The sequence below is a fragment of the Pinus tabuliformis genome, chromosome J (assembly GCF_031772625.1).
Source record: "Pinus tabuliformis cultivar Carrire ecotype Pingquan chromosome J, CPIR1, whole genome shotgun sequence".
Taxonomy (NCBI): domain Eukaryota; kingdom Viridiplantae; phylum Streptophyta; class Pinopsida; order Pinales; family Pinaceae; genus Pinus; species Pinus tabuliformis.
The window spans coordinates 376,282,188-376,426,366 of NC_142295.1; positions in this window are offsets into that span (position 1 = coordinate 376,282,188).

Genomic DNA, 144,179 nt, shown 5'->3' on the forward strand with positions numbered 1-144,179 from the left:
CTCCGTTTTGGGAAAACTCAGCATTTTTGGATTTTTCATGCAAGGATACACTTGCCCAGCCATTGCCAAGAAATTTCACCAAGTTTTGGGCCTCCAGAAAGTCAAAAAAACAAGCAAAAAATGACTTTCTGCCACCTTTTTGACACACAGGAAGCAGTCTTGGGAGATTGCAATTTTGGAGGGGCAAATGACCACCAAATTCATAAATTCCACTTGGGTTGGAAATTAGACATCCATACCTTTCCAACAAGCCCACTGTTGCCTCATTTGGACACCTGGAAGTACCTCAAAATCAGCTCCAAAGTAGCGCGACCCGTCCAGGAAAGGGGCGCGACCTGTTGGGCAGTTTTCACAGGATTTCATCTACAGCTCAGGAATTCGCCCAGTTTTGACTTGTGATGGGATTTTTCACCCTATTTGATGTAATTAATGTATTTTCATGTTGACATGACACTTATTTACCTATTATAGAAGATTCATTCATGAAATAGTAAAAATTTAATGAATGAATTGGTTTCCTAGCTTATAGAGGCAAGTTGTTTTGACTGCCTAGATTTTAGTGCTCAGTTTAGAATTGGTTGAAACAGCTCCTAGGATAGTGAGCTCGACCCCTAGAGGCAAGGAAAGATGTTAGATTGCCTATATTATGTACTTTCTTGGTCATTTTCATGGTTGGACTCTTGAGGGAGAAGCTACTATTGTATTATTCATTGTATCTCTGCAATTTTGGCAAAGGAAGAAAGACCAGGGTTTTGCAGTCTTTTTGGGATTCCTGTGGTTACATGTATTGATGGTGTGTATCTCTTTGTACTTGTGAATTTTTTATGTGATTCATCATCTTACTTTTCCTTCTGCAAATTAGGCGAATGAAGTGTTAAAGTAGAATTCATGATTGTCATGCTCTGCTTTTAAGTTTGCTTAATATTATGTGTTTTCATCTGTCTAAAGAGAACTCTTGATGGTTTCTTGATCTATTTAGCTCCTCACCGGTCATTTCTATTCATCCATTTAATTTAAAGGCATCAGTACAGTCTCCTACCTTGCCCCAAAGAACCCCCTGCAAAAACTGTGTCCAATCCCCGCACCCAAAATTGCCTTTTCCCAATTTTCCACCAAAACCCTAAAAATCCCAAATCAAACTTTTTTATCAGTTACTAGCCTAAAATCAGTGTTTCCTTGTTGGTTATCTCGCCCGTTGAAGATATTTGCCGAGATAGACCGGAGAGCCCTCTCCTGCCCCGTAGGGCTAGCTACGAGGCTAAGTGGTTTGATGTTGCCTTGGAGTTTACCTTTCTCAGCCTGAGGTGTAATTTCAAGCTCTAACATAATGCTCCTGCCACTTTCCAGAGAGCAGTCTTGAGTATTTTTGTTAAATTAGTACATGATGCAGTGGAAATTTATATGGATGATTTTACACCTTATGGCCGTGACTTTCAAGAATCCCTGACTAACCTAGGAAAAGTATTAAACAAATGCATTGAAATGAACCTATCTCTTAGTCCATAAAAATGTGAATTCTTAATGACTGGAGGGGTCACGCTAGGTCATTCAATATCTCAGCAAGGACTGCAAGTGGACCCAAACAAGATAGCAATCATCTAAATGGTCCCACCTCATCAAAAGCAGAGGGGTGTCAAGAGTTTCTTCGGGTTAGCTGGATACTACCAGAGGTTCATAAAGGACTTCAGCAAGTTGGCCTCTCCTTTATTTAGGTTGTTGGCCAAAGATTCTGAGTTTATATGGTAAAAAAGCTGTCAAGAGGCATTAGACATTTTAAAGGGTAAGTTAACCACTACACAAATTCTTCGAGGCCCAAACTGGGCCCTCCCTTCTCATATTCATGCTGATGCCTCACACAAAGCCATAGGAGCAACCTTAGGTCAGGTAGAGGAGAAATTTCCCTATGCCATGCATTTTATCAGTAATAACCTGTCAAAGGCTGAGCTAAATTATATTGTGACCGAAAAGGAACTCCTGGCTATTGTGCATTCATTAAACAAATTTAGGCATTATATTACAAGCTACCAAACATTTGTGCATACTGACCATGCTGCAATCAAATATTTAAGGAAAAAACTAGATATGAATGCTAGAATTATAAGATGGTTGCTTTTATTACAACAGTTTGATCTAACTATTGTTGATAAGCCTGGTAAGGAAAATGTCGTTGCAAACTTTCTATCTAGGATGAATCTGCCTGCAGGTGAAGAAGGAATGGTGGATGACCAGTTACCAGACGAACATTTGTTTTCTATTTCAGTTCTTTCCCCATGGTTTGCTGATATAGCAAACTATTTGGTCTCAGCACAGTTCCCACCAAACTTGCCCTCCAAAGAAAAGAGCAAGATAGTCAGGAAAAGCGCCCCCTTCACCTAGATTGGGGGAAATCTCTTCAAACTTGACCCAAATCAAATATTGAGAAGGTGTGTAATAAGAGGAAGTTTTTGACATCCTTTTGACCTGTCATGATGGGCCTTGTGGAGGTCACTTTGCAGCAAATAGGATAGCGTTCAAAGTGTTACAAGTAGGCTATTATTGGCCCACTCCTCATCAGGATGTGAAAAAGTACATTAGTCAGTGTGATCGGTGCCAGAGGATAGGAAAGACTACTCCAAGAGATGAAATGCCCATACAACCTCAAGTGACTTTCGAGCCATTTGACAAGTGGTGCATGGAATTCATTGGGCCTATCAACCCTCCTTCAAAGAAAAAATAGTACATTATTGTGTGCACTGATTATTTGACTAAGTGGGCTGAAACCAACGTGATTAAGGCAACAACAGAAGAGAAGGTGGCTGTGTTCCTAAGGGAGAATGTATTCTACAAATTTAGGTACCCTAGAGAGCTAGTCACAGACCAAGGCAGCCAGTTTACCTCCAACATGATTGAAGAATTGCTCAGCCATCACAAAATACAGCATAGGACCTCCACTCCTTATCATCCACAAGCTAATGGGAAAGTGGAGGTGGCCAACAAGGCAATGGAGAGAATCTTAATCAAGGTAGTAAGCAACAATAGGAAGGATTGGGCAGAGAGAGTAGTTGAGGCCACCTGGGTCTATAATACAACATGGAAGACCACCACTTGATTTACACCCTATGACCTGTTCTATGGGAAAAAGGCTTTGCTGTCCATTGAGTTTGAATATGACACATTGAGGATGGTAGCCCAACTAGATTTGGATCTCAGTCATGCACAAAAATAAATATTGTTCCATTTGAATGGCTTGGATGAATTCAAAATGCAGGCCCTCCTACATACAGAGATAGTTCAGCTTTAGAGGAAGATTTGGCATGATAGGCATATTAAGGAGAAGCAATTTCAAGAGGGAGATTGGGAATTGCTATATGATTCTAGGTATAAAGACTTCAAGGGCAAGCTAAGGACAAGATGGCTCAGACCTTATGTGGTGGAAAGATGCCATGATAAAGGTTTAGTGCAAATCAGAACTATAGATGAAGATACCATTCCATTGCTTGTTAATGGACACAGATTGAAAATGTACAAGAGGCCTTTATGAAAGCAAGAGTTCATTGACAATATCAATAAGATGGTGATGATGGTGGAGCAAGTTCTAGCTACTCCCTCATCAAGTCATTGAAAAAAAAAAAAGAATAAGGATTCAGGTGAAAACTTCCATGAGGCGCTTGAGTCCTATCTTTGGGTTGAAAACCTCGTGAGGTGGCCCAATGATGAAAAAAAATGAAAAAATAATAAGAATATCCCTGAGTGAAAACCTTCCTTGAGGTTCCCAGTGCAAACATCTAGGGTAAAAGCTCTCTAAGGAAGCCTAGGTGTTTTTCAAAAAAAAGAGAGAAAAATACATAATTGTTATTTGTAGGTGGGCGAGAAAGGCAATCAAGGAGCAAAGAAAAGATCCAAAGGGAACCCTGCCTCACATATATTCATCTCCTCCACTCCTTACCATGCATCTCTCCATCAATTCCATTGTTCTTTTCACTTCATTGCTTCTATTTAGGCGAAGACTGTGTTTTCTACAGGATCCCTTATATTCCTACAGGATCCCCTGAAAACCTACAGGAAGCAATCTGAGGGTGAATGGTAGGTTGGTTAGGTCCTGTAGTAGCCTATCCCACAGAGTATCAATCATCAGCTACAGGTCTTCACTAGGATGATCCAGGAGCTCCAGACAGCAAACAACAGAGGAGGAAGAAGAATGACCATGCAACAAAAAAAAATGCAGCATATCTGATCTTCGACAAATGCAACTTGTCATCGAGACCACAGGTAAGTATCCCGCTCACTCACTCATATGCATAATTTTATCAAAATTTGTAGAGGTTACAAGGTATTTGGTTTATAAGTGAAAAGGTGGTCGGTTAACTTGGCCACCTTAATTTAGTCATCACATACAAAACTGGGTGTCCTCTCACACGTGGCCGCAATCAACTCAAAAACAGAGGAGGAGTAGGAGAAGAAGTAGTTAACTACGGATCTATGAGGTGGGAGTTGATTACGAGGAACCTCACCCCAAAAATCCATAAAGGGAAACAAAACATCATTTGCATGCATTCGCGCATTCCACCTCCTCAAAAATCCCCCACGCAAGTTGCCCTCATAACTCTGGCCACCCACCGGAAGCAAGGATCCATTTTTTTGCAAGAGAATTTCTACAGGAGCATGCACAAGAATTCCTACAGGAATAGTCTATAGGAGCAGTATACAGGATACACAGAGGTAGTCTACAAGATAGGCAGAGAGGGGTTCAAGAGGGAATATCACAAGAATTGTCCACTGCCACCATTCTAAAGAGGTAGGATATAAAAATCCATCCCCATTTACAAGCAAATGAACTAGAAATGCTCTAAAAGCTAGTGGATATAACAACTATGGAAGGTGAATTACATACACAAGAAACTCTGTTTTCTCCTAAATTTAAAATTCTTGTGTCAAACCTCTCATTTCCTCCTCAAGCCTCACAAGCAAGATGATAGGAGGGTTTAATAGGAGAGAACCCACAAATACTATGAGGATACAACAACACCCCCAAGTGCTTGAAATATTTATAAGACACCAATGGATGGGGTTTTTAGGAAAATTCATAGGGTACGATGATTAGGTGGCTCAAGAATTTGCTCATTCCCTCGCTCCACACAATAGAATCCATGCCACTGTCATAGTTAGAGGGCTCACTATAGATCTCACCCCAGAGCTCATCAATAGGGTCACCACACTTCCCCTAGGAATTCCATGGAGAAAAGAAGAAAAAGCAGACAGTCAGGTGGCAAAAAGGAAATTATTTTTAGAAGGTGAAGAACCCACAAAGGATAAAAATGGAGTAAGGAGAGATAGTCTACCATACCCATGGAGTGAGGTAGGTTACCAACTCATCAAATATATCTCATGTGAGGGTAGATACAATGTTGTTTATGGCTAACATTTTAGAATTCTTGAAGAATTAAGATTTGGCGTAGAAACACCAGTTCACCAAAGACTCAACATACCCTATTTCTTGATGCAATCACTCATAGAATCTAGCAACAAAGTAAAGGAAGGGAATTCCCAATAATTGGCTCACCACGGGTTGATCAGGATCCTTGGGGATTCCACCCAGACTGGGTGGAGCTCCCAAAGTTCTGAGAAGATTGGCCTGGATTTTGGAAGGCACCAGGCTGCCTGAAGTAACCCGTAGAACCAGCTGAACCAAAAGGCGGACCTTGTGATCCAGTAAAACTTGGAGTTTGACCAACTCTGGCCGAAAAACCTCCATAACTGGCGAAGCTTCCTCCTAAAGGATTATAAGGAGTTGATAACCCCTGATAAGGATTCCAAGAAGAAGCTAAGGGAGGAATACTTCGAAATGCGCTAACTGTGGAGTACGACCTATTCCCTTGTTGGCCGAAAAACGGATTCCCAGTTCCCATGCCACTAACCATAGGGTTAGTCCAACCTTGAAAGGGATTGTTGCTTTGTCCTGTAGCAGAAAAAGGCATAGATCCTATCGTCGGGTTGGAATGTGGTATATGACCACTTCCAAAAGGAAAACCCTGAAATGAAGCTGACCCACCCATCATGGATGTGGAGGCATTGAATGGAACTGACAGAATACCCTGTGAATGGGTGCCAAATGGGAAAAATCCAGAACTAAAAGCTTTGGCTTGGTAATTTCCACTCGTAGAAGGAATGGAGGTAGACCCAACTAAATATGTGCTAGCAAAAGACCCAAATAAAGATGTAGAGGGGATGAAAATAGTTCCTCCCCCTTGTACAGGTGTTGGAGTCTGCATAGTTGTAGCACTTTTGGTAGAAGCCATATTTCTAGTAGTGGTCATCGAAGGTAAGTGCGTAATACGACCTGGACTTGACGATATATGCATCAGAGTCCCAACGTATTATAATATGTCTGGATGGCTAGAAGGTAGGGGAGAATTCGGAGCCGCTGACGACTCTGGGAGTTCTTCTACCTCTATGTTATCTTCCGATTGAAAGAGAACTCGAGAAATAACTGGAGTGTTCCTCTCTCGTTCTGCGGAAGTACCAGGCCTGTCCTGAACACTAATGCCCCCGAGGGGAGGATCAATCCCCGATGCATCAGCTACCATGGAATGAAACCGACCGCCAGTATTACCTCTGCGCCTTCTAGGATAAGGTTTTAAACTTGGTGGTGAAAGACCACGAAGTCTTCGAGACTGTCTAGGCGATCGGTCAACCACTTTGAATTTTTTATTAAGATCTAATTAAAGACTCAAGAAAAAATGAAAGCTAGGCAAACTAAGAGCACAGAGCACACACGAAAAAGTTCCTAAAAGATGTCAGCCAGTCAAGCAACTTTCAAGTATTTTCGCTCTGGGTGATGAAGACCGGACACCAAAATACAAGAAAGTGAAGTAAGGGGCCTTACGAAGATAGTCTGGGATAATGATGGCCTAGTCCTACTAGCGAAGGTAACAGAGCAAGTTACGCTGACCTCCTAACAACAACCTGCACCGATGCAAGCCCCCAAGCTTCGCAAGGGTGCCCTCCAGTAGTACCGTTGAGAGTGATACAACATTGACCTCAGGTGCCACGGAATTCCCCTCCGCAGCCACCTTTGTAGATCCCTAGGAGAAGCAACTAAGTTTACCAACTCGTGTCAGAAGCCAGGCAGAATAGTCTTGAGGTAAGATCCAACAAGTAGGAGAGGGGGTATCTCTCTTCCTTATCTTCAAAAACCCTCGTGCTTAACTCCCAGATCCAGAGCTCTCCTAGTCTTCCTAACACTATTGGATTTGCACTCACTATTCAGACTCCTATGTTTGACAATTTAAATGGCCTTGGAGAGTTTTGTCTCCACTCGCCTAATCCAAGGCCCTAAAATATCCTAAAACTTGTTGGTGTGTCTAACTTGACAATTATAAAACAGTGTTAGGGTATTTTAATTAGCTCTTGTTTTTAAATGGGTTGTTCTTTAAGTCAAGGGATGAGCGGAAGTGAAACTTGTGGTGTTTTGAGGCAAAAGAAATTAATAAAAACAAAACCATATGAAAATGCACTCGTTTTGTTCTTCGATGAAAGAAATTTCTACTAGGTTCAGAGGAACTTCTAAGAAAGAAATACATTTTTCTTTTCTTTTTCTTTTACTCAAGCTTCAAACTCACAAAAATTAACAAAACTATGGATGCCCTAAAAATATGCACAAATTTATCCTAATGCAATGTGTTAGAGCCTAGATTTACCTTAGGCTGAAAAGGTAGGATCCAGGGCCAACATCAAACCACGCTCAGCGTGGTAGCTAGCCCTACCAGGTCAGGAGAGGGCTCTCTTTGGGTCAATCTCAACAAATAATGATCTATGGGGCTTGAGATGACTGAAATATATTCTGATTTTAGGCTAGGTATGAAGTGCAAGGATTTGATTTGATTTTTTGGGGGTTTTGTTGGAATCAAGGGAAAGGCAAATTTGGGTCCGGGGATGAAGGCCAGTTTTGCAGAGTTCTGATTGGGGCAAGAAAGGCAATCGTTTTGATGCTTTGATTTGTAAAAATGGAGGGTTCAGACTGGTGAGAAGCTGAAGAGGGCAAGAGGGTATCAAGAATCCTCTTCAAACTGAAGAAAACATTGAAAATTAAACAAAACTAAAAGGCAGAGCACAGCAAGCTAATGAATTCTACCTTTGTCACTCATTTGTTTAATTTCAGAAGCAAAAGAGAAAGGAAATGGTACACACAAATATCAGTGAACTTAAAAATTACATAGAGAATAACACCATAAAAACATAGAGCCACAGGGATCCCAAAAAGTGCTGCAAACCCTGGTCTTTCCTTTGCCAAAAATGCAGAAATCAAATGTACAATGGAGTGCCAAGCAATCCCAAGTGTCCAACCCTGAAAATTATTGAGAAATTACATGATATAGACAAGCCTAACTCCTTCCCATGCCTCTAGGGGTCGAGCATATCATTCTAGGAGTTGTTTCAACCATATCTAAACAAGGAACTGAAAAATAGGCAATGAAACAACTTGCCTCTATATAAAAGGAAACGGAATCATTCACTATCTTTTCACTTTTTAGTGAATGAATCTACATGGATGAGTAAAAATGTGCCAAAATTACATCAATGTCATGAATTTACATCAAGATAAGTCAAGAGTTACATGAAAAAAGTGAAACTAGTCAAAACTAGGCGAAATTCTGAGCTGCTGAGTGAAAAATAAGCCAAATTTCCCTATGCGTCGTGCCTGAAACCTGTATGTGTAGCACAACTTTGAGGCTAATTTTGAGGGCCTTCCTGAAGTCCAAATTGATCTCATGATAGCTCGTTGTGAATCCCTGCTTGTCTACTTTCTCACCCAAGTGGAATTTCTAGATTTGGTGTCCATTTGTCCCTCCAAATATCCAATCTCCCAACACTGCTTTTTGTGGGTGCAAAAGGTGGCAGAGAGGTCATTTTTGTGTGTTTTTGACCCTTTAGGCAACCCAGAAATTGATGAAATCCTTAGGTAATTCATGAGAATGCATAAATTTTCATAAAAAATCTAGAAATGCAAAGTTTTTCTCTAGAGGATCTCCCAATTATAAGCGCGCGCCAAGTGGCGCTACGCGTTGGGCGAGAAAATCTGTTTTGAAGCCAAAAAATTCAAAATTGACAAAATTTTCTCCAAATTTTCTGAAGTTTGGATTGAAGGTCCATAATCAAGTATCATGCTCAGCCAAAGAATCTTCGGCCAAGATTTGGAGCCTATCATGCCTTTTGCGTCGTTTTAGTGCCCTCCTTAGTCTTGCCTTCAGGATTTTGATCCTCGTTTTGCAAACATGAGTTCGTGCCCAATAATGGTTTTTCATGTGCCTGAGCATGTCCTTATCTTTTTTTGCCTTCACCAACAGCTTCTCAAGATGAATTTTTACCCTCTCAAGCTAAATATCTCAATTACCCTCTATCTCCTGCTGAATGGGTGTCATCTCATTTAGGCTTCTTTGGGCAGCCTGTCGGTCTTCACGGATGTTTTGCAACTCCATGACTGTATGCTGATCCTCCAATTGTTTGTTTCGCTGCTCCAAATAGTTTATGACCCATTGAGCTCTCTGAAACTTGTTGGTCAATGCATCTATCTCGGCCTTCTGCTCCTGAATAATCTCCCTCAGCTTTGAGCTAGGAGAGCTCACATCATCATCGATGAGTATGAAATCAGTGTCTTGGCCTCCTGAAGGGCCCTCATCCTGCATAGGCTTCTTGCCTTTGTCCTGTACCTATACCTGTGCTGCTGATGATGGAAACGAGACCCCTTCCACCCCAGGTGGAGATAGTACTCGTCGAGTTGCTGCAAACAATCCTCTCATGCCTCTCTGATAGGTGACATATGTCGGCACACTAGTAGTCTCCGCTTCCTGACCTCCATACTGATGTGAAGGTTCACCCACATCATGGACAACCTCCTGATGAGCTGCTGAAGCTATGAAGAACTCACGGGAAATGAAGCCTCCCCATGTGATACCCTACAAGCCAAGCTGATGTACAACAATGATCTTGATGAGCGCATAATTGTAATTGCTGTTGTACTGCTATTCAGGCGTCTTCTTCTGTACAAGAGTAGTCATCCTCTCGATGTTTTGGCACATGAAATATGGAATGTTCATCATCTTCACTCTCGTGAAATGCATCAATAATCTGATATGGTATGCATAGAGGCGTGAGAAGCGACCCTCACAACTGAAGTATTTGATAATGAGTCTCATCAACAACACATAGGATTCTTTCAAAAACCAGAATGGGAACACCCTGCTAAGCTGTCTCACATAGCTGGGCCTGATGTATGGTTCATAATGTACTCTTTCTACCTGCTGTCTTTTGTTCCACTCCTCACCTACATTCGGTATTCCTGTTGCTTGAGAAATGGTCTCTGGTGTCAAGGTGAAATTTACACCAGCAAGAGTTACCTGACCATCATGCAAATGTAAAACAAACAACCGAGCCAACTCCTGATGATGCTGAATCTGAGCAATCATTTCACAATACTGAAAGCATGACTGTTGTTGGAAACATGCCATGGCAAGTGGGCAGGCCTGCAATTGAGTCAATGAGGTGGGCTCTTCTCTGACATGTTTGCCACCCTTACGAGGCCTCCTCGGTGCATGAAGCTCTGTGGTAGAATCACTGTCTTGTTCATATGATGACTCAGTGTCTGTCATGGTGTTACAAGTCTATGCCAAGTGAATGTTTGACTTGTTGAAAATGAGAATTTGGTGCTTTGTTTCCAATTGCCAAATGTGTGCCAAATAGGAAAGGACTGTGGGAAATATGGACAGTAGGTGTAGTGGAGCTTTGTCAAGTGAGATTTAAAATGTAATTATAGTCAAATGTAATAACAGTCACTTGACTGTATTTAGGAATCTGGGGTTTGGGGATTTTTTTTTTTTTACAAATGATATGGAAAAGTGATAGTGATGGGAAATTGTAGGGTTTAGGGATAGGGATAAATGGGAATGAGTGACTTGGGATTATAAGGGAATAGGGGATTTGAAATGATGATATGATTATAGTGATGGGAAAGGGAAACAGAGGTTGGATTATTTTGGCACCAAAGTCAATTTTTAACACTCAAATTCAAACCCTAAGAGGAGTTTTCATAAGAGGATAGGGTTTAAATTTCAACATTCAAATTCTCCAAATCAAACCTTGAAACCACACCAAACACTATTCAATAACAATTGCAAGATCAGTTGGACTTACTCGGGGCAAATGGGAGCGAAAGATTTGAAATTTCTTTGAAGGCAAAGACAAAACTGCTTGTTGGCTCTGTGCACCGCGCACACAACCCAGTGTGTCGTGACCAGTATGTGTGCCATGCACGTTGTAATTTACACAGTGATGTGTGGCTCTATGCACCGCGACTTGCCAATGCGTCGCGACCTTCTTCCTGTGCGCCGCGACTGAATTTCACCCACAGTCGGTTCTTCAAAACCCTGTTTTCATTCCTCCACAATTTGACTCGGCTTAATGATGTCTTTGGCATACCAATGGATTGTTCAAACACCAAAAATATCTTATATGCCCAATGAATTTGATTTTTAATTTCAAATAACCCACTTTGTAATGTTTGCAGAACTTTGGCACTTTCACTTTTAATACAAACTCTAATTTTGTTTCCACTTGATTTTTTGAGTTGAATGACGAAATTCTTGTCTATTTTTTGCAGGGATAGCTGACATGGAATTTGGAAAAGGAGACTCGAGCATTATTACGATGAAATTGTTACATGAAATCTTATTTGAAACTCCCTCATGTGCCTACTAGCATTATTAGACATTTTTCAGACTGAATTAAGCGAAACCCTAAACCTAATGAACCCTAAAACCTTAAAATGACTCTTTAGCGAACAGAAAACCAAGCATGACTGCAACTGACTTGAAAATGATTTTGATGAACTAAATTAGACCAGCAGGTACAAGACATGAGGAACATGAGTGAAAAGCCTCCTCCGTCAGATGATTGATGCTCCTAGCGGAATGCAGCTGACAGGACTGAATGAGACACCTAAGATGAAATGCAATAAACGAGATTTTGATCTCTGACGGAGGGATGAAAAGACCGACTCTAACATTGGCTCCAATGGGGATGGTAGCTCCTTGGAGGTGCCAAGAACTATAGATCTCTGGGAGAGATAGACAGTGCCTTCGTCCATTGGGCTATGGAGTCGATAACTTGACAAACTGACACAAGACTTTTGACTCATTTATTGACTGAAACTTGACTCAAACTGACTCAATTTTGAAACCAAAATGACTGAAAAACATGACTCGACACACTCAAACCAAAGCTGAAATCATTCTTCAGAATTATAGCCTTCACTTCGGGCCCCAAACTGAAGAAAAGATCACAACACACTCTTGCAATGAAACTGAAATAAAATGGTATATACAGTGACAATGTAAACAACAGAAAACATCTCAAAAATGGTACCGCTTGAGCAACCGACCATTGACCGACCCTCCTGGACAGTCTTCCCTGTTCATCTCCTTCAGAAGAAAATCATTCTGACCCCGATATGCAGCAATTTTGAAGGGACCTTTCCAGAGATTTTCAAACTTACCGTGCTTACCCTTTTCCTCATTCCTTGCATCCCATTTCAGCACCACTTCCTCCAATTGGAATTTGTCCGCCTTTGCTTTTCTGTCATAGATTTTCTTAATTCTCTCCTGCAACTTGAATGTCTTTTGGAAAACCTCTTCTCTCATTTGCTACAAATGAATCATTTGATTTAGTCTTCTCTGCATATGATCTTCTTCACTGCCAGCTTCCTGAAGAAGTTTGACTACCGGAGCTGTGAGAGAGGTAGGGAACACTGTGTCAACTCCATATACTAACTCAAAGGGGGACATACCAATGGATTTCTTCTGACTCACTCGGTCTACCCAAAGTGCATTAACTAACTTCTTATGCCAACCTTTCTTATTTATTTCCAGCAACTTTTTAATGATGTTAACCAAAGATTTGTTGGAAGACTCTGCCAATCCATTGCCTTGTGGATGATAAGCGGTTGAGTGTCCCAAAGTGATGTGATACTTATTACAAAACTCAACCATCCTTTTTTATTTGAAAGCTGCTGTGTTATCAATGATTAACTTATTCAGGCAACCAAAACGAGACAAAATGTTATTCTCAAGGAATGGAATTATTACTGCATCCGTAGCTTGCCTTGTGGGAATTGCTTCGATCCATTTCGTGAAATAATCTGTCGCCGTGAGGATCCACCTGTGCTGAGATGAGGAAGGAGGATGGATCTCACCAATGAAATCCAAACCCCACTGCTGAAAAGGGGCGCTTACCTCAATAGGCTTAAGTGGCAAAGGCTGCAATTTCTGTCTTCCTTCAAAAATCTGACATTCATGACAGCTTTTGACAGTATTATACACATCAGCAAAAAGTGTCGGCCAATAATATCTGGCTCTCAAAATCTTGTTGGCCGTTGTTTTCCAAAAAAGGTGACCCCCGCAATCTCCTTTATGGAAATCCTCCATGACCTGCTTCGCTTCTTCTTCCACCAAACAATTCAACAAAACACCACCGGGATCTTTCCAATAAAGTGTAGAATTCAAAATACAAAACTTAGCAGCCTTCAATTTCAGAGTTCTACTTTTGTTTCTAGCCATGCCAGGTGGTGATGACAGATTTTGAAGCACATAAACAATGTCTGAATACCAAGGAGAAAGGAGGAAAATTTCTGATACCTGAGTGGGCAGATTTTCTTCATCTTCCTCGGACATAGCAGCAATTAGATTAATGTCCAAGGCGTGCAGATTTGACTCAGCCATAAGTTTTTCCAGCCCTTGTCCTTTAATGAGATTTTTCGGTTTGATTTCTACATCATATTCCAGCAAGGCAGCAATCCATTTGCCTCTCCTTCCCTCTGGATCTATTTGCACTAGGACATCTTTGACAGCAGCATTAGGAACATAAGCAAGGGTGTGAGAATGCAAAATATAAACCAGAAAACCTTTTAATGCTTTAACCAATGCAAGGGCCTGTTTTTCAATGATATTATACTTCATTGCCGCATCCATTATGGTTCTGCTGAAGAATGCTATTGGTTTTTCGAGTTTGTCTCTCTTCTGCATCAAGAACGCTGCCATAGTATGATCCGAGGCAAAGGAAAACAAAATAAAATCCTGAGTATAGTCCGGGATGATCAAAACCGAAGCTGAAGAAAGAGCTAATTTCACCAAATTAAAAGACTTAACTGCTTCCTTGGTCCACCTTATTGCACTATCCTTTTTCAGCATGTTTTTGATTTCTCTTAAGTGTTCTGCAAGATTGGGAACAAAGCGACGTAGGAAATTTATCTTACCATTGAAGGATTGGATTTCTTTCTTACTTCATGGGAGATCAATCTTTTGAATGGCCTCCACCCGAGCTGGATCGATGCGAATACCATCCTTTGAGATAATATGCCCGAGAATCTTGCCTTCATCCATGGCAAACAAGATTTTCTTTGGATTGAGTGAGATGCCATACTTCCTACACCGCTGAAAAACAATCTTCAAATGATAGAGGTGCTCTTCATCTGTATTAGAGAAAACTGTTAAGTCATCAAGATAAACAACTATAAAAACATATTTTTCATTGGCAAACGCTATATCCATCGCCCACTGAAAGGTTGCACCAACATTTTTCAATCCAAACGGCATCTTTGCATAATGAAAAGTTCCCCACGGAGTGGTGAACGCTGTCTTGTCACGATCATCCTCATGGACCAAAATTTGGTTATAACCCGAATAACCATCGAGTAGTGACATCCGTGATGCTCCAACTACTCGCTGAAGTATGTGATCCATCTTGGGCAATGGATAATTGTCTTTCAAGGAAACTTTGTTCAGATTTCTAAAATCAATGCATAATCGAATCTCACCTGTCTTCTTGCGGATGGGAACCAAGTTTGAAATCCAATCTGAAAATCTGATAGGGACTATGATACCAACTTTATACAACCTGTTCACCTCTTTTTCGATCGAGGGCAGCAGCTTTGGATTTATTCTTCTTAGCTTTTGGCGAAAAGGCTTTTGATTTGGCTTGATCGGGATCACATGCTGAATTATGCTTGTATCATATGCCTTCAAATCTAAATAATCCCAAGCAAATACATTAGTAAAAGAGGATAAAAAACTAATATATTTTGCCTTTACCTATGGAGGCAACACCTTCTATGATTTCACCATCTTGGGATGTTCAGCTGATCCAATGTTCACATCTTCAACTCCTTTTTCATTTGGCGGCAAGGTGGGTTTTTTAGCCACATCGTCCTGATCGAAAAGCTCCTCTAAAGGTATTATACCTTTAGGAATGATGTTGTCTTTGAGCTGTAAAACTTCCATCTGATTGACTTCTATATTCTCATCACCATCATCATACTCCATGTCAATAGAAATGTCCTTAAATTTACCTTTATTTTGCAGAAATTCATTGATCTCATCATCATCTTGGAAAACTTACCAATACCTTTGATTGTCGGGCATAGCCAGGCGATGCTTCACATGAATCTCGAACTTATTCTTTGAGTTCATAGGAATCTTCAAATTTCTTGTGGCTGTTGCAAGTGAATCTGCAATGACATTCTGAGCACGAGGAACACAAGTTATAGTGTAATCAGAAAATACTTTCAAGATATCCAACACCACATTGTGGTAGGCCCACATTCGAGGATGATTTGCTTGGTACTCGCCTTTCACCTACTTGATAACTAACTCGGAGTCACCATACACTGAAATCCTCTTAGCATTTAATTTTCTAAGAACTTTCAAACCAGCAATCAAAGCTTCATATTCAGCCTCATTGTTTGAACAGTCAAAAGCTAATTTATAAGAGCAGACCCTTACATTACTTGGCACTTTGTTTGGGGTGAAAACCGGGCTGCGTATCCAAATACCAATTCCAGCACCTTCCCTTCCTACAGTGCCATCAAAGTCCATACTCCATAGGCCTGTTTCATCCTCTTCCAAATGTTGAAACTCTTTTTCTTTACCTTGTTGTCCATCAATATGTTGTTGTTGTCGGGCTGCTGATTTTTCAGCAGTGCCATCAATTCTTTGCCGCTCTTGTCTCAATACTTCTCTAAAATTTTGAGTAATCTCGGGAATGTCTTCTACTTCCACTAGTTGGCTATTTACATCATAAAACTATCTGAATACAAAACAAATGACTCTAGATCAGTATGTACATAGCTGATTAGATGATTTACCGATTTCTCCTTGCTAGTGATCATGTACTTCATTTTCTGCTCCCGGTATAGTTTCCTCATTTGACCGAACACGGGAATTGTAGCATAGGAGAAGTCAAGTTGCATTGTCCCTTTAATCTTTGCTCCCAAAGATCTGGAAAGAAGCATGCCAAATCTAGAAGGTATATCCGCCACCACCACGTCCATCAAAACATTTTTAGCCGGAATCTGATCCAAACTGACCACCAAATCCTTGATAAACCCAATGCACCGTACTCTACCGGAATCAAAAGAGTAAAAGTCATGGTATTTCCTGGTGATATCCAATCCCAATTTATCCATGATGGCTTTCAGCATAAGATTATGAGAAGCTCCGGAATCAAACATAGCATTATGTTAAACAAAGTCATGCACCCTGAGACTGATATAGAAAGGAGCAACATCACTATCTTGGGACTGACCTTTCAACACTGGCCCAAATATCAACTCGGGACTGTCATCCTCCACATTTACCATATCCGATGATGGATCTAAGCTCAAAATTTTAGACACCTGACTTTTATAATTGCTATTCTTCATCAACTCGGTCAAAGGAATGGATATTTTCAACTTAGCAATTTCATTTTCTAAGTTAAAAATTGAAACTTTTTCTACCTCTTTCGCTGGAACATCCTTCTTTTCCGTTTTCTCCTTTAACACATTTGGCTGAGTTGGTCTTTCACTTGTTGATGTCGTTTTTCTGCTGCTAGGATCAGCTGTCTCTTTTCCCTTTTTCTACACATTGGGAGGATCATTCTTTGACGCTGCTGCCTCCTTCCGTTTCTGAATTGGATTTACAGGGACATCTCTATTTCGTAGTGAATATTGCCGCTGATGAGCTGATAAAGCATTCATGTATCCTCTTTGGTAATCATCAGACTCTTCCTCAAGAACCGTCTCATTTTCCAAAAAAAAAATTTCATCCCCACGTTCAGCCGGATTCTCGGAGTACTCCTCATCTTCAGTGATGTAGATTGGCATGTCATCGGGCATAAAGAAATGATTTTCTTCTCCAATCACATTCTCCTCCTCTTTTGATTCCAGAACAAGTACAATATGCTGTTATAGAGGTGTCTGCACTTGCTACTGCGCTGTTTGATCTTTTGCTCGCTGCTCTCTTTGGTTGATCCTGTATTGGGGTTTCTGCTGGCCACGGAAGTTAGGATTTCTAATCTGTGGTTTAGGCTTGTCAAGTTTCAGTCTATCGAGCATCTGTTCCACCTTTCGAAGCACTTGATATGACAAGGAAGACTCTTCTTTAATTGTGACTTTCTTTTCAGCTCTTGCTCTAGCTCGCTTGGCCAGCAGATTTGCTTCAACGCTGACCACAATCTTCTGCATGTCTTCCAAAGTAGCCGGATCTCTTTCTCTTAATTGGTAAGCCATATCAGTGTCAAAACCATCCAGAAACTTAATCAAGGCTAGCCCCATGGGTGGCTTTATGTGATCAGGGATTGCATTGTAAACTAAAATGAATCTAATACAATGTTCTTGAACAGAATCACCAGCATTTCGTTTGATGTGCTCGTACTTGGAAAGAATCTGAAGGGGATTTTTCTTCACTTCCCAGCGGTTTAAGAATTGTCTTTGTAGATCGGCCAATGTAGTGATGCTTGCAGCCGGCAAGGCCCTAAACCATTTCCTTACTTCACCACCAAATGTTTGTACAAAAAGTCTCATGGTTACATTTTATGCATCAATCTCATGAAGATCGAAGAAATCCATCATTCTGTCCACATGTTGTTGAGCTGTGACACCATGAGGAGTGCCATCAAACAAAGGAATTTTGCTTTGATAGTCGGCCGGCATATCATCCAAATTTTGAGGCAGTGCAAGAGGTGAAAAACGAGTAGCCATTGCTCTTGGTGGATTTGCAATCAGTCTTGGTGATGCTAGGGGAGTAGGTGGAGCTGATGTATGGGGGGTATGAGGAGGTGTATGCAGAGGTGAAGCAATCTTGGCTATTTTAGGAGTAGAAGGAGTAGATGGAGGCGATACTACTGCAGATTTTTTATCAGAAACAATAGGCTGCACAGGAATAGTAGGAATGAAAGGAGGTTCGGTGGGAATTCTTGAACTAGACACAATTGCAGATGACCCAAGGGTTGCAGAAGCAGTCTCTAGGAAATCAGCAATATTAGAAGCCACAATTGTAGGGTGAAGCTGGTTCAAAATATAATCATCAATAGATTTATTTGCCCTTTCACTTTCAAGATTTCTAATAAACTCAGGATTTAAGGCAGTTGAAGCAACAACACTTTTAGATTTGGTTTCAAACAAAGACAACTCAAACTGCTCATCAAATTCAAGATCCTCAATATACTCAAAACCAACAGGACACGATTGAGCTTTGAACACGGGAATGATAGAACTTCCTTGGCGAATGATTCTTGGAATAAGATTGGGATTTTCGTAGACAGGAGGAGGATCAGGATCCGGATTTGCTCTGGTATGTCTTCTGGAAGCCAGTGTGCTATTATTTCAAGAAATCAAATGGACATTAACAACTTGTTCAGCCTATCAAATCCTAAACTTATCATCCAAAAGCTTAGAATTCTTAGATGTACTAGGGTGATCTGCAAGTTAGATACTCCATTTATAAGACTAGACCAGAGATTGATTGAAGTAGCGTTTATCTACTTGTGCTAATGCAAAGAAAAAGCGTTTCGAAGGCTACCTGGCTAATCTTTAGGCTCCGTCTGTAGTTTATAAAATGAAGAATACCAACAAACAAATAATTTATTCCCCAGTATGGTCGCCACTATGTTAGAGCCTAGATTTACCTCAAGCTGAAAAGGTAGGATCCAGGGCCAACATCAAACCACGCTCAGCCTGGTAGCTAGCCCTACCAAGTCAAGAGAGGGCTCTCTCTGGGTAAATCTCAACAAATAATGATCTGTGGGGCTTGAAATGACTGAAATATCTTTTGATTTTAGGCTAGGTATGAAGTGCAAGGATTTGATTTGATTTTTTGGGGGTTTTGTTGGAATCAAGGGAAAGGCAAATTTGGGTCCGGGGATGAAGGCCAGTTTTGCAGAGTTCTGATTGGGGCAAGAAAGGCAATCGTTTTGATGCTTTGATTTGTAAAGATGGAGGGTTCAGACTGGTGAGAAGCTGAAGAGGGCAAGAGGGTATCAAGAATCCTCTTCAAACTGAAGAAAACATTGAAAATTAAACAAAACTAAAAGGTAGAGCACAGCAAGCTAATGAATTCTACCTTTGTCACTCATTTGTTTAATTTCAGAAGAAAAAGAGAAAGGAAATGGTACACACAAATATCAGTGAACTTAAAAATTACATAGAGAAGAACACCATCAAAACACAGAGCCACATGGATCCCAAAAAGTGCTGCAAACCCTAGTCTTTCCTTTGCCAAAAATGAAAAAATCAAATGTACAATGGAGTGCCAAGCAATCCCAAGTGTCCAACCCTGAAAGAGACTGAGAAATTACATGATATAGACAAGCCTAACTCCTTCCCATGCCTCTAGGGGTTGAGCTCATATTCTAGGAGCTGTTTCAACCATATCTAAACAAGGAACTAAAAAATAGGCAATGAAACAACTTGCCTCTATATAAAAGGAAACTGATTCATTCACTATCATTTCACTTTTTAGTGAATGAATCTACATGGATGAGTAACAATGTGCCAAAATTACATCAAAGTCATGAATTTACATCAAGATAAATCAAGAATTACATGAAAAAGTGAAACTAGTCAAAACTAGGCGAAATTCTGAGCTACTAAGTGAAAAATAGGCCAAATTTCCCTATGCGCCGTGGCTGAAACCTATATGCGTAACACAACTTTTAGGCTAATTTTGAGCGCCTTCCCGAAGTCCAAATTGAGCTCATGATATCTCGTTGGAAAGCCTGCCTGTCTACTTTCCAACCAAAGTGGAATTTCTAGATTTGGTGTCCATTTTCCCCTCCAAAAATACAATCTCCCAACACTACCTCCTGTGGGTGAAAAAGGTGGCAAAGAGGTCATTTTTTGTGTGTTTTTGACCCTTTAGGCAACCCAGAACTTGATGAAATACTTAGGTAATTCATGAGCATGCATAAATTTTCATAAAAAATCTAGAAATGCAAAGTTTTCCTCTAGAGGATCTCCCAATTATAAGCGCGCGCCAAGTGGCGCTACGCATTGGGCAGGAAATCTGTTTTGAAGCCAAAAAATTCAAAATTGACAAAATTTTCTCCAAATTTGCTAAAATTTGGACTGAAGGTCCATCATCAAGTATCATTCTCATCCAAAGAAGCTTCGGCCAAGATTTGGAGCCTATCATGCCTTTTGCGTCATTTTAGTGCCCTCCTTAGTCTTGCCTTCAGGATTTTGATCCTCGTTTTGCAAACATGAGTTCGTGCCCAATAATGGTTTTTCATGTGCCTGAGCATGTCCTTGTCTTTGTTTGCCTTTGCCAATAGCTTCTCAAGATGAATGTTGACCCTCTCAAGCTAAATCTCTAGATCAACTTCTATTTCCTGCTGAATGGGTGTCATCTAATTTAGGCTTCTTTGGGCAGCCTGCTGGTCTTCACGGATGTTTTGCAACTCCATGACTGTATGCTGATCCTCCAATTGTTTGTTTCGATGCTCCAAATAGTTTATGACCCATTGAGCTCTCTGCAACTTGTTGGTCAATGCATCTATCTCGGCCTTCTGCTCCTGAATAATCTCCCTCAGCTTTGAGCTAGGAGAGCTCACATCATCATTGATGAGTATGAAATCAGTGTCTTGGCCTCCTGAAGGGCCCTCATCTTGCATAGGCTTCTTGCCTTTGTCCTGTACCTATACCTGTGCTGCTGATGACGGCAACGAGACCCCTTCCACCCCAGGTGGAGATAGTACTCGTTGGGCTGCTGCAAACAATCCTCTCATGCCTCTCTGATAGGTGACATATGTCGGCACACTAGTAGTCTCCGCCTCCTGACCTCCATACTGATGTGAAGGTTCACCCGCATCATGGACAACCTCCTGATGAGCTGTTGAAGCTGTGAAGAACTCACGGGAAATGAAGTCTCCCCATGTGATACCCTGCAAGCCAAGCTGATGTACAACAATGATCTTGATGAGCGCATAATGGTAAATGCTGTTGTACTGCTGTTCAGGAGTCTTCTTCTGTACAAGAGTAGTCATCCTCTCGATGTTTCGGCACATGAAATATGGAATGTTCATCATCTTCACTCTCGTGAAATGCATCAATAATCTGATATGGTATGCATAGAGGCGTGAGAAGTGGCCCTCACAACTGAAGTATCTGATAATGAGTCTCATCAACGACGCATAGGATTCTTTCAAAAACTGGAATGGGAACACCCTGCTGAGCTGTCTCACATAGCTGGGCCTGATGTATGGTTCATAATGTACTCTTTCTACCTGTTGTCTTTTGTTCCACTCCTCACCTACATTCGGTATTCCTGTTGCTTGAGAAATGGTCTCTGGTGTCAAGGTGAAATTTACACCAGCAAGAGTTACCTGAACATCATGAAAATGTAAAAGAAACAACCAAGCTAACTCTTGATGATGCTGAATCTGAGCAATCATTTCACAATACTGAAAGCATGATTGTTGTTGGAAACATGCCATGGCAAGTGGGCAGGCCTGCAATTGAGTCAATGAGGTGGGCTCTTCTATGACATGTTTGCCACCCTTATGAGGCCTCCTCGGTGCATGAAGCTCTATGGTAGAATCACTGTCTTGTTCATATGATGATTCAGTGTCTGTCATGGTGTTACAAGTCTATGCCAAGTGAATGTTTGACATGTTGAAAATGAGAATTTGGTGCTTTGTTTCCAATTGCCAAATGTGTGCCAAATAGGAAAGGACTGTGGGAAATATGGACAGTAGGTGTAGTGGAGCTTTATCAAGTGAGATTTAAAATGTAATTACAGTCAAATGTAATAACAGTCACTTGACTGTATTTAGGAATCTGGGGTTTGGGGATTTTTTGCAAACGATATGGAAAAGTGATAGTGATGGGAAATTGTAGGGTTTAGGGATAGGGATAAATGGGAATGAGTGACTTGGGATTATAAGGGAATAGGGGATTGAAAATGATGATATGATTACATTGAAGGGAAAGAGAAACAGGGGTTGGATTATTTTGGCACCAAAGTCAAATTTTAACACTCAAATTCAAACCCTAAGAGTAGTTTTCATAAGAGGATAGGGTTTAAATTTCAACATTCAAATTCTCCAAATAAAACCTCAAGACCTCACCAAACACTATTCAATAAAAATTGCAAGATCAATCGGACTTACTCGGGGCAAATGGGAGCGAAAGATTTGAAATTTCTTTGAAGGCAATGATAAAACTGCTTGTTGGCTCTGTGCACCGTGCGAACAACCCAGTGCGCTATGACCAGTATGTGCGCTGCGCATGTTGTAATTTACACAATGATGTGTGGCTCTATGCGCTGTGACTTGCCAATGCGCCACGACCTTCTTCCTATGCGCCATGACTGAATTTCACCCACAGTCGGTTCTTCAAAACCCTGTTTTCATTCCTCCACAATTTGACTCGGCTTAATGATGTCTTTGGCATACCAATGGATTGTTCAAACACCAAAAATATCTTATATGCCCAATGACTTTGATTTTTAATTTCAAATAACCCACTTTGTAATGTTTGCAGAACTTTGGCACTTTCACTTTTAATACAAACTCTGATTTTGTTTCCACTTGATTTTTTGAGCTGAATGACGAAATTCTTGTCTATTTTTTGCAGGGATAGCTGACATGGAATTTGGAAAAGGCGACCAGGGCTGCGCCTGAAGAATTTGACAACTGAATTTTTTTTGAATTTACATGGCATTTATTACAAAAGACGAAATTGATGATTTTTCTTCAAAACAGAGTTTTGAAGAAAAGTCATGATCGAGCATTATTACGATGAAATTTTTACAATGAAATCTTATTTGAAACTCCCTCATGTGCTTTTTGGCATTATTATACATTTTGCATATTTAATTAAGCGAAACCCTAGACCTAATGAACCCTAAAACCTTAAAATGACTCTTTGGCGAACAGAAAACCAAGCATGACTGCAACTGACTTGAAAATGATTTTGATGAACTAAATTAGACTAGCAAGTACAAGACATGAGGAACATGAGTGAAAAGCCTCCTCCGTCAGATGATTGATGCTCCTAGTAGAATGCAGCTGACAGGACTGAATGAGACACTTAAGATGAAATGCAATAAACGAGATTTTGATCTCTGATGGAGGGATGAAAAGACCGACTCTAACACAATGAGTACATGCCGACGCAAAACTTAAGACTACTCTAACTCAAGAAATGAAAGTAACTTGTTTATCAATTCTAACTTGCCACTTAAGATGTTTAGATAGAATATAAGTTGCTAATGCTCATTTTCGTCCAAACACTAAAAGCAAGTTTCAAGACAAACAAAAATGCACTTTCACTCGCAAAAAGAAACTAAATCAAAACAAATTTCAAGAAAGAAAAACCAAGTTTTCAAGAAGTTTCTTCAAAAGCAAAAAAAACAAAAATGTCTTTTCAGAAGTGCTCTAAACAAGACTGAAACTTTATGATCGAAGAATAGGCAACAAAACACTTTGTAAGTTAACAACACAAAATGAGTGAAAACTCAACAAAAAAAAAATTTGTTTCAAGATGCTCTTAACAATCAAAATCAGCAACAAGAGCTTGGCAACAAAGACCAAAAAGATCGAAAAGAAAACTTTCAAGAAAGTTTCAATCAATAACTTTCGGAAAGTAAGAAAAGCAGATGGTCACAAAGATGTAGTTTTGACATGCAAACAAAAAAGTCACCAAAATAAAGTTTGAGATCAATATTTCTGCCCCGGAAGACCAGAGCAGCCAAGATTCCCAGCAAGAAATCTTGTGTGCTTAAACAAAGACGATGATGCTTGCAACACAACAAAACCAGACCAACACTTTCCCTATCGGAGAGAGTTTGATATCATATACTTGCTGTAAAAATAAAGACTGACAAAAAAAGGTAACTGTTCAGCACTGATTCAGACTAGCAGACAGATCTTCAGAAATAAAAAAATTTGACAAATCTTGAAAATTTTAGGGTATACGCGATTGTGTTAGTGCACAGCTGCGTGTATACGCTATTTAGCCCAAGGAAACCTGCGTATACGTAGGTTGACTTGAGGAAACTTGCGTACATACGCTTCTGTAAACTAGAAAAACAACGTATATAACAGATTACAAGAAAAAAAAAAAAACAGTCTGAAGAAACTGATCAAACTTACAATTCAAGTTCCTACAGGAACAGACTACTCAGTCACAACAAGTAAATAAACAGTTGAGCCCTGATTGGCTTGAATAAACCCAAACTAGGAACAACAATACTGTTGTCCCCAGTGGAGTCACCAATTCTGTTAAGGGAGAATGTCCCCTAGGGTCTTGGGTTAATACCCTAGCAGAGTGAGGGTTATCTATAAAGAAAAACAAGCATTCCACACAACCATGATGCTAATATAAACAAACTACGTGAAGAGAGGTGCACCTGGGGGTCCTTTGTTTGGGAAGATCCAGCTAGGGTCCAAACCCTCTTGGAGTTCCTTTTGCTCCTTCAACCTGCAAAACAATCAATTCAAGAAAGCACAACAGTATATGGACTAAACATCATAAAGAAATCAACTTCATAGCATATTGAAAGTTAGTTATGCAATTGAAATAATCATTCATTTGTGAATCATAACATTGATATCATAAACATGAAGAAGATTCATATCAGGAACAAGACAAGTGTTTCTTTTATTATAGATAACTAAAGTACAGAAAGGAGTGATTTCACCTAAGTCTTCCTTTCACAGGCTCCAAGCGGAATCGTCCTCTGATTCGTCCAATCTCAAGCCTTCAACAAGCTCCTTCCATAACTCACTCAAGGATATCTCAACAAATGGAAAGACATCATAACTCAAGCAAACAAGGGTTTCTTGTAATGGGGGAAGTGCTGGAAGCACAAGGATCTTCAGACCTGATCTGGGATAATCTCAACAGAGTGATTTTTCTCTCTAATCTCTCCTCCCTTAGGCCTTCCCATTGAATCCTTTTTATACTTCTCTCAAAGTAGTTTTTTAGTTGGGAATTTGTTGGGGGCAGTTGGGCCACGAGCACTAATAGGTAATCAACAGGTAAAACCCATGATCTCTGCCCGAAATTAATGAGATTTAAATTTTTTTAAGTGTTTTAAGATATATACTTGGGTTGGGTATACATAGACCCACGTACACACGTGTTTAGCTCAGGGAAATGTCGTGTATAGGGAATAAAACACTATTTTTTTAAAGTATTTGGACTAGGTCTGGAAGAAGGGTTTTCCCTAGGCCATGAGTGCGGCATCACAAACATCAAGAGTGAGATTTGGAGCTATAACAGATGCCCTCAAAAACCTCAGGATCCCTATAACATGGTCAGTCTTCAGAGACTTACCAGCAGAGGATGACATCAAAACCCTCACCTATGATGTTATTCCTTCTGTCAGTGAGGAGGAGGCAAAACAAAAAGAAGAACATACAAAGCTAGATAGGGATGAGATGGATGAAGAAGAAACTAATGCAGAGGTACATGATGAAGGAGAAGACAAGGAGGATGATGCTGAGACAGAGGAGGAAACGAAGGAAGAAACTGATGGAGATGAGAAAGAACATCAAGAGGAAGAAGATAAGAAAAACAAAGAGCTAAGTGGCTTAAGGGAGAGAGAAGCAATAATGAGAGATCAAATTGAGAAGGAAAATGCATAGCTGAGAGGACAACTACAGGAAAGGGAAAACCAACTAGCATGTATGGCCAGCCTCTCCTTGGAGGCCATCCAGTGTAGGATGCCAGCTAAATCCTATGCTCTTTACCTTAGAGAACAATGGCTGCAATTTCAAATTAAAACACTAGCACAAAGGGCCACCATGCCATTTCAGGACTACAGGCAATTTATTGATCTTTGTAATCAAAGTACACTAGAGGATAGGGCCAAAATGGCTGAGTTTTACTTGCACAACATGGCCCTCACAAACATGAATGTTTGGGATCCTAATGCCGAGCTAGGAGATCTACAATTAATGGCTTTGGCATCATGGATGAACCATGAGGAGTCAAGGGCTATAGAGATGAAAAGAATATTGGCCAGAGAGAAAAATGAACCTCTTTTCATCAGAGCTAAACAATAAAATCCGATGGCCCTAATCAACACCCATAATCTAATTGCAAATGATCCTCAGTTGGCACCTAGATATCTTTCTACCCAAAAGAAAGAAATTTCCCATTTTGAGGATATGTTTAGGCTGCTAGGAGATGATAGTATACTTGCCTTCTTAAGGAGATGGAACACACTGCCACACAGCTTGAGACCAGAGAATATCACTCCCCTCAAAGGTTGAGAGAGGCACTCAATAAGACACCTATATATAAGCAACCAATGAAAAGGTTGAAGGTCAATTGGATAGGCCTAAAACTTAGTCCACCACTACTCCTAGGGATGCTAGAAGGGAGAAAAGAAGAAGAGGAAAAGAGGCAGTGGGAAGAAGTAGAAAGGAAATCAAGCTTCTATGAATAAGAAGAAGAGACCACAATAGAAGCATGGGATGTCAGAGAGGCTACCAGAGCCATGAAGGACATGGACATTGACTAAGTTGCTCAGAGGATGAGCAACACTTTCAGTAGGGGGTGATGATGAGCCTCATCATTGGGTAATTATATGGGCCTTAATTCACCTCCTAGCTTAGTCAAACCAAATATTCTCACAACTTATTTCATACTTTTGATTATATTCTTTTATGAGATGAGTTAGAGCTGGATATTTTGCTTTGTAGTCTAATGTGCATTTAACGCAGGATTAAAGGATAAAAGCATGACCTTGGTCAAAACTCGAATGGGGCAAGGGAGAGGAACTATAGGAGGTAAATCCTCCTCATTTACTACCCCTCCATTCAAATGATCCTCCATCAGCTCAGAGTGCAAACATCCAAATCATGAGGACTAGAAGGTAGCCGAGCAAGTGAAAGTCAAAGCACCGGTTTCTCTCGAGTTTGGGAGCCGAGCCTCCCTAATTTTAAGGAATTCGTTGGAGAATTCATTTGTATAAGTAGAGAGGCCTAAGACCTCAGTAGGATTGGGACTTTGGATTGTAAAACTATATTTTTATTTTCAAGCTGCAAGACTTGTGACATTTTTTCATGTAATCTATCGTTTTGATAATAAGAATGAGTTGTGTTTTGAGCTAACTTAGAGGGCTTAAACTCTTGGGTTAGGGCCCAACCCTTGCAACTAAGGCTCCTCTTTATTGTACATGTATGCTAGCATAGATTCATGGTTTAATCTTTCATTTGCCTAAGTAGCCACATTTCCATTACAACACTGTAGAGTAGATTGGTTATGTTTCAGATTTCTAGTTATCGCATGAGCTTTGGAGTTTGTTGTCTTGATTCAGTACTTGGTTCATTTCATTGTTATCATCTTCAATCACTCTCTTTCTGTAATAGATCCCACTGATATTCTCATTTCCTTCAGCAAGAAATGCTTAAGCGCGAGCCAATAAATCACGTCTTAAGTAGATTATACCCATAGATATTCTTACCGTCCGATCCACAACAAACCTGACCAACCACCATCTGATTCATTTCAACGCTTGACTTTATGCACTCCAGATCTCCACCGTCGATTTGTCTAGCTTGATCCAACGACTATCATGAATTCTTCCACCTACTTTATGTGCTCCAAATCTCCACCGTCGATCTGTCGCACCCTCGATCCAACGAGTATCGCATCATCTTGCATGAATTATTGCACGACCGATACCCGATCGAGAGCACGCGAGAAAAGTGGTTTTCTCGTGCTACGTGTCATTCACTTAGGCTAATCGCGTAAAATTTAGAAATACAACTTACAACCCTTAGGGTGCGCGAGATACTACTTACCACCTTTATTCATTTCCACATTTGAATTTAGGCGCTCCACATCTCCACCGTCGATCTGCCTCGCTTGATCCAATGGCTATCGTGTCACCTGATCACCAACTAGCTTGGCTGATCTCCACCATTGATCAATCCCCCATGATCCAACGACTATCACACAATCTCGTGTGAATTCTTGCATGGTCGATATCCGCCCGAGAGAATGCGAGAAATTTAGTTTTCTCATGCTATGTGTCACTACCTTAGGGTAATCGTGCAAAAATTTAGGAATTCCACTTACAGATTTGAGGGCATGAGAGAAACTGCTTACCACCTCCAAAAACCGCTCCACCATTTCGCATTTTTTTTCCTTATGTCACCACGTGACTTAATCCTGTTCATCCATCGATTCACTGAAACTCCACGATAAGATCTCAGTCGCTCATCTTGTTATAGACATTTTTGTGCCTTACAGCATTGAGCATGAAATGTCAATAATTCAAGGGATCCAAAGTCCCTAAATGAGTTGTTCCTACCCCTAGAGGAACAAGGTCAACCAATGACAGCTTCTCCCAGAAGTTCTCCACCAAAAACCACTCAGAAATGGTCAAATCAGGATCAATTCAGTGGCTCCACTAGCTGTCTGCGCTGAAATGCAAAGTCTGCACTGGCTACCTGCACTGCAACGCAGGTAGAAGCACTACCAGGGTGCGCTGAGCGGGAATTGACAAATGGAAAGTTCATTCAACGAGGTGTCAAGACCCTGGAAGCTTCCAGAATCTTCCTCAATGACACTTGCCTCAGTGAATTCGACTAGTGATGAGTAAGAGGTTCTCAACCTCCAAGTGGAAGCAAGAACCTCCAAGTGGAAACAAGAACTGACAGAGAGAAGCCACAAGTCAAAACATGAGCTGACTCATCCTCTCTGCTCACATCTATATATGGATCTCTCACCCAGAGGTTCAAGGAGGCTGGAATTTTGTATTTGCAGAGAATTGCTGTTGGTTTGAGATTGAGAAGATTATATTGGGTGATTTATGCTTTGTTGGAGGAGAGGAAGGGATTCTTTTGCTGGGAGGTAGATGCTGGATCGGGCCTCACTTGGTTGTATCTCCTCTTGAACCTTGTTTATCATATCAATAAAGCTACTTGAGTTTCTCCTATATGCTTGTATTTCAATGATGTTTTGTTGTATTTGCATATTTAGTTTATATCTGATCCTAAACTAGTTATGAATGTGAATCTATATCTTTCGTGTAGTCTTCTGCTCTTGTGATCTTGCAGGAACCGTGTGAAGCTGGACCAGTGAAAGAGCAGGCAGCGAGAAGCGAACGAAAGAGAGAGATTGATTGGATCGACCAACTAGCGGAAGACATCGGTTAGTTAGATCTTTCTTTCTCTATTTGCATCTCATAAAGAAGAATACTCAGATAGCTTTCCTTGTTTGTTGCTAAGGCACTATCACCTCTTAGAGTGGGATAGGGGCATTTCGTATTGGATACTTTTCCCAACAACAAATTGGCGACTCCACTGGGGAGAGTATCTTGTTGGTTTACTTGTGTTTCTATTGCTATTCATTTCATAAACTCAAGAGTGCCGAATCGAACTGCATTTGCTTGCAAATGCAAAGTAGAGATCAGCTACTCTAGCCCCCTCACTGGGCCTGTTTATGATCTGAGAAACTGATCCACAAGTGCTCTAACAACCCTTTGTGATAGATCTTAGTCCTCCTATAAATCATCCTCCTAATTGTACCTAATTGATAGCTTTTATCCGGCCAAAAACTGTAAAAAAACTTGCAAACTGTAACCCAGAACCTAGAAACAACTCTCGTTTCTGCTTCAGCACAGACCCTGTGAAGGGGTTATGCATTTCAATGCAGGTCCCGTGAAGGCTACCTGCGCTGAATGTCAAAACCTCTGTGTTGAGGGTGCGCTGATCAGTCTTTGCCTTGTGCAGCTGTGGTTCCCTGCTTCCTTTTGCTCAGTTTTCATCTCTGTTTTTGCAGCCTGTTATCAGTCAGTGTACCTATCTGAAACCCCTTTTCTTTGCATCGATTCCGCCTCAGTTATATAAAGAAACTGTATTTGTTCTTTGTGTATTTGTTACATCATTTGCAGTTTCCCATTACATGAGTAAACTAGTCATACTGTCGCCCCTAGATCTAGACCTGTCGTACGTATCGTTTTGATCTTAGGAATGAGTTTGTTTGCTGTTCACAGTTGACTTAACATTTACTTTTGTCTTTTGGTTTGAATTTATGCATTTCAAAGTGTCAAAACAAGTAAATCATAAAGTGTCGTAATCATCTTTTTGATTTTGAAAAAGGAACTTGTTTGTGTTTTCACTTGAAATCTAATTCAAATTTATATAACAGCTTTCTTTTTAGGCATCAATATTAAGAAAGCGAAAAAAAATACATGCATATGTGCATTTGCATTTGATAGTTTGTATGTTGATTTAGGAAAAAGTGCATTACTGTGTGCTCTACGCTCTTTGAGAAAAGATGATGTCATTCTTTTCCCTTTGTAGCTAGGATTTTCATTGTTGAAAAGATATAAAGCTTGCTTATCATCTTTAGACTGCATTTAGGAATTGTATCATACATCTCGTGGTGATCCAGAAAGGCAAACTTCTAAAAAGATCAACCTAAAATAAATTGAATGAACTTAACAACGCTTTGCAACATAACGCACAACATAGAGGTCTAGGCTAGAGACGTGTTCTGGCGTAGTAAAACCTGGTCACTAGTTGCCTCACTGATGGTTGGGTGATTCCTCCTGAGGGACGATTAGTACCAGTACGGATTGTGCTCCCACGTACTGTCGCGTATATATTGGGAGACCCCTATAGGAATACAACCTTTATCCATAGGAAGCCGTGTCGGCCGCCCTACTGATCGCAATGCACTAAACACAGCATTCAGGAAGATCGACCGCCCGTACCCTAAAAAGTATTCTGCGGTTTTGCGAAAAGTTTGGCACACCCTCTGCCTAGAACTCCAGAGCAGTTACTTTTGGCCTTTTTCAGACTCTATAACAGAAAAAGTCCATCCGAGCATTTGTCACTTCGGGCTCGTTAAAACATCGAAGGAGACTAGAGTCATCTTTAGCTTTTTCTCGACTCTTTAAAAGTGAAAAAGAAAGTTGTGTCTAAAGCGTCTAAAAATTCATTTAATTCGAAAACACACTTTCCCCTTTTTGTATTTTGGTTGATCGAGTAATCTGCAATCGTGGAAGAAAGTCAATAGAAACCCCGTCGTTCGCGGAGGCTTACGAGTCAACCGTCTTTGTCTCCGGAATCGAAAACAGTACGGACAAAGCGAACTTGTTTAACCGGTTCGAAATCTCCCATCAAAGTTAGAACAAGTGTTCCAACAACATCTGAGATTCCGGTTACTCCAAACATTTCTGGAAACCCTGCCTCTATAGAAGAAGTTCAACAGCCACAGAGGGACAATGACACTGATCCTAGTCTGAGAGCAAATACTCGCGTTACTGAACCAGTTACATCTGCGACCGGTTCAGAGAGTCTTGCTCCTCAAACAACTGTCGCTGTCGATTCAACCCCTTCTTCGGCACCAGAAATATTTTACGGACCTGACAGTCTTCCTCTTCCACCTGGTTTGATTGCCATAGAGGAAATTGTAGAAGATCCACAAGCAAGTACTCCAACACATTTTGGAGTTGGGGTCACTCTATTTCCTTCTACATCAGAAGTTAGTCTATCACCAGTGGAAGTTCCTGTAGAATCACTAGGCAATCTATTGGATAGACTCAAAATGTCTGAACAACCGTCAACATCTAGGACTGTGTCGAATGACACAGCGACAGCAGAACTCCCTGCCGTCACTCTGACAATGTTTGCCGACGTACCATCTGTCCCAACTAGCTCACAACCGCTAGAAGGAGTCCATCCAGGGACTATCTCGACAGTGTGGTCCGTTCCTGTTTGTTCCTCCGGAATAATATCCGGCAACTCTTATGTTGAGACTCGACAAGTTGATCCATTTGGAGGTCAATTTGGGCCATCCAGTCCCCAAGGGCAAACAATCCCCTTGAGTTCCGGATTACCACCATATGGGGGGCAGTATGCCCTTTCATTACCCCCTCCGGGAGGATATCCATACGGGAATTCTCAACAGTATTCAGGTTATACTGGAATTACGACAAGTGGTTGGGTACCTATACTACCCCAACAACCAAGAGTTGTGTATTCTATGCAACAATGTCTACCTATGTCGAATATCCCGACAACGCCAGCTATTATAACAGTTTCACAAGTTCAATCGATGCCTGTTGTATGTCAACCTCAGATTTCTCAGGTTGTAACGCAACAGCCCCTTGACCCTGTGACTCAACCACAATCGCCAACTGGTGGGGCGACACAGGTCCAAACGGGTACAATTACCCCACATCTTGGTCCATCGGTTAGTATAGCGCAACAGAACATGGCTTCACAACTGTGGCTGGTGCAATACCAACAACCACAATTCCAACAAGTGTACCAAGGTTCTGAGCACCAGATCTTTGCGAACAGTGGACAACCGTACATTCAAAACGGTCAAAATCAACCACTTTACAGTGGTCAAGTCCACCAACCATATCAGTCATACCAGCATCAATTACATTATGCTGGTATGCAAAGGCCAACTGCTCAGGCAATTCCATCGTACCCTGGGTATGCTTCACCTAACCTGAATCAACAATTACCATTCGTGGCAACTTTAGAGTTACCCGATTTACACCGGTTAACAAACGATCCAATTGCTTACGCCCCTTGGTGGCCAGCGATTCCTCACAAACTTCCATCGGACATTCCTAAATTTAATGGAAATCCAGGTGAAGACCCATCGAATCACGTGATGAAATTTCATCTGTGGTGTTCATCAAACACCCTAAACGATGATTCGATAAGGCTTCGCCTTTTTCAGAGGACGTTAATGGGTCCAGCGGCTAAATGGTATATTGAATTACCTAGAGCTTCGTTCGATAATTTCAGCACCTTAGCCACAACTTTCTTAACCCACTTTCAATTACCGATAAGGTATGAAACGGGAACGGAAATCTTAACCAACTTCAAACAGACAACAGCCACTCACATATCTGATCATATACATGAGTGGCGTCGTCATCGTAGGATGGTGAAAACGTACATTCCCGATCAGCTATTAGCTGAATGGTTTATTAAGTCATTACTTCCTGCCACAACGGAAGATGTGGCGAACGGGGGAGTTGTAACGGAGGAGCAAGTTATTGCTTGTGCGCAATATCTAGACTTAGTCTACACTCAGTCTGGCACACTCTACGACAAAATACCTGACGCCCCTAGACCGGAATTCTCAATTCCTCCTCCTCCTAAATCAAATAATGACTCTCATGCCGGCGATGGCGTGATTGGCAAGACAAACGCGAAATCGACAAAGGCTTCGTCCAAGAAAGCCCGTAAGATTTCAGATCAAAATGCAAAAGACGAAATTCTTGCTTCGGAAGTAAATGCCGTATCAGCAGATAAAGGCAAAGAAACCAAAAAACCAGGAAGCAAGAAGAAGCAAAGCAAAGGGAAGAAGAAGAAGCAAGGAGAGTCATCTCCTGAAAAAACTTCTTCGAACCCTCCTGGAAATAGGAAACCACCCCCCTCAGGGTGTCAGATATGTGATGAGGATCATTGGACGAGAGAATGTCCATACAAAGCTGAGCTTAAAAGATTCTTTAAGAGTTCGCAAACCTCAGCTGTGTTAACTGATTCGTTTCCAAATCCAGGTACAAATCTGGTTGATAGTGGAAATGCTTCCCCGTCGCAAGTGCTAATGTTGTCGATTTCCAAGCAACAAAATGATGCTTTGATTTCGACAAGGAACAAAGATTACGGGAATCCGCAGCTGTCAAACGACAAAGGTAAAGATCAACCAAGTAGTTCGACAACAACTTCAACAGAAGTTGTACCACCCATCATTCCTGAATTAACAATAAAACCGCCAAAGGGAGTAGTACACAAGTCGACATTTAATCCTCGCGCCAGAGCAGCGCAGCATTATAACATAGTGGAAGATTTGGCACAATCGCCATCCGCTATGTCGACTCTTGAAGTACTGCAAAATTGTCCATCCCAAAGGCAGGCTTTGTTATCAGCCATTGGTGGGGTTGATCCTAAGGATTCCAATATTGTATCCTTCGACCACAAAGGATACGATCCTCAGTTACCAGCTCAACTAGCTTTCCTTATTCAAGTGAAAGCCCTCAACAAAACTGTTCACCGAACAATTATTGATGAGGGGGCATCTACATGTATTATGTCGATGAGTTGCTGGAAAACTTTAGGATCTCCAACCTTGTCGCGATCTTCGACGACATTAAAAGCATTCGACGGAAGGACATATACCCCGTACGGTATCCTAAATAACTTGAAGGTTGAACTAGGGGGAAAAACAATAGAAATAGATGTTGAAGTCATCGATGGGAATCTTGATTACAACATCCTACTGGGAAGACCATGGATATATGCCATGGCAGCTGTGGTGTCGACCTATTTTAGAAAGATCGCATTCCCTTTTCGAGGGGGGATTACGATCGTCGACCAACAAAACTTCCTCCCAAATGGTTCACAAGTTACGGGAAGCATTCCCATGATCCATGGAAGCCCCCATTCGCTTCAGAATATCGGAGTAGGCCTACTGAAAGATCCTATATTGATGGGAACTTTCACCCTTCAACCTCCAATCGATTTGGCGGAAGTAGCGACAATAGGTACCTGCAATATGATATCTTCCACGAAGATCTCAGAAGACGATATCTACATGGATCATGCAATGGTTTTGCCCCCAAGCCCAATAGAAATATTGTAGCAATCAATGTTTCGGGCATGGGAGGCGAACCCAAATCAACGCTCATCAAGCGTTTGGGTAGATAGGTCTAGAGAATATGGTACCCCATTAGATCCTTGGTCGAGAGTGCATGGAACCGATGAAGGAATTCTATAATCAATGTTGATTGAGGGGGCACCATGGAATGATTGCCACCATCGTTCCCTTCTTCCAGATTATGAAGAAGATACTCAACATGACCTTTATCACCCTTCAATTTTTGAATTCCTATCAAATACTGTAAATACGGTGGATTCCGAGCGAAACTTATCCAATATTGAAGAGACTATAGCCATAAATATCTCGACTAAAACGAATGTTGTAGAGAATATTTATGTCGGCAAAGGTTGTTCTCCTTCAAGATACGACTCAATCCACACAAATGTGTATTTTGCGTCAGTTCTGGTCGTTTACTTGGCTTTGAAGTCTCCAAGGATGGGATTCGTCTCGACCCTTGCAAGGTTCAGGCAATCATCAATTTGCCTCCACCTTCAAATTTGCTTCAGATTCAGAAACTCCAAGGAAAAGCAAACTTTCTGAGGAGGTTCATTCCGAATTACGCAGAACTTGCTAAAGGTTATACACGTCTCTTGAAAAAGGAGGTACCCTTCGTCTGGGATCAGGTTGCGCAAGCTTCCTTTGATGCTTTAAAGGATTCTTTAATAAAAGCATCATTAATGTATGCCCCCGATTATCAAAGAGATTTTAACCTGTATCTGGCTGCAGCGGATACGACCATCGCAATGGTTTTAGTTCAAGAAGTCGACGGAATTGAACACCCTATATATTATTTAAGTAGAAACTTAAATGATACAGAAAGCAAATATTCTTATGTTGAAAAACTAGCGCTTGCAGCTGTTCAAGCGATTCAAAGGTTTCGACATTATGTCCTCTTTCGGAAAACTACCATTTTATCAGATTGCAACCCCATGACTTATATATTGTCGCGACAGTTGCTGGGGGGCAAATATTCAAAATGGATAGCGATCCTTCAAGAGTTTGATCTGGAATTTGTAAAATCCAAATCAAAGAAAGCTCTAGTTTTCGCAGAATTATTGTGCGATCTACCATCGTCGTCCAACGATGAAACATCCGAAGAATCAATCGTGGACGAGAATTTGTTTCTGATATCTACAAGCAATGAGTGGTATGGAGATATAATAATTTATCTCCAAACCCAAAAGTTCAGGCCTAACACCTCTCACTCTGAACAGAAACGTATACGATACCAAGCAAAAGACTACATGATCGTCGGTGATACGCTTTACCGTCGTGGTATCGATACAGTTTTGAGGAGGTGCCTCACCCATGAGGAGGCCGAAAAAGCCCTGAATGAGTGTCATTCGGGCGCGTGTGGGGGGCATCAATCTGGATATGCAACAGCACAAAAAATCTTACGAGCAGGATACTTCTGGCCAACCATGTTCAAAGATTGCATAACCGCAGTCAGAAGTTGCCATGCTTGTCAAATTTTTGATAGCAAAGCCAGAAGACCACCCACACCTTTACAGCCAAGAGTTGTTGTTGGGCCTTTCGCCAAATGGGGCATCGATTTCATGACATGTAACCCCACCTCGACCGGGGGGCATGGGTATATCATAGTCGCCGTTGACTATTTTACCAAATGGGCCGAGGCGATGCCTACATTAGATAACACTGGTGAAACAACTGCCCTTTTCTTTTTCAATCATGTAGTCGCCAGGTTCGGCGTACCACAGGCTATAGTTACAGATCATGGATCGCATTTTCACAATCACATGATGGTTGAATTAGCTGCCAAGCTAGGGCTATCTCACGACAGCTCTACCCCGTATTATCCGCAAGCCAACGGACAAGTTGAAGCGATCAACAAGGTCCTGAAGCGTATGTTGCAAAGGATGATCGGAGTTCACAAAAGAAGGTGGCACCTAATCCTGTACTCAGCCTTGTGGGCTTACCGAACATCGGTAAGGAATGCGACCGGGTTCACACCTTTCCAACTGGTATATGGCCTGGAAGCAGTCTTACCAGTCCAGTGCGAAATTTCGTCTCTTAAACTCGCAATCGATCTCCTCCCCGGAACTTCAGAAGAAGAGGCACGTTTCTTGGAATTAATCCAATTGGATGAAACCCGTCATGATGCCGCTTTGGATAACGAAGCCCATAAGAAACGAGTCAAAGCGCAGTTCGACAAAAATGTCAAACCCCGTGTCTTCTCAGAAGGTGACTTGGTCTTGCTTTATGACCAAGAATCCGACAAATTGGGAGCAGGTAAGTTTAATTATTTATGGATGGGCCCCTATATTGTTAAACGAATGTTAGCAAAAGGAGCCTATGAGTTAATGGATTATGACGGAATTCCACTAGCGCAACCTCGCAATCGGTTGTACCTTAAGTGTTACTATGCTTAAATAGTAACCAATGTGCTTTTGTTGTATTTTGTTTTCGCTAAAGTGGTTGTTTTGGTCGAGTAATCCACCTTTTTACATTTATTGCAGATGTCAAACCTTTTGGAGACATGTGTGGGATATGCTGACGGAGCGAGTCGTAGTTCGCGGAACCTGTCCTCCGCGGCCTGGTGTTGTGGGGAAAAATGCCTATGCAGGACGATCCTATCCACCTAAGGTGTGACAGTGCCTTAGCAACAAACAGAGACAGCTATTCTGGTTTCTTCCTTTATGAAATGCAAAAGAAGAAGGATCAATGGACTTACCGGTGTCTTCCGTTTGTCCCTCGATCCAGATCCTCTTCTCTTTGGGTGTTCACAGCTACTTTCCTCCTCGCTCGCCCAAGAGAACAGCTACTTGATTCTTGCGAGATCACAAGAGAACAACTACTTGCAACAAGAGAACAGCTACTTGCGACAAGAGAAGAACACAACACAAAGGCAGATATTCATATTCATAAATGATCCAGGATTAGAAGTAAATCAAATACACTAATGCAATCATACATCAAAGATACACCAGTATATAGGAGAAAACCAAGATAGCTTTATTGATAAATAACAAGGTTCAGGAAGATATACAACCCAGAGGGCTCCAATCCAGCATCTCCTTCCCAGCAGAATGGAATTCCTATCTTCACCTCCCTTCAAAGCATTAAGCACCCAATGATTCCAGTCTCAAACCAACAGCAATTCTTTGCAATAACAAAATTCCAGCCTCCATATCTCATGGAGGAGAGATCCATATATAGATGTTTTGGAGAGAGGATGAGTCAGCTTGAGATCTGACTAGTGTCCTCTCCCTCTGTTAGTTCTTGATTCCACTTGGAGGTTCTTGCTTCCACTTGGAGATTTGGAACCTCCTACTCATCACCAGTCGAATTCCCTGAGACAAGTGTCATTTTGGAAGCTTCCTGGGTTCTGACACCTTGAGGAATGAGTCTGCCACATGTCCAATCTCGCTCAGCGCAGGTAGCCAGTGTTGGAGTTGACATTCAGCGCAGGTAGCCAGTGGAGCCATTGACATTCAGCGTAGATGGTCAGTGGAGCAGTTGACATGATCCTGAATTGACTTGTTTTTGAGCAGTTTCAGGTGGAGAACTTCTGTGAATTGCTGTGGTTTGTTAGCCTTGTTCCTCTAGGGGTAGGAACAACATGTTTAGGGACTTTGGATCCCTTAGATTATGGACATTTCATGCTCAATGCTGTAAGGCACAAAAATGTCTATAACACCTGGGCCATTTTTGATCCAAGCGGCGAGTTAGTAAGTTTCAGAGGTGTATGTATTGGTCAATCAACGAATAACATCGCTGAGTATAGCGCGCTGATAGAACTGCTCTCTGATGCCATCACCCATGGTATACGCCGATTAATCGTCAGGCTAGACTCACAACTCGTAATACTGCAACTCAATGGTATATATTCCGTCCGCAACCCAGCTATTTATCGCATGTTCCTAAGGGTTAAGATTTTGGAAAGACAATTTGATTTAATTCAATACCAACATATTTCCAGAAACTTAAACACATTAACCGACTCATTAGCAAACTATGTGTTAGATAGACATTTGCGACATTTATAAAAAGAAACACATCATCAATGTTGTACATGTGGACCATATAACTCAACCAAAATAAAACCCCGAAAATCAAAATATATATATAAGCTGTTTACGGTTTACATATAATGTTCTGTAACCAAGACAAAATCGGTCGCATGACCCAAAAACTCAAAATGCTAGGGGGCACCCTAGCCTAGTGATGCTCATGATAACACGTCACGGCCTGTGCAATCATGCGTAAGAGACGAGTCCATTGTCTAGGCACACCAGTAGTATGCCGCTGCAACTATAGAGGTAACTCATCGATCCTCACATCCGGAATGCCAAGAGTAAGGCTCTCAACCTACTCCTGCACAGCTGTGAGGGTCTCGGCCACATCAAGGTCGCGAAGAATAACCCTCCCAGTAGTCTCCCCTGCTGGGGCAGCGGCTGGCGCTCTCGAGCGAACTGCTGGACGAACATGACCAACATCTGCATGCACACGTGAGTTTGATTAAAGTCTTGATAGAATAAAGCACAAGGACATTATGAATAAAAACAGTAAACAGTGATATGGTCGAAGATTTTACCAATAGCGCCCCACTGCTCGCCGTCCGGCAGTACTAAATCCGGATCACCCCGGAAGTCCATACCAACATATGGATACTCAGAAAAGACCATCTCCTGACGCTTGAACCACCTGAAGAAGGTATCAGTGAAAGAAATCTGAGATTGACCGGCATGCCTAGACATGTGATCAACCCATCTCTGCATGCGTGGTTCAGTAGGAGAAGGCAAGTCGAGTGCAATGTACTGAGGCTGCATCAGTGGTATCTTCTCCAAAGCAAAGGCGGTCAAAATAGAACCAAATCCAAAGTTCTTCAACTTCCCGTCCTTTACCTTGGTCAACTGACTTTTCATCTGAAGAAGTACTGCATCACACCAGTTGAATATTTTCGGTTGGAGGCACTCCAAGGCATGCTGCACATAGGATCTGTTGGCAACGTGAAGAGATGCACTACCGGCCATCCTACCAATAGTATACAGAATGGACCTGAGAGACCTGTCAGCAACCTCACGGATAACGATCTTGTCGTCTTTACTCGGCTGAGACCCTTCCCTGCAATACTGGCGGACATAATCTCTCACGGAGTCGCTCCCTCGGGCCGAACCTGACAAAGAAATGGGGGCACCCCGCCTTGACAACCCAGTCAAGAAGTAAATGTCCACTGCGGTCAAGGGGATAGACTTGCCCCTAATCTGGAATACTTGGTTGATAGGATCCCAAGCATCAAGCATATACTGCAGTAGGGAGATCTGCTGTCTCATGCTAGAGATACGGAAGAACTTCAGCAGACCACAGTTCCGCAGCGCGTTCACCGTGACAGGATCATGTAAGGCAATCATGTCCTCTTCTTCATGTTCTCGTTCTCGCCATGTAAGGGTCATTTTGCTCCAATAATCTCTGAAAAACAAACATGAGAGGAGTTAGATCCTGGATTTGATGAGAAACTGGCAAAATTTTCATCAAAAACTGTGCAACAAAACTCTTTTTCTAAGCCCAGCGCACCTAGCCAGTGTTCCACCTGCATTGAAGGTCAAACTGCCTTCATACAGTTTGACATTCAGCGCAGGTTTCGAGTGAACCAGGTGCGCTGATGGCAGGGCGACCCAATGAAACCCCAGGAGCTCAGGAAAACAGGGAAACAAGCACAGAATGCAGAAAAGAAACCATGGAATGAGAGAGCTCAAGTTTAGCTCCTACCTGGTCCAGACGGCGCCGAAAATCGTCCGCAGAATCTCCCGGAATCAGCTGATGAAAATCAAGGGGGAAGAGGCACCTCCAAAGCTCCAACAAACCAAGTTCAAATGAAATGGTAAAATGAGAGGTAAAAACACTTTTTAAATGCTTTTTACGTAGTTCAAAGCGAAATATTAGGGTTTTAATCTCATTTTCAAGCAAATGTTTCATTTCTAACTAGTTTGATGCAGCAATTGAGGATACAGTACTATCTTTGAAAAGGGCGAAAGCTAGTTATGGTAAAAAATCAAAATCAGACCATGTTATCGAGCAGTTTTAGCACATAGTTCATGCTCGTTAAAAAATAAACATAAGATCGAGCAGTTTTAGCACATAGTTCATGCTCGTTAAAAAATAAACATAAGATCGAGCAGTTTTAGCACATAGTTCATGCTCGTTAAAAAATAAACATAAGATCGAGCAAGTGTTTCAATTTGCGTTTAAGCTCGTTAAAAAATGAACTACCCGGTAAATAACCACTGCGAATGTAAATTATCAGCCATTAAAGCCTTGGTTGTGTTTGCACCATCACCTCCACTTTTCCATTGGCCGATCATTCACCTCCATTTGATTGTTTACCCATTTTGAGGAACAGCTGCGAAGAGTGATTTCACTTAGCCATCCTTGTGACACTGCCGTGATTGGAAAATTCCAAGCCTTACCTGGAACCAGCTGCTAACCCGTTCATCACTCGTTCCTCAAAAGATGATTCTTCTTTAAGTTCTTTTCATCTGACTCGTAAAATATGAAAACATTGCCGAGTTTTGGCCTTCCAGCTCGTTAAAACGGCCAGAAGTGCTATCCCTCCTCTAGATTTTAATCTTTTTGGACCTGAGGGATTATTGCACAAAAAGATCGAGCGCTTGTTTTGTTCGGCTCGTTAAAACTATCGAAAACTCATCCCTTCTGTATTGTTTTATACTTTTTCAAACTTAAGGGATTAGATGATGAAAAAGGACTTCCGGAGTTATCTTTACGTACCTTTTCAGACTCTCTAAAATTGAAAAGGACCGAGTTATCTTTGTCGTTAGACTCGTTAAAAGGCATTAATAGCGACAAACTTGTCTTTAGACGAGAACGCGTTTCACTATCGCTAGGCTCGTTAAAACATAGCGATGGGTTTGCCCGAAGGGCAAATTATAGAACAAGCATATGTTATCCTCCTCAAGCTTGACAAAAATAAAGAGGTACTGGTCAGAAATGACTGGGGAAAAATTGGGAAGAAACTCAAGGAACTTTTATTGGTAGCAAGTCGCTCTTGAACATGACACTTCCACTCCGTGCCTGAGTCGGGTTGGGTTGTTTCATTCACCTGTCACATCACCATGGTCTCGCCAATACCATCCATCTTTGGGGTAAATGCTACCAATCCATCACACGAGTGTCGCCGATATGTTCAAGAGAAGTCATTCAGAGAAGTCAACCGTGTCCCATCCACTACCATACATTATCCTTCATCCTTTCATGACCGCAACCCTGAACCATATATCATCAGATTGTTTTCACCTCCATCAAAATCATTTGCTCCATTCCGTGTCGACATCAGCTCATTATCCAAAAAGTTGATCTAGGAACACACCCTTCAGTACTTTGAAGCTTGCATGCCTCAATGGCAAGTTTCTCACTTCCGGCGACGGGTATACATCAATGACCTTCGACCGAAAGATTTTGCGTGGTGTTCGACGCCAAGACCTTTATTAACACCACGTGAATTGTACTGTAGTATCTTGAGGGTCATTATCATTATCGGTGATTCTTCTCGCGCTTGTTAACAGTTTACATCATTGACTGGTAATCAAGCGATGTCTTTCCATGTTCGACTTCAGAACATTTCTCACATGGATCGACTTGTACTTAGAGTGAAGATCGAATGAGATTGAAGACCCCGGATCTAGTTTCATCCATCCGGGCTGCGATATATATTCAGGAAAGATAAAGACATTGACATGTACATCATTACAACAGATAATCATCCTACCAAAAAGGATGATGATTTCATCAAAATCATCAGTCTACCATCAGACGATTGTCTGTTCTATGTACAGAAAATGAATTTATAAAGCTGAGCATGGGAATGCCCGCCTCAGCTAGATCATGAAAGCAGTATGAAAAATAATGTATTGTATTGTATCTTATTACAGGTCTCCTCCCAGCATTAGAAGAACTTCGGATCCTCCTAATAAAGCATTTCACCCGATAAACGGCCTCATACTTTAGGGGGCAACTGTTATAGACATTTTTGTGCCTTACAACATTGAGCATGAAATGTCAATAATTCAAGGGATCCAAAGTCCCTAAATGAGTTGTTCCTACCCCTAGAGGAACAAGGTCAACCAATGACAACTTCTCCCAGAAGTTCTCCACGAAAAACCACTTAGAAATGGTCAAATCAGGATCAATTCAGTGGCTTCACTAGCTGTCTGTGCTGAAATGCAAAGTCTGCACTGGCTACCTGCACTGCAACGCAGGTAGAAGCACTACCAGGGTGCGCTGAGCGGGAATTGACAAATGGCAAGTTCATTCAACGAGGTGTCAAGACCCTGGAAGCTTCCAGAATCTTCCTCAATGACACTTGCCTCAGTGAATTCGACTAGTGATGAGTAAGAGGTTCTCAACCTCCAAGTGGAAGCAAGAACCTCCATGTGGAAACAAGAACTGACAGAGAGAAGCCACAAGTCAAAACATGAGCTGACTCATCCTCTCTGCTCACATCTATATATGGGTCTCTCACCCAGAGGTTCAAGGAGGCTGGAATTTTGTATTTGCAGAGAATTGCTGTTGGTTTGAGATTGAGAAGATTATATTGGGTGATTTATGCTTTGTTGGAGGAGAGGAAGGGATTCTTTTGCTGGGAGGTAGATGCTGGATCGGGCCTCACTTGGTTGTATCTCCTCTTGAACCTTGTTTATCATATCAATAAGGCTACTTGAGTTTCTCCTATATGCTTGTATTTCAATGATGTTTTGTTTTATTTGCATATTTAGTTTATATCTGATCCTAAACTAGTTATGAATGTGAATATATATCTTTCGTGTAGTCTTCTACTCTTGTGATCTTGCAAGAACCATGTGAAGCTGGACCAGTGAAAGAGCAGGCAGCGGGAAGCGAACAAAAGAGAGAGATTGATTAGATCAACCAACTAGCGGAAGACATCGGTTAATTAGATCTTTCTTTCTCTATTTGCATCTCATAAAGAAGAATACTCAGATAGCTTTCCTTGTTTGTTACTAAGGCACTATCACCTCTTAGAGTGGGATAGGGGCATTCCGTATTGGATACTTTTCCCAACAACACTTCTTCCATTAGTCTTGTTCGTCCATCTATTCACTTATTCCCCTGAGATAAGATCTTCACCATTCATCTTCTGTTCATCCTATTCATCCATCGATTCACTTAAAATCCACGATAAGATCTCCAAAATTCATCTCCCGTTAGTCTTGTTCATCCATCTATTCACTTAATCCCATGCGATAAGATCTCCACCGCTTATCTTCCATTAGTCATGTTCGTCCATCTATTCACTTAATCCCCTGCGATACGATCTTCGCTGCTCGTCTTCCGTTTATATTGTTCATTGATCTAACTGATCCAATGGTTCCCATGCACTGCTGCTTCGTTACGTCCTCCTTTCACTGATTTCGATCTTCGCTTGCTCTTCCGCTTGACTCCTTGCATGCTTGATTTTGCCAAAAAAACCAAAAAAGCGAAAACAGATTTAGTCTAGTTTCCTTGCTTACACATTAGTTTGGTTTGATGCTCTTTACTTCTGTAACTTAGATAGCAGCATTAGGTTAGTGTTGATTTAGCAATTTTTCTTAGCATAGCTGTTTAAATGGTTAATTAGGATATGGTGTGATTTAGCATTACATGTTGTTTTCTTCATTACTACAGTAGAGTAGCTCTCTTAGAATAGATTTGCTCTTCTTCCATCAAAGAATCAAGCTTCTTCTGACTCTATAAAAGTCTGGCTTGGAACCCTTGGGGTATCTTGTCAAATGAACAAGCGACAACAGGTAGGACCTTCACTTCTACTTGTGCATATAGCATTGTCACCTCCAAGTTTGTACGAACCTCGGGTTGATAAGTAAAGCTGGTAGCCCAAGAGTTGCAGTATCCTTGCTGCAATACTGGTGCTCATCACTTATCTCACTAGGTCATTGTTTCTTTTGAATAGCAGATGGTCTTGTAAACAACCCATTCATTAAGAGATAATCTAGTTACATAATTGGTTCTAGGTTGTCAATTGGTTGTATGAACATCATTTATCAATAAAATTTGTGATTATGAGCATATCTACAATATTCTTTTATCTATAAACTTCATGTCATTTTTATCTTCCTGTAGAAATTTGATAGAATTGCAATTTCTCACTAAATTTAATCGAAAATTAAGAGACACAATTCTACTCTACTGATCTACGGAATGAAATTCATAATTTATAACAACATGCATAGACATGCAATAAGAAAAACCAGAAATACACAGTGATTTCTAGGGGAACCCGACTGAAAACACCTCAAACCTATTTTCATTAATCATATTATTAGATAAACTATTACAATTGATTACTCCAACTCAGAGCTCAACTTGCAAAAGAATATTTTTTCTCTCTGCTCAATGATCAACTTTGGAAAACATTTAGAAAAATATCAACTCACCTAGCCTCCTATTTCCTTGTGAAAATCCTGAGGAAAATTAGCCCCTATTCTTTAGGAATTTCCTCCTAATTGATTGTGCAATTCCCAAGGATTGATCATATGATCTCATGCAACACTTGTACACTCAAACTAGTTTACAATTGTTGATACATTACATTGTGATCTCCACTTCAACTGAGGAACTCAAATTCTTTACATGCACTAGCTATTTTGGGATGACTGATGAGTTAAATAACACATCTTTGAGTTAGATTGTTCTCCCACTGCACAATTGACCTTCAACTGACTCCAACAATAGTTAGAGGTCAGTTAACTGAAGAAAACTGAAAATAACTTAAATAGATTGCTAATTTTAGTAACCACACATGCATAATTGAACTCTAAGCTCTCTAACTCGAATTTATTGAGCTAACTGAGTGACAAGAGCTGTGTCATACAAGTTAATTTCCTCCAAGTTGTCATGATGGTGTCGAAATTCAATTTACTCAATTTGACTAAGGCTAAAGTCAAATTGAGCCTTTCTTTCTATATTTTTTGAACACTCCCTCTTAACAAGAAAGGGATTTTTAACCACCCCTATCCTACAACTATGGTATTCGAATTTTCCTCTTGAAAATTCTTTTGTCAATATTTCAGCATCTTTCTCCTCGTTTGAAATGCATTGTAGCAATATAATTATTCTTTGCACACAGTCCTGCAAATCATGATATCAGATATCAATGTTCTTGGACATGTCATGAAACACTGGATTCTAAGAGAGCTTAATGCAACTCTGATTATCGTAATATATCACTGTCACATCCATCTCCTGACTAAATAACCCCACAAGTATTTTCCTCATCCATATTGCTTCACAAGTTGCTTGGCTTGTAGCCATGTATTTAACCTCCGCTGAGTTGAGCATCACATACCTCATATTCCTGTTCTAGAACCACAACTAAAGATATCACCTTATGTAATTTTCTCGTCGAATGGACTGCTTGCCCAATCTGTGCCCAATCTGCATCTGTGAAGCCTTATAACTTTACTCCCTCTATCCATATGTACCATAATCCATACTAGGTGGTGCCTCTGAGGTATTGTAAAACATGATTTTATGCCTTCCAATATAGCTTGGTAGGCCTCACCATAGCTTGGATCAGCTGGTTCAATGCATAGCACATGTCAGGTCATGTGTTCAAAAGATACATCATTGAACCCACAAGCTGCATGTAAATGGTAACATCCACCTCTTCACCTGAAGTGGCATTCTCCTTGCTTCAATTTGTAGCTAGAGGTGTGTCCATGGGATTACAACTCTCCATGTGAAATCTCTGAAGTATCTCAGTAGCATAATTTTCTTGAGACACAAGAAATTCACCATCACCTTTCCATACTTCCATCCCAAGGAAGTAATACATGAGGACCATGTATTTCATCTCGAATTCCATTGCAAGATCCTGTTTTCAAGAGAAGATCACTGCTTATCACCCGTCAATATTAAATCATCAACATTAAAATAGAACAAACAACTTACCATCTACCACAATGTGATAGAGGTTTTCATATGCTTCACTTTTGGCGAAGCCAAATCCACTGAGATAACTGTCAATCTGAGTGTACCATGGTCGAGGCATATGTTTGAGTCTATACAATTCTCTCTTGAGTCTACACACATGTGACTCTCGATCATGTGTCTCAAATCCTTCCAACTACTCTATGAAAATTTCCTCCTCAACAAAATCATTGAGAAAGGAAATCTTCACATCCATTTGTTGGATTTTCCAACCCATCTATTCAGCCAAATCTAGAATGGATCTAATTGAGGAATATATTGCAACTGGTGAAAATGTTTCTTCATAGTTCACTCCCTCTACCTGAGAGAATCCTTTGGCCACAAATCTGGCCTTGTACTTCTTGATGCTCCTGTTTGTTGCATGCTTCACATTTTAGATCCATCTTGAACCAACCATTGATTTCCCTTCTGGTCTTGGCACCATCTCCCATACACTGTTCTTCAATATGGCTTCATATTCTTCCACCATGGAATCAACCCAAACAGGTTGAGAACATGCTTCCTCAAATGAAGAAGGCTCTGTCTTAATGAGATTTTTCATGAGATAAATGTAACCAATGTACCTATAAGGTGATCTCCTCTTCATGTGCTATGATGTATGAGCTCCCACATTCTCCCTAGGATCTTGCACTAATCTATGAGCTTCTCCGGCTCTCTTTCTTTACTCTCTGGAATATTCTAGTTGAGTGGATGCCTCCACTTTGCCTCCTGTTTGCTCCTCTGCATGTGGTTGCTCCAAAAACTCTTGGAGCTAATCCTAAGGCTCCTCCTTTGGAGCAATAATCTCTTGCTCCAGTGGGATACTAATTTCTTGTTCCAGAGAGCATCTCATGGCCTTCTCCTCATCTCTCCTCGCAACTGTCATCCTCAGTGAAGGAAAATACACCCGATGATTGTGTGCAGTATCAGTGTATCCTACAAAAACTCCTAATTCTTATGTAGTCTTAGTTTTCTTCCTCAAATCCTTGGAGACATGGCAATAAACTGAAGCTCCAAAAATTCTGAAGTGAGACACATTAGCCTTTCTCTTAGCGAAATATTCCTTTAGTGTGATGATACCAAGTATCTTATGAGGACTCTAGTTCTGTAAGTAGACTGTGGTGTTGCATGCTTCTTCCCATAGATGTAATGGCAACCCCTAATCATGCAACATGTTCGTTCCTTATCCCACTATGATCTTGTTCTTCCTTTCATCTACCCAATTATGTTGTGGGTTATGGGGTGTTGTCAGTTCTCTTTGAATACCTTCTTTCACATAGAAATCCTTGAAGGCATGTGAAACAAATTCACCTCCATTGTCGATCCTGAGAGCCTTCTCCTTCTTCCTAGTGTCCTTATCAACTAATGCCTTGAAATCAACAAATTTTGAGAAAATTTCATCCTTCTTAAGCATGAATAATATCCAAAAATTTCTAGAGAAATGATCAATAAAAATAACATAGTGCTTATGTTTTCTGGTGGAGGTTGTAGAAAAGGGTCCACAAACATCAGAGTGGAATCACTCCAAGATTTCATATTCTTTGTAATCATTGTCATGGAAAGTGGATTTGACATATTTCCCCAATGTGAAACCATTGTGGACATCCTGTTGCTGAAGGGAGCCTTTAGGGAGACTCGTGGTACTTTGTTGCATGATTTTTAAGGCATCATGGTGTAGATGACCCAATCTCCTATGCCATAGTTCTCCAACATCTCGACTCTACACTTTTTCAACCTTACTGCTCAATGCAGTACATTCTCCCACCTCAATTTTGTATAGGTTCTTCAATTGAACTGAAATATGCTCACTTTCCTGATAGCTATATGTCTTAGAAAGGATTTCTCTTTACTGGAAATAACATCATAGCCATGATCCTCCAAAACTGCTATAGATATCAGGTTCTTCTTCAACCCAAGTACAAACATAACATCTTTGAGGAGAAGAGGAGAGGATTTCTCCCTCTACCTCCCATCATGCCCCATTTCTATATGCATCTGGAGATCCTTCTCCTCCAAGCTACTGAAAAAATCCTTGCACCATGGCATATGGAACAAGGCACCAGAATAAGGGTACCACACACCCCTCATAACAGTGTCATCCATGCATGCTATTATGATGAAGTCTAATTTGAACTGTGAATCTAATGCTTCACCTACTGCTCCTCCTAAAGGCTTATTGGTAGACTTCTTATGCAGACATTTTGCATAGTGTCCAAATTTGTGGCAGTGGAAGCATTTTATCTTGCTCATGTATTTCTTCTTGACATTATTTTAGCTGGACCTGGGTTTTCTCTAGGTCTTATTCCCTTTTCCCTTCTTCCCCTTTCCAACCAAAGAAAAATTATCTTCATCCTCAGCTTTAGATAATGTTCCATCCCGGTTATTTCTCCTGAACCCTTCTTGAACCAAATCAAACAACCTTTCCCAATTTGGTAATTTTTCCCTTCTATTCATAGAGTGTTGGAAGTTGTGCAAGGATTTTAGAAGGCCTAAAGGAGCTAGGGTCAGCAGGTCATCTTATGCAACATTCACCCCAACCACTCCAAGCTCATCCCAAACTTGTGTAAATATGGAGAGATACTACGGAATATATCATTCTTCTACATTTTAATGTTTCGAAGTTTGTCTTTTAGGGCCACTTTTCTATGGCCATTATTATTTTTGAATAGCTCAGTCAGTGTCTTCCACATGGAAAATGGTGTCTCTTTGCCATGGATATTTGATACCACATGGTCTCCTACACCTTCCAGAATAATTCTCCTGCTATTTGCAACATCCTTCTTCCATTAGGCTAATTATTGTGCATCTGACTATGGAGATTTTGCAATTTTAGTTTTAACATATTATAACACATCATATTCATCGAGCACTGCTTCCATTCGATCCTTCCAGGTTATGGAATTTTAGCTACGTTCCAGGGCATACTCCAATCTTAATTTGTTTCAAGACATCCTCCTGATCCTGAAGGAAAACTACTACAAGAAAGCTGCAAATTATAAATTCTTGAGAGACAAGTTTGAAATAATGGTTCTAATGTGAATTTTGAGGCTCTGATACCATGTAGAAATTTGATAGAATTGCAACTCAAAAAATTTAATCTAAAACCAAGAGACAAAATTCTACTCTACTGATCTGCGGAATGAAATTTACAATTCAAAACAACATGCATAGACATGCAATAAGCAAAACCACAAATACATAGTTATTTCTAGGGGACCCCAACTGGTAAAAAATCCTCAAGCCTCTTTGCATTAATCAAATGAATAAAGAAACTATTACAATTTCCTGCTCCATCTCAGAGCTCAACCTGAAAAAGAATAACTTTTCTCTCTGCTCAATGAATAACTTTTTCCAACACTTAGGCAAATATCAGCTCACCTAGCCTCCTATTGCCTTGAGAAAATACTAAGGAAAATTAGCCCCTATTATTTAGAAATTCTCCAAATTTATTGCGCAATTCCCAAGGATTGATCTTATGATCTCATGCAACAAATGTACACTCAAACTTGTTTACAATTGTTGTTACACTGCCTTGTCATCTCCACTTCAACTGCAGAAATCGAATTCCTTGCATGCACTAGCTATTTTGGGTTAATTTATTAGTTAACTAATAGAAATATGAGTTATACTATTGTCCCGCTACACAACTGACCTTCAACTGACTCCAACAATAGTTAGAGGTCATTTAACTAAACACAACTAAAAATAACTGAAATAGATTGCTAAATTTTAGCAATCACACAAGCATAACTGAACTCTAAGCCCTCTAACTCGAATCTATTGAGTTAACTGAGTGATAAGAACCATGTCGCAGAAGTTAACTTCCTCCAAGTTGTCTTGTTGATGTGGAAATTTTATTTACTCAATTTGACTAACGCTAAAGTCAAACTGAGCATTTCTTGCTACATTTTTTCAACACTTCCATGCTTTTATTTAAAAGCATGTTTTTTTCTTCTTATTTTTTTCCTTTACTTACGCTAGTGCTTGTATATTGTTGTACATAGTATTTAGATTATGTTTTTTCATTTCGACCATATATAATATGTTCTTTGCACACTCTACAAATTTGTTGCATTTATTTTCATCTTGAATGGTTCTTTGTGTAGTTGTAGCATGCAATTCAACCTTTCACCTCCTTTTAGTTACATCTATCATTTACTTTTCTTAATTTAGGGTAGTGTTTCTTCACTTATATTTTGGGCAGAAAATTTCACATTCATAAATATTGAAATGAACCTATAACATATAACACATCTTTAACATCAAACATCAAATAAATAAGGAGGCCTAGTACCCATAAGGGGAAGTCTTTCCTATCTTACTTGACTAATAAAGCTAACTTTAGAGAGTAGATTTAGTGATTTAATCTAATTCAAGCTTCTATTCCATTTTCTTCCCCGTGAGAGCCCTACAAAGCATTTTTCAATAGTTTTGGCTAAAACCCATTTAGAGATTAATAGTTACACTCATCTCAATAGCTTGAATCCCCTTTTTTGAATCAATTAATTGAATTTTGTGGACTATTGGTTATCCCCTTACTTGCATTTTAGTCAATCTTCATTGCCACTTCAAAGGAGGATTCATTACAAGCTTGTGAATGAGGAGGAAACCATATTCATCAAGGGCGCCTGGGTCATACGTACTTTAATTTCATTGATCTATTGTTAGTTTTCTTTGTGGCTTGATTTGTTGTCATCCATTGCATTTAGAGAAATTACATCTGTGCTTGTTTCCACAAGGAAAAGTATGGTGTCTTATGTATGTAGATTAAGTTCCTAACCCTTATTTTCTCCATTTTTTTCTCTTTTTCTCCAATCCCAGGAATCCTTTTGTAGTTTAATTTATGTTAAGTTAAATAGCTTCACACTTGGATAAGGGTTTTCCCCCACGTAGGAAGTTAACCAACCCAAGGGTTCCTTCCTAATAAATTGCACACTAGAGGAAGTAAGAATCTAATGCTCACTATTTGATATTTTCATTGGGTTCAAAAGAGGGTTAGATAGTACTCATTCAGTTTTGGCTTTGTACCTTCGCTTCATAAGCTAATTAGTTCACATATAGGGAAAAAGGTGAAAGAACCAATATTACTTCTTTTCATTTTCTCTTTCTATCTAATTATCCATCATTTATATATGATAACCTAATTGAAATCACATAAAAACCCAAAGTTATCATATATAGTTCACTAAAATAATTAACTTTGCAATTAAATTAATGGCTTATCCTTATTCCTCCTTCCTTACTTTCTCTCTACTAGATTTTATGGTTTTCTCAAAAAAATTAGCCAATGACTTAAATTCCATTCCAAGCATCCTTAGCTTAGGCCTTCCATATTATGGTAGTGTAGTGGTATTTTGTGATGAATCCACTAGGGAGTTCTCTTCAACCTTTTAATTTGGCAAGTGAAGGGTTTCCCTTACCATTTAATCCATAACTTTCCACATAGGGAAGGTTATATTCCTCTCACATTTGCCCCAAAGTGGAAGGGTCTCTCTTCCACCACTTCAACCTTGCCTAAAATTAATTCCTTACATATTTATTTTTTCTTTTACCACCCCAAAATGTAAAGAACATACGTTAGAACCATGATATCGTAGGTTATATTTATACCCATCTTGGTTTAATGTGCAAGAAAAAATACACCTTCAAGATGTTAAAACTAATTTTTTCCAAGGTCATAACTTCCTTAAATTCTCACTAGGGAATCACATCTAACATCTTGACTAACATCTGTTGAAATTCTTATCAATGTTGTAACAATCACTTATTACAAAACTTCTTTATGTTGCAATATTAAATAAACAATTGTAGACATAACACAAATCAAATACACAATAGAATACAACCAAGAACAAAATAAGACACAGATAAGTTAGTTCCAATGACCAAGGAAAAAATCACAAGGGGAAAACCCAACCAGATTCTTCTTCTATTAAAAATCAATTGTTCAACGGAGATACAAAGTACAATGAGATATCAAGAGAATGAGTAAGTTCACCCGAATATGAACAAGTTGTAGCATGAATATCACTAGTAGCAGCAACAGATGCACACACTGAATCAACCTTCCCTTTAACTGAATCAACACTAAAACATTGAAGCACTAAATCAATCTTGGCTCACCAATTTCTGCTCTTACTCTCGAAGTCTCTCTCTCACAATATTCTTCAACTCTCTCCAACTCTCTCTCAAGTTCAAATTCTTCTTTCACAAAGCACAAGTAGTGATGGGAGAAAGAATCAGGCACATATATATATGAGGAGCAATGAATCCATGCGATAAAAGAGGAGTAAATCACATGCCAGGAGGGAGAGTAACATATTCCCTTTTAGGAAATGTAACTCATGCCATTAAGAAGGTAGGCATGCCTTTGTAACTTTTTCCATTAAGAAGGTACACATGCCTTTGTAACTTTTTCCATTAAAAGGAGGGTGTAACATATGAATTAAAGAGTGTGTAAGAGGAACCTTTCATGACATTCTTTAATGAGAGCTTAAGCGAGTGTAATAGAACACTATTGAGAGCCATGATTGAGTGACTTGAATTTATTTTTAATAATAATAATAATAATAATATTAATATTAATATTAATGATATTATTAATGATTAAGTCGAAATTGAACTATTAGGATTGATTGATGGTCAAAAGGGAATTTCCATCAACAACACTTGATTACCAGTTGATGCAAGGTGATTTACTATTTTTGTAAAGTCATACGTGAGACTTTCTATAATTCATCCCCGAGCTACCAAATTTTCAACACTCCCCTATTAGATAAGGATGAATTTATTTTTGCAACAAAATATCTATGCTTTCTCTTTTCATCTCTGTTCATATCTGCTCTGTATCATCTGAAACAATGATGTCTCCACTCTAATGAAGAAGAATCATCATAGGGGAGCTTCGAATACCACCCTATATCCATGGACAATAGCGGAGATTAATCTACCACCCTAAATATATGTTTGATTGGAAATAAGTAGGATACCACTTACCATGAGAGGTAAGGATCACACTCTATCCTATTGTTCACTAATCTTTCCACCTTGACCCTCAAGAATCAAGTGGTAGAACACCTGCATCCACAAACCTTGGTGGGATACCCAAATTACAAGAGGTAAGGATCACATGCACCTAAGTCTCTCCTCATCCATTGATCAGATGGATGGAAATACCGACAAGCCCAACTTGTGGGTAGGATGCATACTAGGGTATACTCTGACAAGTCTTGGACTAGATGGTAGGGCCATATTGCCACTTGTCAACACATGACAGGGATCACACACAACCTACACTCAAGAGTTCCCTCAACCCAAGAAATATGTTGGCTCCATTCTCAACCTAGGAGCTCAAATAGGGGGGAAGAGAATAACTCAGTGTTGTTGATCAACTATGAATGCCCCTCTCATAAGTGCCTTCACTAGAATTATGGTTGTTAGTCCTCGACATAGTGCATGACATTGAGAGAATATTGGGTCACATCTGCCAGTCTAAGTTTCTCTATGAATACCAAGAACTTCTCTTTCAAAAAAGGATTGGTAAGTATGTCATCTATATAATCATCAGTCACAATATGATGGAGCCTCACTACTCCTCTCTATACCATATCCCAGATATAATGAGATTTGATCTCAATGTGCTTGGAATTTTCATGGAACATGTGATTTTATATAAGTCGAATCCCACTCTTATTGTCACGGTATATTACTGTCGTATCTAATACATGCTCAAACAACTCTCCAAAGATCTTCCTCAACCATAATGCCTCATAGCTAGCCATGCTGGCAACAATATACTCAGATTCAACCATGTTAAGGGCTACATACTTATGTTTTCTACTCATCCAATATATCATGGCAGATCCGAAGCTAAAGAAACATCCAAATGTGTTCTTTTTGTCAAAGTTACCAGCCTGATCAGCATTAGAGTACCCATGTAATCTTACATCTCCAACAGTATATCTCAATCCAAGATTGATTGTCCCATGCAAGTATCTCAACACATGATTTGTAGCAGTCCAGTGTGCATGTGATGTCTTAATAATATATTTTCTTTGAGTATTGATTGTAAAACATATGTTTGGTCTAGTTTTCACTAAGAATATAAAATCCCCAATCGATTTTTGGTACTTAGAAGGATTTGGCCAAATCAAGGCCTACAACGTCACTTTGTAACTTCTTGAAATTCATTTCCATTAGAGAATTCATGGACTTGTATTATATCATACCAAATTTTTCCAATAGCTTAATGACATATTTTCCTTGAGAAAGGAAAACCTTGCAAGTCTCTTGCCATACTCTAGGCCCATAGAGTAGTGCATCAAATGAAGATATTTCCTTTAAAAGTCATAAGCTTACTCCCTCTTACATTGGGGGGTAAGAGGTTCTCCACCTATTAAGAATAAGTCATCAATATATAATACCAAAGTCAAAGGCATACCTTGGACCATTTTGAAGTAGATATTTGGATCGACATTGCTTCTGGTAAAACCAAGCTTCATCAAGAAGCTATCAATTTGGGCATACCAAACTCTTTAGGGCTTTCCTCAATCCATAGAGATATTTCTTTAGCATTTGGGTCTTGGAACTACTTCCCATACATCATTATGTATGATGGAATCATGATCTTCGACCATTGCATCTTTTCATACTTGATCTTTCACTTCTTATTCAAAAGTGCATGGTTCAACCTGAATAATGTTGTTTAGGGCTACCACATAACCTTGGAACCAACATGGTTTCTTACTTTCTTTTACAGTTCCTTGGGGAGAAACATGTCTATCAACATCCTCTAAAGTGTCACGAAGCCATAATCATCTCTTTCTAGCACATGGATAAGGATCCAAGGAGTCCGTGGGATCCATGGGTTCATTAGGAAGATCAGGCTCAAGCTTGAGGTCTTCTTGTGCATCCAAGGCATCATCCTGTCTTTCAACATTAGTAGGAGGAGGAGCGTCTATGGCTTTTGAAAGAGTTGAATCTTCATCAAATTTTATATCTCTAATAAACTCTATAATTATTTTACCAGAAACATATATTTTATAAGATTTAGAATTTTCACAATAACCAACAATCATACCTTTCTTACCTGAAGTTTTCAGCTTGGTACTCATTTCCTTTGGCACGTGAAAGTATACATGGAAGTCAAATATCTTATGGTGCCCATTTTGTTATGGGTTATATGGTACAATGGTGTCTTTCTAGATTCCAGCTTCCTTGCAGAAGTCTTGAGCTCTTTTCCACTTCATGTCCATTCAAGTCATGGGATGGCTCGACATATTACTCAATATCAATACAAAGGACTTGGTTCTCACATTCATCAAATATACATGTTGATCCCAGAACAAGAGAAAGATCAATAGTACCAAAGTAAATAAACATAATGAAAATGCAACTAGTGATGACTCAGGTTTTTCTTTCTTTTCTAGAAGTGAGAGTGGCTCCTTCAATCTGCACTATTTTGCACCCTAATGATCTTTAGGTTTTACTTTTTTTGATCACATCCTTATCAAGAAGTTAGTGACATAATCATTCAAATACTCATGCAGGAATAATAACCAATGATCTATAAAGATAAATATAAACAAGAGCAGTAGAACAAAGAAACAACATAAGGATTGAAAATACTTATTTTTTAATAGGGATTGAGGGAAGTTGTTATCTTCCTCTTCATCCATACTCTATACGTTACAAATATCCCTCATTCATATGTCAGTGGAAAAAGAAATGCATCTTCTTGAAGACCACTTGGCAAAGTCCATCATGATCCACTCTAATCTCAAGCATTTCGTAAACCATGTTTCTTACATAAGGTAATTCTTTATAGTGAAGATGAGTGAAATTTTGGTTCCGTAGTTTATATTTATGATTACTTATCATGAATCAATGCATGGATATGCCTTCCATTTATTTTATAAAGATCTTCAAATCTTGATCCCAGAGTGAAGGAATGTAATAATAATTATACATATTGACTTCATTTCCTGTAATGATATTAGTTATAATCCATCTTTGATCACTGCAAAAGGGTTAGTTTAGAAAACTATCATTCCATATTTTCCAAAAGTCATGATTCTTACCTACAAGCACTATTTTTAGTAAACTCTAATATCAAAATTACCAAAACCCATAAGATTATGACCTTTCTCATATAATGTGAGAGAGTAAAAATACCCCTATCTCTAGCATTCAATTTATGTCAGGTATTCTTTCATATCCTTCTATGCATTATACTTCCTTTGAAGACAACACTCTCTTGCACATTCATAAAATGAAGTAAAAAAATTATTTACTTTTGCATGCATAAATAAGTACCAAAACCACAATTATTAAACACATGCAACACCTTAATTAATATCTCCAAAATTACTATCACATCATGGGTTCCTTGAAGTCTTGGAAGAATGATAGAAGTAAATTTTCAGTAGTAAAATTCACCAGTAAATTTCAATAGTAAAATTTCAGCAATAAAGTTTCAGAAGGAGCAAAAAATAAGATTTCAACAACAAGGAAGAAGTGACAACTCTTATCTTCTTGGGCTTGTCTTCACCAAGCCTTTGATACCATGTTGAAATTATGATGTTCTATGTTGTAACAATCGCTTATTACAAAACTTCTTTATGCTGCAACATTGGATAAGAAATCAATGCACAATGAAAGACAACCAAGAATAAAATAAGACGAATAATTTAGTTCCAATGACTAGGGAAAAACCCACAAGGGGAAAAATCAACTAGATTTTTCTTCTGTTAAAAATAATTTTTTTGGCAAAGATACAAAGTACAATGAGAGATCAAGAGAATGAGTAAGTTCACCCAAACCTAAACAATTTGTAGCATGATCACTGGTAGCAGTAATAGATGCACACACTGAATCAACTTCCCTTAAACTGAATCAACCTTGTCTCACAAAGTTCTAGTCTTACTCTCCAAGTCTCTCTCTGACAATCTTCTTCAACACTCTCCTACTCTCTCTCAAGTTATAATTCTTCTTTCACAATTCACAAGTAGTGAGGGGAGAAAAAATGAGGCACATATATATAGGAGGAGAAACAAATCCATGCCATAAAGGAGGAGTAAGTGGCATGCCAAGAGGGAGAGTAACATATGCCCGTTTAAGAAATGTAACTCATGCCATTAAGAATGTACACATGCCTTTGTAACATATCCCATTAAAACAGAGATTTTAACATATGCATTAAAGAGTGTGTAAGAGGAATCTTTCATGACATGCTTTAATGAGAGTGTAAGAGGAATCCTTTATGATGAGATTTTATTGAGTGTAAGAGACTGTAAGAGCATTAATGAGAGTGAAAAGAATATGTCATGCCAATAATGAGAGTGTAAGAGAAAATTATTGAGAGCCATGATTGAGTGAATTGAATTTCTTTTTAACAATAATATAATAGTATCATAAGAATAATAATATTAATATTAATTTTTAAGCCGAAATTGAACTATTAGGATTGATTTATGTAAGAAGTGATTTTCCATCAACAACACTTGATTACCAATTGATGCAAGATGATTTACTAGTTTTGGAAAGTCATGCTTGCAACTTTCTATTTTTAGATTTTCATCCCTGAGTTTCCAAATTTTCAACAACATCCAACCTAAGCCTAATCCTAAAGCTTAGAGCAATGCAATCTCTCTAATTAGAATGACACCCATATCCATCATTACCTAAAGGCATCACTTCAGTCCAAACCAATGGTTGGTACATGAAAATTGAACTGGTGACCTCTTCTCTAGAGGTTTCCCACTTATATTTTCCTTCTTTAAAACTCTCATAAATAACATTTATTTCCTAAAAATAATTGTCTAATGACTTGCAAAAAAACCATGACACAAGTGTTGGTGGTTTCCCCCTTCATGAGAATCCCACAACTTTTCGTACTAGCCATTTTCGTACCAAGTCTTGGATCTAACCTTCTACCTTGTTAACAACCTATGCTTTTAGCTTAATGAATTTTAAGAAGATCCCATGAAGATACATAAAATATATTCCCAAACCACCCTCTACACATTAGTGATAATTCAATCTAAAATTATACCTCAACAAGCTCCTCAAAGAAACTCCATGCCCCAAAATTGGTCCATTTGGACAAATCAATTGGTTTCCAAAAACATTCCAAACAATAGTCAACTTCAACTTGATGGTGTTGATTTTTGGTAGCTACGGTCAATATTTAAATCAACAATTTAAAAGAAATTAAATTTATTATGTACGAGTTCATGTAGGCTCCAAACTATTAGGTTGGCCCCACCAGTTGAATGGGATTGACCCTTGGTCAAAACCCACATGATTTGATCACTATAAATATACCATTCAACCTCCTATATTTGTCATCAAATCAATTTGGATCATCAACTCAAGAAGTCTTTTGTTCACACGTGCCAAGGAGAGAGAGGAGATTTGAAGTTGATCATCGTTGATCAAATATATATATACTATGTTTGATCATATCTTTGATTGCTATTTTTGATCGAAATTCTTGAGAGATGCTAAAACTTTTTTCTTGCTGAGTTGAGCACAGAATTGACCAAATTTTTGAGGCACAAAGTTGACCAAATTTCTGAGTTTGACCATAGTCTATTTATGGAAGTTTGACTAAACTTTCTAAGGCAGAGTTGGTCGAAATTGACTAACATTTTCTAAGGAAGTTGACTATAGTCTTAACTAAGGTTTGACCAAACCTTCTGAAGAAGAGTTGATCACAGTTGATTGAGTCTTTCTAAGGCAGTTTGACCACAACCTTGACTAGGTATTTTGACAAAATATGGGTAGAGTTGACTGAAAGTATTACGGGAAGAGTTGACCAAATTCTGGGAAGAATTTTGACTTGTTTTTAAGTTGTTTGACGATGTTTTAACCTTTTGATTTGTGTGGTAATTTTGACCTAGTTTGGCTGGAAAAATCATATTGTATATTTGTTGATTGAACAATATTTCTCCTAGAAAAGTTTTTTTGGTTTTCTCCCAACGTTGGGTTTCTCGGGTGAAAAAATTATGGTGTCTATTGTCTTACTATTCTATTGTGATATCTGCTATTCAATTTCATTTACAGTTGAATTTTATGAAGTGTAATTTCTTAATGATAATTTGGAATTTTGCATAAATATCATTAGAAATAATTATCAGTAGCAAAAAACTGTGCTTGGCTACTTAGCACTAGAAAATCAACATGGAATCAACTCTTTGGTGAAGAAAGCACATTGAGATCACTCCTTGAATACACTGACCTTACAATTAGATCTATGACCATATCTTTGACTAAGATGACTCCCTCTATCAATCCTGAACATGAGTTGGAAGGTGCATCAAATTTCAGGGCTTGGAAGACCAGAATAGATCTTATTCTTGAAGAAAATGACATCATAAAATATGTGAAAGGCAAGGTTTTTGATCCTTAGGATAATGAGGAAAAGGTCCAACACAAGAGAATGGAAACCAAGGACAAGAAGATTCTTGTTGAATCCATCAAAGATCACTTAATTCCTTTTGTTTCAAGGATGAAGACTTCAAAACAAATATATGATACCCTAGTAGGGTTAAATATAGTTACAAATGTTAGAAATAAAATTATCTTGAAAAATCAGCTACGTGATATTCATATCCCTAGATCAGATATTGTGACCTCTTAGTTAATGAGGATCTCTAAGTTGAGAGATCAGCTCAAGGCCATTGGAGAAATTATTAATTAATTAGAACTTATGACTACAACTCTTAATGCCTTACTGAATTCATGGGAATATTTTATCTCAAGTATTTATGATAGAACATAAACTCAAACATTTGATTAACTATGGACTGCCTGTACTCAAGAGGAGTCTAAGATAATGTCAAAAGGCAAGATTAAGAAACCTCAAGATATTAAATCTCAAGAATTTGCAACTCATGCGAAGAATGGTAGAGGAAGAAGAATAAATTTTGGAAAATTTCAAAGAAGGAATATAGGTAAAAGATCTGCTTCTAATCAATATCAAAAGAAGAAGGATATGTATAATATGTAGTGTTTCCATTGTCACAAGTTTTGTCACTATCAAAACAAGTGTCCTAAAGGGAAGAACGATAAAAGGAGGAAAGGCAAGCAGTTTCTTCAGTAGCATACATTAATGATGTTGAGAGTCCAGAACATAAGAAATCAAAGTTTGATATAAAAAATGAGGATGAGGACAAGGATATGGTTGATTTTTAGTAAATATGATAAGAGATAGAGGGAGTTATGAAGAAACACTCTCTCGTATAAAGCAAAGAAAGTCATAACTCACTTATGGAAGAACTGGTAGAGTTAAGGTTTGTAAACCCTAGGAAATATTTGAAGATTATGATTTAGAAATCCCTAGGGTTTGGGGATAAAACCCTAGAGCTAGATCTAGGATCGATGAATCCACTCAATGAAGAAACCCTAGATTTCATGCAATGAAGGAAAAACAAGAAACATGCATTAGGAGTTTATGATGATGAAAATAATCGAGAGGGAGTTGAAAAATTCCTACAATCCTCAAAAGCTAAGTACTTTATATCTTTGATTATTGTCTGTCAACCTCTTGTCTTTGTTTCTTTTGCCTGGTTATAATAATTTCTTCCATGACCTCCTAATGAGGTTTACATGTACATAATAAAGGATACCAAGACTTTGGCAACAGATGGAAGCATCGAGAATAACGAAACAAAGTTTGTGGCAAAACAATTCTCCCAGCATCAAGCATAAACTCAGCTAGAGTGATTTGTGTTTAAGAGCAAGAAATTTCATTGATGACCGAAAGAGATCCTATTTCAGAGGGAGCAGGAAGGCCAACAAATTTGAAGGAGGCCATGATGGAGGAAATTATATGACATAAATGGAATTTAGTGGTGACTTCCAAGTGAATATGCAATATCAAGCATGTAGGAGATGGCAACATAGAGAAGTACAAAGTGAGATTCACAAGGGTTCTCCCAGAAAAAGAGAGAGGAATATGAGGATGCATTTTCTAGAACTTCTAGGTACACTTCTATTAGAATTATTATTTATATTGATTCTATTGTGGGTTGGAAGTTGCATCAGATGGATGTGAAGACCGCTTTCCTCAATGGAGTAATTAAGGAGGACGAAGTGTACATAGAACAACTTCAGGGCTTTAAGGTACATGAGAGGGAATCTCATGAAAGATTTGTATAGACCCTTGACATGACATTCTTGGATTGATGAATCTTGGTTGATATTTTTATTATATGACTTGCTTCTAACAAAAGTATACAAACTCATGTTACATAGGGAGAAATAGTGGTAGAAGGATTTGCTTCCATGATAGAGGGAGCAATCAAGCCCTACTTCAGTGTCAGAGGGAGATGAACTTTGAGTTTAAAATGAAGGACCTAGGTTTGATGCATTACTTATTTTAAGTATACTATTGAGATATTTTAGATATTTCATATGATGGACGTTCATTGAAAGTGAGATTTTCAAACTAAATTCTCATAGACAAGAAGTCTCTAAGAGAAGTATTCCTTATATGAGTGGACCATGCTAGACATCAGATATTCTTCAGTTATTAGAAAAAAATATTGGCAAGGGGAACAAATAGGACTTCCACATCAAAATTAATTCCACTGTGAGAGGGAGCACCCATTCAAGGAGACTAGAAAGTAGCCATAGTGACTAATCTAGTGAAGGAAGTTGGTCAATTTATGATTAAGCAAAGACACGTGGATTAAGCATGTATGCATGGAACAATAATTTATGGATTAATATATGTATCAATTGATAAATTGCAATTTTAGGAATATATAGATCAAGTAGAGAGTGCAAGACAAGAAGAGCACATCAGGATGTTGTTTCATAATGAGCAAGAAGCAAACATTTTTCGCACTCAACATTGTAGAGGCCAAGTATATTGTAGATAATTTAGTAAGTTATGAAGCAGTGTGGCTTCAAAAGCTACTCGCAGGATTTTTTGAACAGGTGCAAGGGATGACCATGATGATATTTCGAAGCAAATTAAGATATAGTACCACTATATTCGAGATATGGTACAGAAGGGAACAGTAAGGCTCCAATGCATTACTACAAATGAGTAGGATGTTGATATTCTTACAAAGCCTCTATCTCAAGGTGCAATTTTTATGCTTCAAGGATAAGCTTAGAATAGTTGAGAATGTTGTAACAACCTTGGGTTAAAGTTTCATGTAATAAAGGATAATAAAGGAAAAATAAGACCAAGGTCACTAGACACATATTTCAAGATGAATATTGGGAAAACACTTTAGTCAGAATCACTTGTGATTTATTAATGGATATGGAAATTGGCAAAGGAAAAGAGGAAATAATTGGAATTTAATTATGAAAAAAAAAAATAGTAGAAAAGGAAGGGGAAGAGACACAAATTTTCATGCAAGGGAAAATCAGAGGAAAATGAAGGAAAATGAAAGAAAATGGGAAATCGATGATAAAAAGGCATTAGAGAAATAGTTCATAGCTTTTGTTAGTTTAGTTTCGACTCTCTCCTTTCATTTTCTCTCTCATACACTCTTGCACATTTAGAGTATTCTTGGAGCATTTTAGCACTCATTTGGATTGGGATAAGGAAAGCAAAGGAAAATCAAAGGGAATCAAAGGAAAGCAAGGGAGCACAAGGACAAGGTTGGATCAACAACTTTAGTAGGAATATTTTGTAGGTAACAGGTTGCATGTGTGATTTCCTTAATGGGATTTGAATGCATGGTACATGCATTTTTTTATTTGGTTCATTGTTTTCATTGGTATTGGTCTTTCTTGATTTGACCGTGGTTTCAACCTTCCCTTGCTATTTCTTAGATAGACATGGCATGGTGGGGTTCATTCTTGGTTGAGCTTTGTATTTCTAGAAGGTTTTGGAACTGAGTGAGGTGGTCTCAGGAAAATACCAAGGGTTGGAGGTGGAGATGGTTTTCTCCTGGAATCCCTCGACAAGTGGGTGGAGACAGGAAAATTCCTCAAGGTATAATGAAGAAATTATGATGCATCCAAGCTTGGTTTGGTTTTGTGATCTCAAGACCATTTTAGGTGGGATCATGGTAGCTTGAGGGTGGAGGTGGTTTAACCTCTAGAGTCCTTGGTTGATTATGTCTTGTTTTATCTCATGAAATCCCACATTCATGCTTGGAATATGGCACATGGTGACTAGCTGAAAGAAATATTTAGTTCTTCCTAATCTATCATCGGGTGGTATGTGGAAGTCCCTAACTTGGTTGACTTTTGCATAAGTCAATATGAGATATTCTTCTGATGTAATTAATGAGCACATGTACTTATTGTTATGTTGATTTTATGGCAGATTTGTCATGTTTCCTATTATGTTTATATGTTGGTTATATGCATGGTTCTATGAAGTGGTTTAGCTATGGCTCTTGTTCATGATTTGATAAGTATTCGAATGGTTGATTAATCCATGGCTAATAAGTGTTGTTGCAACTAAATTGAGAGGGAATATAACCTTATTGGTGATTCTCAGATGAAGTACAAAATTTTATGACCAAATATGGATTCATGACCTATAGCTTCTATGTTTATCATATGTTTGACAGAATTGTCTATCATGTATTAGGCATGTCTAGGTCAACATATTGCTCAAGTTTTGAATGGTTGGCATTGTTATCATTTTATTTATGTTTCTAGAAAGTCATAGGCATTTTTGGGCAGTGGTCTGGAGGCTAGCATGAAAACATGTCATAGATCTTGCCACCACATGCACAGAACTTAGGAATTTGGGTCATAACTGCATGTAGGAAGGCTTATGGGTGTGGTTGGAGCCTCATAACAACATGCATAATGTGTCAAGAGTGCAGTTTTTAGGTGAAGCTAATGAAAAAGAAATTCTAGCTCAATATCTTATCATCAGAGTGTGTGGAATGACTTTTGGGTGATCTAGTGCTCCTGAGAGGTATCATAAAGTTTTCGGTTTGTCGACCCCACCTCCATAACTGGAACTTGGAGGTCGGGTCATGTCATAGTAGCACTCAACTCATGTTTACCCTAGAGATCTTTTGAATGAGGGTAAAAGTGGGGTGGGGGGTTACATATTGGTATTAGAGCAATGTTGCAGCATTGGACCTTGAGGTAAAAGTAGATCTTCATACAAGTTTATATGATTGGCATGTAGGCACGATGGTTAATGGTTGTTATATGCATTGTAGTTATATGCATTCCTATCATCCTATTGTTTTTGTGGTTACATCCATGATAGATGTTAGTTTATTAGTGCAATTATATGCATGTGTATCGGTTAGTCATGCATGGTAGTTAACTTGTTGTTATATGCATTGCATGATGATTTTGGTCATTGTGGTTAATTTCTTGATATTATTAGGTATCATGCTAATTTGGATTGACTTGTGCAGATGTAATAGCCTCCCCTGAGATACACTAAGGTATGATTTTGATTATGTCTTCTATTTGGTTATCTAACATGGTATGATTGCAGGAAATAGAAGAATAGAGATGAAGATCATATTAGTGAACTACAATTCACATTACTCCCCTTACAAACTTGATGTGATTCGATGGAATGGGATAATTTAGTTGAGAAACAAATAGAAGAGTAGACCTCCTGATTTACTAGATACTTTGAGGAGTCTGAGGGCAGATATCAGAAGTTGCAAGGAAAATAATGAAAGGTTGATTGAGGCACAAGAAAGACTTGCAAGGGCTCAGGAAAATCAAGCAGAAGTCAATGCAGTGATTCGTCAAAGACTTTCAGATTTATAGAAGCGGGGAAAATTTCGGATCAACTATGTACAGGAAGAAAATATTAATGGTGTAGATTGGAAGCAGGTAATAGGATGGATAGAGATGATACAGTCATAGATGGTTAATCTTTGAATACAATTTATAGGAGGGGTATTGCTAACAGGTTCTATTCTAGTTCTAGTTCCGATAGATATCATCGCCATTATCACCAACATCCTTATAGTGAGAAGAAATAATTTCCAGAAGAGTTCAAGAAATCCAAGTCTCTTGCTTTTGATGGTGGGTTGACTAAGTCCTAAGAGGCAGAAGAATGGCTGCATGGGATGAGTTTTAAAGACTCTTTAGGAATAAATACCTATCTGAGGGGTATTATGATAAAAGGGCCAACGAGTTCCATGATCTTAGGATGCAGGTGATAAGGAAAATGTCGTTTCGCATAAGAATTTCAATGCAGTTGAGGGAGGACATAGGTTTTGGCCCGTGAAGCAGTAGAGTAAAGGCAATGGCAAAGAACCATTGTGGTGTTGAACCTGTAGTGGAGATTACAGTGCAAGAAGGATTTCCCTTTATATCAGAGTGGCACAGTGGGTGCATGGCAGATCCTTAAAAAGTCTTGTAGTGGAAGGAGCTTATGCTTTAGGATTGAGTAATAGAGAAAGTTAAAGTGCGTGGAAGCACTTTGGGCCGAGGAAGCTACATGGAATATGGTTGATTAGATGCAGGCATAATAATGAGTTTTTATTTATAATTGGATTTGTTAAGGGAATCAGAATCCCTTAAGAGATGATATGTGTAGTTTCTCAGTTGCATGGCAGTGTGTTGGGTACAACATGATCAGGTAACTAGTATTTTCTTATATTTATTTATGCACTGAGAGATGTGTGTTTATGGCAATATGATGCAGGGAATTTCATGGAAAAATAGACTACCACAGATCTTGAAGAAGGCTCAGGTTGAGCTTTCCTTTTGAAGAAATGGGAACCATGGGGGTTGAGTCATGGTGTTTATTAAAAGTTTTGTGCTTTTAGTGTTTTGTAATTTTTTTCGTGCTTGATTTATGGTTTTGATTGTGTTTAGTGCATGGCCATGCCACTCTGTTTGTGGTTGCTTGGATTTTTATGTTTTCTTCTTGTTTTCCTTCTTGTTCTATCCTTTTATGTTTTGAGGGTCTTGGGAATTTTATGGGGAAAGAGGAAAGTTAATGGAGCTCGAGGAGAGTTGAATGAAACCCAAATGGTAATATAATACTCAGATGAATCCCAGTGCATGAGTAAAGGGAACTGAAGGCAAGAATATGACATCCAATTGGGTTGGTTAGGTCCATTAGGACAAATGGAAGGCGTGAAAGTCATGAGAAAGGTAATCAAGAAAGATAAAGAAAATGGATGTGAGGCATCATATGCCTTGGCTATGTTGGGAATTGTTGTTCTAAATGTTGTGTGTTGTGCATGGATAAACGATTTTTTCTAAACATTGACCTTATGAACACTGTAATTATGTTGTGATCATGATTATTCTTATGTTTATATATGTGTGTGTGTGTGTGTGGCAGGATCATCAGGGATCTTTCTTGTGGAAGAAGGATTTCTTACGTAGGTGAATTGCATGGAAATGTTCCTAGTTTATGAGGAATCAAGTGGGAAGAGTAACCCTGGAATAGCTATGAGGTTAGTATCACGTGGATATGATTTAATATTATGTACTTATAACTATTCCTATGCTTATGTTATGACAAGAAATGTTGAAGGATACATCAACGGAATGAAAACAGTTTGATTTGTGACATGTTGGGATAAGCATGGATAGTGGAAAGAACAAAATACTCGGGATTTGGGTTGTGGATCCACGTAGTAAGACATGAAAAGAAACTAGAGGCAACATTTCTTGTTAGAGACGGTGTGGTCTCTAGATGTGCAGTACTACTATTGTGTACATGTTGTACATGTCTTGTTGTGTACATGTCATAGACGTTGTGTGGTGTACATGTGGTACTATGTGATGTGTATTGTGTAATCCTTGTATCATGACATGTGTATTCGTTGTGTTATACTGTGTACATATATGTGTTTTGTTATACACCATATAACAACCCTTGGTTGATTTTCCTTGTAAATAAAATAAAACCAAGGTCATGGGACACGTATTCCAAGCTAAATCTTGGGAAAAACATAGTGATGGGTATCACTAGTGATTAATTAATGGATATGGAAATTAGCAAAGGAATTCGTAAAGGATAAGTGGCATAATTGGAATTTTAATTATGAAATAAAGGAAAATAGGAGAAAAGGAAGGTGAAGGGACACATATTTTCATGAGAGGGAAATTGAAGGAAAAATGAAGAAAACAGAAAAATAGAGTCCTCAATGATAAAAAGGCTTCTGAGGATCAGTTCACAACATTTTGCTAGTTCAACTTTGAAGCTCTCTTCTATTCTCTCTTTCTCTCACTCTTGCAGACTTATAGAAATCTTGGAGCATTCTTGGAGCACTTTGGCAGACATTGGATTTAGAGAAAGAAGGAAAGTTAAAGGGAACAAGTGGATCAACAACTACAATTGGATTGATTTGTAGCTAACAGGTTGCATGTGTGATTTCCTTATTGATTTATGGATGCACAGTATATGCATATGATTTTCTAGTTATGTGTTGTCATTGGCATGGATATTTTCCTATATTGAGAGTGGTTTTACCCTTGCCTTGTAATTTTCTGGATAGCCATAATGTTGTGGGTTTTTCAACTTGTTGTTTTCGGATTGGTGGTCATGTTCCTTATGTTTATGGGTTGGGACAAATGCTATGGAAGCCCTAGAACAACTTGGGTTGAGTTACTAGTCCTAGAGCCTAGGTTGGCATAAATTTTTTGTATCCCTTGGTGGGTTTAATTCCTATTCCCTGGAGCCAGGTTGGAAAAATTCTCTAGAGCCCTAGAAGGTTGTGGGTTGAGTTACCAGTTCCAGGAGCCTTGAACAACTTGGGTAGAGACCGATCTAATTGGTGTTAGTGATTTCCAACCATGGAGGTGGAATCACTGAGGGTTGAGGTGGTTTGGCCTCTGGAAGCTCTGGTTTAGTTTTTTTTGTTATTCGATGAGATCCCACATTCATGTTTGGAATATCGTTTGGGGGTGATTGGCTAAAAGAGAGATTTGGTTCAACCCAATCTATGATCGGGTGATATGTGGAAGTCCCTGACTTGGTTGGTATTTTCATATGTTAATATGAGACATTTTCCGTATGGTGATCTATGAGAATTTGTATCAATTATGTTGGTGATATGATGACTGAGTTGACATGGTTTCTATGCTGGTTATTTTCTGGTTATATGTTGGTTATGTGATGTGTATCATTTATGGCACTTGTCATGAATTGTTTATTTATTGATTGGTTGGTGAATGTGTGGATTAATAAGTTCTATTGCAACTATGTGGAGAGGGCATGGGCCCCTCTCGGTGATTCTAAGATGAATCTCAAACTATTATGATCAGATAAGCATTCATGACCTGTAGCTTACATGTTTTCCACGTGTTTGATGAAATTCCTAGTATGTTTTGGTTAGTCTAGTTCAAGTTTTCTATTCTAGTTTGAATGTTTAGATTTGTTTTCATGTCAATAATGATTCTGAGAAGTCTCAGGCAATTATGGGCAGTAATCTAGAGGCTGAACTGGAATTGTGACTCAGATCTCATGACCACACCCTCTGAACTGGACATCTTATGTGACAACCACACTTAGGTAGTGTTGTGTGTGTAGTTGGAGGCCTTTAACTACTAATCCTTATATGAAACTGCTTGAGGTTTATGTAAATTGCAAGTGATTAAATTTGAGTTTTTAGGCTCTTATGTTAAATTCATAAACACATAAACCTGAATTTAAACTTTAGAAATTTTAGAATATTACAGACAATACAACCATAACAATAAAAATAAAACAACAAGGGGTGAAGTTGTTCACCCCTCCTGGGCTACGTCTCCTTGTCCAGCTTCCAATGCTTGGGCCTATATCATTATGCTCATAAAATGGTGTTTACATCAAGTTACAGTGATCAAATGGCTTCAATAGTTCCAATGGATTCAAAGCTATCAAAAACCTTTATCTAGCCTCTTTCTACTCCTCAAAAGACCAAAAACTATGAACTCCCCAAGTTTTGTTGTTAGTCAACCTACAAATTCGCCAATTCTGACTAACTGTCCTACAAATTTTCTCCTTTTTCTACTAACTGAGTGACAAATTGGTGAACCACCAATGAAACTTGTGGGATCATTAATTTTTCTAATATCCCCTATGCGCGCACTGGTGGTCACATAAGCCCCATGTGATTAGGGGTTGGCACCTGGGTCCTGGCCCCCTCCGATTATGCCCCTGGTTCTCCACTCTATGGTCGTATGGTTTGTTTTTAATTGTGGGGTTGGGGCTAAGCCCTAGCCCCTCGTCCTGCCCCTAGTCTATGTGTGCGCGTTGACCAGGATTGGGGCTATCCCTCGGCCCCCTAACCCAAACCTTTGCCACATTATCTTCAAAAAAGGTTTTCCTGGGGCCTTTAAACAAGGACCATGATTGGTGCAATGGTAAGGGCAATGATTAGTTTGACAAAGGTTCCAAGTAATTCGAACCCTACTGGTTCCAAACCGACCTTCCAAAGTTTTTAGTGGTCACCGGGAGCCACGTGACAGCCTTTGGCTAGGCCACATGGCAACCTTCGGTTGGTCCATGTTTCACACCACTAACCAATCACCTTCAACCCAGTTAGCACCTCTAGAACCTGCTACGTGTCATGATGTCATTGTCTCTTTGAAGCCCAGTCAACAACTCTAGAACCTGCCATGTGTCGTGATGTTATTGGCTCTTTGAAGCCTAGTTATCACCTCTAGAACTTGGCACATGTCATGATGTTATTGCCTCTTTGAAGCCCAGTCACACTTGGATAGTCAGTAGGCTGAGTCAACTATACGGATTGCTGACTAGGTAGCCTGCAGAATTTTTCCAAAATTTGCCTATTTGGGAAATCGACCATAACTCATTTTTTAGAGCATGCGGCATTTGTTTTCTATGAAACCAGTTACGCTAGATTCAAAACGATGAGATCTACGCAGTTGTTCTAGTTTTGAACCATTCTGATAACCTTCATTTTTTAGCATATTTTTTATCCAACAGGTCACTCATCCCCACTAGAAGATTTTGGACCCAAAAATCTCTTTATTACTGAACAATTAGATGAGGGTACAACCCCCTCACCCTTCTAGTCTCAACCCACTAGAATTTTCTTGAATTCAATAATTTGAGATTTTCATGAAAACTAATCTTTTTCCTTGATTCTGGAGACCCTGTCTTGCTGTTGTAGATACCATCTTACTACAATTTCCCAGAATTTGTAGAACAAAAAATTATCCTTGAAGGAACAAACATATTCCTTCCTCGGTCGTCAATCAAAGGAAACTTAAACAACTTGAAATTCTTCTCACCTCGAACACTATCAACATGATGATGTTTAGCTTGTCTTGCCTTGTACTTGGCTCGACTCTTGACCAAGTGTTTTCGCCATTTCCATGCACCATTTTGAAACCCCCAAGAAGAACTTGTGGAACCTATGCCTTCTTTGTCAAATTGATTTGGCACTTTCTCTTTGACCTTTGCACTCTTTAGCACCGACATCTTGTTCCCATCACTATTCAACAATGATGTATGCTGCTGCAATTTTTCCTCATCTTGTTTACCTCTTTTAGGAGGCAACATGTTAGAACCCTAAAACAACTTATTACAACCATTAGAAACCTTAATGAAATTATATTTTTCATTTTATGAATTTCCGTGAAAGGCCTCATTCACAACATCTTGATGTTTGAACATTAACAAAGCAAAACTTTGACTTTCATTCCCAATTCTCTTCATTTTTCCAGCATGCATAAGAGACAAACTCTTCTTCTTACGATGCGCTCTAACTATGTACTCAATTTGATTATTTAGTAAGTGATACTTATTATCATGGTGACAAAAAATTGCTCTCCTATCATAAAGGTATGGGCTTCCCAAAACTATACCATAAATCTCAAGGGGAACTACATCAAGTTCAACTTCGTCAAGAAAGTTTGCAGTGATTGCAAATCTAAGGATGCACTTCTTTGTCACCTGCAAATTCGCATTCTTACATATCCAACCTAAAGGATAAGGTCTTGAATGTGGAATGGTTTCTAGATTTAAATTCTTGACTAAGTCTTCAGAAATCAAATTTTCATGAGAACCACTATCAAAAAGTGTGTCAATTTTGTTATGCTTTGAAACAACTCTAATGTGGAAAAGTTCAATTCTTGTTTCATCATTTTGAGTATCATTGGAACAACTTGAAGAAATAGTTCTTGCTATGTTCTTACCTTTCAAACCCATCATTGTAATCTTGGTTTCATCTCCTAATTCAGAACCTAAATTCTTACCTTTCAAACCCATCGTTGTAATCTTGGTTTCATCTCCTAATTCAAAACCTAAATCATGTTCTATAATTGCAGTTTTTTTCTCCTTCTCTTTGTTTTTAAGTTTGTTGGCTCTCATTTCTAAATGGAGTTTCCAGCATGATCTTTCATGGAAATTTTTAAAATAATGTTTTCATGTGATATTTTATTTTTCCATTTTAATAGAAGCATTTTTCTTCCCTTTTCCCTTAAACTTACCCTTTCCTTTTTCTCCAATTTCAAGGGAACTCTCACTTTTCTCATCTGAAATATTTTTCCCTCTTGCTTCTAGATGTGTGGCTTAAACCCAAACCTCATCTAAATTTGTGGGATTGAACATGAGAATAGTGTTCCTTAGATAACTATGCAAACCTCCAATATATTTTAACAAAGTTTCTTGAGTTGTCAAATCTACACCCAATACTAGTGCTCTTCTCCTAAACCCTTGAGTATAGTTTTGAACACTTTGTCCTTTTAATTGCCCAAAATTCTGCCAATCTGTAATAGCCTTCTGCATATAAGCTAATGGATAAAATTTTCTTCTAAGTGCAGTAATAAAATATATCCAAGAGGTTGAGACCTTACCATATGTTTTCACATCCTCTTGTGTTTTGGCTTCCCACCAAATCAATGCAGCACTTTCCAACCTTAATCAAGCCAACTGAATATTTGTTTCATCATCCCTGATGTTTTGAATCCTACAATATACTTCAATTTGATGAACCCAATTATCAAGTCTTTCAACATTAACCTCACCATTATACGTAGGAAATTTGAATTTAATATGATGTTTCAATAAGGGAGTTTTACCATGTCCCTTTGGGGATTGTGGAGGTGTTTGTGAAGCGGTAGTTATGGAAGAGGATGAAGATGATTGTGAATATGAAGATGAAGGTGGAGAAGGTGGTGGTTTACCTCCATTCCCTTTAGGAGGCTTGTCCTCATCTCCTCCTATTCCTCCTGAAGAAACCTCTCCTTTTGGAGGCTTGGAGCTCTCTCCGTGCAATCTTGTGTTTCTCTCTTCATAGAGAACTTTGACCATATGTTTCATGTAAAAGAATTCTTTTATGAAATCCTTCTCATCATCTAGCACGTTATCAGATCCTCCTTCATGAGACATGCTTACTGAAGCTTCAGGAACAACTTGATGTGAAACTTGTGGTGGAGATTGTGGCAAATGTGTTCTCCTTGTCCTTGTCCCAAATTGAGAACCTGCACCCACAAGATTTCCTTCTCCTCTCTTGAGCTTAAACCTTGTAAGAATCATAAAAAATTTCAAAAAATTAAATCCTCAAAGCAACAAAGAACCTATGCATTGATACCAAACTTGATTTGTATATGAGATTGCTTGAGGTTTATGTAAATTGCAAGTGATTAAATTTGAGTTTCGAGGCTCTTATGTTAAATTCATAAACACATAGACATGAATTTAAACTTCATAAATCGCAAAATATTGCATACAATACCACCATAATAGTAAACACAAAACGAAAAGTAATGAAGGAATTCACCCCTCCTGGGCTATGTCTCCCAGTCCAACTTCCAATGTTTGGGCCTATATCATTATGCTCATAAAAATGGTGTTTAACATCAAGTTATAGTGCTCAAATGGCTTCAAAAATAGCTTCAATGGCTTCAGAGTTATCAAAAACCCCTGTCTAGCCTCTTTCTGCTCCCAAAAAGATCAAAAATTGAGAAAATTATGAGCTCCCCAAGTTTTGCTGCTAGTCGACCTAAAAATTCGCCAAGTCCGCCTAACCGTCCTACAAATCTACCCCCCTTTCTGCTAAATGGGCGCAAAATTGGAGAATCACTAGCGTAAAATGTGGGATCATTAATTTTTCTAATATCCCCTATGTGCGCGTCATTGGTCACATGAGCCCCATGTGACTGGGTGCTGGCGCTTGGGGTCTGGCCCCCTCTGGTTGCGCCCCTGGTTCTCTGCTCCATGGTTGTATGACAAGTTTTTAATTGGGGTGATGGGGCTAAGCCATAGCCCTTGGTCCTACCCCTACTCCATGTGGGCACGGGGATCAGGGCTAGGGCTAGCCCTCAAACCCTTAACCCAAACCTCTGCCACATTATGTTCAAATAAGGTTTTTGTGGGGCCTTTAAACAAGGACCATGATTGATGCAATAGTAAGGGTGGTGATTAGTTTGATAGAGGTTTCGAGTTTGAACCCCAGTAGTTCCAAACCAACCTGCCAAAAATTTTTAGTGGTCACCGAGGTGCCACATGGAAACCTCCAGTTGGTCCACAATTCACACCACTAACCAATCACCTTCAACCCAGTCAACGCCTCCAGAACCTGCCACGAGTAGCAATGTTATTGGATCTTTGAATCCCAGACACACTTTCACAGTCATCAGGCCCAGTCAGTTGTATGGACTACTAACTGGGCAGCCTGCATAATTTTTCCAAAATTTACTTGTTTGGGAAATCGATTAGAACTCATTTCCAGGAGCATACTACATCCATTTTCCATGAAATGAGTTGCGCCAGATTCAGAATGATGAAATCTACGTAGTAATTATAGTTTCGAGCCATTATGAAAACTTTCATTTTTTATCATATTTTTTATCCAACGGATCCACTGCACCCAAGCCTTGTCATGCATGCAGTTGGGTGTTAAGTTGTGAAAAAAGTAGCCCTAGCTTAAGGTTTGGTCACCTGGGGTGGTCCTTTGGCCCCTGAGTTTCCTGTATCCTTGAGTGACGTTGTGAGTTTTCAGTCGGTGGTTAGTTCTAGGCCCCACTTCCTTAACTAGAGCAAGGAGGTTGGGTCATATGATAGTAACTCTTTGTCTCATGTTTACCCTCGTAGGCCAATGAAATTGGGTAAATGTGGGAGGGGTGGGTACAGGGTGGTATCAAAGCATGGTTCAAACACTTGGACTGGAAGTGCTAAATGTCATTGTTACACATGCATGTTAGTTCACGATGTGTTTGTTATGCATGCATGGTGATGGTCATTGTTGCAATTGTGTTGTCATGTTGAGGCTGATAATGTTAATGTTGAAACGATTGATATGTTGATTTCATTATATATATATATATATATATATATATATATATATATATATATATATATATATATATATATATATATATCATGCTAATTTGGATTGATTGTGTAGACAAGATAGCCTCCCTTGAACTTCACTAAGGTATGTTGGATTATGTTTATATTTGATTATCTAAAACGATATGTTTGCAAGAGTAGAAGATCAGAGATGGCAAGAAAGATGGTGGATTAAATTTCATGTGACTCTCCTTATAGATCAGATGAGCAATACTAAGATTAGTACTCTCATGACATAGCAAATACTTTGAGAATTTTAAAGGCTAAGATCAGAAGTTGCAAGGCAAATAATGACATAATCATTCAATAACTAAAAAGACTTTCCATAGCACAGGAAAAGAAAGAAGAGATAAATGTAGTGATTCTTTAGATTTTATCATATTTTCAATGACAGGGACAACCATGGATCAATTATGGACAAGATGAAAAGTGTAATGGGGTGTACGGTATCATATCTCATCGAGGACACAGGTCAAACATGGATGATATAGTCAGAGATGGTAGGTTCTTGGATACACCTGATAAGAGGTGGTGGATATGGGTTTTATCCTAGTTCTGGATCATAGAGACAACATGGTCATCATCGTTATCATCCTTACATGATGAATGAGAAGCATTACTTAACAAATGAGTTCAAGAAAGCCAAGCCTCCTACCTTCTATGGAGAGCTGAAGAAACTAGAAGATGCAAAGGCATGGTTACTTTGGATGAAGAATTTCTTAGAGTTGCATGATTATAGAGAGAATATGAAAGCCTGGATAGCTATTTTCAGTCTCAAGGGAAAAGTGGACATCTGGTGGGAAGATGTGAAGCATGCTAGAGGTATCAAGATAGAGGAATTGAGTTGGCATGAATTCAAGAGACTCTTCAGAAAGAAGTATTTGTGAGAGAGATACTATGATGGTAAGGCTAAGGAGTTCTAAAAATTGAAGATGGGATATATGAAATGATGAGTACATCACTAAGTTTTTGGAGTTATTTAGGTATGTACCATATATTAAGGATGAAAATACAAAAGTTCAAAGATTTGTTAGTGGATTTCCTTTAGCATTTAAAAATCATATTGAGTATGATAAGCCTCAGACACTGGAGGAAGTAATTGGGAATTTGAAACATTGTTATGAGTAGTCTAAGCATAAGTCATAGCCTAAGAAGGGTTGGAAAGGTGATGACAAGACTAAAGGAAAATTGGATAAGAAGCGAAGAATATGTAGGCTATGAATCTTTCATTATTTTATGGTTCGGGAAAATTAGTTTTTAGTATCTGTATATGTATATGTATATGGATGTTGTTATAGATACCGCAACAAGTTATGTTATGAAGATCAAATAAGCAGTATGATTGTCATGTTTTTCATGGTTTTTTGTAGTTTTTCATTATAAATACCACATTGAGATTTGTTATAAAGATCCATAGAAAATATGTTTTGTTTTCAGTAGTTTGTTGGTCATAGGTGTAGTAGAATACTGAGGGTGGTGTTCCCCCAAGGGGGAGGGGTTTATAACAACCCCCAATCGATTGTCCTTGTAATTAAAATAAAACCCAAGTCATGGGACACATATTCCAAGTTGAATGTAGGGAAAAACATAGTGATGGGTATCACTGGTGATTAATTAATGGCTATGGAAATTGGAAAAGGCATTGGTAAAGGCAAAGTGGCATTTTATTTATGAAATAAAGGAAAATAGGAGAAAAGGAAGGTGAAGGGACACAAATTTGCATGAGAGGTAAATTGAAGGAAAAATGAAGGAAAATGAAGAAAATATATGCCTCAATAATAAAATGCTTCTAAGGATTAGTTCACAACAATTTTTCAATTCAGTTTTGGAGCTCTCTTTTATTCTCTCTTTTCTCACTCTTTCACACTTAGAGAAATTTTGGGGCATTATTGGAGCAATTTGGCATACACTGTATTTGGAGAAAGAAGGAAAAGGAGAGCAAGAAACTGCAACAGAATAAGTGGATCAACAAATACAACTGGATTTCTTTCCAGGTAATAGGTTGCATGTGTGATTTCCTTGTTGATTTATGGATGCATGGTATATGCATGTGATATTTTCCTAGATTGATAGTGGTTTTAGCTTTGACTTTTCATTTCCTGGATATCCATGGTGTTGTGGGTTTTTCCACTTGTTGTTTTCTAATTGGTGCTCATGTTCCTTATGGATGTGGGTTGGAACAAACGCTCTAGAATTCTTGGAATAAATTGGATTGAGATACTAGTTCCAGAGACTAGTTTGGGAAAAACGCTTTGGAGCCCTTGGTGGGTTGAGTTACTCATCCCTAGAGTCGGGTTGGACAAATTATCTAGAGTCCTGGAAGGTTGTGGGTTGAGTTACTAGTTCCTAGATCCTTGGAAAACTTGGGTAGAGACCGATATGGTTGGTGTTAGTGATGTTCGACCGTGGAGGTGGAATCATTGAGGATTGAGGTGGTTTGGATTCTGGAAGCCCTGGTTTGGTTTTGTTTTGGTTATTCCATGAGATCCCACATTCATGCTTGGAATATGGCATGGGGTTGATTGGTTTAAAGAGAGATTTATTTCAACCCAATCTATGGTCAGGTGGTATGTGGAAGTCCCTAACTTGGTTGGTATTTTCATATGTTAATATGAACATTTTCCTTATGGTGATCTGTGAGAACTTGTATCGATTAAGTTGTGATATTATTGTTGGGATAGGGTCAAATTTTGAGTATAAATTAATATCTTTTTGTATAAAGTGTAAAGTCTTCGTGAAATATAGAAGCGGAGTGCGAAGCTTGTATGAGTCAAAGGGGATTTTGTCCCTTAGGTGGGTAGATGATAGGAGGCTTTTGAGACCTGCCCATTGTCCACGGACCATGGTATTGTAAGAAAATGCTATATATATATGAGTCATAGTGAGTCTAAGGAGGTAACTTTGGAGAGAAGAATCATTGTAAGGGCAAGGTGCTAAAGCAGGAAAGTTCTATTTCCTGTACTTGGCTGAAAGGGGAAGGCTCCTACAGCTGAGTGTGAAGAGACCTTGATAAGTCCACAGGCAGAGTGCACAGGGAAAAGAAGTTTGTACTTGAACAATTATACTTAATAAAGACAATTTTGAGCTGAATTGAATATATATGTGCATTATTTCTTACTTCTGCAAGTTTATGTATCTTCACTTTGTGTTATGATTTACATGAATTAATGCTTATTTACTGCGTGAAAATAGTAGATCTGTAATATTAATGCATGTTAAGACTAACTAAGGACCTTCGCGAAGATCTGGAAGTTTTTTAAGTACATTTACAGTAATTATCTATTCGGAAGGATTAAGGGTGCGTGAAGGTAGATCTAAGCCATAAGAATTGCAGGAACCTATCACATAGGCCTCTAGATGCAGAAACCTGGTTCTGTCATCCCCCAATACTGCTTTGGATGAGACTTCATCCTGCGCTACGCAAGTTGTTTTCGAAAGGGCCAACAGTTAGGGTTTTGTTGGTTGGCACAGATAATTCTGAACCTAATTCAGACCCCATCAAGCAAAAAATTATGGTTGAGTTGCCATGGTTTCTATGCTAATTATTTTTTGGCTATATGCTAGTTATATGATGTGTATCATCTATGGCTCTTGTCATGAATTGTTAGTTATTGATTGGTTGATGAACATATGGACTAATAAGTGTTGTTGTAACTATGTTGAGAGGGCATGGGGCCTTCTCGGTGATTCTCATATGAATCTCAAAATATTATGATCATATAAGCATTCATGACCTGTAGCTTATATATTTTCCATGTGTTTGACACAATGCCTAATATGTTCTAGTCAATCTAGGTCAAGTTTTTTATTCGAGTTTGAATTTTTAGCTTTGTTTTCATGTTAATAATGATTCTAAGAAGTCTCAAGCAGTTATGGGCGTTGGTCTGGAGGATGACCTCGAATTATGGCTCAGATCTCAGGACCACACCCTCTGAATTGGAAATTTTGGGTCACAACCACACTCAGGCAGTCTTGTGTGTGTATTTGGATGCCTTCCACTGCACTTTTGCCTTGTCATGCATGTAGTTGGGGGTTAAGTTGTGAGAAAAGAAAATCCAACTTAGGGTTTGGTCACCTAGGGTGGTCATTTGGCCCCTAAGTGTCCTATATCCCTAAGGGATGTTGTGAGTTGTTAGTCGGTGGTCAGTTGTAGGCCCCATTTCCTTAACTAGAGCAAGGAGGATAGGTCATATCATAGTAACTCTTCGTCTCATGTTTAACTTGAAAGTCAATGAAATTGTGTAAATGTGGGAGGGGTGGTTAAACATTGGGTTTAGATGTATGTGTTGTGTTTTACACCAGGTGTATGTGTATATCTTGTGTTTTACAATGGGTGTAGGTGTATGTGTGGTGTTGTACACAGGGTTTAGGTGAATGTGTTGTGTTGTACATTGTGTGTAGGTGTATTTGTTGTGTTATGCACCAAGTGTTGTTGTATGTCTTGTATTGTACATTATGTGTATGTGTACGTGTTGTGAAGGAATTGGTTCTCAGGATCCCTAGAGGTTGTGGTTTGAGATAATAGCCCTGGAGCCCTAAACAACTTAGGAAGAGGCCAATCTTGAGTTGTTGATATTGAGGGTAGCGGTAGTATATTCTTGGGATGCCCTTATTATTGATATTGAGGGTAGAGGCAGTATAGTCTTTGGATGCCCTTATTGTTGATATTGAGGGTAGAGGCGGTATAGTTTCTGGATGCCCTTGTTGTTGATATTGAGGGTAGAGACATTATAGTCTCTAGATTCCCTTGTTGTTGATATTGAGGGTAGAGGTGGTATAGTCTTTGGATGCCTTTGTTGCTGATATTGAGGGTAGAGGTGGTATAGTCTTTGGATGCCCTTGTTTTTTATATTGAAGGTAGAGGTGGTATAGTCTTTGGATGTCCTTGTTGTTGATATTGAGGTAGGAGGTGGTATAGTATTTGGATTCCATTGTTTCTTTGGAAGAGAAGGCACTAGGTGTTTTTCAAGTTTAGCAACAAATATAGTGTGTGTATGTTGTCAAAGATAAGAGAAGGCACTGGGTGCTTGCCAGGTTAGGAAATCAATTCAGCATGTGTACGGAAAATATGAGAACAAAGGAAAAAGAAAATAACCATTTGAAAGATAAATATCAGTATTTTATTTTAGTTTTTAATTATGCACGTAGTCTATGATTCTAATTTATGACGGTTGATTTTTGAGTTAACTAGATGTGATATATTTATATATGATGATTTGATCAAAAAGCTAATTTGACTTGATGTGATAGGAAGTAAATAGAATTTCAAGTGCGCATTATTGATGAGCTATTAATGAGAAACAATAAAAGGATTTGGGGCATAAAATAGTGTGTTGGTAAAGCAATCAATAGCAGGGCCATTGTGGGACACTAGTACCCAACAGTATTTATTGATTTCCATGAGCATGATATGACTGGTATGATGGTTTTGAGGCAAGTATATGCTTTGGTTTTTGGACCTTCCAATGCAAGGAAACCTTGCCAAGGGATGATCGTCAAGGGGACTATGTAGCAGAGAAAGGGATGTCGGGGAACTTGGAAGGTGAGTGACCGCACGAGAGGGGGTGATTAGGTTTCCTGAGTGACTAGGAAGTAGAGAGGGAAAGGATAGGGAATAAATTTGTTTTGTTCATTAGCATTTCCAGTTGGAATCATAATCACAATGGGAGTCTGGTTGGGAACAATGAGTCAGTAATTCTTCATTGAGAGAGAAAGTAGCACTAGACATTGTAGGAAAACTTTGATTTTGGCAGTGGATTTTGGACTTACTGGGAAGGAGGTGAATCCTGGTACTACTTTTGAGGGTGGAGCTGTGATCCTATATATTCCCCTGTTGTTGATGCTGGAATCATATCCTTTTATTTACTGGTTAAAGAAAATGTGCATATGTATATGTGTATATATCATAGTAAATATTGTATCAAGTCGTGTTTATAAAGCTCCATAAATAATATAATTATTTGTTGGTTGAAGAAAATGTGTATAATTATATGTGTTGGTCATTGTAAATATCGTATCGAGTTGTGTTATAAAGCTCCATTAAGTGGTATGTTTATCATGTTTTGGTAGTTGGTATAGTGTAAATACTACAACGAGTTGTATTATAAAACTCCACATGCAATATGTTTCGTTGGCCATAAGTATCATTGAACACTGAGGACAGTGTTCCCCCAAGGGGGAGCAGTTTGTAACAGCTCCAAGTTAAAGTTTCATGCAATAAAGTATAATAAAGGAAAAATAAGACCCAAGGTCACAGGACACATATTCCAAGTTGAATGTTGGGAAAACACTTAAGTGGGCATCACTTGTGGTTTATTAATGTCTATGGAAATTGGAAAAGGCATTGGCAAAGGAAAAGAGGCAATAATTGGCATTTATGAAAATAAAGGAAAATAGGAGAAAATGAAGGTGAAGAGACAAAAAATTGCATGCAAGGGAAAATTAGAAGAAAATGAAAGAAAATGGGAAATCAATGATAAAAAGGCATCGGAGAAACAATTCACAACTTTTTTTTAGTTCAGTTTTGGCTTCCTCCTTTCATTCTCTCTCTCATACACTCTTGCACATTTAGAGTATTCTTGGTGCATTTTAGCGCTCACTTGGATTGGAAGAAGGAATTCAAAGGAAAAGAAAATGAAAGCAAAGGAACACAAGGGAGCACAAGGAGAAGGTTGGATCAACAAATTCAACATAAATATTTTGCAGGTAAAAGGTTGCATGTGTGATTTCCTTGGTGGGATGTGAATGCATGGTACATGCATTTATTTATTTGGTTCGTTTTCTTTCATTGGCATGGGTTTTTCCTGGTTTGACAGTGGTTTTAGCCTTGCCTTGCTATTTCTTGGATAACCATGGCGTGGTGGGATACATTCTTGGTTGAGATTTTGTATTGTTGGAAGGTTTTGGAACTAGGTGGCGTGGTCTCAGGAAAATACCCAAGGGTTTGCAGTGGATATGGTTTTCTCTCGGAATCCCTCGATAGGTGGGTGGATACAGGAAAATCACTCAAGGTATGGTGAAGAAATTCTGAGGCATCCAAGCTTGGTTTAGTTTTTTGATCTCGAGACCAGTTTAGGTGAGATCATGGTATCTTCAGGGTGGAGGTGGTTTAACCTCTGGAGTCTTTGGTTGATTATGTCATTATTTATCCCATGATATCCCACATTCATGCTTGGAATATGGAACATGGGTGATTAGATGAAAGAAAGATTTGGTTCTGCCCAATCTATGGTCAGGTTGTATGTGGAAGCCCTTGACTTGGTTGGATTTTTCTTAAGTTAATATGAGCTATTATTTTGATGTAGATAATGTGAACATGTAATTGTTATTATGTTGATTTTATGGAAGATTTTTCATGGTTCCTATTCTGGTTATATGTTGGTTATATGCATGGTTCTATGTTGTGCTCTAGTTATGGCTCTTGTTCACGATTTGATAAGTATTTCAATGGTTGATGAATGCATGGATAATAAGTGTTGTTTCAACTAGATTGAGAGCGCATAGATTCTTCTTCGTGATTCTTAGATGAAGTACAAAAGTTTATGACTAGATATGCATTCATGACTTATAGCTTCTATGTTTATCATATGTTTTATGGAATGTCTATCATGTATTAGGCGTGTCTAGGTCAAGATCTTGCTCAAATTTTGAATGGTTGGCATTGTTATTATGTTAGTTATGTTTCTAGAAATTCATAGGTAGTTCTAGTCAGTGGTCTGGAGGCTAGCATGAAAAAGTGGCATAGATATTGTCGTCGCATGCATAGAACTAAGTAATTTGGGTCATAAATGCATGTTGGTAGTCTTATGGGTGTAGTTGGAGCCTCATAACCACATACACAGTGTGTCAAGGGCACAGTTTGGAGGTGAAGCTAGTGAAAAAGCAGTTCCACCTCAGGATATCGTCATTAGAGGGTGTGGACTGACTTCTGGGTGATCTAGTGCTCTTGAGAGGTATCAAAAAAATTTCATTTTGTTAGCCCCACTTCCATAACTGGAACTTGGAGGTCGATTCATGTCATAGTAGCACTCAACTCATGTTTACCCTGGAGAGCTTGTAAAGGCGGCTAAATGTGGGTTGGGGGGTTACAAATTCTTCCCTCAATTAGAGGGAATGTTGATGTTGTAACATAAAGGACACACATTCTTCCTAGATCAAAGATACTGATCAGGTTGCCATGTAGTTTGGTTAGGGAGAATGGTCCTGAGATCATCAAGGCTTAGAGTGATCCATATTTCCAAGAGGTGTTTGGTTAGTGGATGGAGTGAGTTCCTAAATGGTCTAGAGAGCATCAAGGCCTAGAGTGCTCCCCCATATTGCCACGGGGTACCTGACTAGAGGGTAGAGGGAGTGTTGATTTTTGCTATGTACAGTCGGTATAAAAATCTATAATTTAAAATAAATTAAATTTATTATTTACAAGTTCATGTAGGATCCAAAATATTACGTTAGCCCCACTAGTTGAATGGGTTTGACCCTTGGTAAAAAACCACATGATTTGATCACTATAAATACACCATTCGACCTCCTCCATTTGGCATCAAATCAATGTGGATCATCAAATCAATAAGTCTTATGTTCACACATATGAAGAAGAGGGAGGAGATTTGAAGTTGGCCAATGTTGACCAAATCTATATATGTTATGTTTGACTGCATCTTTGACTTCTCTATTTGATTGAAATTTTGGAGGGTTTACCAAACTTCTTTCTCATTGTGTTTACCATAGAATTGACTAATTTCACAGAGTTGACTAAATTTATGAGTTTGACTGAAGTATGTCTATGGCAGTTTGATCAAAACTTTTGAGGTAGATTTGACCTCAATTGACTGAGGTTTTCTAAGGTAGTGTTGTGGTCACCAACAACCCCCCTCTTTGTTTGATATTAGTAATAACATCAAGCAAAGGGGGACCCTTAACCAAAAATCCAAAAAAAAAAATTGTTTGAAAAATCTTTTGTATTAACTTCCTAAGAGCTGTATCGCGTCGCAAAGGAAGAAGAGACGCTCTCCCAAAGCGCATAAATACACTGAAAGGGAGTGACGCGAGAACTCATCGCACCGCGTGCATTAAAAGCGCTCAAAAAGGGAAAACCTAAAGAACCGCCGACGGCCGATATGCGACGTCGCACGTCGCAATGTCGCATAAGCAGCACAAAGTGACAAAGCGAAAACCTTGCGACCTTGCGATTTTGCGATATGTGATTTGCGACCATGTGTATCGGCGACCTGCGTTCTATGGTTTGCGACGAATGAAACCATCAATTGCTGCGATACCACTTATTTACATCGCAATCTTTGACGCTGCGATGCAAATCGCAGAAGCCATTCATCGCAGGCATTCCTCGGCATGATCTGTGAGCCCAATATTAGGCGCGCACCTTACGGGAAATTAATGATTGTACGCCTGTGTATCCAAAGATGATTATGTTGCGTTTTTCGAAGAGTCAAGTCATAATGGGTGACATGATTATGCGTTCATTAGAACTTAACTGCTTTCATGTCAATCTTTTCTTCTGTCTCTTTTCGTTTACGTGAACTATAAGTCAGCAACTGATATAAATTTATATGCAGGAAACATCTAAGGAAAAGCACCAGAGCTAGAAGAACAGAGAGGAGATGACTTCGCAGATGGATACCGCATACAGCAGGGCCGCAGATTCCAGAGTATCACTCAACAAATGCTGATGGAAATAGGCTATCCAGGACTCAGAGTCAAAGGCACACAAAAGCAAAGTGTTTATGAAAGATCCTGAGTCCCAAATTGGGTAAAGCAAAAAGAAAAACTCTTAAGGGGAAAGACGTCTCAGAAAAGCCTGGAACAAATAATGGAAATAAGTTTCAATTGAGAAAATCGTTCAGGCAACAAAATCCCTAGTTCATTGAGTCATACGCACGGCCGGAAACCAAAATAGCAACAGCACAATCAGTTTGAAAGAAATCTGAGTTGTACTAAGTATACACGCCGTGAAGACACTCCTCCAGAAGAACACTTTCAAAAATATCTTCTAGTTTGTCAGAAAGAGGTGCCAGCTCTTGTTATTTCTAATTATCAAGCTTGAACAAAAGGAAAGGACAAGCAGCCGACTCTTTCACGGCAAACAGCGCATCGCTTACAGCACTAAGGAGCAGATACAGAAATGGTTAGAAATTAGATTCAGTTTTTAGAAATAAATTTGTTTTAGTAAAAGGGCAGTCATTTGAAGCCGTTCCCTAAATTTGTGTAATTAAAATTAGCCGGTTAGTAGTATTTAACCCTTCTCGTTGCATTGGAGAAGGGTCCAGAAATTTGTCAAAAAACTTGTCCTCAGAACATGCACTTTTGCACCCTCGGAGGGGGTTTTTGATGAATGGACGGATCGAGATTTATTTATGTTTGCATTTTAATACCTGCTACTGATGTTGCACTTCTGTACTCTTAGTAGGCATTAGAATTAAGTAGAAATAGATCGTTATTGCTTAAGGTCTGTGAGTATAAAATCAGTCATAAATGGTACTTTTATCTCTTGACGAATTTCTGCTCATATTCTTAGAGTAATATAAAGCTGATGTTGTTTATATGTTAATGTATGAATGAGTTGACTACCATTTGGCACTTTTGTACGGTGGAGTCATTGATTTGTGCTTAATACATGAATAACTGATTATGCGATATGCTGTTCACAACCGTTTTGCTTAACTTTTTATGCAGGATGGTTCATCTTAATTGATTTATATTCTCATAATAGCTGAATAATCTTCATTACCAGTTATTCTGTGAAATCTTTCTAGATCGCATAATGGAAAAAGTTCTATCCCGGGTTAGCATAGATTAGATGTGTTGTTATTGATAGATTAAAGTAGTATAAATTCAGTCTCAGAGTTTAGAATTAAATTAGCTTAGAAATAATTCCAGATTTTCATTATCATATTCTACACACACACACACATCACCAAACTCTACACACACACACCCATTAGATCGGGAAGCTGGTCCCGTTATCCCCAGTCAGACCCGCTACACCAAACGGGCACGGAGCCGCCAACCAGGTTCCTGACCGGGTGGGTATCCCCCTTGTTGTTGACCCGATTTCAGGGCCCTCAACATATTTGGCGCTAGAAGGAGGGCACGAACTATGAATGACATCTAAAGCAATATCTAAATACCATTCTGAGAGTAATACACCCTCATCAACTCCCTCGACTTCTCCAACACGGGTAAACCCCGAATTTGAAGTCGCTCGAGTATCTACCACTGCTACATATTTGAATATATCAGACCAATCTATCATTGAACCCCCTGAAATTCAAACTTTGATTCGTAAACTCCAGGGATTCTCTATTTTTAACCAGAAGTCTGATAAATCTAAAAGCAGCGTGACTTTGCAGTACAACCCTGCTCATCCCCTTACCAGATTAAAGAGTGAAAAATTTGGCATACAACCAAGTGAACTCCCTCTTCCTACCAAGAAAAGAGCAAGGAAAACACCACCAGAGTCTGACAGTAAGACTCCTTCATCCACTTCGTCCATATCAACTCCCTCACCGCGAAGTCAACCACCCACTCTTTCATTCCAACTCACTCATCCATCTTCTACAAACCTTCCTCTTCAAACATCAAAGATCTTAATATCTTCATCTTCTCAGCATCAGGGATCGTCTTCTGCACTTCCATTAACTAGCAACTCAACGATGGCCCAGTCTCCATGGAACAATCCTGGGGCGGTTTTAATGCCTCCACCCCTGAGCCCTATACCGGCCCATCCTGAGAAATGGCTGCCTAAATTCAATCCGGAAGCAGGCATGCTAGCCGAGGAACATATCAATAATTTCATGCTTTCTGTTAATCTCAACGGAGTCACTAACGAAGACGCTGTTGTCCGGCTTTTCCCTTATACAATGCAAGGAACAGCCGGGTCATGGTACTTTTCGTTACCTTCCGGATCCATCACAAGCTGGGACATTTTTCAAAGTCAATTCCTCACCAAGTTTGGTGATGACAGATCCACGGCGACATTGATCAATGACCTATCTAATCTTAAGGCTGAGGCTAGAGAACCCATTAAAGATTTTAACTTACGGTTCAATAAGATCCTCAACAAGATCCCCGCTGCTTCACAACCCAGCGAGGAAGTAAGATGTGAATGGTACATCACGGCTTTACCTCCAAACTTGGCTATCTTCGTAGATAGGGCAAACAAGACCACCTTAGTCGAAAACTTGACAGAAGCATTAGCAGTGGAAAAACGCGTGGTAGCCCTAGAAAAGAGATCTGCTATAGAAGAACGCAAATCTAAGAAGATCTCTTTCAAAGAAGACACCAAGAAGAAGCAAACGAAAGACCCTTTCGATTTGGAAGGGTTACAAAAAGTATTGAAAGTCATGTCCAATGAGATGATTGATATTAAGAAACAAGTAGCAGAGACTTCTTCGAAAAGGCCCTTTAGGACTTTTAAAAGAAATCCTCCCATGGAGGTAAAACCACCTAGTGTTGTCTCAAACGTTGAATCTGAAGAAGACGAAGAAGAAGAGAATACCACTGAAGGGCAGACCGACGAGGAAGAGGTCGTAGAACTACAAGGAATGTGGGACTTCATCCTCCCACAAGAAGAGGATCAAGAAGCATTTCCTGTTAGCACGAGAAGCAAAAATCAACTTGATCCTCCCCAAACTACCCCAAAACAAAAGGGCGCAAACCCTGCAACAAAAGAAAAAGTCGCAACAAAAAAGACAACTGCTAAAGCGACCCAGCTTAGCCCAGTCCAATCTGATCAAACGCCTCCATCAAGGACACTAATAGTGTCGGATGAAATGGAATATAACATCATTGATGACATGAAGAAGACTAGGGCTAATATCACTCTGTATGAATTGAGTAAATTGAAACACCAGCAGAAAATAATGATGAAAGAATTACATGCTGTACCTACTACATCTTTACCTACAGCTGTAGCTTCCCACAATCTGGGAAGACCTCCAACCAACACGATCAATAAAATTGATCCAAATGACATCGCCTTGATTGGGGGAAGATCGAGATCTCATACTCCTCCTTTTCTTCTCACATATGAAATCTTCAATAAAAACGTGCACAATTGCTTGGTCGATTCTGGTGCTTCAACGAATATTTTACCCAGGTCAATATGTGCCAAATTGAATGTGCAACCTCAAAAATCCGCAGTACGTATAGTTCAACTTGATCGATCCCAAGTCGAAGTGATTGGTGAACTTAATCAGGTGACCATAAGATTGTCGTCTAACCCAAAAGTGTGTCAGGTTATCGACATTCTAGTAGCTGATATCCCTGAGTTCTATGGTTTGATTCTTAGCAGGGATTGGTCGGAGAAACTCCACGGATATTTTTCAACCGATTGGTCGCACATGTGGTTACCATACAATGGTAAACCAAATCAGATAAAGGTTGAACGAGAGTTGCACCAAAAATACATAGTGACAGAACTGGAAGGAGAAAATGAAGCCATAACATACAATAGCAGCATTGTAGGCAATTACGCAATAGATTCTTTCCTAGGTAATTTCAATGCTCATATTTCACCATACTTAGAGAATTCAGTTTTATCCCAAGTTGAAAATTTCTCCCAAACTGATGACTCAAGATGTTTTAGTTTTCTAGATAATTCTGTAAATACATCTTTATTTTGGAAATTATATTTTGACGGATCTAAATCCAATGAGGGAGCAGGAGCAGGATGCGTTCTGATTAGCCCAGACGGGAACAAGGTTATGCTCACATGCAGACTTGAGTTCGATTGCACAAACAACACAGCGGAGTACGAAGCCTTGCTTCAAGGCCTATACAAAGCAATCGGATTAAACGTTAAGTATCTTCAAGTCTTTGGAGATTCGGAGATCGTCGTAAAACAGGTACGTAACACCATACATTGCCTGTCAAGTCATTTAAAGCATTATCAATCATTAGTTCAAGATCTCACTGCACATTTCGTAGCATTCAACATCTCGTCAATTCCAAGAATTCAAAACGCGAGCGCAAACCTGTTAGCTAATGTAGCCTCTAGACTTATCCCTTCCGAAGATTTTAGTCCTGATAGGTTTTCAATAGAATTAATCTTTAGACCATCCATACCTGACAATATCACCAATTGGAGAGTGTTCAACGACGATCCTGACATCGTAAATTTCCTTACTTCTGAAGGATCCTACTCAAATCAGATAATCGACGAAGACCATCATGATCACCAAATACAACAAAATGGCTCTGACAATGCTATACCGAAATCAGTGGTCAAGTTAGAAGATTTATATGATTTGAAAAGCCGGTTTAAAAGGTCCGCCAATGCTAAACTTTGCAGTTCTACCCTGAACTATGAATTAGTAAACCTAGGGACCGATCAGAAGCCACAAAACGTTAACCTAGGTCATGGCCTAGCCCCTGAAGAGAAATCAGCATATATCTGTCTTCTGAGACAATACAAAAACGTTTTTGCCTGGAATTATGATGAGCTAAAGACATACAACACTTCTATCATTCAACATGTTATCCCTATGATTGACAATGAAAAACCTGTCCAGCAAAAGCTCAGAAAAATACACCCTAACCTAGAAAATCAGATAAAAACTGAGCTTAATAAGTTGTTGAGAGCCAGAATAATCTTCCCCGTAAGGCATTCTAAATGGGTATCCAATATGGTGCCCGTTAGGAAGAAAAACGGGGACATTAGAATTTGTATCGATTTCCGAAATCTCAACAAAGCCTGTCAGAAAGATAACTTTCCCCTCCCACCTATGGAGCAAATATTACAGGCAGTAGCAGGCTCAGAATTAATGTCATTCCTGGATGGATTTTCAGGATACAATCAAATACTGGTGCATCCCGATGATCAATTAAAGACTACGTTCCGAACCAAATGGGGCACTTATGCATATCGGAAGATGCCATTTGGTCTGATCAATGCCGGAGCTACCTTTCAGAGAGCCATGGACATCGCGTTTAAAGGGTTAGTCAATAAATCAGTAGTGATTTACCTGGATGATATAACAGTGTACTCCAAAAAACGAAACAACCATCTCAAAGATTTGAAGCAAATCTTTCAAAGATGCTTGAGGTATGGGATTTCGCTCAACCCAAAGAAATCTTTCTTTGCATTAAGCGAAGGGAAATTGCTCGGATTCATAGTGTCGAAATCTGGTATTCACATAGAACCCGACAGAATCAAGGAAATTTCCGAAATATCCATACCCCATAACAAGAAAGCCATGCAATCCTTCCTTGGACAGATCAATTTTGTCAAAATATTTGTCCCGGATTTTTCACGTATTATTTCTCCCTTACAAAATATGATAAAAAAGAATTCAAATTTCAAATGGGGTCTAGATGAGCACGAAGCGTTCAACTTAATCAAACAAGCTATCATCAATGCTCCATCTTTGGCCACCCCAAATTTTTCGGAATCTTTTATCTTGTACACTTTTGCCTCAGAGAAATCCTATGCCGCGATTTTGACCCAAGCAAATCAAGAGAAAGCGGAAGCTCCAATCGCATTCTTTAGCTCGAACTTACAAGGTGCTGAAATTAATTACTCAGACGTAGAGAAAAAAGCATATGTTGTTTTCAAAGCGATCAAATATTTCAGACCTTTCTTGCTTAAAGCCCACACTAAAGTCGTAGTACCGTTTCCAGCGGTAAGAAACCTTTTGGTACAGAAAGACGTGGGCGAAAAGAGAGCTAATTGGATTACCGCTTTACAAGAATATGATCTTGAGATCAAACCAGCAAACATCGTAAGAGGTCAAGGCTTCTGCAAGATGTTAGCCGGAGCATCGCAAATCCCGGAGAACTCATCTGAAGAGGTACAAGCGTATGAGGTAAGCCTAAATGATGCAGAATCATCATATGCTGACACCATTTATTTTCTTAAGAACGGGTATGCTCCATCACGTCTGGATCATACCAAGAAAAGAGCTCTGAGATTAAAAGCTAAACAATACCAGCTCATAAATGATGTCTTGTTCAAAAGGAATTACGATTCTGTGCTTCTTAGGTGTCTTGAGAAAACTGAAGCCGAAAAGGTTTTGCAGGAACTCCACGATGGACCAGTGGGTGGACACTATGCCGGAGATGCGACTGCACATAAGATCTTGCGTGCAGGATATTATTGGCCCACACTGTTCAAAGACTCATACAATCACGTAAGGAAATGCCAAGTCTGCCAGACTGCTGCAGGAAAACAAAGGAAACCGTCCATGCCACTACAACCAGTCAACATCGACCAACCATTCAGTCAATGGGGCTTGGATATAATAGGTGAGATCGTTCCTCACTCTTCTAAGCAACATAAGTATATCCTTACGGCAACTGATTATTTTACCAAATGGGTAGAAGCAGTTCCTCTCAAGACAGTTCATTCTGAAAATATTATTGAATTCATAGATCAATTTATCATCACTAGGTTTGGATTGCCGACAACATTAATGTTTGATAACGCTTCATATTTTTCTGGAAATACTATGACTGAGTTTGCGCTTAAAAGAGGGTTCAAACTGAAATATTCTGCCAACTACTATCCGCAAGGTAATGGATTGGCTGAATCAACAAACAAGAACCTAATCAGAATTATCAAAAGAACAGTCGACCAAAACCAAAAGAATTGGCACAAAGCGCTGGTAAATGCTTTATGGGCTGATAGAATCACAAAGAAAGCTTCAATCGGCACTTCTCCCTTTAATTTAGTTTATGGGAGAGAAGTGGTTCTTCCGACTCACCTAGTCATTCCCTCTTTGTCTTTAGTGCAATATATCGATGAAGTATCTACTTCCTCTTTACAATTAAGACAAATGGAAATAATCAAACTAGAAGAACAAAGAGAACAAGCTAGGAAAACCCATGCTCATCACCAAGCGCTAATAAAATCTTCTTTTGACTCAAGCATCATAACCAGAAAAAACTTTCAGATGGGTGATTTAGTTTTGAAATGGGATAAGGCTCATGAAGAAAAGGGCAAACATACGAAATTTTAAAAGCTGTGGCTTGGCCCTTTTCAGATTGTAGAAGTCATAGGCCCGTCTACATTCGTGTTGCAAGATCTGGCAGGTAGGAGAGACTCTTTACCTGTCAATGGATTGATTCTTAAATTATATTTTCCATAGAAGAGAATTCTTCTAATTTTTGTAGGATAGATTTAGTTTTTAGTTTTTATTCTGTTTTGTTTTTCTCTTCTTATGAATAAAACCCGTTGTAAATGATCATTTAAAAAGGATTCATGAAAGAGCACGCCAATTCTCTATCAGATTTTGATTTCGCTTGTACAAATAGCAAAATTTTTTGAAAATCTGAATTTTATTATTGACAAATAGAGTTAACTTCACTTTGATTACGATACTCGTTTCAACCTCTAAAAAAAAAAAGCTTTGACAAAAGCAACCTTTGGTAAAAGAATTGTTTCGTATCAGCACCATGAAAGGTATCATCAATAATAAAATAAGCATTCTCTGCAAAACTGTTGTTTTCAAAAACTCTATTATTGTCGTCCAGAGCTTTCTTAAGGAAAAAAAATGACTTCCTCCCTGCTAAAATGAAATTACAGCATTCAGAGAAACAATCCAAGGAAAACACTATATCTCAAAGAATAAGAGGTCTCATCACGAGCGGGCTTATCATGATCACAGATATTATAACTTGCTGACTTTGCCAATACTGTCTATCAAAACAGGGCAATGACTTAAGATTGTTGCAATCAAAAGACAAGAGGTCTCATCACGAGCCGGCTTGTTCAGCAAAAGTGTAAATCAAGTGAATGACTGTGTCATAATTTGGCCACCAAACCAAGACATTGTTCTTTAGAGAATTAAAAAAGGAAAAGTGTGTCAAAAAGGATTTTTCTCTGGAATGTTGCGAATAACCTCAAACAGGAAAAAGGATCATTGCTGGATAACATGGTAACCCTGTCGAGGCTATGGACGCTTGCGGGCAGCAGAGGCTCTACCTACGACAAATGAGCAAACTTTTAAGCCAGTACGCAGAGAAGACCTTATTTTATCTTTAACCAAGACCAAGTAATGTCTGATGCGAATGCAAGAGCAAGCAATTGGAATATAAAAAGGGTTGAGACAAAATATCATTGACAAGGTGAGGGGTAATCTACTCTATCTGTCCATAACAAAATTTAGACATAAAAAAAAAAATTTTGCTGTTTCGGAAGTGAACGGTCAATAGAAATGCAGAGATAACTGGTTCTTCACAGTGAATCGCCATTGTTGTGGTCACCAACAACCCCCCTCTTTGTTTGATATTAGTAATAACATCAAGCAAAGGGGGACCCTTAACCAAAAATCCAAAAAAAAAAATTGTTTGAAAAATCTTTTGTATTAACTTCCTAAGAGCTGTATCGCGTCGCAAAGGAAGAAGAGACGCTCTCCCAAAGCGCATAAATACACTGAAAGGGAGCGACGCGAGAACTCATCGCACCGCGTGCATTAAAAGCGCTCAAAAAGGGAAAACCTAAAGAACGGCCGATATGCGATGTCGCATAAGCAGCACAAAGTGACAAAGCGAAAACCTTGCGACCTTGCGATATGCGATTTGCGACCATGCGTATCGGCGACCTGCGATCTATGGTTTGCGACGAATGAAACCATCAATTGCTGCGATACCACTTATTTACATCGCAATCTTTGACGCTGCGATGCAAATCGCAGAAGCCATTCATCGCAGGCATTCCTCGGCATGATCTGTGAGCCCAATATTAGGCGCGCACCTTACGGGAAATTAATGATTGTACGCCTGTGTATCCAAAGATGATTATGTTGCATTTTTCGAAGAGTCAAGTCATAATGGGTGACATGATTATGCGTTCATTAGAACTTAACTGCTTTCATGTCAATCTTTTCTTCTGTCTCTTTTCGTTTACGTGAACTATAAGTCAGCAACTGATATAAATTTATATGCAGGAAACATCTAAGGAAAAGCGCCAGAGCTAGAAGAACAGAGAGGAGATGACTTCGTAGATGGATACCGCATACAGCAGGGCCACGGATTCTAGAGTATCACTCAACAAATGCTGATGGAAATAGGCTATCCAGGACTCAGAGTCAAAGGCGCACAAAAGAAAAGCGTTTATGAAAGATCCTGAGTCCCAAATTGGGTAAAGAAAAAAGAAAAACGCTTAAGGGGAAAGACGTCTCAGAAAAGCCTGGAACAAAGAATGGAAATAAGTTTCAATTGAGAAAATCGTTCAGGCAACAAAATCCCCAGCTCATTGAGTCATTCGCACGGCCGGAAACCAAAATAGCAACAACACAATCAGTTTGAAAGAAATCTGAGTTGTACTAAGTATACACGCCGTGAAGACACTCCTCCAGAAGAACACTTTCAAAAATATCTTCTAGTTTGTTAGAAAGAGGTGCCAGCTCTTGTTATTTCTAATTATCAAGCTCGAACAAAAGGAAAGGACAAGCAGCCGAATCTTTCACGGCGAACAGCGCATCGCTTACAGCGCTAAGGAGCAGATACAGAAATGGTTAGAAATTAGATTCAGTTTTTAGAAATAAATTTGTTTTAGTAAAAGGGCGGTCATTTGAAGCTGTTCCCTAAATTTGTGTAATTAAAATTAGCCGGTTAGTAGTATTTAACCCTTCTCGTTGCATTGGAGAAGGGTCCGGAAATTTGTCAAAAAACTTGTCCTTAGAACATGCACTTTTGCACCCTCGGAGGGGGTTTTTGATGAATGGACGGATCGAGATTTATTTATGTTTGCATTTTAATACCTGCTACTGATGTTGCACTTCTGTACTCTTAGTAGGCATTGGAAGTAAGTAGAAATAGATCGTTATTGCTTAAGGTCTGTGAGTATAAAATCAGTCATAAATGGTACTTTTATCTCTTGACGAATTTCTGCTCATATTCTTAGAGTAATATAAAGCTGATGTTGTTTATATGTTAATGTATGAATGAGTTGACTACCATTTGGCACTTTTGTACGGTGGAGTCATTGATTTGTGCTTAATACATGAATAACTGATTATGCGATATGCTGTTCACAACCGTTTTGCTTAACTTTTTATGCAGGATGGTTCATCTTAATTGATTTATATTCTCATAATAGCTGAATAATCTTCATTACCAGTTATTGTGTGAAATATTTCTAGATCGCATAATGGAAAAAGTTCTATCCCGGGTTAGCGTAGATTAGATGTGTTGTTATTGATAGATTAAAGTAGTATAAATTCAGTCTCAGAGTTTAGAATTAAATTAGCTTAGAAATAATTCCAGATTTTCATTATCATATTCTACACACACACACACATCACCAAACTCTACACACACACACCCATTATATCGAGAAGTTGGTCCCGTTATCCCCAGTCGGACCTGCTACACCAAACGGGCACGGAGCCGCCAACCAGGTTCCCGACCGGGTGGGTATCCCCCTTGTTGTTGACCCGATTTCAGGGCCCTCAACAGGTAGTTAACTACAATCTTGAATGAGGTTTAACCAAATCTTCCAAGGCAAAGTTGACCACAATTGATCGAGTCTTTCTAAAGCAGTTCGACCGCAACCTTAACTAGGTAGTCTGACCAAATTTGGGCATAGTTGATCGAAAGTGTTATGGGCAGAGTTGGTTGAAAGTGTTATGGTAAGAGTTGACAAAATTCTAGGTAGAATTCAAATCTATTTATAAGTTTTTTAACTAGGTTTGACCTTGTTGATTTATGTTGTCAGTTTGATTAGATAAATCATATTGTACATTTATTGAACTGAACAATATTTCTCCTAGAAACATTTGTTGGGTTTTCTCCCAAGGTTGGGCTTCCCAGGTGAAAAATTTATGGTGTATATTGTCTTACAATTCGACTATGATCGCTACTATTTTGTTGCATTTATAGTTGAATATACTGAAGTGTAATTGCTTAATGATAATTTGGAATTTGCAAAAATATCATTAGAAGTAATTATAAGTAGAAAAAATTTATTCTTGTCTACTTAGCACTAGAAAATCAACAGATGGAAAAATCTCAACTTACCCATCCATATGCAAACATTTCTAACCCAAAAGTTTCCCAAATTAACATTTTTAACATGTTACCTCAAACTTTAATGTCTTATCTAGGTATTACATCCCATCCAATTATAATCCAAAGAAAATAATGGATAAAACTATGCAAGAGAAGAAATGTTATTTTATTGTTAAAAAATGGAAAGTAAACAAAGACATGCATACACAATACACATGCTATTTACCTTGGAAACCCTTAACCAAGAAAACTGCTAAACTCAAAGTTGCACGTCTTTTCATTGTATTTCTGAACTAGTTCAAAATATAATAATTAGGAATTTTGCAAAGTATTCAACTCTTATCGAGTACTAATATTATGTGAGAATGGATATAAAACCATGTCCCAAAAAAACACCCATTAAAGACCCAAAAAAGGTGTCTTGATGGGATGCATATCTGTCTACAAAGGTTACACCACATATCTAACAAATCTTTAGTAAAATTGACATTCCAAAAAAAACATAGGTCTTTATCTAAGGTTCCATTAAACAAAAACCAAGAAGGAATGAACACCACCTTCCCCCTGTCTAAACATTATTTTTTTCACTCCATCTATATCCATTTTCACCCTTAATATGTGGTAACTTGGATACCCAAAACCTTCTTAAACCTCCTAAATTTAGTTGTGTTCTTCACAAAAATCCCACTAATCACATTTAAGCCTCATCTTTGAATTGCACCAATTTTTACATGAAAACAACATGGCCCTAAAAATATTTCCATGTACCTTGACTAGCGATTCTCTTCAATAGTTCCATATCATATAAGAGATATTTTTCTACAACCTTCATAGCCTTATTAACCAATTTTTCACACATTCCAATGTGCCTTGAATAGATAATTAAGCGCAGTCACCCATTTTAAAACTAAACAATAGGATAAATAAGCCACTCATCTTTTATTTATAGAGGATGTAAGGCTCTACATGACTCAGTGGAAAAACATTGAGACATCCACCCACTTAAATTTTTTGTTATTACAACACAAAATGAAAAAAAAAATGCAACTATACATCCAAGAACCTGTCATATGCTACCTTACTAGAGTTGAGAATTCATGAGTTAGAGATGTTGATAAATCTATGGCATTAGTATTATTTGATTTCTCTTCTTTGGTGACTGTTGAAAATAGAAACAAGAAATGCTAAAAATAGAAGTGCTATAGATAGCAGTTTGGGTACCAGTGCTGGATTGAGCAATAGGGAATGAAAAATGGAAGTGCTAAAAATAGCATTCTATTTTTAGCAGTTCGGGATGGATTCCTATTTTTAATCAGTCCTTGGACTAAAATAGGAAGTAAAATTCGAATTTGAACTTAACAGCTGTTTGAAAATAAATTAGTTAATTCACCATGAGTTAATTAGTTGTGAAAAATCAAACATGAAGTCTATGTGAGGACATGCAACAGTTTCTCCATTGATTGAGGAATTTATCCATCAGTTAAAGAGATAAGGATGAGTTCTAATTTCAGTTGTAATTAGTTGGCTCAGTTAACTTAGTCAAGTCCAGCTAGATTAATTTAAACAGTTTGTTTAAATTAATGTGAGTTCAGTTAGTTAATGCATGCTTGCATATAACTACTGCACTTCAGATAACTGAATATTCTCTCATGAATAACTCATGCATGTCAGTTCAGACAGAGACCCAGTTGAGATCAGAGGAGGGACAATGTACTATCAGTTGGATGGATTTTTCCTATAAAGGAAGCTCATCCATGGAGAAGGATTTATCTCCTTCAGGATTGCGTAGTTGGATCAGAGGTTAGTGAGTGTGTGAAGAGGCCAATTCACACAAGTGACAACACTGGACCCCAAGGAAAATTGCGCAAAGAAATAAGAGGCTTGGAGGGTAAAGGAGAAGGTTTGAGAGAGGCCTTTGACTGTCTATGAGCAGCAGAGGGATTGCAGAGAGAGCAGGATAGCTTGTGAGTTGATTCTTTTTGTAATCCAGACTATATTTCCACTTGTATGATAATACAGAGTTGGGGTTTTAGGTTGAGGCTTTCCTCATGATATTTCTTATGTGTTATGTGTGATTGCTTCTCATTCTTAGTTATATGTGTTCTCATTGATCGTGCTCAAATTGATTAAGCTTCCGCAAAGTGTTGTAGAAGTAGATCTTGTATTCTATTTTAGTATATTGCATAATCTGTTGATCTACAGTGGGAATTTCTATATGGTATCAAAGCAAAGGTGATCAAGGTGAAGAACAGTATACAAGAAGGAGAAGTTCGAAGTTTGTGGTTCCTGAATATAGAAATCGAGTTCTTATCACATCTCAATTTCATATATGGAGTTCAATGGTTTAAGACTCGAGTATGCCCTTGATGGTAGCTCGAAATATATAGCCTGGAAGGATCGCATGGAGGCAATATTAGAGGGTAACAGTCTAAAGGACTTCATTGATCAAGAAGTCCCCAAGCCAAATGATGCTACTCAACTGGCAGAATGGAAGAAATGTGTGGCTAGAGCAAGGAGAATCCTCCTGGAGGGAGTTCGAGACCACATTGTCTCGAGCCTCCATGGGAAGGAGACACTGTTTTCAATGTGGAAAACATTGAAAGATCTATATCAAAATAGCAGTGATCAGAGGAAGCTGGCGCTGAAGGACAAGCTTCGGAAGATCAAGTGTGAAAAGGGTGACACGATCTCTACGTATCTAAACAAGCTCACCACATGCAGGGATGAGCTTGGAAGTGTAGGGATCGCGACAGCTGATGATGACATGGTGAGTCTTGCAATCCTCAATCTTCCTAAGAGCTAGCATAGATACCAGAACTCGGTTAATGGAAGAGAGAAACTACCAGATTGGGAATGACTTTGGTCAGATCAGATGCAGGAGGAGATAAGAAGAAGCACTAGAGATGGTTATTCATCCATGGAGGATGAAGAAAATTGCACCTTAGCGAGTAAGGCAAAGAAGGGGAAGGAGAAGGATTCTCTTTCCCAATCCAGTTCTTCCCAAGGTGGGAAGAAGTTTGACAAATCGAAAGTGCGATGCTTTCGTTGTCATGAGGTGGGCCATTTTGCTACAAATTTTCCACTGAGGAAATCCAAGAAGGGATCCGTGGAAGGATCAGAAGGTGAGGCACTGGCCTCATAGTTCGAGTTGGATTTCACACTGTTCGCATGCATGGTTTCATCCATGGTGGGAAGTGGTTGGTTTCTTGACAGTGGAGCTTCTTTCCACATGACTGGCGACAAGAGTTTGTTCAGTACCTTGGAGGAGAAAGATCTCCAGATACTCATAGCGATGGGTAATGATGAAAAGTATAGTGTCTCAGGTGTAGGCACGGTTGTTTTTTAGAGGGAGCATGGATCTCGCATTACCTTAACCAATGTCAAGTATGTACCAGGACTGAAGAGAAATTTGGTGTCAATCGCGATGCTAGAAGACAAAGGCTATGATGTAGTCTTCAGTAAGGGAAAGGCTTTCCTTAGACACATCATCACTAGATAGATGAAGCAGATCGGTTTAGGGGTCAAGAATCTGTACGCTCTTGAGGTTCAAGATGCATGCAAAGCCTTGAGGAGCAAGGCAACTGATGGAGACTTGGTGGTTGAGAGGGAGAGTACATTACCTCTCAACATGCAGTGCCAAAAGAAGTCTCAGACGATTGTGGAGGAGCCACGATTGGTGAAGCAACTTGAGGAGGTTGTGGAGCAGCCACAACTAGAGAAGCTGAAAGGAGATCGAGTAGAGACATCTACTCATGCATAGACCTCCAGTAGGGGAAAATTTCAATCCAGGTGGGCAGAGGGATCACATGCATCCATACCTCCAGGTAGGAGGTGGAGCGATGTGGAGTGATCGTCCCAAGAAGGCTGGAATAGCGGTAGGATCCTTGAGGTACCCAACCTCTTTGATTCGAATTTTCTATAGGAGCCCTGATGAAGAGTAGCAGGACTGGCTGATTGGGTAGAGATAGATGCGGATGGAGCGGCGAAGAGAGCTACAGTGCAGGAGTCCCAAGACAATGTAGAGCTAGCAGGCTGCAACAATGTGAGAAGCACAGGAGTGTTGCACCAGTGCAAGATGGCACAGAGAGGTGTGCAATGGCACAAGATGCATGGAGTGTTGCAGCATCTCAAAGGTCAAAGAGGAAGCACTTGTTAGTAGCATGTAGAGCTTCAGCATCAAAGTATGTTTCTAGCCCAATAGAGAGGTCAGTGGGGAGTTTTTTTGTTTCTAGAGTTGTTGGAGCAACCACACTTGGTAGAAGTGTTGCATGCAGAACATTCTAAAGGTACAGGATCGGGTTCGAGTTGAATTCCTTTCTTGTTGAGAGGGAGCGTTGAAAATAGCAACAATAAATGCTAAAAATAGAAGTGCTAAAAATAGCAGTTTGGGTACCAGTGCTGGATTGAGCAACATGGAATGAAAAATGGAAGTGCTAAAAATAGCATTCTATTTTTAGCAGTTCGGGATGGATTCCTATTTTTAGTCAGTCCCTAGACTAAAAAAAGAAGTAAAATTCGAATTTGAACTTAACAATTGTTTGAAAATAAATTAGTTAATTAATTCACCATGAGTTAATTAGTTGTGACAAATCAAACATGAAGTCTATGTGAGGACAAGCAATAGTTTCTCCATTGATTGAGGAATTTATCCATCAATTAAAGAGATAAGGATGAGTTCTAATTTGAGTTGTAATTAGTTGGCTCAGTTAACTGAGTCAAGTCTAGTTTGTTTAAATTAATGTGAGTTCAGTTAGTTAATGTATGCTTGCATATAACTGTTGCACTTCAGATAACTGAATATTCTCTCATGAATAACTCATGCATGTCAGTTCAGACAGAGACCCGGTTGAGATCAGACGAGGGACAGTGTACTCTCATTTGGATGGAATTTTCCTATAAAGGAAGCTCATCCATGGAGAAGGATTTATCTCCTTCAGGATCGTGCATTTGGATCAGAGGTTAGTGTGTGTGAAGAGGCCAATTCACACAAGTGACAGCAGTGGACCCCAAGGAAAATTGCGCAAAGAAATACGAGGCTTGGAGGGCAAAAGAGAAGTTTTGAGAGAGGCCTTTGACTGTCTATGAGAAGTAGAGGGATTGTAGAGAGAGAAGGATAGTTTGTGAGTTGGTTCTTTTTGTAATCCGGACTATATTTCCACTTGTATGATAATACAGAGTTGGGGTTTTACACTAAGGCTTTCCCCATGATATTTCTTCTATTTTATGTGTGATTGCTTCTCATTCTCATTTATATGTGTTCTCATTGATCGTGCTCAAATTGATTAAGCTTTCGCAAAGTTTTTTAGAAGTAGATCTTGTATTGTGTTTTCGTATATTGCATAATCTATTGATCTATAGTGGGAATTTCTACAGTGACTTCTTGTGAATGCTTTTTAATCAGTTAGATTAGGATCTTCTTTACGTTAGATTCTTAGTGTTCTTCTTCATCAAACAATAACCAATACAAGAACATAAATAGACAAGAGACACAACATGTAGGCTATGATCCAAGGCCAAAAACTCTCACTCTTTGAGAGGAAAACCTGCACAAATTCTTCTTATAGATATTCCAATTGATGAATACCAATACCAAGGCCCTTGACCTATTCGCCACTCCAATACCAAGACACTACTTCTCTTGACTGCTTTTTTTCTTTGAGATTCTTGTGGTGAAAGTAAATTCTCAGCGCAGACACAAACAATTCCTCTAGCCCGAGAGAGCGGGTCTAGCCTCAAACAAAAAATCTATGGAAAATCTCCTTAAGCTAGATTCAATTAAGAGGGCCTACCTCCTAGAACGTTATTCCTCTTGGTGATGATCCTTCTTTCTCACTCCAGCTATCTTCTGTTTCCTTCCTTCGAATACCTGAAACAAGCAAACAACAGCAACAACAAACGTGATAGCATACAATATTATATTAAACCTACTTAATAAGTCAAGGAACATTAATCCATAAAGATGTAAAATGACATTTCATGTAGGAAATCAATCAATAGTTTCATTTATATAAATCAGAAAGAGATTACAACCGGTGCCTTGACGTTGCTGGTCTCCTCCGATGTATCTGGGTTCCCACACTTCTACTAGCACTTCATGGATAGCCCCAGCAATGGAAGTTTTAAGGCCTCTTTCCTTATAGTCTCAAACCAAACCAAAAACACATTATTCTCCCTCAAACATACACTAGAAAGCTACAAGCTATAGATGACTTGTTAATTATTCAAACTTACTCAAAAACTCCAACTAGCTTTTGCTTGGGAAAAAGAGAGGTTTATATAGCTTGGATGGATGGGAGATGGTTCCTCTCATCATGGGAGAAGGTCTTATCTCTTGATTTTGTTCCATCCTAATAGGGGAAAGGAGCCCAAACTAACTTCCTCGGCTCCATCTGGCCCAACCATCTACCAGACTTCCGTTATGAAGCTTCTAGACATGGAAGCTTCAACTCCTTATTTAAAAAACCTTCCAAAAGAGGATCGACGCAACTGGAAAAGGGCTTAGTCGCTCCGTATGGTGCGAGGACTAGTTTTAATCTCCACAAATCGGGGCGAGGAAGAAACTGGTCAGTAGCATCGGTCTTGTAAACTGGGATAAAAGGAATATTCTTGGGAAATGATGCAAAGGGGAATTATTCTACTCATGGAGAGGTACATATTAGGAGTTTCTTCATGATGGGAAATCATGTCAGGTTCACTGTAGAGGTCCTCCAAGATCGTGGGTGGGGATTACAGGGATAGTGGAAAAATGTTGTGTAGCAGATATGCCCTAAAGCATGAAGGCCAAACTAGAGTGAGGGGTGAAATGCTTTATAAGTGGAAGCGGGGAATCGAAGTCTGTCATCGGAAAACCTACAAGCAAGCATAGATACATATACATCATTGAAGACTCTGAATAATGACACATGAATCATGGTATGGACGTAGCCATCCAGAGAATGATCATGTAAATGGATCCAAGGCATGGGCGCAACCATCCAATAGAAAGGATCATAATGGAACCAAGGTATGGTTGCAGCCATCCATCTGAAAGTGACATGTATATCAACATGATCATGTCACATCGCCTTGAAACCTGGACTTGTGTAATATTAGCCCAGGGTCTTGTGCTCCAAACGACCTAATCAAAGTACAACTCCTAACATGTGAATGAATGTGTTGAAGTCAAACATGCTAGGAAGTCGCTTGATTATCGATCAATGATGTGAAATGTTAACAAGTGTGAGAGAAACCACCAATAATGAAAATGGATCTCACGGTACCAGCATCATAGTTCATGGAATGTGAATAAAGGAACTGATGTCGAACACCCATGAAATCACCTAATCGAAAGCCAATGATGTGAGCTTGTAGTTGAGTGCGAAGAACTTGCCATTAGGGCATGCAAGCTCCAAGGTACTGGAAGGGAGTCTCTCGATCAACTTCTTGGATAATGAGCTGAAGTCGACAAGAAGCGACCATGTCGAAGGAGGGCCATGATGTATCCCACATCATCGACACGAGACAAAGGGATGCAAATGATTTCAGATGATACAGAGAATCAGGAGTAAGTGTAACTATAGAGGGAATAACTCTTGAAGATATCAGTGACATGCTTCCAGAGTTTGGCAGCTTTTGGATCCATAGGATCATGGTCATGATGACATGGCAAAGATCAAACAAAAGGCAAAATGAATGGCCCAACCCAGGAAGGTCAATGATGAAAAGGAGGATATCCCAACCCGACACGAAGCAGAAAGTGTCATGTTCAAGAGTGAGCTACTGACACGACTGATAGAATTTCCAATTTTCCCCCACCATTTCTGGTAGGTACCCAATTATTTTTTATCGCAAGCTTGAAGGGGATAGCTTTTGCTTGCACTGCAAGTTCATCATTCAGACGAATCTGACCTAATAATTTTAATGAGCCCTAGGAAGGAGAAGCTCACATTCATCATGGTGATGAATCCAATGTCGTTAATGTTTTAACGAGTCTGACAAAGGTGTAACTTGATGTTTAGAGAGTTTGAAAAATACACGGAAAAGAAAACTCCACATGGCCCCTTTTCATACATTTGTGTCTCTCAAGCCCGAAAAGGTAGAAAATGATACTTGAGAGGATCATTTGACCATTTCACTCAAGTGCCTTTTTCGTAAATAGTTCATCCCAGCCCGAGAAAGGTGTAAACATATACTGGGCGAACGACATTTCACAGCCTTTAACGAGTTCAAAATGACAAGATCTCAACAATATTTTCATGTTTAAAGAGTCGAAAAAGAGATTGAAAGTGGACCCCACATTTTTATTCTCTTTTACAAGTTAAAAACGGAAAAATACTCGGCGATCTTTTCATTTAAGTTTTACGAGTCGAGAAAAAGGCTGAAATGTGACTCTAATACCATCATCAACAATCGGTCACCTGTCATTGTACATGAAGGTAAATGCATTATCTAGTTTCTGAGGCAAAATAGCTCAAAAATACTTAAAAACCCTAATATTCATGAAAAATTGAATAAAAGGAGGGAAAAGTAATTATTTTTTACCATTTACCATTTTACCTTTGTGTGAAGAGCTTTTTAACCACTTGTGCCCTAATTTTTCTAGAGCATATTGCGGGAGATCCGGGAGGTCATTCGCCGAGCTGTTAGTTGCAAGTAAGAGCCAAGACCTTAAGCTCCATTTTCATACTTATTTCACCTATTTTTATCCATTTTTTGAATTTCATAAGGATGTTTTGTAAAAAAAAATTTCCCTTGGTCAGTGTGATTTCCGGGCATGGAATCGCGTCGATTGGGGGTTGCTAAAACTGTCAACCGCATCGTCAGCGCTACTATTTTTAAAACAATCATGTCAGCACCGTGAATAAAATTTTTCCTTTTTTTGCTCAATTTGTCCGTTTGAATCTAAATTTCTCTGGCCAAAGATGATTATTGACTGAATTATATGGTTTTTGCAGGGAAAAAAGTGTGAAAAATAGTGGATTGGACGGAACGCGAACATGAGGATATTGACACTCAAGCAATGACTAACCCAAATTGCTTGGATGCTTTGAGGAACCGTGGGATCCTCAAATTATTCCTTACACCAGGTCTACGGGCTCAACCCGAATTGCTACGGTATCTGATCAGTCTCTGGGACGTGAATCAGGAAATTTTCATCATTGGTGACCAAGAGCTCGAGTTGGAAACTTTAGACATTTATTTCATCACAGGATTGTCCCAGAGAGGGGAGCCAGTCAATCTATATGGGTCAAGGCTGATTGGGGCAAGCATGACCATGTTATTTGTAGAACATTGCCTAGAAGCGCTCAAATAAAAAAACGGCAAGGTTGAGATTATGACTATTCAGGATCTTGTGCTAAGAGTGTTATTATTGACCATCAATAGAGTGGCTAGGGCCCAAGCATAGCATGAGACCAACAAGTCAAAGTTTCAGTATGTTATCGACTGTACGACACCCACTATTTTCAACTTGGCGGAAGCTATGAAAGTCAACATGAAGCGCCAACTATCAAAAGCTAAGGCGGGAAACCTGAAGCAGTTTTGCTATGGGTCTATGCTAGTGACCTTCTTCCTGGAACAAGTTTCATTGTTCCACTACCAGCTGGATGAGGTGGACCCACCGATGCCACGAGACCTATGGATGGTCCGTTGGAGTGCGTTGATGCCTAGGATTACCGAGGGCCAACAAATGTCTTATAACCCCTCCTTTTCTCGTGGCTACAACGACAGTTAATCGTAGTGGAGAATTAGCCTTATAGCGGTACCGACTTCCACAAAGATCTGGATATGCCACTCTTAGAGGGGGAGGATTATGATGATGGAGGTAAAAAACAAACAATTTTAATTTTTGATGTTTTTATTTTTTTTTAGATATATGTGTTCATGAAATTTTGATTTTATGAATGCACATGTTGGACCAAAATTCCCTGCTGGAATGTCCCCGATTGCCAGGTGCGTTGCTCAGCAATTCATGGTCACTCATTATCAGGATGGAAGAGACAATGAGGAGGAAATCGTGTGGAATCTTGAGGGATTGATCCATGGGATCCCAGAGTATGCCTAGATGGGTGATGTCCCACACCAATACCAGAGGCATACGGTGGGGGTATCAGATCGGATCCGCCGACTGCTGACTCACGTAGTCTGAGTAGTTACATGCTACCATGAGCATCATGTTGTTTAGTGCATAGGTCTAGCATTCCACATTTTTGAGGCCTTCGAGCCACGAATGTATAAGGCCTGTGAGCCATAGATGTATTTTGAACACACATATTATTTTTTGAGGTTTTGATGTACTTCCTTGCTTACTATGGTACAAATGTTTTTGTTTTTTGATTTTTTACATGTTTCGCAAATTTCTATCCAGCACATAATTAGCTAATGCATCTGTCAATGTATTCATGTCTTTAGGAATATGATGATATGTAATATAATCAAAATTTATTTCCAGAAGATGAATACGTAGATACATTCTCAATATTTGAGAGTTTCTGACGGAATATTGCCCATTGAGTTGAAGGATGACAAGTTGTGAATCAAGGTTGATAACCAATTCTTGGATGCCAAGATCAATACCTTCTAACAAAAATTCGATAATTGCGCTATACTCAACGATGTTATTAGTTGTTTGACCTAGACATATACCTTGAAGATCAATCAACTCACCATGGGTGTTATAAATGGCCCATGTCATGGATGACAGACTCTGGGTACTACAACAAGCACCATCAGCAAAACCGATGTGAGGAGACATTGACATCTACAAAGCAAGAAAAAAAAAAAATAAGCAGGAAATATGCTTGCAAAACAACACACCAAACAACATTGTACAAAAATTAATAACACACTATTGTACAAAAGTAACCATGCAAGATGACCTAAGCATAGTACTTTTTGAGGTAAAGCCCATTCTGGGGCTTCTCCAAGGGATTTCCCTCATAGTCAATAATATCATAGGCCCCTTTCTGTAACACACATTTAACAATGTAGGGCCCATGCCATATGGGTTTGAACTTGACTGCCCCCAGCTTATCATTAGCCTAATCATACAGAAGAACCAAATCACTGTCAAAAAAATATCGAGGGGAGACACACTAGTAAAAATGGGACTTGACCCGCTTTTTCTATGCTTCGATGACTAAAGGAGCAAGACGATGAGTCTTATCAAGTCATTCTAGGTAAAAGAGACACTCTTCCTAAGGTGAGGTCTTGGGGAGAAGTTTGACAGCCAGCTTCAGTGATGGAATTTCGCACTAAATCGGTAATGTTGCTTCTAGACCGTAGACTAGCTGGAACAATGTGAATCCAGTTGTGTCCTTGGTTAAGGTTCGGTAAGTCCACAAAGATGAAAAGAGAATGAGATGCCAATTTGACTTGTGCATCCCAATGGTGCACTAAATCATCGTAACCAAAACTTTTTTCTCAGCTTCAACTTGGCAATTGGACTAAGGGTAGTACGGGGTTGAGCCATCGTGGCGCAGACCCAACGTATAAATCAGCCCAGCCATCATGTAATCTTGAAAATGGTAGCCATGGTCAGTGACAATGGCCTTAGGCACTCGAAACCTGGAAATAACATGATTGAATAGAAATTGAGCCGTCGTTTTACCATCCATAGAGTATGTAGGCATCACTTCAACCCATTTGGTGAAATAGTCCACAACAATGATAATATACCCATGCCCCCCAGCCGAATGAGGGTTACAGGTCATATATTCGATGCCCCATTTGGCAAAAGGACCAATGGTAATAACGGGGTGTAGGTGAGCGGGTGGGGTGCGCATCTTACGCTAATAAATTTGGCACTCATGGCACTTGCGAACAGCAAGGATGCAATCCTTGAAGATAGAGGGCCAAAAATAACCAGTGTGAAGGATTTTTTGAGCAGTAGCATATCCAGACAGGTGATCGCCACATGCACCAGAATGGAAGTCATTCAAGACTCTCTCAGCCTCCTTGAGAGTGAGACAGTGGCGAAGAATTGAATCAACACTGATGTGGTATAAAGTATCTCCAATGATACGGTAAGGTTGAGATTGATGCCAAATGCATTGGCGATCATCCTTGGTCAACGTAGACTAGAAGGTGGATGTCTGGAGATATACAATGATATCACCATACCAGGGGTCGAGAGTGCTAATTAAGAAAAGAGTCTCATCCAAGAGCTGCTCGTCGGCACTAGCAGGAAGAGAAGTGGAGGGAAGGGAGCAAATCAACTCAACAAAGACTAGTGATTTCTTAGATTTGGTAGTAGTAAACACCAAATCAAATTCTTGGAGGATAACAATCCACTTCGAATACTTTCCCCCCAACAACTGACGAGTCAAGATGTAGGTCATGGGGTTGCATTCTGAAATCACAGTGGTAGTGCGGAGTAGAATGTAATGCCGAAAGTGTTGAACAACCTGTACGGAAGCCAAAGCCAACTTCTCGACATGAGCATAATGTGTTTCAATGTCAAGGAGATTGCAAATGAGGTAGTAAATAACATGTTCATTGCCTTTGTTGTCGTCTTGTACCAGCACCATAGCAATGGTACTAGAGGTTACAGCTAGATAAAGGAAGTAATCGCGATGATAGTTCAGGGGATGCAGCAAAGGAGAATTCATGAGGAAATTATTTAGGTCATCGAAAGACTTTTGAGTAGCCTCATCCCAAACAAACAGGGTTCCTTTCTTGAGCAACTGGGTGAACCTTGAAGCTAGCTCAGCATAGTTTGGTACAAAACGACGGAGGAAATTTTATTTTCCCTGCAGACTCTACAGTTGATGCAATGAAGATGGAGGGGGTAAATTAACTATGGCCTCGACTTTAAGAGGATCAAGGCAAATGCCTTCTTTCGAAATGATAAATCCAAGGATTTGTCTAGATTCGACACAGAAGACACATTTATGTGGATTCAGTCGAATGTTGTAGTGTCTACAGTGAAGAAAATTTTTCCGAAGATGATTAGGGTGATCATGACATTTATGAGAATGAGCGGGAAGATCATCCAAGTAAGGTTGAACGATGTTTTGAATGTCATGGAATGCATAAGACATCGCTCTCTAAAATGTGGCCCCAGCATTCTTAAGGCCAAAAGGGATCTTTTTATACGTGAAGGTTCCCCACGGACAGATAAAGGTTGTCTTATCTTGATCAACCGACGCAATGTTTATCTGGTTGTAGCCAGAAAACCATCCATAAAGGAAAAGAATTCGCTCCTGGTACATTCAGCAATGATCTGGTCAATGAAGGAAGTGGGGTAATTATCCTTAGGACAGGCACGATTGAGATCACAGTAATTGACACAAACATGAATAATGCCTTGTTTCTTTGTCATCGGTACAATATTCGACACCCACTCCATAAGAGGGATCGGATAAATAAATATAGCTTTCAGAAGTTTTTCAACTTCACCCTTAATGGCGGCCACTTTTCTAAGGTGCACTCGATGAAGCCGTTGGCGAACAGGCTTCGCATGAGGATAATTTGGAATCTCATGCATGACTATACTTGGGTCAATGCTAGGAATTTCTTCATATGACCATGCAAAAACATCCCGGAACTCTTGGAACAGACAAGTATAGATCTTGATCTCTTCTGGAGAAAAAGTTACCCCAATATGGACATTTTCAATGAAACCAAGTTTGATAGAAATATCAATTGGCATTGTTTGGGTAATGTTACCCATGTTCCCTTCCTACCAAACTTCATGAGTCATGATCGGAGTCTCAAGTGGTAGGGACAGGAACTGAGAGGATAACTCCTTGAGACAAGTAGACATGACCACCGGGCCAGGCAAGAATGAGGAACGATGATGAGTGTTGTTCCAAGGTACTTCCTCTAGAGACATTACTTCCATGATACTCTCATTAGAAAGAAAAATCTTTGCTAAGGGATCGAGATATTCCGAAGAACCAAGCCACGGGGACTGAGAATATGCATCAAGAGATGTTCTTGAAACATGATGATCAAAGGATACCGAAGGTGAGGATGAAACAATTTCCACGTAATCAATTTCAGCCAGACTTAATGGAATAACCTCACCCCATGTATCAAAAAGATCTAGCGAATGAATGACCCAAGGATCAGACTTGACCAAAATCATGTTGATAGAGGCAACATGAGGAGGTGGGAGTGGAAATATGCCCATCAAGGTAGGATATTTAAAGAGCCCTGTCCCCACACTCTCATAAGTAGCATCAATGTACTTGATATACAGACATTTCCATCCGAGGAGGAAGAGGCAAAGAAGGAAATTTGGTTGACTGTGACTATCTTCCCTTGATGGGGAAAACGAATCACACAGAAAAGGGAGGAGGCTACAACATGCATGGCATGGGTCCAGCACCATGCAAGTAGAATAATGTAGTTAAGATTAGCGTTAATGATCTCTACTTCGACGCATATCGTCTTGCCCTCCAAAGTAATGGCAAGGTTGGGAAGGACACCGAATTGTCAGGAATCACACCTGGAAAAATATTCCAAAGTGTTAGGGGACTGGTTTAGAATAGGAGAACCAATTTCCTTCCAAAAAGTGAGAAACATGATGCAGGTAGAAGCACCTTCATCGATGATGGTCGTATGAAAGTTTTTCTCATTTATGATTTCCTGAATGAGAAAGGACATTTGATGAGGTAAACACGAAACGTGGTTTTCTAGGTCCAAACAGATGAGATTAGAATCAGCTGGATCAATACTCCCAATAGCTGATAGTAATGATTTCCGCTAATAATGACAGCTTTGAAAGACCTCGAGAGCAAACATAGCTGATGGTGCTTGAGCCAAATATTCAACAATGTTATAATGTTGAGGGGCTTGAGCATTAGGATTGTACAAGAACTTTCGAAGCACACCTCAACAAGGTGGTCGAATGGCGGAATCAAGATTTGGTCGCTCTATTTGGAGAGGACTAGAACAGGATGAGGCAGAAGACGAAGAGGTACCTTCTTTTTCTTTCCCTACTGATGGGGTAGGAGTTTGATAATCCTTCGACCTGGTAGCCACGTTGATCGAGGTACTCATCATGAACACTTGTGAACCCGAGGAAGCAGATGACTGAGGTTGGTCTACCATTTGAGTTTGTTGGGATGAAAAGGGTTCTTTTAAGACAATTGGGGTCCCTTTGAGAAAATGACTAACTTCAGACCATCTGGGACAATCCTTAGTATAGTGATCCTCCTCACAGATGAGGCATGGATACTTGGGTTTCTGTTGGGAAGCATCACCAACAGACGAGTTAGGAGGACCCTGTTTTGGGGCATCGGTTTTACCCTTGCCTTTTCCATTCTTCTTACCTTTAGAGGATTTATCCACTACGGTAGACTGGACAACATGAACCTCCAAGGTTTTACCAGGGCCAGATGAATTGCGAGAGGAGTCACTGGGAGCAGTGTTGGAGACCGACTTCTGTTTGGAAGAAGATTTTGCAGGGGTCTGAGTCACTGAACCAATTACTCCACCAACAGAAGGTGTGGCTGGAGACTTAGATGTCATCAGATTAGATGATGGTTTGGGTGCGTCGGGTAACACATCATATAATGTGTTAGATTGTGAATAGAAGAGGTCTAGATATTGGGCACGTGCAATGGCTTGTTCCTTAGTGACGCATCCACCCATAGCAATGTCCTCATCAATTTTGTTGACAAATGATTTGGTGAACCACTCAGTCAACAACTGACCAACAATTTCAAGCTTAATCAGATGGCACCTATGTCTCCATTCATGGATGTGATCGGAGATGTGATTCGTAGTGTCTTGCTTGAGCTACTTTAGCAGATGGGTGCCAGTTTCATAGCAAATCGGCAGTTGGAAATGTGTGAGAAAGGCCATGGCGAGAGTGTTAAATTCATTTCAAGGTAGCTCGATATACCATTTGGCTGTAGCACTTGTAAGAGTTTGTTGGAAAAGAAGAAGACTAATGGAATCATCATCGTAGGAATTCGAGGAGCACCAGAGGTAATATGTCATCACTTGGGCGTGAGGATCCTCTTTCACTTTTCCTTCAAACTTTGGACAATCTCTCTGAACCTTGGATGGAACTAGAGGCCAATATGGCGAATGAAGAATCAGGTCATTCATGAGTCTAGACACACTAGCAATTCTAGCGTAGCCAAGAACGTAAATTAGGTATTGAAAGGCATTTGAGGTCAATAAGGGTGCCCAAATGGCGGAGCCCATCCCTTCTGGTAAGGATTTTTCCCCATAATAGAGGATTTTGTCCATATGGCGTTTGGTTTTTCCACGACTGTAGGTTACCTTTGCTTGTAAGGAGGATTCTAACCTTGAAAGCCTTGGAACTATCTGGCCAGAGGCTATTGATAAGCAACATACTGGTTAAAAGGTTGTTGAGCCTGCTGGCCTTGGACATATGGGTTTTGCACCTGATGCCCCTGAGCATAAGGGTTTTGGACCTGCTTCCCTTGGATGAAAGGGTTTTGGACCTGCTACCCTTGGACGTAAGGATTATGCACGTGCTGCCCTTGGACATAGGGATTTTGGACGTGTTGTCCTTGGACAAAAGGAGGCTGAACCTGTTGCCCTTAGACATAAGTATTTTGTGCCTACAGATGCAGGACTTGACCTTGGCCTTGCCCTTGTAAGGGTTGACCCTGTTGATATGAGTATAAGGATTGTTGCTGCCCATGTTGACCTTGGTGTTGCAAGGACTTCCCTTGTGGCTGTAAAGTTTGTCCCCATGGTTGCAGAGTTTTACCTTGCAAAGGAATAGGCTAGGAGGATTGTGGCACATACTGCATTTGCGGCTGCAAGATTTGTTGCAATTGTTGTGAGGGTTTCCCCTACGGTTGTTGCAGTTGTCCTTGTTGTGGCATCATCTGACCTTGTTGTTGCATGGATGGCCCTTGCTGCAATGAAGGTTGGCCTTGTTGCTGCATCGATGGCCCTTACTGCAATGAAGGTTTCCCTTGTCACTACAGGAGTTGTCCCTACTGCTACAAAGGTACTTGGAAAGTTCCTAGAATGACACCTTGAAAGTTCCTGAACTATATCTGGCCATACTCACCAAGCGCGATAGACGAACCATGCTAGACATAGGGTCCAGTCTGAGGGATGTATGGCAGATTAGTCATCGCTTGTGAGCCATATGGAACATAAGGAGATTATTACTGACCTTGAGCCATATTGGGCTGTTGGTACTGGACGTGACTTGACCCAGACGGACCAACTTTGGGATGTTGGTACTGGACGTTACTTGATCCATCAAGATTTGAAATGGCACCCAAAGAGGGTTGGTTCATCCCAACCATGTGAGGTTGTGAGCCACTCACATTGGTTGTGCTAGACATCATAGAAACATTCGGACTCTGCCCCCCAGGTGGTGGCACAGCCTATCCACTTACTAGAGGGATCGAAGAACTAACAGTGACATGACTCAAGATCGTCAATTGAACTGGATAGGTTACTTGAATCGATGAAACAAGAGGATTTGGAATTGTGGTTTGAACCGGGACTGAAGTAACTATAGAAATCGCTATCTGTTGGGAGGTTGGGTTCTGAATGAACAGACCTGTGGTAGGCATAGCGCCAAATGCCCAAATAGCGTTATGATATAGTGATGAGGCCGTAGTCATGCCTGAAACCAACTGAGCTAAAGTCACGTAATTACACGGTAACTCAGGATGAACACTGGTTGGAATGCATCCCATATAAGGGAAACCTTCAGGAGGGAAAGGATATTCCTGCTCCTCAACTGTGCGTGGAGTGGAAACCTCCAAGTGACTCGGAGAGGAGACTAGGATTTTGCCTTTTGATTCCATGGGTGAAAACAAGCAATGATGGACTACCGAAGATGTTCGAGGGGATAATTCCAAAGGAATACTCAGCTGATCGTACAGACCATACGGATGTTGAGGTGATATCACAACAGGATAAACAACCAGTCCAAGCTGACCTTCAGAAGTCGGCGGACTCTCAAGAGTCTAGATAGGATTATCCGGAGATTCCGGGCCAATGTCAGAAAGTGACCCAGTATCTGAAGGGGGAGGACGAGATGACAAAGGTTGAATACTCAGAACAATTCCAAGCTCAACACCTTGGTCCTCAAGTGACTGTGGCAATTCAGGAAAAGGCTCCTCAGACAATCTTTTAGACAGAGGAGAGGAAGAGGAACTAGGCGAACCAGTTGGTTCAGCCATGATGATTTTGTCTCAAATAACCAAAAGAGAGATTGATTTCAAGGGCTTTAAAATGTATTTAAATGTATACTCACAATGTGGTTTAAAAAAAGACTAATAGGAATGTTATAAGATCGTGGACAACAATTTTTTAAGACGTAAAAACAAACGGGTGCTCTTTCATGTTTTAAGAGTCGAGAAAGAAGAAAAGGTGACTCTATCACTTTTGGTTTGAAATAAGCTCGAAAGGACAAGCACTCGAGTGATATTTTATATTTAGGGAGTTGAAAAGATCAAAATGACTACTCAAGATGATCTAGGCAAAAAGGATTACCGGGTAATCATGAATTTCAGAATACCTCCCGGCGAACCGAGAAGTATGGGTAGGCAGTCTCCCCGAATGTTGTGTTCGGTGTATCACATTTACAAGGCGGTAGACTCGGGTTCCTATGGATAAAGGATTGCAAACTAGTGGGGTCTCCCGTTATATACTCGACGGTACAGGGAGCACACGTCCGTACTAGCTTTGTCTAATACTGAAGCGAACGATAGCTACTAGGTGTTAAGACGTCGGAACACATCTCTAGCCTAGACCTTCTAAAATGTGATTGTTAGATTTAAAATGCACCTTAGGTTAATTGGGTACATTTTAGAGTTGGTCTTTAAATTATGTTTCATGTTTCAAGCCTTATCGATGTGACTCGAAAAAACACCTATATGCAGCTAAATGAGACAAGACCCTTTCAATTTGATGAATTTTCTACACTAATCAGAGTAGAAAACACACTCAAATGCAACAAAACAAGCAATTGAAAGAAAAATGACTTTTTCACTATTTCTCTTTTGAAAACAAAATGATGACAAAACTCTTTCCACGTCCTAACTTTCCTATCAAATGCACTTCAAGTAGTCCTTTCACTAGTAAAGAGAATTCATTTCTTTTCCCATGCAAGTGACAATGCAACTCTAGCCTTCAAAGATGCTAACTAAAATAACATATTGATTCAGCAAACTAGAATTATGTATTTTCAATGAAATGATGGAATGAATCATTCACAAACACTTCTCTCTTAAATGAAACGTTTCCAATACAAACAATCACAAGCAAACACAAAGCACAAAAGAGAATTCCTTTCAAACTAATGAAGCAAACACTGAACCAAAAAAAAAGCTGGGCAATGTGATCTATGCCCAAAAAGAGACGCTCAAACACCAAACGAAACTTTTTAAACTTGCTAAATGGAAATCAAAGCAACAAAAGGACTAACAAATGAAATGCAAAGAGAAACTTTGTCTATCGACTTGACTTGCTGAGCACACAAACAAGTGAATGGATGACGGCCTAGATGCCCTAGGGTTATAAACCATCCAAGAAATCAAGAAACCAAGTGAATAAAATGCAAATCGAACAAGCATACAAACCAAGCCAAAAGAGCTTTCCAACCAAGGAGAACACAGTCAAAACAAGCTGAGAGATAGAAATCAAAAGGGCAAGACACACTGGCTATGATCTAAGGTAAACCCTGATCTCTACCTACAGGAATCAGCATGACTGCCTAACTAACAATAAGGGCCAGGAGGGGGTTGGCGTGACTGTTTTTGAGAAATTCGCGCTGATCAGTACGACTATCAAAAAAATAAACATGTTGACCGAGGATTCAAGAAAAAAAAAAAAAAAAATCAAAGGCTAAGACCAGACTTGCCACTGTAAATTCCAGGCTCAGAGCAGTAAACCAGGCAAAGCAAATAACACTAAAGGGAAATGGTGATACTAGAAAAGTTCACACAAAACCATAAAATGACAATCAATCAAACAGAAGGATTGGCTCCGCAGCGAAGTCGCCAATTTTTGCTGCAGGTAAATTCTCAATGGGGACACAAACAATTCCTCTAGCCTAAGAGAGCAAGTCTAGCCACAAACAAACAATCTATGTAAAATCTCCTTAAGCTAGAATCAATTAAGAGGGCCTACCTCTTAGAATGTTATTCTGCTTGGTGATGATCCTGCTTCCTCACTCTAGCTATCTTTCGTTTCCTTCCTTCGAATACCTGAAATAAGAAAACAACAACAACAACAAACATGATAGCATACAATATTGTATTCAGCCTACTTAATAGGTCAAGGAACATTAAGCCATAAAGATGTAAAATGACACTTCATGTAGGAAATCAATCAATAGTTGCATTTATATAAATCAGAAAGAGATTACAATTGGTGCCTTGATGTTGTTGGTCTCCTCTGACGTATCCGAGTTCCCAAAATTATGCTAGCACTTCATGGATAGCCCCAGCAATGAAATTTTTAAGTCCTCTTTCCTTCTAGTCTCAAACCAAACCAAAAACACACTATTCTCCCTCAAACATATGCTAGAAAGCTACAAGCTATAGATGACTTGTTGATTATTCAAACTTACTCAAAAACTCCAACTAGCTTTTGCTTGGGAAAAAGAGAGGTTTATATAGCTTGGATGGATGGGAGATGCTTCATCTCATCATGGGAGAAGGTCTTATCTCTTGAGTTTGTTCCATCCTAATAGGGGAAAGGAGCCCAAACTGACTTCCTCGGCTCCATCCGGCCCAACCATCTACTAGACTTCTGTTACGAAGCTTCTATACATGGAAGCTTCTACTCCTTATTTAAAAAACCTTCCAAAATGGATCCGCGTGACTGTAAAAGGGCTCATTCACTCCGTACGACGTGAGGGCTAGTTTTAATCTCTAGAAATCAGTGCGAGGAGGAAACTGGTCAGTAGCGCCGATCTCGTAAACTGGGATAAAAGGAAGTTTCTTTGGAAATGATGCAAAAGGGAATTATTCTGCTCATGAAGAGGGACATATTGGGTGTTTCTTCATGATGGGAAAGCATGTCAGGTTCACTGTAGAGGTCCTCCAGGATCGTGGATGGGGAGTACAGGGATAGTGGTAAAATGCTTTGTAACAATTCTTCCTTCACTTCGACCTTCTTTGCATCAAGAAATTAACTTCACATCATTGTCTTATCAATATTTTCTCATCATTGTCTTCAAGTTATTATTTCTCGTTATCATGGTCATAATAGTAACGAAATGTATGACTGTGGTGCACTATGAATTCTCTAATTTACTTCACTACTCCTTTACTTGTCATTGTCACTATGATCTAAATTACATAGATGAATAGAACTCGCCTATGTAGCCTTCACCCAAACTTTTTGAATAGAACCTACCAAACTATAGCCTTTACCCAAACTTTGTGATTATGTTTAGGGCCTCGAAACAATCACACCAATCTTGAAGGTAGTTTGAACTATTTGCAGCTATTGTTCTTCTGAAATCATAGAGGGACCCATATGAACTTCCTTTTGTGCCATCATCTGAAATTCTTTCTATCTACCGAGATACTCAAAGAGATATAACGAATTTCTTTGTACTTGATCACCGAAATTTCAGCAGAACTCTGAATTATGTTCTTCTATTCTTATACGAAAACCTTAAAGACTAATTTGAATTTCAGTGTCCTAATGTGAAATTTGTTCATTGTATTTCTACGAGGAGCCTGGCCTCCTATTTATAGTTTTTCAGCCATATATTAAGACAACATTACCATCTGAATAGGTGTGACATTTTGGTGAGCTGACATAAGTTGTTTTCTTCATATTGCAGGCCCACATCAAGTCAAGAGGACTATGCTTGTCTTTTGGAGGGCTTTCTAGATACTAGATTGACTCATATACATTTTACATACACTCAAGAATAGCTCTTCATAGATGACATTAATTCTTTTACCTTAATGACAAATCCTAAGGCTCTCAATGGGAGCCATCTAAAAATAAAATCACTTGCTCATGAAACCCATGAAGCAAGGCTCATAAAAATAATTTTATTACATCATTATGAAGACTGAACCTAGTTACATTTTACAACACTCCCTCTTAACTAGGGAGGTATTCATAATGGTACTTGGTAGTTCTCAATTTAAAGAATTTCTTAGAAGAAGAATTCAGATTTGTAACTCATTTGTATAGCATCATACCAAACAACATTTTTATATAGAAATGCCTTGACTAACAGCCGATCTCTCCACAAGATAATGAGCCCAATGCTGGTGAGACCTAATGATTTATAGACACCCTCATCATCATTGTCCATCTCATAACATACCCCACCCTGGTTCTCTTAGGATATGCTACATGAGGACTATTCTTATCTTGGACTTCCTAGTCCTCAAAGAATATCGATCCTCCATGACTACTATTTTATGGGATGCCCTATCTCATCTCACAAGTGCATCGAATGCCACAAGTTACACAATCCTCCATTATGTCTTCTCAGGTGATACATAGAACAACATGTCTATCACTCCTTCTTATACCAGGAGGTTTTATTCCATTAATATACTCATTCCTAACACAGAGGAATGTACCTAAGCTTCCAGCTTAGGAATTTCCAAGTTTCCTCCAAGTAAGAAACTTCTTCTCAGGATCCCTCTTAACCATTAACCTATAGCATATCTTCATGTGCAGATCCTAAAATAATCAGCTGCATGAAGAGCTCCTTTCTTCGATGTCATGAATTTATTTTAAGGAGTCTTCAACTTTTGGGAACTTATATATATAGGGCACAGATCATCCATCATTTTTGTCCATGAGTTACTCATGTCCCTAACTCATCAGAAAGTGATCCATCAAATTTTCCATCTAGCTTTGCTTCATGTAATTCTGCTTTCATGTCATATTTCTTAGAAGGACATTACATCCTTCTATATATTCTTCTTGGAATTCATTCACAGATCTTCCATTTAATAGTCCTTTATAATCCCAACCAAATGTTAGTTAAAAAATAATTACTAAACACTTCAATTCATATTTACCTTTGTGATGATCATTCACCATGACATCTTCCTGTAAGGATCAACATCTTGCATGTAGATTGACACATCTCCCACAAATGTTCATTTTCAAGGGTCTTTATCTTTTTCCGACTTCCATCAGATTCTTCATATCCTTTCGGGAGATCTTCTAATCAAATATTCTTAGACTTCGGATGTTGAATTCCTTCTACCTTTGTTGCATATTGTTGACACCTAATCCTCATGATTGGGTGAATATAACGTAAATAGATAAATAAATAATATGAACATTCATCGAGAGATGAAGTGAATAGTCTCACCCTCATGTATATAATGAAGACCTACCTGAAGAATAAACAGGAATCAATTTTTGGTTGAGGAGTTACTACCTGGTCTGACATGGTATCAGAGCCAGCTCCCAGAATAGTTGTAACTCCCATCTGCCTACTGCTCTCTGTCCTCTGCCTACTTCTCTCTGTCCCCTCCATTGTCGTTGTTGTGTGCTGTACGCTGGTCTGACATTGGTATGCATTGATGCTGCTCCATATCTAAAACCTTTTTCGTATTGTCTGGCTCTCCATATCTAAAACCATTATGAACGCTGCTTGTTGATGCTGCTCATATCTAAAACCTTTTTCTGTATTTGAAATATTTTTAGTATCTTCAGATTCAAGCTCGGCCTCAAGCTGAGACAACTGCTCTCGAATTCTACTCCATTTTGAGTTTCAAATGACGCTCAGCATCCTTTCTTTTTGAATAAATCCCTCTGCTGACCTCATCGCCATTGCAAAACCCTCCTCGTTGCTGCTTGGATATCCACACACGTTGTTTCGAACCAAAACCTTAATCCTGGATAAGATTGTCTTTTCGCCCATCAATTAAGAGCAAAGTTGTGTAGGAACTGTCTAAGTTTTCAGATTGTTCTGGATAGATAAATAGCACTGTGGGTTATGAATTTATGCTTGAACTTCCAGCCACATGTGCCACCCTTGGTCCACGCATCAATGTCAGCGCCACGCTCATCACCACACTGAATGTCCACCAGCGGAAGTAGAGGAGTGGCTCCACAAAAATTCGGGCCCAATGCTAATGCATCCAGCTACTTTATAGATAGTGTTTTTTCTCAAACTATCAACTCTCCCTGTATTTTTTTGCAATATGTTTTAATACATATTAGAAAAGCTGTTAGTGTATGCTGATATTGTGCAAAAGTCGAAGATTACAAGATTGGTGTCAGATATGTGAAACCCATGTGCATTTGATTTGATGTAATATTAGGTTCATAAGCTACGACGCAGTTAATGTGACACCATCAGTACTAGAATGGCTTCCACACACTAGCATCATCTACCCCTAAAATATTGTAATGATATTTGAGTTATATCTTTTCTGACCGATATATAATTGCATCTATTGGATTTTATGCTTGTATTTGTCCCGTTCCTTTGCTCCGGCCGGTCACGATCCCCACGATCTCCATGAATGGACACCTGCACACACCTGCACACACCTGCACATGCAAAGAAGAACACAAATACAAGCATAAAATCCAATAGATGCAATTATATATCGGTCAGAAAAGATATAACTCAAATATCATTACAATGAACAACAAGAGTGGAACCATAATGATAGTCATCTATTATTGATAATCAACAAAGAAAAATACAACCATAGTTCTGATGTCAAATCCTCCTTTGGCTGGGTGATTAGCTACATATGTCTTGCAAAACTTGTTGGGATTGGGAACAAGCCTCTCTCTCTTTGATTATGAATGCAAAGAAGACTCTTACAGCAATCTCTCAGACTTCCGATAGTATAATTCTCCCTATGCTTGAACTAGCTTGTCAAAGGCAACGGAACAAGATTTTATAGATGGAGGAGAAGGAGATAAGATCAATCACACCATCTATGGGATTGGGTTTATCCTCAAAAAGCTATTATGGATAGAGGAAAGGGAGATAAGATTAATCACGACATCCATGGGATTGGCATTATCCTTAAAAAGCTTCATGAGTCGAAAGGAAAAAACCTTCGCGCGTGCGTTTGTTAAAAAGCTTTCCCAAACTTGGTTGGCGCGGGTATAGCTCTGAGACAGAGCGCCAACTGGCGCGCCCTCTTTGGAGGATTTCCCCCATTGGCACGAGTAATACACTGTGGATCCGCGCTAATGGAAAAAGGGAACTTTTTAAGGATATTCTGCAGGAGATGTCTTCAGGGCATATGAAGTCCATACTTAGAGGAATATAATGCAAGTGTTTTCAAGTTATGTCACTTCTCACAGGTCCCGAAATGAGTCCTCCAAAGTGCGGGAGAGGGGTGACAGGGACGGTGACAAATGGTGACAAATTACTGTGTAACACACCTGAATCCGCTCACTATGTTGTGGCACAATGTAATATTGGAGTAAATGAAGATTTATTTAATGCTTCACTTGCTTCTTGGAAAAATTATTGGTTGCTTGATTCAGGAGCAACCTGCCACATGACTCATAGAAAAGATCTTTTGAAGAATTTACTAACAATGTTGATGGAGCAGTATACTTTGCAGACCAATCAAAAATCAAACCATTAGGGCTTGGCACAATCAGGCTTAAACTACGTGGTCTTCCAGACTTTCTTCCGCATCATGTTCTATATCTCCCACAGCTCAAGAGAAACTAGCTGTCCTTGGTCCACATCTGCCAGCAAGGTCACTCCATTCATATGTTTGATGGCAAGCTTGAGGTAAGAAAAGCATCTAACCACTCACTTTTCATGAGGGGAATAGAAGAAGAAAGGCTTCTCAAGCTGCAAGGAACCTCTGCTTGTGCACAACATTTCTCATACAATTCTCATCATGAAGAAGGTACACTTCCATCAAGTTTATTATGGCATGCTAGATTTGGACATTTGAACTATGACAATCTCCGCTTGTTGAAGAAAAATGGTGTTGCTGGTTTGCCTACAATTCCTAGGAAACTTAAGCAATGTGATGCTTGCATCCTAGGAAAGCATAGCAAACAGTCTTTTCATGATTCACATTCAAGAGCACATAGAGAACTTGAACTCATTCATTCAGATTTATGTGGTCCAATGTCTGTTCCTTCTGCAAATGGAAATAAATATATGATGACATTTATTGATGACTACACCAGAATGTGTTGGGTTTATTTATTGAAGAACAAATCTGATGCTTTTCAAACATTTAGGAATTTTCATAAATGGATTGAAAATGATGCACAATCTCATATTGGATCTATTTTCACTAATAATGGAAAAGAATACACATCAAATGAATTTGAAAACTATCTTTGCCAACATGGGATCAAACATCAAACAACTGTGCCTTATAATCCCCAACAAAATGGTGTAGCTGAAAGAATGAATAGGACAATCTTAAATATGGTACGATCCATGCTTTTCTTCAAAAATGTAAAGATAATGTTTTGGGTTGATGTTGTTCTATGTGTTGCATATATAAAGAATAGATGTCCATCTAATGTTATTAGAAACAAGACTCCTTATGAAATGTGGTATGGACATGTTCCTTCGGTAAAGCATCTCAGGGTATTTGGTTCCACCTGTTATGCCTTGATACCAAATGTACATAGAAACAAACGTGGTGCTAGAAGTCATAAGTGTATCTTCTTGGTGTATTCAAACACCTCCAAAGCATATCGTCTCTATGATGAAGTAAATAAAAAGTTTGTTGTATCTAGAGATGTAATTTTTCTTGAATCATCCAAAACTGACAATGTTGTTGAGTGGCAACTTGATTGCTTGGATAGATTCACAAAAGCAAAATCATTTCAAGAATTTGATAATCAGATTCCACATCTTAAAGGGGGATTCCTATACTAGATCAACATGTGGAATCTTCTTCTTAATAACACTCTCCCCTGCATGAAACTCCAACAACAGATGATGCTTTAAGTGATGTGATTGATATAATTGGGAGACTCAATCTTGATTCAGTCCCAACTCAATCAATGGAGAAGCCTGGACCATCTGAGAAAGGTCCCCCAAAGTGGCTGACAAAGACACTTGAAAGTGTTCATCCTGATGAGGTTGGAAAGACAGGAACTAGAAATTCAAACCGGCAAAATGGAGGTGATGTGGATGACTCTAATTCACCTATTGATATGGATGTTTCTTATGATTTTGAATTGAACTTGTCTACAGATTTTGAACCAACTTCCTTCAAAGAAGCTGCTTCTCATGATGAATGGAAAGAAGCGATGCAAAAGGAGTATGATGCCCTCATAAAAAACGGCACTTGGAAGTTGGTTGATGCTCCATTAGGAACCCAACCAATTGGCTACAAGTGGGTCTACAAGAACAAGTATAAAACTGATGGCTCACTTGACAAGCACAAATCTAGGCTTGTGGCAAAAGGTTTTGCACAGAAGGAAGGGGTCGATTACGAGGAGACTTTTTCCCCCACAACAAATTGGGCTACCATCTGGACACTCTTTGCACTAGCAGCTCAGAACGGTTGGAAAGTCCATCAAATGGATGTAAAAATTGCTTTCTTAAATGGAGATCTAAAAGAGAATGTTTTTATGTCTCAGCCTGAAGGATTTGCTGTGAAAGGACATGAACATAAAGTATGCAAACTTGTGAAATCCTTGTATGGCCTCAAACAAGCACCGCGAGCCTAGTATGAAAAACTAACTGAGCATCTTCTGAAACTTAATTTCAAACATTATGATCTTGATGATGCAACTTTATTTGTCAAGAAAGTTGGCAAAACAGTTGTATATCTTGTGGTATATGTAGATGACCTTTTGATGACAAGGAACAATGAAAGCTACATTGCTTCCATAAAGAAGGAATTGGGGAAAAGTTTTGAAATGACTGATTTGGGCTATGTTCATTACTATCTTGGCATTGAAGTAACCCAACATCCGAAGTCCATATTTCTTTCTCAAAAGAAATACATTGGAGATATGTTGAATAGGTTTGGCATGACAGAATGCAATCCTCTTACTACTCCAATAGAACAAAACTTAAAGCTCACATCTATTGAAGGAAAAGAATTTGAGGATGCAACAAAGTATAGACAGCTTGTATGAAGTCTCAACTACCTAACTACTACCAGACCAGACATTTCGTTTGTTGTTGGAATCCTCTCTAGGTTTATGCAAAAGCCTTGTGAAGGACATTGGTCTGCTGCAAAAAGAGTTCTAAGGTAGTTGAAGGGAACTCAAGACTTTGGAATCAAGTATACACAGGTGGACGACTTCAGCTTGATTGGATACTCTAATTCAGACTTCGATGGAGACAAAGAAACTAGGGTATTTACTTCAGGATATGCTATGAGTCTTGGATCAGGAGCTGTCTCCTAGAGATCACGCAAACAATTAGTTCCAGCAGATTCCACAACAGAAGCAGAATACGTGGCAAAGCTGAAGCAACAAAAGAAATTGTGTGGTTCAGGAAAATTCTTGAATATTTGCAGGTAAAACAAGTACAATCAACTCCACTCATGATTGACAATACCTCTGCAATAAAGTTGGCCAGGAACCCAAAGTTCCATGATCAAACGAAGCACATCAATACTAAATATCATCTGATTTGACATCATGTTGAGGCCAAAACAATCCATCTCCGTTATTGTTCCACTAATGAGCAAATTGCAGACATCTTCACCAAAGCACATGGAAGAGAAAAGATTCAACGATTCAGAATGATGCTTGGACTCACCAACATCCCTTCAGATTAAGGGGGGGAATGTTGACACCTAATCCTCATGATTGGGTGAATATAATGTAAATAGATAAATAAATAATATGAACAGTCATCGAGAGATGAAGTGAACAGTCTCTCCCTCATGTATATAATGAAGACCTACCTGAAGGACTAAACACGAAACAATTTTTGGTTGAGGAGTTACTGCCTGGTCTGACACATATTATCATGATCTCTTTCTATATTTTCACACTTCATTCCCATGGTCTTCCAATCAGAGTTCCTCAATCATAGTCAACCACCTCATACATCATATGAGGACATATTATGTTGATTTCATCTAGTGTGATGTATGCCTTCCGACATTATTTCATAGGAGGAGATTCCTTTCCTTTGATCATGCTTCTCAAAATAGAAATAGTGATCCTTATTACCTACAGCCACATGACATGAATTTATAATATTAAATACAAGCATGCATACCTCATTTTACCTTTAGGTCATCTAGGCTTCTTTCAGCAGCTTCCTTGATTGAAAATATCTTCAACCCTTTGATCTACTTCATCTCTCATGACATCATACCATCATCCCATGAAATCCACAAGTTGGAGTTCCTAATGAAACACTTGCTTCCTCTCTAGATTGGTGAATCCTCCAAGGAGGATTCCATCCCGCATAACCTTATTCAACATATATTTCCCTTTTAAACTGATGTGTGATGAGACTTGTCCTAGATGTATTCTTCCTTTGATATTCCCATGAGGTCACCAAGAGCTATATCTTCCAAAGTTGACTACCACATATTTTGTTCCAACGGTCCTTCATGTTTCCTTATGGTGATGTCATGAGCTCTTGCTTCTAATGCTTCTACTTCATTGTTTCATCTTCCTCCATTTCTTCATTAAAATGGACTTCTTCTCTATCCTTCTTGTTATTGTACTTCTTAAGTTAAGGACACTCTTTCCTATAATTTTCATTGCATTTAATTTTAGCTATGTTCTCCTTTCCTTTTGACAAAGTGTCTGAATCCCTTTATTTGATCATTCAACACTTTTGACCTCAACTTGTCTTCTTCTTATATTGCATAGAACCCACAAGTTGAATGAGGTAACTTTCTTATCCCTGTGGATATTTGTTACCTTTATTATCAGTTAGTGCATTATAGATCAATGATGATTATCTTCTTATCTCTCCCAGATCTTGTAGTTGATATGTTATGAAGATATCCTTCATCCCTTCATGCCTGTAGATCAGATCTAATTCATGTGACCTTCTTTACCTTCATTGAATGAGTTTATCATATGCATATCTTTGATGTCTCCAATATTTCTATATGAGGGGATATTTCATATGTATCCCTTTCCATGAATTTGGAGGACACCTTTTTGATATGTTCAATGAATTCAACTTCGTAGAGGACTATATCTATCCTCCTTTTCCATGCAAGGAATTTTGATGACCCATTCAACTTATAGATCTCCTTGCAAACACAAATTCATTTTACCAGATTTGATTAAAGAATGAAAGATACTTACTTTACAAGTGAAGATGAAATTTTCACCTTGAACACTTTGATGGTGGTTGAAGAAAATGTATTAGAGCTCCCTCTTGGATGATCATCTTCCAAATGAGAAAGCCTTTCTTCAATAGAAAAAGGTTACTCCTTTTGATGAAGAATATTTTTTTCTTCTTTGGATGAACTTATTCTAGGGAAAGGAAATGATCCTTGCTTTCTTTATAATTTTTTAAAATGGTGACAATGCCTTCTCTCCTTCAATATACTTTGACTTCTCTTGTAGTGTGGATCATAAATGCTTCTAGGGTTTTGACTTTTTCCAAGAGGATGTGATCTTCATTTTTAGAAGTCCTTCAAGCTATTTTTCCTTGTATACAACTTGATGAGGTTCTTTGTGGCATTTTTATGATGACTATAGAAACAAAGGCTCTTGTTGTTGTATATTGCCTAGAGTTTGGTTCTTCAATGTAGATCTTGTTCTTTGATAACCTTCGACTTGTTTTTATGCCTTTCTGTAACTTGATCCTTGAGTGTGTCTTTGATTAGATGCCCTTCCTATGACTTCAACACCTTAGCTTCGATACCATGTTGAGAAATCTAGGGCATTACTATTATTTGATTTCTCTTCTTTGGTGATTTCTTATGAATGTTTTTTACTTGATTAGATTAGGATCTTCTTTACGTTAGATTCTTAATGTTATTCTTCATCAAATAGTAACCAATACAAGAACATAAATAGAAAAGAGACACAGCATGTAGGTTATTATCTAGGGCCAAAACCTCTCACTCTTTGAGAGGAAAACCCGCACAAATTATTCTTATAGAGACTGCAATTGACAAATACTAAGACCAAGACCCTTGACCTATTAGCCACTCCAATACCAAGACACTACTTCTTTTGATTTTCTTTTATTCTTCAATATTCTTCCTTCATTTCGACCTTCTTTGCACCAAGAAATTGTCTTCACATCACTGCCTTATCAATATCTTATCATTACTATCATCAAGATTTTCTTTCTCGTTGTCATGATCATCATAGTACTGAAATGTATGACTGTGGTGCACTATGAATTCTCTCATTTACTTTCATGCTCCTTTACTTGTCATTGTCACTGTGATCTGAATTAAATAGATGAACATAACTCACCTATGTAGCCTTCACCCAAACTTTGTGAATAGAACTTACCAAACTGTAGCCTTTACCCAAAATTTGTGACCATGTTTAGGGCACCGAAATAGTCACACCAATCTTGAAGGTAGTCTGAACTGCTTGTTGCTATTGTTTTTCCAAAATCATAGAGGGACCCATCCAAACTTCCTTCTGTGCCATCATCTGAACTTATTTCTATCTACCGTAAAACTCAAAGATATATAACGAACTATTTTGTACTTGATCACCGAAATTTCAGAGGAAATATGAATTTTGTTCTTATGTTCTTTTGCGAAAATCTCAGAGAATGATCTGAATTTCCGTGTCCTAATGCGAAGTTTGTTCACTGTATTTCTGCGAGGAGCCTAGCCTCCTATTTATAGTTATTCGACCATATATTAAGTTGACATTACCATCTGAATAAGTGTGACATTTTAGTGAGCTGACATAAGTTGTTTTCTTCATATTGTAGGCCGACATCAAGTCAAGAGGACCATGCTTCTCTTTTGGAGGGATTTCTAGATACTATATTGACTCATATACATTTTACATATGCTCAAGAAGAGCTCTTCATACATGACATTAATTCTTTGACATTAATGACAAATCCTAAGGCTCTCAATGGGAGCCATCTAAAAATAAAATCACTTACTGATGAAACCCATGAAGCAAGGCTCATAAAAATAATTCTATTACATCATTTACAAAAGTCATAATTACATGTCATTATGAAGACCGAACCTAGTTACATTTTACAACAAGAGATATCATTGGTGAAAACAAACCTAAACCTTCAATTCCTCCTTGATGAAAGCTTCAAATAAAATCCAATTGGTGATGAGATTACTAAAGCACTCTTATCTAAAACATAAATTAAAACTATACACCTCACTAAAGCTAAATAACATTTTAATTCAACTTTAAAACTGGCATTGGGTTGTCAATACTACAAAATTATCACACATAATGTTATAGAATACCAAACACTTTAATGAAAAGTTTAAAATAAGGCACTTGATCAAAATGTCATACTAAACCCTTTAGTCATGGAAAAAAACACTAAGCTTGGGATTTAACAAGACCACATGATGATGCATCATACCTTTGAAACCAAAAGTCTCCATAGAAAAAGAGAGTTGCTTGAAAATCCAAATCTAACTCTTATGACAATTAAGAAGAAGAGGAATCACCAAATCTTGCAATAAAGAAGGAATATTCTTCTAAATCTTCTACCCAATCCCCTCCCAAGGCTAAGGAAAAAGTCCACATAGATGGAAATATTAATTTATCACTTTAGGAGATTTTTTCTATCACTATTTATTGCAATATATGAGCCATATTATGTTTGACCTAATCAACCTTTACATTGTTTTACCTATGTTATAGGCTTATCCCACCGTGATTTCCCAACTCATGACTTAAGAAGACTCGTTGACCTTGATTATCCTAGATTCCTATCAGATTATATCTATCACCCAGACACATGAAAAAGACCCTTCTAACATTTTTTACTTGTTCCCCAATTACTACCTTCTTTGGCCTTTAATTTTCCTCTTGTGTTGCCCTCTACATTCTTGTCTAGACATTGTCTTTTTGTACTTTTGGAATGTCACTCATGGAGATCCTTTGTACTTACCTTAATTAAAAGGATTTGTTAATCAATTCCTTGTGTGAATACTCTCTTAGGATTTTTCCAAACTCATAACCCCAACCTATTCTTCAATATTTCTTACCTCCCTTTGAAGGATGAATGGAAGTCTAACATCTCCAACTATTTCTTCATCAAAATCCATCATGATGATACCTTTATCAAATGGATCATTATTTATCCAAGTTCTTCCCTTAACATCATAGTTTCTAATCTATTATGCCATATGTGTTTCCATATTTTCAATTGTGCTTGAGCTTGTCAAGGAATTAAAAAATTGGAGATCGGTTCCTTTGTGTTGGACTAATCACCTCACCTCTAGGAATTGATCACATGGACTAATCGTCACCCTAGGAACATGGAAAAAACTTCCCATCCAAGATAATGGTAAGGGTTTGGAAGTTTAATAATGCCTATGGGTTCTAGTGTAATGGAAAACCTCAATTTGGTATCAGAACATTTTTGGATTCAAGGGGATGTCTTTGCAGCTAAGGGGTTTAGCTTGGGCTTGTGGTAGACCTTATTACAATGGGACATCTACTAAAGTGATTCTTCTGGTGAAAAGGAAATGGTGAGTAGTTCAAATGTTGAGATAAAGAAATTCAATTGGAAGAGTTTTGACTTATGGAATATTTGTTAGTGGATAGAGATTAGTGGATCATTGTGGATCTGAGTACTGTGACAACAAGGATGTCAATAAAAGACTGGAGAAAGTTGGATCAAAATGAAAATAACATAATACAATTGCATCTCTCAAATTCAATATTACTTAAATTTTTAGGGGAAGCTACAACAAAGGATTTGTAGTACAAGTTAGGGGATTTGTATCAATCTCAGTCCCTAGTGAATAAATTGTTCCTACAGAAGAAGTTATATAATCTAAGGATGAAGGATGAAAACTAAATGACAAAGCATCTGAACACCTTCAATATTGTGGTAAGTTAGTTATTATATGTTGATATTAATATTTCAAATGAAAATAAGTGCATCAAGTTATTATGTTCTCTACCAGACTCATGGAATTGCCTAGTTGTTTCCATAGATAGTAATGCAACTACTTTAAAGTTCAATGAAATAGTTTCATCCTTGTTATCGAAGGAGATGAGATGGAAAAGCATGGTATCAGATCCTTGGCCCAAGTTTGATTCCCCCCAATTACGTCAGATGGGGGTGTTGGACTAACCACCGCTCCTTTGGAAAACAATCACATGGACCAACCACCACCTTGGGAACATGGGACTAACCACCCACTCAAGGTAATGGTAAGGGTTTGGAAGTTTACTAATGTATGCAAGTTTTGGTGTAGTGGAAAACCTCAAAATTTAGGAATTGATAACTTACCTTTAACCTTCAGAATTAAGAACATTAATGCTATTTTTTTTGTACTGCAAAGAGGGATTAGAATATAGCATCCTCTTAAAGTGACCTTGGGTTAGTGTTATTATGGTTGTTCCCTACATATTCATGAGAGAATTTATATTCTTCCATCAAAGTAGAAGATTTTGTCTTAGGCATGACCCCCTTATTTTCACTCCTAAAGTTTTTCCTTTTGTTTTTCTTGTTCATATCCTATGTCTTCCTTCTTCTAGGTGGTATCCCCTTTGGACTCCTCTAATTTTTAGGTGTGTTCCTTTGACATTACCATCACTTAACGACTTGATAATTCCACCCCAAACACATTAACTATAGGCTTTGGCACTAGAACATTAGAGGACCACATCCTTGTGTGATATCCATGCTCACTTGTTAGTTTCCTTTCCATGCTTGCAACAAACACCTCACTAGTTCCTTCCTAGCACACTTAGTATGAGGTGTCCATTTTGTTCCCCCTTAATCCTCTCTTATTTGTATATTTATAATTTTTCATTTAACCTTTATGTTTCTTGGTTGCCCCCCTTAAAATTGATGACATCCTCCCGATAGTTCACCTAAAATTTTACCCACTCTTGGTTGGACATTGAGTTTCCATTGGTTCCAAGGTCAGGGAGAGTCCTTAGTGAATATAGGGCTAGTAATGAAATTTGGTGTTTTCCATGGAACAAAATATACGAAAGTGTTTCTATGATGCGTTTGCACATATTGAAATTTGGTGTAAACCATACCGAGGCATCGGGCACTAGAATCAACCATGCTCACATTTATATATGGGTATTCAAATATCTAGTAGCTCACTAAGTTAAACAATTAACCAAATGAACTGACATTTGGACTTTTTGTCCTAGCTAGCTAATGGAGCCTAATAAACAGACATGTGGCATTGACATAGACAACTTGTGGAAAATGACTTAACACTAGTGGGTGCCCCATACCAAGGCATCAAGGTACTAATAACTGGGTGTATATCATAAAAGAAAGGACAATATCTGGTGTGACGTGATTGAAGTATAGCGTAGCACCAAGTGTCTTAAAGGTGGCAGATTTGATGATGTGGCAGCAATAGCAAGTGACACATGGCAAGAAAAAATGGAGTTTTTGGCCAACCCAATAGATGATTGGAAGGTACATGTTAGCACTTAGATACATGGTAAGTACTAATTGGTCACAGTAGATGACATGACAAGTGTAGTGGCAGGTGACTTGGAAGATGATGAACTAGATACCAAAGTCCATTTTTATATATAAACATCAAGGTTAGTATATAGTATGGCATGGCAGGTATGACTTGGTAAAAATGATATGGCATAAGGACCATGTGGTGAATAATGATTGGTCCACGGTGGATTGATGCAGTAGACCCAAAGGTCTTAAGACTCGCACCGAGACCTTATTTAGGAAGGCTCTCTCATGTATTTAGTTTTGGTTTAAAATCCAAGGTTGCAGGCCTTAGTAACAAAAAACCAAGGGCTCTGCCCTTGTGGGCTCCATACCAGGGTGCTAGAATGGACCAAAATTAGAGCCTCTAGCATGCACTATTCTGGTATGATAGGAAAATGTGCCATCAACTGTAGGAAAGTCAATTAAGCCTGCCAGTTGCAGATATGTCAATTGGGACATTTGCAATTAGAAGAGTGCCAGAATGGTATGTTAGAATGGAGGGCATGGGTGCTTAGTGGTTTAGCAATTGGAGCTAAAGTACCGGTATCGGGACATTCAAATTTGGAGCATACTAGAGCAGTGTATTGTGATCAAGGTCACGACACAAGGTCTTGAGTGTTTAATGGTCTAGAATGCAGGGCTAAAGGGTTCAAAGGGTATTCGAGTATCCGTGTATCCAATGTATTCAAAGAGAGACATCAAGAAATGACCCAGACTTTGGATTGATTAGAGTGGCAAGTTAAGACCATGGTCTTGACACATGGTTGTTTTCTCTCATGGCTTAGCTTCTCAGTGCTAAGGGATAAGGATTGAACTAGGAGGATGTTGGGACCCTGATATTTGGCATGAAAGTTCAACGTTCTGTGACAGTCATGGTTTTGCTAAAGGTTATGATTACAGAGTATGGTCGTGTAGATTTTAAAGGGCTCAAGCACTTATGTTATGATGTCATTGGATGGAAGGGAGCTATCAGGGAATCTAAAATTAAAGGTGGCACCATATAGAAATATGAACTAGATGTTATATAAAAATAGTGGTGAAGAGGTGTATATGTGAGAAATGCATGAGTAGGGGAATGAGCATGTGATATCTGAGCTAGTAAAGAGAAGAACTATGTAGTGAAGTGTTGATCAGAGTGTAATTTCATGTAATGTGCATGAATAATGCTAGTTAACCATGAATGTTTTGATAGTTGTTGTAGTAGAGAGAAAAAAGAGAAAGATCAAAGATCAAGAAGTCTAAATGAGGAGAATTAACTAGAGTGCATGTAGATCTCTTCTGAAAATGTAATGAAAAATGGATTTGTGAGGCAAAAATAGATTGGATCAATGAATCCAAGGGGGATTGGTGTCTTCTACTAGTTGGTGTTTGAAAATGTGAGGGGCTAGGGGTTTACAACAAGTTGTTTCTTGTAAATATGAGGGGATTGGTGTCTCCAGCAAATTAGTGCTTTCTACTTCATAATACTAGGGAGGGCGATTTGTAATTCCTTCACTACTCAACATAGAGATTACACATAACATTTAAAATAATATTTGATATTACAACTCAACATAGAGTTGACATTAGTATGTAAAAAAATATATTAATAACAAAAATGTGTCAACTTTATATAAAGAGAGATAAAGAAATTTAATGAAAAAAATTCCTTATATTTTTACTTTCTAGTAGTATTTGAATTTTTCATATTAAGTAACATAATTTTGTATCAACTTTATATATAGAGAGATAAGCAAATTGAATGTACAACAATTCTTAAATTTTTACTTGTGCAGTATGAGCCATGTGTACATTGAATAAAATATTTGGACGTCCCTATTAACTAATATTTCAAATATCAACTTTATATATATATATATATATATATATATATACATACATACATACATACATAGAGAGAGAGAGAGAGAGTATTTTAATTTTGACCATAGATGAAATATTCCAATGCCCGCCTTTAATGCTTTTTTTTGTAAATTAAAGAACTTTATATTACCAAAATATCTCCAAGATACATAGCTGATATATACATTCAACTAAGAAGGACTTTGTTATTTCATGGGGCTATAGGTGTATCCACAATCCCAACTTCTCTATTTATCCTAGAGTGCAAAAAAGGCCTGCCAACTAGTCCCAAGTTACAAAAGGACCATCATACAGGATAAACATTACAAAACATTGCATAATTCTAAATAGACTAACAAACATGAACAACATTCAAATTTAGAGGAAGAGATGGGAGCATGGTCCCTAGAACTCAATCCAGGAGGTGCAACAGTGTCTGAATCACAATGAAGATGCCCTTCGACATGGGCCAATCTTGAGGTGATCCTTTCCAAGGTGAAGCATTAGTTCCCTAGAATCCTCTTAATGTCCTCAAAAGTAGCAAACACATTATACCTTTCCACTTGTTTATCTTTCATAACCAGACCAAGAAGAGTCTTCATTTGCTAGTGTATGGCAACAAAGTTGAGATATTGTTTCTTCCATCCGCTAGTGTGACCAGGTTTCAAAACCCAACAAGAATCCTCATCTATAATCTTAGAGTCTGAGTAGGATTGTCTTTCCACTCTTGCTTGAGTCTCTAATTTCATGATTTCTCGTCATGTCTTAGGGGGAACTGCTTTAAAATAGGTTGCTACGGAGTCTTGGGTTGATTTGTAAATTGTCATGGATATTCCATTGGATAGTTCGTCACAATAGATCTGATAAAATTATATTTAAAAATATGAAATCTACACTATCACGATTTTATTTGTCTTTGGATTTATAGATCTGTAGATTATTGTTAATTGTGTATGCATGCAAATTAAAATCATGCAAAAAATAGAGAATAACGAAATAAAAACTCACAAACCACAATATGTTACAAGATATAACTTGGGAAACTCTTTCAAGAGAAAACCTAGTGAGAAGGTGAGGTCGCTCTCCTTTCCTTCTCTAAATAGAAAATGGTTGTGAGTACAAAGAAGTATGGCCTATGGTCTGTGGGACACTACAATAAATAAATCCTTTGTTTTCTCTATTGCTATCCCTCTTAGGTATTTTTGCTCATCTTTGGAACAAATGCACTCAAAAAGAATGAAACCCCTTTTCCTCCTAGTGGTCTAGTTATAACACAACTTCATAGCCTACTAGTGGTTAGGTTTGACTACCTCAACCATTAACCATAGTTGCAATATGGATTTTCTAAAGTTTTCTTCACCATAATCATGTGGCTAGCCCCTTTCTATGAATAATAGGCGTTGTTGTGGCATCCTCTCGAATTATGGTGGTGAAAACAATAATGTCAACTTTTGAAAGACATAACGTTTGCATGCAGACTCGGATTGAGGCGATTCTTGCGTCATTGGAAATGTTTCTGTGTGTAGAATATGAAAAATTGGTGTTGCACCAAAGCGAAAAAAATTTACCCCCAAAAAATGTCATTTGATGCCTCAAAATGCTCCTGGAAGTTTTCAAACCCCAATTTGCTAAACTAGGTCCCGCCGATAAAAATGGTAGATTGTGATTTGATTCCTCCAGTTTTCACACTTTGAAAGCATCCAAATGAAAAACAATATAATGATCCAATCTAGATCATGGTAAAAGATCTGAGGCCTTCGTTGGCCTTACAAGTTGCTTCCAACACCCCATGTTTTGCATCGCATGTGTTGTCGAGGAGGCATAACAGACAGGTGGGAATAAGACCTTTGATAATAACTAAAATGATCATGGCCTTGAAAATGACAGGAGAAAAAACCAGACAAGGTACTACAAGAGAAAAAGTCGAACAGACACCACAGCCGTCATGATGAACCATGAACTAGTTAAAACACTCAAGGGAACCCCACTCTCAGACCCCTCGAAATTGTCTCTACTCATTATAGAGTCTGCAACTACTTGATAATTTAACCAAACACACAACCATAGACCTATCAAAATGCCATAACTGTGATATTTACTCAATAGTGAACAAGGCCAAATGGGGGACAAAACATTAACCCATGAATACAAGCTAGTCATGAGAAATCTCACCCACTGCACCAGATTTCCCACAAACTTCTCTCCCCAATCCAGGCAAGACCCAAGACCTACATTGTATAGAGACTCTCCAATTACAAATAAATATACAGAGACAAAGCTATTATGATCAGAGGAAATATGAAACAAAACAAGAAAATTTAGAGGATTCGAAACCTGGGCTCCCAAGTTGATGTTGATAATTAAAAGCTTGCACCAACTTCCACAACCAAACTCCAAAGCCTACAACCAATTCTTCATTCGTCTTATGGGCTTATTCAACCTACTCCACTTTGCCAACGCCAGTTGAGAATTATGATCCCAACTCTCCTCATAGGCAGCGAGACCTTGAACCCACTCGCCACGCCGGAGCACAGACTGCTAGGCCACCATTTTAGCAGCAAATTTTCCACGTGCCATACTAAAATAACTGTACACCAACACTTTTCCAGTTCCGAGTAACACCCACTCCCCATTGCACTAAAGTTTAGATTAAATGCAACATGTGGAAACTCAACACAAGAGCCGAAACAAAGGTCTAACAGCAGGGAAGTTGGCTCCTTGATCTCACGCCTACCCAACCTCCGTCGCTAACCACCAAGACTCTGATGCACGTTTCATCAACCACCCTCCATTATGTAATGTCATCTGTGTAAATGCATCCCAATGCATGTGAGGGGATGAGCCCCGCCCTTACGATTTAATGGGTAAAATGGCGGGCTCGTTCCCTCATACCCCTCGGATCTCGAGCTCACTTCCATCGGGGAATGCCCACCTTTAATACTTCATATTAACATATACTATTTTACAATAACATTAATATAATAATAATAAAATTATCTTTTAAAACCTTTTATTAATACACTGCGTAAAATATAAAACAAATTTACACTAAAAATAATATATAACAATTTTTTTTATTTCCAATCAATGTACATAAAAATAGCCCTTCCCCTAACTTCATAATGATTTGAGTTTTCATAAAACATATCCATGCTTTTTCAGCATTAATTTTATTCACTAGATGATTGCAGCATCAATTGAGAATGCAGTTGTCTATAATGCGACTTTTTGGAAGTTTTTCCGGTGGGTTTTTCTGGTCAAAATCCGGCAGCAATTTATTGGAATCGCAAGTTTGATAGCTAGTTTCTGCACAATCAAAGCGTCCCAGGGGTTTTCAGGGTGCTGAATCCAAATATGCAGTTAAAAAACCATTTTAAATAATACAAATCAAAATTTAACCTCAATTTTTTCCGCCGGATTTCGTCACCGGAATCTCCAAAAAGTCGCATTATAGACAACTCCATTGAGAATGGCGAGAAAAATAAAGTTGGCAGTCACGAGATGATATTAGTACTGCTGACGGAGACTTTGTTATTGTACTTGCACGTTATATATAATTTATATTTTAATGAAATTATAAATTTGTTTTGAAAATAGTAAATAGTATATCTATATATATATATATATATATATATATATATATATATATATATATTAATTTGGTTAAAAAAATTTAAGAAATTTGGATTTTAAATAAGCATATAATTTTTTATTTCAAATTTTTGAGTGTCCATAAAATTTGATGGTGTTGAATCTATTTCTAGAATTTTCAATAATATTTATTTATTTTTATTGCATATTCATACTGACAGTGGTGGCTGCGGCAGTATTGGTGGCATCTTCATCTTCTTCATCATCATCATCAAGCAGTAAAATAGACAATCACAGCAAAGGTGGTTTTGGTTCGCTGGTTGTTAAGAAATTAGCAGATGGAGGAGGGCTAAATCAAGTGGGGCAATCTAATTTCTCGAATTTCCAACCTCCTCCTGCATTACAGTGGCTTTCAGCTTCACAACCAGAGCACAAAGTGTGGCCATTAAGATAAATTTTCTTCCTTTTCAGAGCGAAAAAGCATAATTATATTGTATAAGATATATAATGAACAGATAGTACATTGACAGGAAGTTCTTCATAAGGGCTATATGTAGCAGGAGTAATCTTGCCAGAAATATCTAGGTGTGATGGGAAGCATAATCCCAGAAAAAAGATAGGATTTCCAAGAAGATAGCCAGCCCATTGAGTTGTCAAAAAATTGTGAAATAAAAGATTTTACATAGCTCATAAAGGAGAAAAATAGAGAATAAGATTCTCTGAAAAGAAACAGCACTATTCAGATAATCCAAATTATACTTCGACCATACATAAACAAAAATGTTTAGTAGAGAAAAAAAAGGCAAAAAGACCAAAATGACTGTGCATACCTGGATTCAACAAGATATTTTCTTCCTTTTCTTAGTCATGTTAGCTTTTATTTTAAGTTTAATCTCATAGAATCTCAACATAATTCTCTCAATATGCAAACAATCAGTCATTTTCTAATATCCTTATTAGCTTTCCTCTTTTCTTTGTTGTTTTTTTCCGACCCCCAGACATTTCCACTCCTTGCAACAGAATTTTTTTTAGAATATTTTTTTTCTCCCCGAAAAAAATAAATCTTCTACATTTTAAATTACAACTATGAAAAATTATAACCATTTGGTTTCATTTTTATCTTCTTACATTGGCTTCCCATACTCCAGTTCGAACCATTGAAAATAGGTTACAAAAATCAGATTATTAAATAAACAATTTAACCATAGAAAAATATTAAATTTCAATAATATTATATAATATAAAGTTATAATTAACTAATTACTAATATTTCTGGTTAAATTTAATTTTATAATAAATAAAAATTGAGATAATTATATAAATTAAATGGTTGATAAATTTTATAACGTAGATTTTTGTGATTCATAATTTATAACAAAATTCAAATCATATAAAAAAAATTATATCTACACATTTCGAATTATTTCTATGTCTTGGTTCATCATCAAAACATAGATGGATAACTGAACTAGAAAACTAATAAATGTTAATAGACATCAATTCATAATAAACATCAAAACATTCACTTCTTAAAACTAACTAAATTACAACTTTATTTCATATATATATATATATATATATATTTGAAGAAACATGAAATAAATTTTTTATCCATCTCCACTTTACTATGGAGATTCTTGATGTGTAAATAGGTTTTGTTAGGGTCCCATGGCTTATCAATACCACGTCCCCCAAAAATCATTACTCATTTCATATTAAACTTGTTTGTATGACATTTTTCAATTAATTAATTTAATTAAAAGGGAAAAAAATGTCATAAACTTCTAAAATAAATCTCAATCTTTGGTTTGTGTATATTATTAAAAATACTCTAGAATATTCTTTTGAGGTTAAATTCTTACCATCCATCTAATAACTATTGAAAAATTAAAATACTTGTGTATATTATTAAGAATACTCTAGAATATTCTTTGGAAGTTAAATCCCTATTATCCACTTAATAACTACTAAAAAAAAGATTCAGAAAGCTCAATTCCAAAATAGACATGTTTATAAGCATAATTAAGATAGATGTGGTATTCCTTACAACTTATATAGGCCTTATAGTCTCTTTCTTGAGTGACACTCATTGATTCCAATTGCTACCACTATAAACTTTAGGTGGGCACATACAAGTGTATTATAAGGATTTGAAAAAAAAAACTCCTCTCACATAACACTTCTTACATTGTCATCTCTAATTGAGTTGCTCCATGGAGCTAATTTTTAATTTTACTTTTTTATTAAAATATATAGTTAAATTGTCTAATTATATATCTAAAATTTTCATTATAATTTAATTTTACACAATTAAATAACAATTATATTTTATCATCATATAATTATTGAATTTAGGCTTCTGTGATCCATATCAATTTTTATTGAGAAAGCTTTCCACGATAATCACATCAAAATTCATTGGTCGACACATTTTGAAACAGTGACCCGTCCATCAATCAATATAGATGTGATTATCGCCAAAAACCTTCTCAATTAAAACATCATATAATTGTTAATTCATATTTTATTAAATATATTTTATTTATTTATAAATCTTGAAAATTAATTTGATTAATTGAATTCCAATTGCTAAAATACTTCACCAATAATAATAATAATAATTAAAAAAAAATACATTAAAAAATTACATAAACAATTTAAAATTAAAATCTTATTTATTTTAATATTAATATTAAGCATTGAACTTATTAAAAAAAACTACTCAATTAGAAAGACGATTACTATTCTTTTAAAATCTAATTTTAATTTCTAAGACGATTCCTGTGCTTTTAAAATCTAATTTTAATTTCTAAGATTTTATAAACTAGCATTTGCACCAGATGTTGCAAAGAAAACGTCGTAAGGCAATAAAAAAAAAAGAACTAATAGCTTGAAATGCCTTGTAAAATAAATACAATCTCTACACAACATTATAATGCAATGTTTCAAAATTATATATTTACAAGATCAGAGATCATTCATTACTAAATCATTATATCAAAATAGTCTTAAATAATACGCTGACATTACTAAATTGTTATATCAAAATAACCTTAAATAATACACTCATAGAGAATAAAAACTTAATAATCCCAGGTACCTTCCATAAACAGAATCGCTATATGGCGTACTCTCGAATAATTAAAAAAAACATAAAATATAAACCCAAGCTTATACACCTACTCATGAATAATTTAAAAATCAAGAAAATACGAACCCATGTTTACACAGAAAATACAAACCCATGTTTACACGCGAAGAAATGAGATAGTCATGCATATCTTCCATCATTATTTTTAAAGCAATAGCAGTTGTTTTGAGATACTATTGCCCTTTTTAAAACTTATTAATTCACTTATTTATTACAATTATTATAATCATTAGAAAATATAAACATGGTTTTTAAGGATCTATGCCCAATTATAACTTGTACATATAAAAATCGATAATAATTTGAGTTCTCTTCTTTGTAGACTACTTTTCACTGAAAAGTGATACAAGTATTGCTTATGTTAGATATAACATTTCATAAGCTCTGGTTTATAATAATTTGAACTCCCATCTTGCAGCAGCCTAGAAGTGTCTTCCCTCATTAAAAGAGAAGAGATATCTAAATGGTAGCTCCCACAGAAGTGGCAAGACGTTTGGTTCCTGAAACAAATACATTGATACATTGAGTTCGTCGCAAAACCTTTAACTCTATGTTGTTTCATTCAGAGACATACTATTAAGTGGATGCTATTAAGTGGATGGGATCATACTTCGTACGATACTCTTACTCTTGGTTCTGTTTTCCAATTTTTTCACACACAGTTATAATCCAATTCAGGTTGTGTAGGTTGTGTAGGTTGTTTAGTTTGTATTAGTAAAAAGGTAAATATTAAGTACATTGTAATAAATTAATGATTGATTTACTATTTTATTTGGGCTAGTCAAACTTAGAGTAAATAGTGATAAAGTGTTCTATTAAAATATTGCACTATGTAAATCTCACTCTCACCCTCCATTATGTAAAGTTCACTAATTAACTCTGTCAGCAAAATTCTAGCCATTTGCCATGTCCTTCATAATCTATACCAAATATGATTAGTTCTGAAGATAAATTAATACGAAATTTCTATTGATAGAGACAACCAAATAATTGTTGATTTATTAAAATCCATGAAACCAAGATAACCAGGGCGAGCCCAGTCCGAGTACCTTCCATAAAAACGCTGCACTCCATACCATATCCTGCAATAGAAAACAAATTACACAATAGAAATCTGATATTGTCAACAAATTTAACAAACTCCCAAATCTATAAAATCGTGATTAATGTTGCATTATGAAGTGGACTCTGTAGTTTGAAAGGACATCTGATCCTGACCATGACAGAGACATATAACAACTTTGGCTTCCCTTTCTGTGGGAACCCATCTGCAAGTAAATAACTTCACTCCTAAGGAATTGATAATGAATTCCTGCATATGGATTTAATTTAAACAACATTAGTCATGGAAATCTATGAGCATTAGGAAATTTAGTTTAAAGAACATCAATTATTTGTGATTATTATGGTAGTTTTCCGTTATTCACCTCTTCATATCTGACATGCTCCCCTGACATGTCGAGAGGCACCTGAAAAGAAAATCCAGTAGATTGAGAGATTGTTTTACAAAAGTTCTCCACTACTATCAACCGAATATTTTTTGAAATGTAAGGCTGACCATCAGAGAAAATTGACAAAAACTCAAGGCTAAAACCTCATGCATGAACAAAAATTCCATTTATAAAAAATTAACTTTTCTTAGTTTCTTATCTAGAACTAAACTTATTGGAAACAACCTAAGAAATACAATAATACTTATAATTCTTATTATGGAGTCAAATCTTAAATTAATTTATCTTAAACCATAAATGGAAACAACTTTATAAAAATAGCAATAGCTTTGATGCTTATTATGAAATCAATCTTAAATTAATTTTCAAACCTTGGCATGTGATAAAGAATACTCTCGCCACCCACCAAGGTTGGAATTTGGATTTGTTTTTACTTGTCATGCAAATTTTTTTTGACATTTTGGGTTCTTATGCTCTCTTCAAAAATGTTATGTTCAAAATTTTTTCCATCAAGAGAGATGTTTTTACAATGAAAGACCCTTCACCAATAATGTTTTGATTAAAAAATTACCCTTAAATAACATAATTATGTTAAATTTTTCACATAATTACCATAAGGAATAAAACAAAAAGACCATAATAAACAAATGACTTATTAAATCTTGAATCTTGGTTTGAAATTGCATGGAACACTTACAATAAAAATTTTGGAACTTGAAATCAAATGTCCTTGCCCTGAACATGCCATAGCATTTGTATATATGAGATATGACTAAGAATATCTTATGTGACATATAAGATGACAGACATAGTAAAACTATTTTATGTTATCAATAAAAACTCGAAAGTAGATGAATTAATATGATTTATGTTATGATTTATTTAATCTAATATGTACTAGTGGATATAAAGATAAAGTACATTTTACCTTATATATTTTAGCATTGCTTTAGATCATGTGATATACACTAATGTTAATAAGACTGAATGCATAGTATTTGAACCTTTAAACGTTAAAATACTAAAATTATAATAATTGGACATTGTAGATCTCTTAACATCATATTATATTATTTCCTCCATTATTACATTCGCAGAGATCAAAACACTTATAAGTATTAAATCTGGAAAATCAAATCCTCCATTTTATTTATCACCAAAATGTAGTGAAATCAATATATATAAACAAACAAACAAAAACTTCTTATCCACGAAATGACTTTTTTTCATGGTTTTTTTTTGCTAATTTTAATTGAAATTTGGAAGAGATTTTTAAGTTTTAGAGTCATTAAAAAAAAAAAAAAATCACAATCTTACTTGAAATTATATGACATAGTGCAAAAAGCTCTTTCATGTATAAATTAAAGTCCAACAAAAAATCACGATCTTACTTGAAAATTATATGAGGTAGTGCAAATAGCCCTTTCATATATAAATTAAAGTGCACCTTTCTTATCTACAATTTAAAAGAAAATAAATTCTCCTCCATTTTATTTATCACCAAAATGTAGTGAAATCAATATATATAAACAAAAAAAAACTTATTATCCACGAAATGACTTTTTTTCATGATTTTTTTTGTTAATTTTAATTGAAATTTGGAAGAGATTTTTAAGTTTTAGAGTACTAAATCCACTTACACATTCATAAAAAACAAAAAACAAAAAAAAACAAAACAAAACAAAAAATCACAATCTTACTTGAAATTATATGACATAGTGCAAAAAGCTCTTTCATGTATAAATTAAAGTCCAACAAAAAATCACGATCTTACTTGAAAATTATATGAGGTAGTGCAAATAGCCGTTTCATATATAAATTAAAGTGCACCTTTCTTATCTACAATTTAAAAGAAAATAAATTCTCTTATAATAAATTCAATTATAATCATAATTATTTTTTAATATAAATATTAAATTTTTAGTACATAATTTCAAATAAAAGTCAATAAATATTATTATATTAATTAAAAACACTATTTTCATAATTATTTATATAAATATTTTAATTTAATGTATTCAAAATTGAGATTATGCTTTAAATCTTGCTAGATTAGCAACACCAACATGAAAATCTTGCTTGAAATACATCTCCACACATTCAAGTATTCATTACTACTTGCAAATTCCACACATTCAAGTATTCATTACTACTTGCAAATACCAATACTACGTTCAAATAAATCGCATTAATCTTAAACCCAAGATACCCAATTTACAAAAAAATTGAGATACATCTCCACACACTCAAGTATTCATTACTACTTGCAAATACTAATACTACGTTCAAATAAATCGCATTAGTCTTAAACCCAAGATACCCGATTTACAAAAAAATAAAAATTAATGCCTAAAATATGACATCATGTGCATTTACATGGTCATTGATTTTTTTTCCAATGAATTGCTCAGGTTGACTGTTTGCATGGGCCATTGTAAAGCTGTATTTATATGGTGAATATCTTTAATGTGTGAGTCGTCCGTCTTCCGTTTCCGTTTGGGCACGATAATTTTTTTTTAAGCCCATTGTAATTTATTACAGGGATGTTAACTCTGAAACCCGGGTCAGAAACTTCTAGTTCAAGTAAGGTATTATGCTTCAGTTTTTTGATC